Below are 110,835 nucleotides of genomic sequence, written 5' to 3'. Positions count from 1 at the left end.
GGGAGCCCCGCCAGGCTGGGGCCATGGGGCTGGTGCCTGTGTGATGGGGCCCCCGAGGCCCCTCCTGGCAGAGGCCTACTGGGCCAGGAGACATGTGGGCGCCCTTAGCTTGCCCAGCTGCCTCCCCTTGTGAATCCAGAGGGAAAATATGTCGGGAAGGCAGCCGCCCTGCTTTGGGCGGGCTCGGCCACAGGCCCAGGGTCTGGGGAATTCATCAGGGCAGAGAAAGAGGCCATGCCCAAGGAGCCGATCCAGCCTGCCTCTTAACAGCCCCACTGAACCCATCTCTCCGGAAGGACCAAGTGGTGGGGAGCAGGGAGACAGAGTGCCATCAGGGCACTGGAGCTGGGTAGGCTCACCCTGACTTGCTCTATGATCTTCAGCAAGCCCTGCCCCCACTCCCACGCTCCATTTGCCCCAGCTCTGTGCCCATTCCATCCCAGGCTCCCTGAAAGGTGATGATAAAGAAAGAAGGAAACAATAAATACAATTTTATTCAGCAAAGTACCAAATGCTCAAAACCTTGCCAATCACTTTTGTGGGTTTTCCCTTTCCGTTCCTTTCACTTCCACCCTCTGCAGCTTCAGGAGGCAGGAACCGGTCATTGTGGGAGGCAGCAGGGCCTCTCTATCTAATGAAGTGAAAAATGAAAATGCCTAAAGATTTGCACACCATAACAGTAGCAATCAAAACCATGGTGAAAATGGAGACCGTAAGAGCCCCTCCTCTTACGGTCATCATGGAGAACTGAATGAGTTAGTCCATGAAAAGTGATGAGTTCTCAGTTGGTAATGTCCCCACTCTCCAGACAGGCAAACTGAGGCTCAGCAAGGCAGGTTTGTCCAGTCTCTTTGATTTGGGCCCTGGATGCTCAGAGAGGGAAATTCACATAATCCCTTCCCTCCTCTTAAAAGCACACAGACTGGCCACAGGAAAAGGGTCCCCCACCCAGGTTTCTGCAGCTCTGTCTGGGGAGGGTGGGTGGGTGGACAGAACCCTGCCCCCAATTCCTCATGCCCCCTCCTCCGGCCTCTCTCTAGCCTCCACCCTGGTTCATTCACAGGAGGCCCTTGTTCAGCCCTGTGATGGATGGACTGAGGCTGAGGGCGGGGTGTGTTTACCCACTGGTTGCCTGGCTGACAGGAGCCTGGCTGGGGCATAGGCCAGTGGGGGAGGGAGGCTACCAAGCAGGGAGGAACCCCAGTCCCAAAGTGGGAAGACTGGCACAAAGCAGGTGCCAAATAAGTGACTATCCATCAGTGGGATGAAATTAAATAACTTATCCACTGGACAGATACTGACCCCTTCCCTCCCAGCCAGTGGGTTGGAGAAGATCTCGGCCTCAGCCCTGAGCTGGATTGCCTGGAAGGCCAAGTGCGCACAAGCTGCATGGAGTGCTCCCTGCACAGTCGGGCTGACTGGGCAGGAGGAAGGAGCCCAGGGGTCAGGGAGGCCACTCTACCTGGGGGTGTTGGTGCTGGGTGCCCCAGGCAGAGGGCACAGCAGGGCCAAAGGCCATGGGGAATGTGCTTGATGTGTTGGAGGTTCAGTGAGGAGGCGGGTGCAGCTGGAGCAGCGACTGCTGGAGGGAGAGGGAGCGGAGGGTGGGACCACAGGGAGGGGTGTGGGGATGGGAGCCTGCGCAGGAACAAAACCATGAGCTGGGAGCCATATTTGGGCTCCATGAGCCTCTCTGGCCCCATCTCTTTCTGCCCTCCAGCCCCTTTACTTGAGTGCTCCCCGGTTCACCATCCCCTTCACATGGCTCACTCCTCCTTGTCCCAGCTGGGTTAGTGGCCTCCTCTGGCCTCCAAAGTGCCTTAAGCTTCCTCCATGACAGCTTGATCACACAGCCTGGGCACTGCTGTGTTACGTGGACTACATGGCTAAGTCAAACGCGTCCCACCATCTTGTTCCCACGGTGTCTCCAGCAGCCTGCACACATGATGGAATGAATGAATGATGGATGGATTTACAGGTGGGTGAATGGATGGTTGTATGATGGGTGAGAAGATGGATGGATGGATGGATGGATGGATGGATGGATGGATGGATGATGGATGGATAGATGGGATGGCTGAGTGGGTGGATGGATGGACAGACAGTGGGTGAGCAGATGATCACATGCGTGAGTGGATAGGGGAGTAGGCGGGTAGATGGACAGATGGACTCTCCCCAGGAGCCTCTCTGGCTATGTGGCGACCCCATTCAGAGGTCACTGCGAGGAGTCAATAAGAGAATGGAGGTGAAGCACATAGTAGGCACCTACCCATGGAGTCTTCCTGACTCTGTTTCCCAGTGGGTTGAATAATTACTAGAGCCGGGCCGGCCCGGTGGCTCAGGCGGTTAGAGCTCCGTGCTCCTAACTCCGAAGGCTGCCGGTTCGATTCCCACATGGGCCAGTGGGCTCCGAAACACAAGGTTGCCAGTTCAATTCCTCGAGTCCCGCAAGGGATGGTGGGCTCTGCCCCCTGCAACTAAGATTGAACACGGTACCTTGAGCTGAGCTGCCTCCCGGATGGCTCAGTTGTTGGTTGGAGTGCGTCCTCTCAACCACAAGGTTGCCAGTTCAATTCCTCGACTCCCGCAAGGGATGGTGGGCAGCGCCCCCTGCAACTAAAATTGAACATGGCACCTTGAGCTGAGCTGCCGCTGAGCTCCCGGATGGCTCAGTTGGTTGGAGTATGTCCTCTCAACCACAAGGTTGCCGGTTCGACTCCCGCAAGGGATGGTGGGCTGCGCCCCCTGAAACTAGCAACAGCAACTGGACCTGGAGCTGAGCTGCGCCCTCCACAACTAAGACTGAAAAGAACAACAACTTGAAGCTGAACAGAACCCTCCACAACTAAGATTGAAAAGGACAACAACTTGACTTGGAGAAAAGTCCTGAAAGTGCACACTGTTCCCCAATAAAGTCCTGTTCCCCTTCCCCAATAAAATCTTTAAAATAATAATAATGATAATAATAATTACTAGAGCCAAGGCATTCCAAAGAATCCAAGAGTCACGAGACCACAGAGCAAGGAGCCATAGAACTAAGAAATGACAGAATCATAACATCATGGGTTGATGGAACCATGGGACCATAGAGTGCCAAAGCCACACAACTACGGGATCCTAGGACCACAGCATACTAAGGCCACAGAATTGTGGGATCCTAGAGCCCTGGGACCACAGTGATAGAGAGCCATGGACCCAGGGTGGTGTGGCCACCAGTCAGCAGAAGCACAGAACTGTAAAATGGTAGCAGCCCCAGGACCCCAGTGGACTCTGAGACGTGACACTGGAGTATCCCACATCTGAGGTGCCACAGGATGGACTCTCAGAATTGACCCCAACAGAACCACCCTCTCATTACTCCCTCACTTATCCAAGGAGGTTCTCTGGGGCCAAGGGAGCTGTGAAGTGCTTCCTCCCCTATCTTAGGGACAAGAGAGAAGGGCCACGCCACCACCAATGCCTGCAGCCAGCCATCCGCCACTCAGTGAATCCCTGTGCCAAGTGAGTCTGTCCAGATGTCGGGAAACAGTGCCAGCCTCTGGCCAAGTGCCCTGGGACACGGAATGCTCAGCAGCAAGTGGAAAAAGAATGAACAAGTTACTTCTACACCCATGTCCTTCGAAATGCCAACAGCAACACGGCTTGGACGGGAGGCTGATGAGCTGCCCCTCCACCCAGCTCCTGCGTCTGCCCACGCCAGGACTCACAGCCCAGCTCGGATTCCACCAGACACATCCATGTATTAATGAGCTCTCCCAGGACAGCAACTGTTCTCCCAGCAGACCCCACACCTGACACCCAGAATAACCAGTCTGTTTTGGAGAGGGGAAACTGAGGCCCAGACGTGGAGACCACTGGCTCAGGATCACAGAGGGTGGGAGCCAGGACTCAAACTCAGGTCTGTTGGATGCTAAGTATGAGCTCATCAGCACCCAGCCAAGCTGCCTCTCGGGGCCCCAGTCTCTGTCCTCTTGGGGCCCTAGCCATTGGTTTCCAGGCGTGGCACAGCGAGGAAGCCAGGGCATGAGCCTCGGCAATGTCTTCCCTTCACTGACCTCAGAACGTCTTGGCCACAGGGCTGCTGTGGGTACAAAACGTGATCATCGTGAGTGCACACTGGGACCTGGCATTGCTGGCATAGCAGGACCTCGTCCACCTCCCATCTTACAGATGGGAACGCAGAGGACCAGAGACGGGGGTTCTCACCCTTCTGAGGCGTCCAGCACATTCCATGAGGGCTGTTCTCATCACGATGGGGACAGAAGCATGAACAAATGCTGCTGATCTTCTGAAACCAGGTTATAGGGAGAGAAAGCCCATGCCTCGCTGCTTTACCCCAGCCGCAGGGCTGCCTTCAGGCATGGCTGGATTCGGAAGCCTAAATGATGCCTTCCTTCAGGGTACGTCTCTCCATCAGCTGTATTCTTCTTCCTTAAAAAAAAAAAAAAAAAAAAAAAAAAAAAGATAAAATATGCATGATATAAAAGGTATCATTTTAACAATTTTAAAGTATACAGTTCAGTGGTTTTTAGTACATTCATGAGGTCATGCAACCATCACCTCTGTCTAGCTCCAAAGTATTTTCATCTCCTTCCAAAAGGAAACCCCGTGCCCATTAGCAGTCGCTTCCCACCCCTCACCGCCAGCCCCTAGCCCCTGGCAACCATTAATCTACTTTCTGCCTCTATGGACTTGCCTGTTCTGGACGTTTCATATAGACAGAATCCTAGCACAGGCATCCTTTTGTGTCTGGCTTCTCTCACTGAGCAGGTCTTCGAGGTCCATCCACGTGGCAGTGTGTAGCAGTGTTTCATTCTGTTTTACACCTGCATTGTGTTCCGTTGTATACACAGACCACATCTTGTTTATCCATTACCGGCTGAGGGACACTTGGGTTGTTTCCACATTTAGCTATTGTGAATAATGACTACTATGAACATGCGTGTGCAAGTTTTTGTTTGAACACCTGTTTTCCGTTTTCTTGGGTATACACCTGTGAGGGACATTGCTGGGTCATATGATAACTCTATGTTTAACTTTCTGAGGAATGCCGCACTGTTTTCTATGGTGGCTGCACCACTGCACATTCCCATCAATAGTGCCCGAGGGTTGTAGTTCCTCCACATCTTTGCCAACACTTGTTTTTTAGGTTTTTGATTATGGCCATCCTAGTGGGTGTGAGGTCGTATCTTGTGATGGCTCTGATTTGCATCTCTCTTCCTGCCGCTTGGGGTGGCAAAATGGACCAGGCTTACAGTTTCTTCAGCCTCTTTCCCCTGATAGGCCCAGCAGAGATCTCAGGGCTGACTCTCAATGCTCCTGGAACCAATCACTGTGGGGGGGTAGCGGGGAGGGAGATGGAGGAATTTGATTGATCAGACCAGGGGCCTGAGTCAGCCTCTCCAAATGAAAGAGGGGTCAGCCTTTCCCGGACAGTACCAGATGCTGAATAAGCAGATCTGATGGACCCTGGATCTCCTACCCCAGGCTCTTACCTCAGGAACTTTCTGGATCACAGGCTGTTGGGACCAACCTGCTTTTTAATGGGGGTGACTTTGGCAGTGTGCCAAGCCTCTATCCTCTGCCTCAGTCTCCAAATGCTACGTTTGAGGCACTTCTTGCTGCCCTCTACCCACAGGAAGCTCCAGTCCAGCCTCCCTGGAAGGCTGCCCCTGGGGGCAGCTCCAGGTCTGGCTGAAACGCTTCCCTACTCTGCTGGCCTCCTGACCTTCCTCCGGAGAACCAGGCAACCTTGGACATCACAAGGAAACAGGCTTGGCCTGAAACAGCTGCTGCTGCCAGCCTGTCATTTCCAACTGGCTGGCAGATGGCAGAGGAGAAGCCCATAGGAGGGGCCTCCTCACCCCATCATTGTTTCCAAAGCTGCTCCCAGCCCTGCTTCACACCTGAAGGGTTGAAATGAGGAAATGCAGAATCGCAGGAATCATCAAGATCTGGGCAGCAACCAAGACCCAGAGCTGGGGGGGGAGGGGCAGGGGCAGAGGCAGAGAGCAAACAGAAGCCCAGAGAAGGCAAGACATTTGCTCAGGGCCACACAGTAAATGAGAGGCAGATCTGATTCCGATCTCCTGCTCTCATCCCTTTTTTTTAAAAATTACATTTCATTGTGGTAAAAACATATAACATATGCATAACAAAAACATAAAATTATCATCTTAATGATTAAGTATGCCGTTCAGTAGCATTAAGTATGTTCATACTGTGCAGCCATCACCAACGTCCATCTCCAGAATTCTTCATCTCAAAAAAAAACGAAAGCTCCATCCATATTAAACAACTCCCTACCCCCTCTCTCCATCTTCTCAATCCACACTTGAACCGTCTCCTCTTAGCGACTAGAATCAGAAGACCGGAAAGTGATTCAGCTCTGATTTCAAACAGCCAACTTGCCCTTCTGGACTGGAATATTTGGGGCCACCTGTGCTCCAAGCTGGGTTGTGGATGGTCCAATGAGGGATCCTTCTCATAGGAGTAATGATGCTCCTTGAGGTGGGTGATCTTTTTCTTCCCATTGTAGAGATGGAAAAACCAAGGCCCAGGGATGTGACAGTCCTTGTTTGGGGAATCCCACACCCCATCCCACTTGCCTGGGAGGCCCTCAGGGCTTGTCGGACAGGAGGGTCCCAGCACCCAGCCCAGGGCTTGGCCTACAGTAGGTGCTTTATAAGACCTTGAATGTGGATGTGATTCCAGAGCAATGGCACATTTTCTATATGGGAAACTGAGTCACCCCTCATGGCTAGAGAAATGTTGGGACCCAGCTTTTTGCCCTCTGACCTGAACAGGACCCTGGGTGGGTCTCAGGGCTTGTGAGCTGGGGGCTGGGGGCCGTCCGAGGGCCTGTTTTTCCTCCCAGCACTGGAATTGATGACAGGAGGGGCGAGACCTCAGTGCTGGTGATTATTTTTTTAACCTTTGCAGCCAGAAACTCAAAGCCAAAGCCGCGCTCCCCCACCCCCCACCCCGGCCAGGCCTGGCCAGTGAGGCCACACGGAGGCCTGACCCCCTGGATGCCTGGCTGCTGGGCCGCCCCAAGCCACACGGTCATGGGGATGCATCCAACTGCACATCTGGACTTTTCGACTTGGTCCTGGTTTCCAGCTGGAGCAAGAGGGCCCGGGATGGGGAAAATGTGGGCCCCACCTGCTTGCACAAATGTTGGGGGTTAAGGGCTCGACACATGCCCCCTACCTGCCTCTGCCCGTAAACCCCGTCCAGGCCCAGACGTCAAAGGCCCACAGTTCCATCTGGAAAGGGGCCAGCCTGGCCTAGACATGTGGGCTCAACCAGACACTGGAGCTCATGGCCAAGGCAGAGCTGTTGGTCCCCAGCGTCACCTCTCAAAGGCTTTCCATCTTAGGCAATGGCCCCACCATCCACTCAGGGCTGAGCCTGAGACCTGGCAAGTGTCTGAGATTCCTCCCTGCCCCCCATATCCAGTACGTCAGCGGCTCTTGTTCTCTCAGCCTCCAAAACATGCAAGTCCAAACACTTCTCCCCTCTGTGCAGCCCTGCCCTGCCAACTCCTGCCTACGGCCTGCCCCAACCTCTTCTCCACGGGAGTCATAGGGGATGTCTCAAAATCATAAATCAGATTGTTTTTCTCTCCAGCTAACACACCATCAATGGCTCCCTATTACTTCCAGAATAAAACCTATCTTCTAGCCATGGCCTGCAAGGCCCCTGAGCCTGTTCCCCAGCCTGTCTTCTCCTTGGCTCCCTCTGCTCCAGCGACACCGGCCTCCTGGCTATTCCTCCAACAGCCAAACCCTTTCCCTACCTCAGGACATTTGCATGAACTGTCCTTCTGTCTGGAATGCTCATCCTCCATATTTACATGACACTTTCCTGTTCTTTGGGTCTCAGCTTCAAGATCACCGCCTCAGGAGGCCTCCTTCAACCACTGAGCAAAAATACCTTCACCGAACTTGCTTCCAAACTCTCTTTACTCTTTCAAATTATCTTCTTTGTATTTTCATATAAATACAAATTGTATTTTAGCCCCACTGCTTACCATCATCCCCAGCATGTACTAGATGGAGTTGTGTCTTCTTGGGGACGAAGGGATATACCAGCCCCAATGCCAAAGTTTGAGAAACATCTACCCCTCTGAGGCCCCGTGAGTGCCCCAGCAACACCCCAGGATTTACCACCCAGGACTTTGCTCTCAGTACATGCTAGGGTGGTTGAAGCTGGGGGGAGGGCTCACAGGCAGCCGGGGAAGGGGGACAGGATAAGGGCCATCTAATTTCCAACTGAAGAAAGGATAACAATCAGCCAGGTCGAGGCCACAAAGGGTGCTGAGGGTTGGAAGGTGATGGAGAACAAGGCAGCATTCCTGGAACTCGATGTGGTGGGGCCCAGCTCATGTAGGGTGATGGGAGACAGGGCAGTGGCGTCTGACTCCATCCTGGGGCGATGGGGTGCCATGGAGGTGTGTGAGCCGAGGGCACATCAGACCTGTATCCCATCGCCTGTGCCGGGCACTGGGAGGTTTCCTCCCCAGACCTCAGCTGCTTGTGGACTCAACATGCTTATGCTGGCTAGGAGCATCTCGAAGCAGCTTTATACAAATTCCTGTGGAGTGGACGGCGAGGCCACCCGCCATCCCGGCCACCACAGGGCTCAGCGAGGTCCATCATCTGTAGGAGCCTCCCAGACCCATAACATGCTGACAGCCACCTTGCCCTGCTGGGGCCCCTCGTCTCCCTCACAACAGCCAGGTCCCCCCAAGACCCTGGGTCTGGCCACCCCATCCTGGTCCTCAGTGGACGCCAAAGACCTCTCTCCTTATTCCCCTGGAATTTTCCTTACCGGCCCTGCCAATGTCTCCAGGAACATATAAAGGAAAATGTTTCCTGTCCAAGCAGGGCTGTTTTATGGCTCTCAGGGGGCTGGGAGTCTCACTGCAGAGTAGAAAGGCCTCATCACATGGCTGTTCCTCCTGTAGAGCCGCTCGGACCTGGCCCACCCTCCTAGGAGTCTCGGGTTCTGCAGGGACTTTCTAGCTAATCAAAGTCCTCCTCGGTCCCATCCCCAGACTAAGGAGAAATCCCCTGGAAAAATAGAGGTTTGGGCTACAGCCCAGAGCTGATGCATTTCCATCATTTATTCACTCAACAAACACCTGCTGCTCTCTCACCATGAGCAGGTCTCTGTGTCAGCTGCTGGAGACACAGCGAGAACAAGTGGGATCCCCTTGAGTGGGGATCAGCATTGGGTGGGTGGGGGCTCCACATGTCACAGGGCTGAAAACGGAGGCCGAGGATTATGGCAGTCTGCCCAAGACTGCGCAGGGACAGGCAGAATGGTTCCAAAGTGGGTGTTCTTTTTTCTAACCGAGAAGAAATACACATAATGTATAACTCACCATTTTGCAGTAAACAATTCAGTGGCATTTAGTACATTCACAATGTTGTGCAACCAGCACCTCTATATAATTCCAGAATGTTTCCATCACCTCAAAAGAAGACCCTGTCCCAATTAGCAATCACTCCCCAACCCCCAACCCCAGACCCTGACAACCACTAATTTGCTTTCTGTCTCTATGGATTGGCCTGTTCTGGACATTTCATATAAATGGGATCATGTGATATGTGGCCTTTTGTGTATAGTTTCTCTCACTGAATATAGTATTTTCAAGGTCCTCCTCTTTATTTTTTCTCTATTTTTATATATTTGCTGAAATGTTTTAAAGCAATCCCAGGCCTCAAGTCATTTCTCTATTTCTTTGCTATTTACACAGTTCCAAAACCACGTGGATTTTCATATATAACTGCCACACATTTTCCATATTCTAACTTTCCCAGCTGTCTCAAAAGTTGACTTTTTACAGTCAATATGTTAGAATCAGGTTCCAAATGAAGTCCCCATTTGGTGATCATGTCCCTTAACTTTCTCTTTATCCCCTCTCTCCTTTTTAAAAAAATTGTGGTAAAATAACATAAAGTTTACTATCTTAACCATTTTAAGTGTCCAGTTCAGTGGTAAGTACATTCACGTTGTTGTGCAGCCATCACACTGTCCATGTCCAGGACTTTCATCTTGCCAAAATGAAGCTGTCCCCGTTAAACACAAACTCCCATATTCCCCTTCCCCAGCCCCTGACAACCATAATTCTACTTTCTGTCGCTATGAATTTGCTGACTTTAGGGACCTCATATTAGTGGAATCACATAGTATTTGTCCTATTGTGTCTGGCTTATTTCACTCAGCATAATGTCCTCATGGTTCATCCAGGTTGTAGCAGGTGTCAGAGTTTCCTTCCTTCTTATGGCTGAATAATATTCCATTGTATGGATGGACCACATTTTGTTGATCCATTCATCTGTCAATGGACACTTACCACATTGTTTCAATATTTTAGCTATTGCTACTGCAGCTGCTGTGAACAGGTGTGTGCAATCATCTGTTTGAGTCCCTGCTTTCAATTCTTTTTGAAGGTGTTTGATCCAGGGGCCAGAACGTAAGACCAGGTAAGCTGGAACACGTTGACTTGGGGGTCACTTTCTCGGGACATGGGATTTAACATCTGGGCGAAGACTCCAGGGGATGGTGGTGCAGCTGGATAGAAGCCGGCGAAAGTGCTAACCCAGGCTGAGCAGAGTAGAAATGCTTGGGTGAGCTGTCCTGGCAGAAGGAGAGGGCCGCAGACATGCTGGAGTATATGGAAACTGCCCGTAGGACTGTGTCCCACGGGCAGGCCCACAGGACACACCATTTCCCAAGCAGTTCAGAGAGAGGTGCCAGCACCAGGAGGGAGTTGGGTAGTGGTCTCCTCTTCAGACCATCACAGAGCTGGGCTCATCAATGTCTGTGGCTGTGATGCGCTAAGTACTAGAGGCCAGGTGGGTACTTCGCCATCAAGAGCCAGAGCCTTCAATTATGCAAAGACAGTGTGATGGTGAGATTTAGGTGTTGGCCGTGGTGACATCCACAACCAGGTGAGCCTCAGTAAGCACAGTGGGCCTCACTAATCAGCTGAAAGGCCTTCAGAGTAAACCTGAGCTTTCCCTGAGGAGGAAGAAACTCCATCTTGTCAAAGATAAACAAAGCTGGGCACTAGTTAAAGTGGTCGGGATAGATATTTATTGGTAACAGACTATGGCAATAAGGAAAAGGGTACAGAGTAGAGTGAACGCAACTTCGATTGAGCATTTTAAGAACAGAATGAGGGAACAGGGAGCGGGGTGAGAGGGGGATTCCATAGAGTCAGGGAGGTGAAAAATTGCAGAAAGCAGGAAGGAGGGCTGGTCCACGTGAAACCCATCTGGGTTTGCTAACTGGCTCTTAGGGAAGTTCATCTCCTCGCATCCCACAGAGGCCAGGAGACAGCCCACCTTCAGGTGAGGCTGCAACAGCCCATTCTTTTGGCACCGCTGAGTTTTCTCAGGCAGGCGCTTTTAGGAGAGGTTGGGATCCTCCTAGAGAAGTGGCCTGGAGCTCTTAGATACCATGTTAGTGTTTTTTCCAAGTTTTTATAAGCCAAAGTGAGATGGACGGGCAGCCATGCCACTGAGGGTGCCTGTGGGGGCAGAGCCCCAGAAAGTAGTTTACAGGCTCTCGGCCTCACGTGGAGGGGTGCTGGCTCGGGTAGTAGATGGCCATCAGCTGTGGCTGGTTGGCCGTCAGCTGTAGCCATTGAGCCATTAGCCACTAATATAACTGCTGCGGCTACGAAGGAGAGCCGAGGAGAGTGGAGGAGCGTGAAAGAGAGTCGTCGGTGGGTTGCAGACAAAACGGACAGCAGGTCGCACGTCCAGTGAACCCAGCCTCCAGTGAGACCGTAGTGGTATGACTCCCCTGCCTATGGCTCCGTGGGTGTTCCTTTTTGGCCTCACCATATCCTGCGTTCTTGTGTGGGGAGCGGGAGCAGAGACCCCGCAGGCCTCCCTGCACAACAGTGCCATTTAATTAATACCCACAATCTGCAAAAAAGCAAGAGCAAAGGAGCAGGACCCTGAGGGTGGGTGCCCCAGTAAAGAGTCATGAGTCCTTTGCCGGTTCCCAGACCTAAGCCCGACTGAAGAGCTCGTTAGGTGCCAGGGCTCTGCGGTGAGTTTGCACCGTGACAACCTCCTAGCACTTCCCCAAAGCAGTCTGTGGTCCTCTTCCCAAGTGACTGTCCACGGCAGAAGTGGGTGCCCAGACATTCCAAGGACTAACAGACACGGGCTGAGCTGACACTGATACCCACAGACCAAGGAGTCATCATGGCTGCCTGCAGACTGAGAGCACGAGGGAGGGGGGACAGGAAGTGGATGGAGTCCTGGAAGAAGGCCAGCTCCCAGTGGACCAGCTCACCCATCTCTGAGTAAGGGGTTAGAACTGATGCTTCGAGGTTGGAGAAACTTAGTCCCGCTATTCAGTCCCTGGCCTGGGGGATGGAAGAGTGGGGGAGAGACCCTAGGAAACCTCTGAGGTTATTCCTACCTCCAGCCCAAGCAGTAAAACAGAAACAATATTGCATCCACGGAGATTAGGCCACCGTCAAAGGCCCAGAGGATGCAAAGAAGAGTCCCTAACGTCTCTGTTTAATTCTCTGGTCAGCCATGCAGGCACCAGATGGGTCTTGGAGAGTGACCAAGGATGACTACAGGCCTGAAGGAGAAAATGCCCCACCCAGCTGCTCGGTGGACGGGGAGGCCTGGGCAGAGCTTATCACTAAGGCCCTGTGGATGTCACATGTGGCCATTGGCTTGGCCCCTGCATCCTTTCCTCTGCTGATTAGAAAGAAGGATCAGAAACAGTTCACGCTCCCATGAGATGGACAAGGACATGCAGGGACAGTTTTGCCCCAAGGCGAGGCTCGCCAGATAAAACACAGATGCCCATTCTGTTTGGGGGGCTGATGGGAAAGTTCTGGTACTAGACAGAGGTGGCGGTCGCACAACATTGTGAATGTAGCAGATGCCCATGAATTTGTACATTTAAAAATGGTTAAAGTGGGAAATCTTACGTTTACCACAATGAAAAACAACAACAAACAAATTAATAAAAATACAGGATAGCTCGTTGAATTTGAATTCAAATAAACAATAAATCATTTTTTTAAGGTAAGTATACCCCAAACATTACTTGGGCTATGCTTATCCTAAAAGTTTATTTACTGCTCCACAGGACTAGTCGTCAGGGAACTGCAAATCAAAAGCACAGTGAGGGCGGACGGGTGGCTCAGTTGGTTAGAGCATGGGCTCTGGGCAACAGGGCTGCCGGTTGGATTCCCACACGGGCCAGTGAGCTGCGCCCTCCGCAACTAAGATTGAAAGGACAACAACTTGACTTGGAAATATACACTGTTCTCCAATAAAAAAGGCCTGTTCCCCTTCCCCAATAAAATCTTTAAAACACACACACACACACACACACACACACACACACACACACACACACAATGAGATATCACCTCATACCTATTAAAACTACTATGAAAAAACAAAGACAAACAGAAAACAACAAATGCTGGTAAGGACATGGAGCTATTAGAACCCTCGTGCACTGCTGGTAGGACTGTAAAATGCTACAGCCACTGTGGAAAACAGTATGGAGGTTCCTCAAAATATTGAAAATAGAACTACCATGTGACCCAGCAGTTCCACTTCTGGGTAGATCCCCAAAAGAATTGAAAGCAGGGCCTTAAAGAGATATTTGTAAACCCACGTTTATAGCAGCATCATTTGCAATGGCCAAAAGGTAGAAGCAACCCAAGGAACTGTAAGCTGTCACTCCCCATTTCCCCTCCCCAGCCCCTGGCAAACACTAGTCTACTTTATGTCCCTATGGATTTGCCTGTTCTGGACACTTTGTATTAATGGAATCATATAATATGTGACTTTCATGTCTGGCTTCTTTCACTCAGCATGATGTTTTCACAGTTCATCCATGTGTTGTCAGTGCTTCATTCCTTTTTAATGGCTGAGTAATAATCTATTGTGTGGATGGACACATTTTGTTTATCCATTCACCTGTTGATGGGCATTTGGGTTGTTTCCACTTTTTGGTGCTTGTGTATAATGCTGCTGCAAACATGCATGGGCAAGGATCTCTTTGAATCACTGCTTTCAATTCTTTGGGGGTATATACCCACAAGTGGAATTTCTGTGTCACACGGTCACTCTATATTTAACTTTTTGAGGAACTGTCAGACTGTTTTCCAAGCTGCATCATTTTACATTCCCACTGGCAGTGCACGAGGGGTCCGATTTCTCTACAGCCGTGACATTTGTTATTGTTATTTTCCATTTTGGATTATGGCCATTCTAGTGGGTGTGACATGGTCCGTTTTCCTTTCGATCCTTTTGTTACCTTCTAACACAACTACACCAGTTATTGAGTTCTGATGACTTTATTTTCTATTTCCCTGCTAGAAGAGGCCACACAGCTATCTATGAATTGGGGACAGTGACACAGGGTCAGGCCCACCGGGAGGTGTTAGTTAGTTTCCCACCCCAACACTTTCTAAAATAGCCACAGTGAAATTCCACCCAAAATGTATACCAGCGTGCAGCCTGGTGTGGGAATGAAGGGGGCCCCCAGGGCCGTCTTCCTCTGGGAGATGCTAGATGGCCCTGCTGCCCTCAATAGCAGCTTTGAGTTGATGTAGGAATTGGAGCTTTGAGGCCAGGCCAAAACCCACCTCTCCAGACACCCCAGTGTGCCCCCAAAAAAGCAACCTGTGGTTGAATTAGAATCAAAGTGTCCGCCTGCTGTCCCCCCACCCAAGGCCTCCTGTGACCCATCATCACCTTCAAAGAGACCATTCAGAGAGCAGAGGAGACTATAAAATATATACACACACACACTTATTTTTTTTTTCCCACCAGCATCACTGGGGCCTTGGCCACACATCCGTGTCCCACAAGGGCCTCCTTTGAAGCAAGAATGGGGCTGCAGAGGGGGGGCCCACAGAAACCCACAAACACCCACTGTTACTGGGGGAGCTTCAGACAGGGTCTAGTCCATGGTCCAGTGGGGCTGGCCACTTCTCAGCAAGGGTGCGGTTTCAAGGGCCACATCTGTGGGAGCCTGGAGCCTGACAAAGGGTTTCAAAGAGGCCAGTGGCTGGACTGGGGGGGCAGCTGCAGGATCCTAAATGTCCTTTTCCCAAAGTTGTGGAATTTCCCTGTGGCAGCCACGGCTGCTTACCCTTGAGGGACCTCTCTTGGTATGAGAGTAGAATTCTATTTTCCCGGACTTGGAGGCTGGCATGGAACTCGAGGATGAGCTGGGTCAGCATGTGGGGCAGAGTTGTGAATTTAGGGCTGGCGGGTGAATTAAAGTTGGCTTAAGTCACTGAGTGGGATGGGTCTTGGATTGGTTGAGATCTACCTGGGCTGAGAGAAACACACACCTGTGCTGGAGGCCCAAGGGGACTTTGTGTGGTCTGAAATGTTTTCAGTCTTTTTTTTTTTTTTAATTTCAATGATGAATTATTAAAATGCAGACAAAGCAAAGAAGACTAAGCATTCGCAAAGAGCTGGCGATTGATGGCTGGTGGCCAGGTACTGCCCTAAGTTCTTCACATAACATGTTGTAGGGTGTTGGGGCCACTGGAATCCCATTTCACAGGTGAGGCACAGAGAGGCCAAGATATTTGAGAGAGGTCACACAGCAAACCAATGGCAGGGCAAGGATGTGAATCCAGACCTGCTCTGGTTAACCCAAACTCAGCAATTGTCTATCCTATGTGGTTAGAATATAGCCATACATGTATTTTTATTTTTAATTGAATTTTATTTTTAAAAAAACTTTTACTTTGCTAAAATATATAAAATAAAGTTGCCATTTTAACCATAAAATTCAGGAGCATTAAGTACATTCACCAAATGTTGTGTAACCATCACCATTATCTACTTCCAAAATTTCTCATTGCCCCAAATAGAAACCCAGTATCCACTAAGCAATAACCCCCCATCTCCAGCTCCCGTCCCCCCCTCCCCGCCGGCTAACATCTAATCTGCTTTCTGTTGCTATGGGTTTGCCTATTCTGGATATTTTATATGGAATCATTCACTCTGAGGTTTTTAGTGTCTGGCTTCTTTCATTCTGCAGGATGTTTTGGAGGTTCATCCATGTTGTAGCGTGTGTCAGTGCTTCGTTCCTTTTTGTGACTGAATAACATTCTGCTGAGTGGACGGACCACATTTTATTTATCCTTCATCAGCCAGTCGACATTTGGGTTGTTCCTACCTTTCGGCTATTGTTACTAGTGCTGCTGTGTACATACGTGGCTATTGTTACTAGTGCTGCTGTGTACATACGTGTACAAGGATCTCTGAATCCCAGCTTTGAATGCCTTTGCTATAGTTTTCTCTCACACATTTTTCATAGACTACTAACTATCATGGACACTTCGTTTTTAAACAGAGTTATGGAGTTATAAGTGACATAACAAACACTGCATATATTTAACGTATACAATTCGATGTGCTTGACATACATCCACACCTGTGAAACCATCACCTTGATCAGTACAGTGAATACAGCAATCACGCCAATTGTTCCCTCCTGCCTACCTCCTATCCCTCCCCAGGCAGCCTCTGACCTGTTTTCTGTCCATTTACATTCGTTAGTTTGCACTTTCTAGAATAGCCTATAAATGGAATCTTGCAGTATGTAGCTTTTTGGGTCTGGCTTCTTTCACTCAGCATTATGCCTTGGAAGTACAGCCGTGTTGTTGAGAGTGTCAGTAGTTCACACCTTTTCACTGATGAGAAGTATCTTGTGTGTTCACACATTCTCCTGATGATGGACTTTCTAATTGTTTTCAGTTTGGGATGATTGCAAATAAAGCTGCTGTGCGCCTTTGTGCTTTCATTTCTCTCCGGTGAATACAGAGGATGGGAAAAGCTGGCTCCCATGGTGGGTCCACTGTTAAGTTTTAAAGAAATGGTCAAATTGCCTTTCCACATGGCTATATCAGTTTGTCTGTCCAGCAGCCTGGACAAGAGTTCTGGTTCGTCCCTGTCCTCCCCAGCATGTGACAGTGTCAGTATTTTTCACGGTAGCCATCTCTGGGAAGGATCGTGGGAGAAATGTGCCAGAGACGACTGAGAAGCGAAGATTTTAACTAAATGTGACGATTCTTTTAGTCCTCCCTTCAACCTATAAACATGGGTAATAGGACACTTCCTTGTTCTACCCAAGCAGTGACAAGGGCTCATGAGTTGTCCCCTAAAACATTTATTGAGAACCTATTGTGTGCTCACTATTGCACCAGGCCTTGGGCATACAACGGCAAACAAGACTGACACAGTTTCTGCCCTTCAGAGAGCTGGTTTCTGCCTTGGATTGGATCAGTTCCCTAGAAGCAGAGCCTGAGACGGAGAATCAGGGTTGTGTGAGTTTGGGGGAAATGTGTGAGGGAGTGAAGGACGCAGGACAAATTAAGGAAGGAGCAGGCAAGGAAGTGGGCTCAGTTGGAATCAAGCCTCAGTCTGATCTGGGTGAGGGAGGAACCCTGGAGCTTGATGACCATTAGAATGGTCCCATTTAGTTGCGAGGAATTCAGCCTCTGGTGCCGCATACCATTCAGTCCTTGGTATGGGTTTTCCTAGGGTGTGTATGTTTTAGAGGGGGCATGACCTCCCTGGTGAGACAGTTTGCTCCCGGACAATTCGCAAGAGGTGGCTGTGAGCCTTTAGCAGTCAATACTTGCAGCAGCTGGCATAGGGGTGCGCCAACCAGTAAAAAAGTTCGGGGCACAGCACTCAACAGCCTGTATCCTTTACAAAAAAACGATGTCCATTAGACAATCACACTGACAATAATTTAATCACAATTATGATCACGGCGGGCTATGAAGAGGGCTCCATCAGAGGAAGGGAGAGGAAGGTCTTGGGGTGGCAGGGAAAGGAGAGCTAAGGAACGCATCTGGAATCCTGGCTACCATGTCATTGGGACCTGGGGGTCAGCTGGTCCCGACCGTGTTCTGGGGCTGGGCTCCCTCCTGAGGCACCTGAGCTGATTGGACAGGCTTTGAATTTTATTGAAACCATCTGTTGGCTTGTTCCGATTTCCTCTTAAACTGTGTCTTCCTGGAGACGGGGAGATCTAATTATTCATTTTCTATACCCTCACATTTCAGTGCACAGGAGGCCAGAAAAGATGTGAAGAAGGAAAAAGGAAGCTCTTATCACGTTGTGACAGGCATACTGGAAAATGTGGAACCATAAAGTATCAGTAATAAACCAGGAGCCCTGTGAGATGACGTCCAGTATTTAGAGGGTCCCAGAATCTTGGGACAGAAAGGGAAGTGGAGGGTTCTTCAAAACATTTTGCAAAAAAGGATGCCGAGGCTCGGAATTTAAGGAGATTTAGGCTCATAAACCAGCGGCTGAATTTGGACAACCTTTTACTGAGCACCTACTGTGTGTGTGGGCATTATTCTCCGCATAGAAAAGACTTTATAATGAACAAAGCCAACCCCATGCACATGAAACTTTATAAATATTAAGGGGGTGACTGGTAGCTCATTTATTCATGTTAATGGTTATTAATTCCCTTTCCCATGAAACTCAAGGCTCACAGAGGTGAAATCACTTGTACAAGGTCACACAGCTGGTAGGTGGTCAGGTCTGGATTTCACCCCAGAGCAAGTGGTCCCAATTGCTTTGCTATATACTACGTCTGAATATTATTGTTTGAGGCAGCAGCAAACACCATTTCTGCGAGCAACAGGATCCATGCAGGGCTGTCCCCACTCGTTTATTAAACCACGGCACACTGAGCACCTATTAAGTGTGCAGACTTCCCCGTTTTACAGATGGGAAGACTGAGGACCAGGGGGCGTCTCCAGGAGATGGTGGTGTACTTCCCCAGCTCCATCTGCGTAGGGCATTCAGTTAGGGCTCAATAGAAGCGTGGACCATCACAGCCGCACCACCCGTCGCGCGAGCACACCCCCCCCCCCCCCCCCCCCCGCTACAGCAGTTGGGGCGGGACTACGTGCTCCGGCTGCCGCCTCGACAGCAGTTGATAGCCCCGCCTCCGCCCCGCGCGTGCGCACTGCGCGTCCCGTCGGCCCACTCGACTCTGGGCGTCCGGGCGCGGTTGGAGAAGAGCGCGCGCCTGCGCCGACGTCGGGCTCGCGCACGCGCACCTGCGCCGGCGTCGGGCTCGCGCACGCGCACGGAGGTGGCGGCAGCGGCGGCGGTTCCTGCCGGGGGTTGCGAACGGCGGGCGGCTCTGAGAGGAGCGGTGGCGCTGAGGGGCTCCGAGGCAGCGGCGGCGGCTCGGCACGCGGCTCTCGGCCCGGCTCGTGCCGCGGCAGGCGTTTCGGTCCGGTTCAGGGGCGCAGGCGCGGCGGCGGCGGCGGCCCGAGGCCTGCGGCCTAGGCCTCAGCGCGACTGCGGGCTCGATTGCGGCGCGGAGCCGGCCCGCGGGCCCTGAGCGGCGGCACCATGAGTGTGGAGGCGTACGGCCCCAGCTCGCAGACGCTCACCTTCCTGGACACCGAGGAGGCCGAGCTGCTCGGCGCTGACACGCAGGGCTCCGAGTTCGAGTTCACCGACTTCACCCTTCCCAGCCAGACGCAGACGCCCCCCGGCGGCCCCGGCGGTCCCGGTGGAGGCGGCTCGGGGGGCCCGGTCGGCGCGGGACCTGGCGCTGCGGGCGGACAACTCGACGCTCAGGTGAGCGGCACATGGCGGCGCCGGAAGCCCGGCCGGGCCTCGGCGCCCGGGGACCTGCCCCGGCTCCTCCACTTCGGCCGAGTCCGGGATAACCTGTTCCCTTGTTCTCCACTCCATCTGGGCCCAGAATAATGTGCCCCGGGTCCCCGACTCCGGCCGGGCCTGGGCTGACCTGCCCCGGATCCCCTACTCCGGCTGGATCCGGAGTAACCTGTCCCAGGTCCTTCACTCTGGCTAAGCCTGGTCTGACCGGTCCCATGTTTCCCGTTCAGGTCGAGTGCGGAGTAATCTCTCAGGACCCCGACTCTTGCCAGGTTCAGACTAACGAGTCCCGGTCCCACACACCGCCTGGGCGCAGGGCAGACCTGCCCCGGGTCCCACTCTGGTTGCGTCTCGGTGATCTGCCTTGAGTCTCCCTAAGCCTAAAACCTGTTCCGGATCTAGCTCAGGCCAGGTCTTAGGTGACTTCCCTCAGGTTCCCTTCCGAGCATGTACGAGGTGACCTGCCCTACGTACTTCTCTGCCAGGTCATGGGTGACTTGTCCCCAAGTTGCCCTCTGCCTGGATCTCAGAGGATCTGCCCGGGTCCCCACTCTGGCGGAATGGGAACCGTGCCCCACACCCCCCACCTGTGGTCGCAGTCATCTGGACACCCCCCTTCTCACAGCCAGGGAGCCTTGGGGTCAAATTTCCTCAGGCCCAGGGACTGGAGAGCGGAGGGTGCAGGCTCCAGGAGCATAAATGGAATTTTTGCCTCCGGTGGAGAGAACCCCACATTCGCTGGCTTTTGAGATTATTCAAGAGGCAGGTTGCGTTTTGTTTTCCTTCTTGCATTGCCTGTTGCTGAAACCGACCTGTTACATAACCCCACAGCTCTGCCTTGGAAAAGTTGGGTTTGAGTTTGTTCCTCCAGTGGGCAATGATAGTGGGTTTTACATAAATGGATCTGCCACATCAGAAACTTTTGTTTTTAATGATGTGAATGTTTAATGAAAGCGACTTAGGTATTTTAAATTTGAATTTGGGGGATGAGAAGTGTTAGCCGTACACTTCCTGGACCTGGATGCCTGCCCCCAGTGGGAGAAAGGGGCTGGCGGCGTCTTGGGCTAGGGTCCCAGGGAATGTCTCCATCATCCTCTGGATCTCAGATTCCATTCCCCAGGTTTCCCCGTGCCTGGCACATCCCTTAGGTTTATTTTCCTGAATTCTCAGCCAGGGAGGAGCTACAAGGCTCACCTTTTCACAGGTGTCAAGGCATGAGGTCCCAATGCCGGGGCTGGGGGAACCACCCCATCCTCAGCCAGAGTGAGCTCAGACCCTATTCTGGGGGATGAGGGTTATGTTCTCCTTGGGAGCCGTTGGTTGAGTCACTCCCGTGGGTAGACCACCCACTTGGGATTTCTTTTAGCCCCTAATAGAAGCAAAAAACATTTGACTCATTCTAACCCCAGATTCCTTAAAAATAGAAGTCTGATCAGTGGGGCATCAGAGAGAACAGGTGTGCAAGTGTGTATATTTTTCAGTTTTGTTTACATGTGGTGGAGGGAGGGAGGAGAGAGGGAGAGTCCGCCTGGAAAGAAGAATGAGCCCCTGGAGGTGCGTGATCACATCTGTAGTCTGACTCTGTAGACCTCTCTGTTGCCACAGCTGTAAAATGGGGGCATAGCAGTTTTACTTTTGTTACTTTTAAACATGCATGATCTGTGGACTCATTCATATGGGCTAGATGGTGCTGTCTGTAACTTGTGCCCAGTGTGTCCAGAAGGTCCAGGATAAAGATCTCTTGGTCAAGCAGTGTACCCGCGATCTGTGGCAGCTCAGGGTTGTGAATAGTAATTGGTTTTTTGCAAATCCTTTTTTTAACTGTAGCCAATACAACACAGCAAACATGGGTCAGCTCTGGTTCTAGTTTTGTTCCTCATATTTGTGATTAATTGCGGGCGTGTCCTCTTTCAGTTGAAGTAATCGATATATTTTCCTGCACCTGAACACTGAGCTGTACAATATAAAAGCATTAATACTCTCCACTGGAGGTAAACATTACAGTTGAGCTCACTTGAGTTCTGACGACACCAAAAGGGCCTGTTCTTCCTTACTTTTAGTTAACCCTGATGAGCCACCCACCTATACCTGTAGCCTAATTTTTGATTTATATTTGGGGAAGGGGAGTAATGTTTGTGTCAGAAGAGGAGGCCCTGAATTTGGGGGCAGGAAAGTCTGAATAGAATTGGAAAGTGGAAAAAAATTGATTATCTCCTGTGCCAGGTGGTGGCATTTGCTGGTCACAGCATTTGGGGAGATTTTCCTTGTTTGTCCTCAGGAGTTGGCTGTGGAACCAACTATATGATGGGGTTGCCAGAGAGACTCAAAAACCTCCCATTCTAAATGCCTTTTGATTGAATCTTACTGGGATTAGTGGTTGTAAAGTGTCAAGTGCTGTTGCAGCCGCTTTTGTTTCACAGTTTTATTGAGAGAGAATTTACATACCATACAATTTGCCCATTTAAAGTATACAATTCAGTGGCTTTTAGTACATTCAGAGTTCTGCAAACACCACCATAATCAATTTTAAGACATTTTCTTCACCCTAAAAAGAAACCCTAGACCCCTTAGCCTGACAGTCCTCCCTCCGCCAACCCCAGGCAACCACTAATTTTATTTATCTCTGGATTTGCATACTCTGTACATTTCCTACAAATGGAATCATACAGTATGTGGCCTTTTGTGTCTAGCTTCTTTCAGGGAGCATGTTTTCAAGGTTCATCCATGTTGTAATATATATTTACTCCATTGATTTTCATGACTGCATAATATTCCACCAGATGGACCGACGCCATTTTGTTTATCTACACCTCCCTTGATGTACATTTGGGTTGTTGCCACTTTTGCCTGTGGTGAAAGGTGCTGCTCTGAACATGAGTATACAACTTGCTTTGTGGATGTATGTCTTCAGTGAAATTGCTAGTCGTGTGGTAACTGTGTAACCCTTTTAGGAGCTGCCAGACTATTTTCCAATGTGCAGCCACTTTTTTTTTTAAGGGGACAATTTATTTTTTTATTTTTTTAATAAAATTTTCATTGGGGAACAGTGTGTTTCTCCAGGGCCCATCAGCTCCAAGTCGTTGTCCTTCAGTCTAGTTGTGGAGGGTGCAGCTCAGCTCCAAGTCCAGTCGTTGTTTTCAGCAACCGTCTTCAATCGTTGTTGCAGGGGGCGCAGCCCACCATCCCTTGTGGGAATTGAACCAGCAACGCTGTCATCGACAGCTCGCATCTCCCACCAACTTAGCCATCTGGCCGCCCCTGGCCACTTTTGATATCATCAGGCCTGCCTGCTGGTTTTGTGTAGTTGGTTTTACCTGAAAGTTTGTTTAGAGGTAGAATGTGCGTCCTGGCAAGGGTGGGAAAATGGCAGGCAGGGGTGATTCCTGCCGAGCTCTTGAGTTGGTTCAAATAACGTTCGTTTTCTTGTATGAAATGAAGCTGATATTTATCAAATTCCTTGAGATTCTGGAATGAAAAGTGCTGATACAGTCCTGCCAAGTGTCCTTAAAATAGAGGGACAGTTTTTTTTTGAGCATCTGACCCTTTTCCTGGGCCGTTCGCCTACCCCCAAGAGGGCTGGGAAAGGTAATTTCAGAAGCTTTTGCTTAATAGCTGGTATTACAACTCTTCTGTGGTCTTTCTAGTTGGAATATTTCCTTTTGACTGTTGGTACAATTGTGTTTCCTCCAAATATTGGAATTGTGGGGAAAATTTAAGAGTTGGGAATACTCCCCAACCAAAAAAAGTAACTATATATGCAACAACATGGATGCCTCTCAGAATATACACAGAGTGAAAGAAGCGATTAAGCAAAAGTACAGGTATATTCTACTTATGATGGCATTACATCCTGATAAACCCATTGTAAGTTGAAAATGTATGGAAAATGCATTTAATACACCTAACCTACTGAATGTCATAGCTTAGCCCAGCCTACCTTCAACGTGCTCAGAGCACTTACATTAGCCTACAGTTGGGCAAAATTATGTCACTGCTGCTGCCCAGAATCACGAGTATCGTACCACATACTGCTAGCCCAGGAAAAGATCAAAATTCAAAGTACGGTTTCCTGAATGCATATCACTTTCACACCATTGTGAAATCGAAAAGATTGTAAGTCCGGGACCACCTCTATGTACCCCATGAGTCCACTCATAAAGCTCTAGAAAGTGCTAGTAGCTAACTTATAGAAAGCAGATCTTTGGTTGCGGGGAGGGGAAGAAAGAAAGCGGGAGGAGTGACCAAGGGCATCAGGAGACTTGGGGGTGATGACTGTTCATTGTCTGGGTTGTGGGGTTTACATATGTTGACAAGTGTCAACTTTAAAGATTAGATGCTTTCAACATATGCTGTTTATTATATGTCAGTTATACCTCAATGAAATTTAAAAATCACACGGAGATACCACTGCCCACTCAAGTGGTCCCCTTTTTTGAAAATGCTGAAAATGCCACTTAAAACTCTCATCCCTTGCTGGTTGGACCATCAGCCACAGGTCTGTAGCCCAGCAGAGAAACAAGGCAGTTGCCCCAATGTGGGGCTGCTCAGAGTTACAGCAGCTTTGTTCGTGAGAGCCCCAGACTGGAAACAACCAGTGGCATCAGCAGGTGACTGGATCCACGACGCTCTTCCTCAGTGGCAAGTCCTGAGCAGGCAAACGGGCTTCTTTCTCTTCTTCAAGTGAGAAGATGCTAGGGTAACGAGTTGTTACCTCGTCTTCAGCCACCTGTCTCCTGCCTTCAGAATTCACGGCAGGCTGTCCCAACATATCCTTGACCGTCAGGAAAACAGGTCCTCGTCTGCTTTCTGTCCTGGGGCTTATGACGAGGACTGAGTTTGGTCCAGTCCAAGGGTTCCTCAAAGTGGTGAGTTTAAAATTGGAGGGGGACTTTTCCCATCTGGTTTTGTGAATATGCCGTTCAGCTATGATCTCAGTGCGCCTTGAGAAACTTGGAGATAAGACGCTGGTCACCTTGCAGGAGCTCTGGCAAGGCTTCATCCAGCACTTTCCCCTATTGGATTTCCCAGGTTTGTTTCCAAATGGTGAGGACTAGCGATTAGGACAAAGGGAGGGCTTACGTGTCACTTACTGGTGAATACGTGAAATGACTTCTTACTCTATTTGCCTGTTGCTTCACCCAGAGTCAGCAAGAGTGGGGGGAAAGTTAACGCCAGTACAAGACCAGTATTAACTAAAAATTGAAGTTCTCAATCCAGCTCCCACAAACCAAAGACAGACATCGTTCTAGTTTCACTGAGGTGTGATCACATACCATAGAGCCCTCTTGTTTGTAAATGTGCGAGTCGCTGTTTTCCTAGTAAGTTTGCAGGGCTGTCCGACCATCACCACAGTCACTCGCTACCTTTGATTTCTCCTGCACGCCGCCTTTTCTTTCACCTTCCATTTTTGCTCTTGCTCATCTTTGTAGTCTTTCGTCCACAGCTGTAACGTAGGGAAAGCAGGCGACCTGTGCTCCATCACTACTGGTCACACGTCGGGGAGCTGTGCTACCCAGCGTGCTGGGCCCTGCTCAGGGGTTCAGAGGTAGGAGCTGGGGCCTGGAAGCCCTCATGGGTGGATCCGTGTTTACTTCTGTCCCCTCTGCAGGCCCTCCGGCCAACCTCTTCAGCCTGGCCCCTGACTCCCGCCCTCTCCGCAGTTCTGTTTGCTGTGCCTGGGGAGCTGTGGAGTCCAAGTGAGTCCTTTGCCAGCTGCAGCTGCTTTGTTAGCAGCGACAGGTGCTGCCCAGACTGGTTGACCTGAAGGATGGTGAGGGCCCAGGGGAGGGTGTGGTCTGCCCTGCAGAGGGAGCGCCTTTGTGAGCCGTGTCCTTGAGTTCAGGAAGGTGCACCCACTAGGCGGAGGGCTGGGCACAGGGGCTGCACAGGGCTTGGCGTGTAGAATGAGTGTGGGCAAGGGCCGATGTGCCATGCAGAGGGCTTGGGCCGGCTTCTGGAGTCTCGTGGAGCTACTGACAGGCTGAGCGGAGGCAGGGCCCTTAGACGGCAGAAGACCCGGCAGAGTGTGGCCGAGGCCGGAAGGGGAGCTCAGGCAGCGGGGGCTGTGGGTGGGTGTGTGCCTGTGCGTGTGCAAGTTAGGGTGTGAATTACTACCGTCCCCAGAGGCCGCAGTGGGCACGCCTGCTCCCCGGCACTGCTCGTCCTGCACTCGGCACCCTGCTGCCTCCGAGGCCTCACACGGACTTGTGTCTAGGGCAGACACGAGTTCTGTCTGGTTTTCATCAGGGCCCCGGACACCCCTGGCTGAGGCAGGGCTCCTCTTGACTGGGAAGTGGGAGTGGGAGCAGTGCTGATCAGTAGACCCTTCCGAGACCCCTGCGGGAGGAAAAGGCCCCCCCGGAGTGGTGTGGGTGGAGGAGAGAGGGGCAGATTCTGGGCAGTTGTGGCCACCATGGCAGGGCGGTCCTGCGGGGGTGCAGGGTCGTCCAGCCTGGCACCTCGCTGTGGCCTGGAAGGTGCTGAGGGGGAGGGGAGTCCAGCTGGGTCTCCAGGTCTTGGGGGCCTTGAATTCTTGCTGGAAGAGCTTTCCCTGAGAGAAGAATGCTGCCTCCTTTGATAAACATGGGAGGCTGGGTCCAGGGATCCGTGGCTGGAAAAGGGTCCTTGTGCCTTTTTATGTGTTGGTCCAGTAGCAGCTTCAGAACCGGCCCACCGACCAAGCTAGGCTTCCCAGGGTCCCTATGGAGGCTTTCAGACGTACAGCGGAGGGAGGCTGTGGGTGGCGCTTTGTCACCACTGACTATGGCACCTGCCTGTCTACTTGAGTTCCTTGCAGAGCTCAGCTGCCAGGGATGACAGTGAGCCTGCAGAGGTGGCTGTTGTCATCCCCGATGGGAGGGATTTCGTCAGAGCTCCCAGGGATTCCAGGGGGCTACCTAGTCCTCCTGTGTTGTGTTTATTACGGATTCTCTCAGGTGTCGGTAGAGAAAGGAAACCCTGTCCATCTGCCACTTCGATTGATTCACCTGTTTTGAAGAGTTTCTTCTCGTCCTTTTTTTCCTTTGCTGAAGTGTTTTAAAGTGTCGCTTCACCCTCCTCCTGAAGTTGCTCCACAGGAATTAGCGATACCCACCCACTGACCTACATTATTTAGTCTGCGTTTCTAGAAACAAAAGGGCATCTCTCCTTAGAAGCCGTACTGTTATTTTCAGGTGAACAGCACCATTAGTATTTCAGTGTCACCTAATATGTGGGGCTTCCTTTCTCCCCAGTCAGATTCTTCACTTGTCAGAAAATGTCATCTTTGCTTGGTCCAGACTCCTTCAAGGTCCAGCATTAATGTGATTGTCGTGTCTCCCGTCCTGCTCTTCAGAGCAGCCCCTCCGTCTCCTTTGCATGTCACTGAGCTGGGGACCAGTCTAGTCATTGTCCTCTGAGCTGTCCCTCCTTCCGGACACACCCTGACTTCTCCCTGCACGTGTAGGGTGAATTCCACCTCCGTTTCCGTCTCCTGTGAGACTGGCTGGTCACAGGACTGGCCAAGCAGGGGCAGCTCGAGGTGACTCGAGGACACCTTGGACATGTCGAGGATAGTCGGCCCGTGGAAATGAACCACAGTGGTGGACTCAACACGCTGACCAAGGCTCCACTGTAAGGGGGAGGAGGGCAGGGCCTTCTTATCCAAAACCCAGTGGCACCATGCGATGTCACTCTTTCTAAGTCGGAAATGGTTGACTTTCAGTTTCACGTGGTTTAAAACTAATGGATTAGAGGAGGCTAAAGGCACATCATAAATAATGTGATCATTCACTGGACTTTGAATTTAAACAGCCATAAAGGACATTATTAGGACACTGGGGAAATGTACGTGTGCATGTTAGATAGCAGTCTTGTAGCATTATTGCTCCTGAGCGTGACCCGGTATCGGCACACCCCGGAGATACTGTGGGTGCACTTCCAGACACCACAAGTCATGCGAATGTCTGGTTTCCCAAGTTATGTTTATACGCTACTGTAGTCTATTAAGTGTGCGCTAGCATTCTGGCTAAAAGGGCACATACCTTAATTTACAAATGCTTTATTGCTGTAAAATGCTAACCATCATTGGAGCCTCAGCAAGTCGTAATCTTTTGCTGCTGCGAAGAGTCTTGCCTCCCGAATGTAAAAAATGCAGTGTCTGCAAAACACAATGAAACCAGGTATGCCTGTAATGTGATTATGGGGAGAAAGCCCTTGTCCTGGGGCCCAGGACTCTGAAGTGGATCAGGAAAATAAAAGTGTGTGTGCAGAGGGAGAAGCAGAGAGCACGTGTGGGGAAATGTGAGGGGCTGGGGAATCCAGGTGCTGGGTGTGGCGGCATTACATTGTAGCTTTGAAACTTTTCAAAAGTTGGGGGAGGCTGGACCTTCTGTTAGCCTTTTCCTGAGGGGGTGGGGGGGGTCAGAGGTCCTGTGGCTCCTCTCTGTCTCAGGCCACCCTGAGGGAAAGGTGATTTAACTCCCTCTTTTATATATAAACCTTGGGAATAAAAGAATAAATGACGAGTCACTTTACAGCCTTTGTGTTTTTAGATGAGAAGATTGTATTTATTTAACCCACACTTGGAGGGCCTCCTGGGGTGTGGGCTCAGTTCTAGGTGCCGGGGTCAGAGCAGGGACCAGGACCGGCAGAGTGGCCCCACTGGTGTCCCTCAGAGTGTCAGGGGGGCCTCCCTCGGAGGCAGCCTGTGAACCAAGGCCTGAAGGACCAGGAACCAGCTGTGCAGAGGCCCCAGGGCACTGGCTGACTGGGAGGGGAGGGACAGGAAGGTCTCCTTCATGGGGGGTGTGATGCTCACGAAGCAGGAAGCCCACTTCTGTGGTCTCAAAGTCCTTTCTAGCACATCGAGGGGTAGTTTTCCTATTGTTTTGATATGCACCATCTGAGTTCTGTAGTGGCTTGTACGAAACTCTCTCGAGCAGAAAACCTTTACCTTGATCAGCCCAGCAACTCATAGAGGGACTTCAGATAGTGAGTGTTACGAGCACAGGTGGAAAGGGAACTGTTTCCCCAGTGACACCGCGCCTGGAGACGGGCTTGGGGTGCCTGTGAGTGCAGGGAGGCCTTGGCCGTCTTGAGCCTGGCAGGACCCAGGGGGCCTGGCTGGAGGTGAGGAGTTGATGACCTTGGAAGACCTCAGGCCTGCGTCGGCTGAGGACGAGGACATCCTGTAGTCCTCCCATCTGCTTATCTGACATGGGGTGGGGGCCTTCTCTGTGCCAGGGACTCGCTAGTGCTTTGACTTATTTACAGTTTCTTAGGTCAGATGTATTTTTGAAGTTAATGTTATCATAAAACTTTTCAGAAAATAGAGGAAGAAACTAACAACCCAGCTATAAAAGTCAGTTTGTGCTGTGGCCAGATCACAGCTGTGCAGGAGAGGGGCCGAGTAGGAGCTGGGAGTGCGTGCACGTGTGTGTGCACGAGCACACGCCGGCACATGCGTGGGGGGAGGGCACACCGCACTACACTCTCCAGCCTCTCTGGCTGTAGTGAGGGTAAGGGGAGAACTCACCTGACCTTGGATCTGTATTCTGTTGTCTCGGGAGTTCCAAGAGTGGACTTAAGATTTCCTGCCCCTTAGTAAGCCTGAGGGGTCAGTATGGGTTCCCTAGGGTTGCCACCTGGCTGGTCAGTCTTCCTTAGGAGCTGCACACACTCCTGTTGTGCCCACTACTGGTTCACGCCCCCCTCTGCTGAGTGGAAGTGAAGTGTGAGGCAGGAGTAGTGGATAGAACGAGGCCACCCAGGAGGTGTGCATTTTTCCTTTTTCCTCCACGTACTAATTCTGATGTTTCAGGAAAGTAAAGATTTAGGTATCACCAAGGATATTTCTTTATATGTAAAAGCTCATGCAACCTGATAAGAGATTTTAAGAGTTCTTCTAGACTAGGAGTCAGCATAGCCCTGCTATTTTCTTGAAGGGCTAGATAGTAAATATTCCAGACTTTGTGGGACAAGAATCAAAATTTAGAATATTATTAGGTATTTGAGCCAGTCATTAATGTGAATTGCTGAACCCAAGAGGGTAGCCTGCAGGCTGACCCCATTCTAGACCACCTTCTTAGCCCTCTCCTGTATTCAGCATGGTATATATGCCCCTCTCACTGCCGTGAAGTGAAATCCGTGCCAGAACCTGGCTGCACACTTTCAGAAAACCAACATGTGTGTGCCTAGGCATGTGTCACACCGAGAGACGCTGGGAGCCAGCAGTGCCAGCCCTGTTGGCAGCCTCACACCAGTGTTGCCCCTGCATGTGTCAGGAGAAAGATTGCCAAGTGGAGAGGTGACTGTGAAGTGACAATCAGATTCACAATTTCAAACAAATCAAAACTCAATAAAAAATGTAACCAAATTAAAAATGGGCAAAGTACTTGAATAGACATTTCTCCAAAGAGGAAATACAAATGGCCAAAAAGCACATGAAAAGATGCTCGGTGTCAGGGAAGTGAAAATGAAAACCACAGTGAGATACCAGCTCACATCCATTAGGATGGCTGTTAAAAAAAATAATAAAACAAAAATAACAAGTAGTGTGAGGCTGTGAAGAAATTGGAACCCTTGTAGATTGGTGGGCGTGTAAGATGGTATCCTCACTGAGGAAAACAGTCTGGTGTTTCCTCAAAAAGTTAAACATATAATGACCATAGGACACAGCAATTCCACCTCTGGGTGTATGTCCAAAAGAAATGAAAGCAGGGTCTCTAACAGATATTTGCGTGCCCACAGCAGGGTTATTCACAGCAGCCAAAAGATGGAAGCAGCCCAAGTGGCCACTGACAGCTTGGCTACATAAACAAAACGTAAATCTCTGCAGTGGAAAATTATTCAGCCTTAAAAAGGAAGGAAACTCTGACACCTGCTACAACATGGGTGAACCTTGAGGACATTATACTGAGTGGAATAAGCCAGACACAAAAGGACAAATACTGTGTGATCCCACTTATTTATTTGAGGTCCCTGGAGGGGTCAAGTTCATAGAAAAAGAGTACAATGGTGAGGGTGGGGGGATTTCGTATTTAATGGGGACCGAGTTTGGGAAAATGGGAAGTTCTGTAGGTGGATGGTTGGATGGTTGTACACCAGTGAATGTACTTTATGCCCCCAAACTGTGCACTTAGAAGTCCCTCCCATGGAGGGAGCTGAGCTGCGCCTCCGTGACTGGATGGAAGGACATGACTTGGGGCCAATGGGCCCTGGAGCAACACACTGTTCCCCAATATTCCCCAATAAAATTAAAGAAAAAAAAGTGGTTAAGATGGTACATTTTATGTTGTGTATTTTACCACAACTTTTTTTTTTTTTTTACAAGGTCAGGGATTCACAAAGAAGTGCTTGTGATGATACTATAGCAGCGTCGTCTTTGCATTGAAATCCAGAAGCTCATTTTGATTTTTCCTTTTTTTCAAACAAAGCATTCAGTCTGTTTGTAATTAACCTGGTTGTTTCCTTCCTGAAAAGAGCATATTAATGTGGCGGCAGACACTGAAATGGGGTTCTGATCGGAGCGGAGACCATTGCAGACATAGGTGTTCCTGCAACAGGGTGCTGACTTCCAGACACCCCAAATGCACCTGTGCAATATCCAGAACACCCCCTAGGGGGAGCTGCTCTTCTCACCAGAACTCCTGAGGATGGAATAGGGGGTGACTGGGTTGGAGCAGGGGACAGGGAAAGCCCCTGGGGGCAGTGCTGGCTCAGGCTGTGCTGGCCTGAGCGGGCTGCATGCACCGTGGTTCTGGTTTTGGGTCCCCCGGCTCTGAGTGGCACGGGCTCTGCAAGGACATGGGAACAGTGTCTGCCCCAGGGCTCCTGTCACTTCCCCCCGTGCTTCACCACTACAGGATGGTCCTACTGCCTGACCCAGCCTTGTTTGGCTGTGGCCTGTGGGGGAAGATGACGGGGACCGTGGACTGTGGTCTGAGATTCCTGGGGGGCAGCATTACGATGCTTGTCAACCCTATGGCAAGCGGAGTCTCCTGGGCCCCTGAATGGACATTTGAGCTCAGCTGAAGTGCTTGTGAAATTCATGGCTTAGCTACTTTGTGTGTTTTTGCTGTTGTAACAAAAAGGTAATACATTTAGTAAGATTATTGCCTGACTTCAGAAGGTTAGCCTAACATTCAGTTTCTAATTCATACTCAAGAAGGGCTGCCTTCCATCGAGGGGACTGGCAATGGAGGAAGTCTGGAGAGAGAACTGTCGCCCCGTCCCCGCCTTAGGCTTAGGGAGGACCACTCACTATGGGATTCCAGGCTTTCTGGCCTGACATGGTGCAGCTTTCCCCGGAGGGCACCTTCACTGGTTTGTAAAGTCATCTTGCTCCTCAGTGATGGGCAGGAAGCCTTTTCCTCTGTATCGTGGTGGCCATGGCTCTGGCAGACAGGGTTGGGGCTGGCTCCACAGGTGGATGACCTTGGCCAGCGGTGCACTGTTTCGCACTGGTGGTTTGATCGGGAAGGGGAGAGTCTGAACAGTCAAAGCAGAAGACACTAAACAGTTGTCTCCGAGCAGAACGCAGGCCAACACTTCATGGGAGGGTGGCGAGGCTGCCCACTTGGGGAGAAGTCACGTGCTCGAGACCTGGAGGCTGCGGGCTTGCATGGTGACACTGCTCTTCCATGGTAGGTTGGGGGACCTGAGGGCATCCTGCAGAACGGGGCTGTGGACGACAGTGTGGCCAAAACCAGCCAGTTGTTGGCTGAGTTGAACTTCGAGGAAGATGAAGAGGACACCTATTACACGAAGGACCTCCCAGTGCACGCCTGCAGGTGAGCAGCCACAGCGGGGGGGGCCAGGGCTCCGCCTTCTGACTGCACCTACTGGCTTCCCGGAGGCCGCTCTGAAACCGGGGACTGGGACACTTGGTGCACTGTGCCTGGCAATAAGGCTGCTCGGGCCTGTGTGCACACGGAAGTCCCTTTTACTGGGCAGGAGCGTGGGCTCAGCGCCTTCTGTCACCCCTGATTCTCCCAGCGGGTGGGGAAAGGGTCCCCTCTCTCTGCCTTCCTCAGGCCCTGGGGCTGTTCCCGGTATCTGCCTCACTCATCAGAAAACTCATCACGTTGGATGAGCATTTGGGGGCTTATAGGGTAAATAGAGAAGCCAAGATTGCGCTTACAGAAAGATTACTGTCAGATTCTTTAAAATTCTGCCTCTGATGTGTTCAAGATTCCTGAAAAATTGGGGAGTGAGTAGTCAGTGGGTAGACCTGCATGCATGTTGACAAAATTTGGAATTACATCCAGCGCAGGACCCATCCCTTATATCTGGACTTATTCTGGCTTTTTTGGTTACATGCACATGAGAAAATTGAGACCAAAAGAGGTGAAATGATCTTGGTTGGGGCACTCGGCCAGTCATGGCAGCTTTGGACCTGAGCCTCAGCTCAGCCCTGCCCGCCCTTCTGGATGCTGCCCCCCTGGGCTCTGCGCTCACCAAGGGACAGAGCCACCCTTTTCCCGCTCTGTGGGCAGACTTGTTATTTTGGCTCTTTGTTCACTCTCATTTACAGCTGTTTCTCTATATGTATGAGTGGTGTATTAGTGTCCCTGTCATATGCACAGTTGTCCTTGGTCCTGGTGAAGCTACAGCTGGTTGAAGTCTGCACAACTTCTGGCCCTCCTAGCTGTCCCCACGTGTGGGGTGTTGGGGGGAAGGTTCCTGGCCAAAGCACATTCTGATTTGAGACTGAGTTCTGGCTTCATACACATACAGAACTTCATGCAAAGCCAGTGTTTTTGTTTTTGGTGTGTTGATTTTCAGAAAAACGAGGCTGGGGAGTGGCGTCCGGGATTCTCCCGATGTGTTCCTTTCTAGCTGGTGTCAGTCTGCACCCTAGACCCTCTGCTGCTAGGTCTGAGCCAAGTGTTCCTGTGAACACGGCGCCCTCTGCTGGAGCGTGAACGCAGCGTGGTCACAGCTCACCTTCCCTATACCCAGAGCTACACTTGCTGGTCTCCCTGCTTATAAGTCATGTTCCTGAAATTTAAGGCCATGGGGGTGACTAGGTAACCTTGAGCGTGTTAGGCTCACCTGGCACCTCGAACAGCGCTCACACCCCACCTGGAAGGGATTTTTCTGCTGTCTAGGGTGTCTCCGAGGGTCTCCACAGGACCCCAACCGCTTCCTATGTTCCCGGCGCCAGAAGCCTCTGCAATTAACTGATTGGATTTTGTTAGTAGGATCGTTGGGTTTGAGTATGTGTTTAATGAAAAACTTAAAAATGTTGTAAGAGGAAAGAATTTTATATCCTGCCAAATTAAAACCAGAGAGCGAGTGACCTTCCAGCTTTAACTGTTGATGTTTTGACTTTTTTAGTTACTGCGGAATACACGATCCTGCTTGCGTGGTTTACTGTAATACCAGCAAAAAGTGGTTCTGTAACGGACGTGGAAATACTTCTGGCAGGTAGGTATCAGGCTGAGCATGTGTCTTTAATCAGGCTGTGTTCAGATTTGTGTGTAAATTATGGAAATGCTGAAGCAAAGCACAATATAAAATCACGCTAACAAACCTGGGTTTTTCCCTCCTCTGTGACGGGTTTAACTTGAAACAGATGGTGGTGTGTGAACGCCTTAATGTATTTACCCTTGATTTATTCTCTGGTTCTTTTTATTATGCAAGTAGGGTTGGCTTAATTCTCCTTCCCAGTTTTTATTTATATTTTTCTGCAAGATGAGCTCCTGGCACATCCGTTCATCTTCATTATGGGGTGCCCGGGGAGCATGTTTCCAAGACAGTAAGGGGCAGCCATGGGAGCTACTTCCTGGGACGGCTTCCTCCAGCCTGAGCTCATCTGAGTCGTCTCGAGGCTAACACAGGCCAGACCCTGAATCATCAGATTCAATCAAGTTCACCAACCAGAGGCTCTGGGCTCCCTCCTGCTGTCGATCAGCAGCAGCTGTAACGGCCCTGGCTTGTGTTTGGGTGGATGAGAGCAGTGGGGTGCTGATGCTCGGGTCCTAGGGAGAGCCTGTCTAGCTCAAGCACGAGGACTCCTCGGCTCCTGCTTCTGGCTCATTCCACTGTCACAGCAAGTAGAGTAGCGTGTCACTGGGATAGGGTGCCAGGTGGCCAGCAAAGGAGTGGCATCTTCTTCTGAGGTTCATGTTTTGGAGAGGTAAAATGACGCAGGTCCACAAGCAGGTTTGTGTGCACAGAGCCTCCACCCGTCCTGTGCCTTCGTCAGCTGTGGGTCGGCTCGCACCATCGTGCCGCCTGAAAACAGAGGGTTCCGATTTGGGGTCAGCTCGGAGTTAGGATGAGAATTGTGGGGTTCTGAGTAAGGCAAGGAAGGGGGCTGATGTATTTAACAGACTTTAAAGGAACAGCATCTTCAGGGTGACCAAAAGAGATTCACGTCTCCTTTTCAGAATTTTCTGGGCAATTTAAGTGTTACCATGTTTGCATTAGTTCCTCTCCTGCAGGAAAAGCAATTAAGTAAAAGTCGTCTTAGTTGGCAACTCCAGCTTCCAGTCAGCAGAGCCAAGATCAGGAAAGTGAGGGAAGGGCCTCTAAGAGAAAACAGGCTCAGTCAACCAGCGTTGTGTGCTCTACGCGAAGCCCCAGTGATAGATGACAGCAGCCTGTGGCCTTCAGGGAGCTGCCAATGTAGTGGGATGAGGTTGGCACAGAAAGAGCAAGAGGAAACCGCTGCTTCTGCCGACATGCTCAGTTGTGGCTCCAGAGAGGAATGGGGGACTTTGGGGGTGCCGAAAGGGACAGTGGTCGGATGATCTGATGAGCTTTGTGGCACCGGAGAGGGTTAGAATGAGTGTTGGTGTCTGAGCCGAACCATGCGACAGAAGGGGTTTCCTGAAGTGAAGAGAGGGTGGCAGCAAGGGGTGTCCAACAAAGCCACAGCCAGGCTGCAGAGAGCCCGAGGCAGGGCCTGCCCCTCCCATGAGCCCCAGCGAAGCGGGCTTGGCGTAGGGCCTGGTTTAGGTGAGCTGTGGCCCAGAAATGAGAACAGCAGATCCTGTCCTGCCCATGCCAAGACGGTGGGGTGTCAGAGGGTTCCTTGCCTGCCCTCGTGCTTCCTGAGAGTAGCCCTGAGCCCCCCTACTTGGTATTTTTTACTGTCGTCAGGTTTCTAATACGTGTGCTTACCAAGTTTCCTGGCTGGCAGCAAATTTGGAGGAGCTGTCGCTTCTGGCATCCAGCACGGGTCATGAGAAGTGACTTTGGGAGAAGCAGCAGAGAAGCCATGAGGAGCCAGAGGAGCAGGGAAAGGGGCAGCAGCTGGGGCTGATTCAGTGAGACCCGATAACTTGTATTTAAGAAAGCAGAAACTGAAGGAAAAAAACCACCAGAAACTATGTGAAATGTGTTAGGAAAGTTTTCCTTAAAAATGGTTCAAGTTAGGTTGACTTTTGCACTCAGTGGGGAGCCAGTTCTGGGGCTGGCTGGTCCCCTGGGATGCCAGATGGATGAGGTGTGACCGCCCCTGCTAATGGACCGTGAACGGTACCGGAACTTTTAACGGGGGCTCGAGAATTGGAAGTGGTGAAAAGCCAAACCTCGGGTGTTAACTATTTATCATTTCCTGGTTTCAGCCACATTGTAAATCACCTTGTGAGGGCAAAATGCAAAGAGGTGACTCTGCACAAGGATGGGCCCCTGGGGGAGACGGTCCTGGAGTGTTACAACTGTGGCTGCCGGAACGTCTTCCTCCTCGGCTTCATCCCCGCCAAGGCTGACTCCGTGGTCGTGCTGCTGTGCAGGTGAGGAGCCCGCATTTCCGGGGGGCTGCTCTGCCTCAGTGGAACTCTGAAATGCCTTCAGAGGGTTTCTGCTGACTGGCGCGGTGTGAGGACATTCAGAGGTTGGGCGTGTCGGAGAGCTGGGAATGTTGAGTACCTCTTGGGTGTATTCTGGTTAAGTCATAAAAACAATTGTGTAAAACCGAAGACTGTTCTGAGCTTTAAGAGTTCAGAGCTCAAGTGTGTGGGGAGATGCGATTTATTACTAACAATTGAAAGGTAATTTGATCACATTATAAGACGCAGGGACAGGCACTTGGGGGTGAAAAGTAAACCTGGGGTGCAGGTCATCGTCATCTTGGCTCTCCTGCCCTTGGGGCTTCTACAGGCAGCCCTGCGCCAGTCAGAGCAGCCTCAAGGACATCAACTGGGACAGCTCGCAGTGGCAGCCCCTGATCCAGGACCGCTGTTTCCTGTCCTGGTTGGTCAAGATCCCTTCAGAGCAGGAGCAGCTGCGTGCTCGGCAAATCACCGCCCAGCAGATCAACAAGCTGGAGGAGTTGTGGAAGGTGAGGCCTGCTGAGAATGCAAATCTGCCTCAGCACCAGTTTCCTGTAGACGGTGGGGGTGCGGTGTCTTCAGAAACAGGAGATTCTGGAAGTAACTGGAAGAGACTGCAGCCTCTACGTGAAGGGGCCCTGACACGAACTGGCCCTAGGCAGATGTGGGTGGATGTGTCTCTGGGCCTGAGTAGACAGGACTATGAGTGCACTTTAAAACCTCACTGGGCTGACCTGCCTGGTGGCTCAGGTGGTTGGAGCGCCGTGCTCCTAATGCCGAGGTTGCCGGTTCGATTCCCACATGGGCCAGTGGGCTGCACCCTCTACAGCTAAGATTGTGAACAATGGCTGTCGTGAGTAAGCTGGAGGTTAGCGTGGGCTGCCTTGGGCTACCGTGTGCTGCCCGGAGTGGCCGGCAGCCGGTGTGAGCGGCCAGCAGCCGGCGAGAGCTGCCATGAGCTGCTGTGAGCAGCCGACGACGACCGGAGACTGACTGCCTCAGCCGGGGGGAGCCCAAGGCTCATAACACCAGCAAAGGCCAGGGAGCTGTGTCCTACACAACTAGACTGAGAAACAACGGCTTGAACTGGAGTGGGGGGAGTGAGGCGGAAGTGGGGGGGGGGGTGTCTAAAAAATCCTCCCTAGGCCCGTGACATGTCTGAGCCAGGGTGACACCTGGTTGGGGTTGAGCATTTAGTGGGGAAAGGGATCTGAGTCCCAAAGGTCAGAGACTCTCAGCCCAGAGCAGCCGAATGACTGAAGGGGAGAGGGGCCCCCAGGTCTTGTGTGATCTAGTTCTCCAGGGCAGCCCTCCTCTGGTTCTGGCTGTTTAGATGTTCTATAGAGTTTTAATAACGAAGCTAGAAATTTTAATTAGGGACCCATATAACCAGAAATCTTAAATGTGAATTTACCCTCACTTTGAGTGCAAGTCAAAATATTTTTCAGGCGTCATCTAGCACTTCCACTTCCCACTTCCATAACTATTGCCACAGTTGTTTCACCATTCTTGTTTACATCCAAACAGTCCATCTCATGTTCTGCCCCTGCCAGGGAAGAGTGCATCCTCCTGTTGGTGCAGTATAAGATCGGGAGGAAATGGGGAGGTGGGCCTTCCTTCTGTTCTCACAGCCACAGGGAACCGGTGGTCTTTCTGGCAGCCTGGAGGAAGTGTTCAGGGCCAGGCGATTGTGCAGGACGCAGCCATTTGATGGTGTACCTGGGGTGCCATCACCAAGACTCTCTTGTTGATGTAACCCTGGGGGGTGGTAGGAGCAGCAGTGGAAGTAGGAGCAGGCAGGTGTCCAGCTCCCTGTGCCATGTGAACTTCCCCGCGGGGTGGACACCGCTGACTGCCAGCCACCCTTCTCTGCGACAGCCCAACATCGGCTTGTTCTGAGAAGTGATGGGTGTGCCCCCGTTCCTCTGGTGATTGTTGAGCTAGGATGCAGTTCGGTTCATACACGGGTGAAACCGGGATGAACTCGATGCTGTTCTTGTCTTCTAGGAGAATCCTTCTGCCACCTTGGAGGACCTGGAGAAGCCCGGGGTGGATGAGGAGCCACAGCACGTCCTCCTGCGGTACGAGGATGCCTACCAGTACCAGAACATATTCGGGCCTCTGGTCAAGCTGGAGGCTGACTACGACAAGAAGCTGAAAGAGTCCCAGGTGATGTGGTGTGTACAGGAGGGAGTGGTCATTCTCACGTCTCTCCTGATGTCTGGGGAGGGCAGCTTTCCCTGCAGGCTGCCGATGCTGTCCGCGGCCCAGGCCGAGTGAGTCCGGAGCAGTGCACCGAGGGCAAACGCCCCGTCACAGACCTAGACACCGGCCCGAGTGCTGAGTTTAATTCCAACAAAAGTCCCTTGCAGTTCAGTTCACAACCTTTGCCCACAGCCACAAGTGACAGACCGGAGGAGCCAAGGCACACCAAGGGTGTTCCTTGTTCTGGTCCCACAAAGAGCGTGTCTAGGAAGGACGAGACTCGGCGCTCATGGGCCACGTTCTTAGCTGTCGGCTTCCTTTCTCGTTCCGAGGACCTCCAAGAGCAGAAGTCAAGTAGGGAATCCTGGCCGACTTACGCAGGTTCTGGGGGTCCTAATGGCTTCTCTCCCAGAGGGGCGCTTTTTTGGTGTTGCAGGCTGTTGGGTGCTGCTCTCTGCAGCGTGACATCACAGCTCATGAGGTGGCTGCAGGGCACACGCCTATGGAAACCCAGACTCAGGAGTCCAGGCCATGTCTGGGTCGTAGGCTAACAGGGCTCTTATTTTTCATGTGCTCAGACTCAAGATAACATCACGGTCAGGTGGGACCTGGGCCTTAACAAGAAGAGAATCGCCTACTTCACTTTGCCCAAGACTGACTCTGGTAATGAGGATTTAGTCATAATTTGGTTAAGAGGTGATTTTAAGTTTTAAAATATTTGTGACCATAAGTAGCATAAAATTCCTAGTTTCTCCCTTGTAAGTGTCCCCTTAATTTGCTCTTCCTGGTGGCAACCTCGGCGCATGTTGAAAACGCTAACTTTCTTGCTGTCTTTTCTCTGGAAGACATGCGGCTCATGCAGGGGGATGAGATATGCCTGCGATACAAAGGGGACCTGGCACCCCTGTGGAAAGGGATCGGCCACGTCATCAAGGTCCCTGATAGTATCCTTCATGTGACAAAAGGCTGGCAAAGGAGAACTGTATGTGGGTCACTGTGGAGACCAGTCCTGGGGCCTCGGGGAGAGTATGGCCATGGCTGGAGGGGCCCCTTTGAGTCATGTTTGTTTGAAGCCACTGAGCCGTTTCTTCCCCCCCCTTCTTCCGCCTCCCCCCACCCCACTCTGGTTCAGGCCATTGTTTCTCAGTCTAGTTGTGTAGGACCCAGCTCCCTGACCCATGCTGATATTATGAGCCTTGCGCTCCCCCCAGCTCAGGCAGTCTGTCGCCACTCATCGGTTGGCTGCTCGTAGCAGCTCACGGCAGCTCTTTCCGGCTGCCGGCCACTCACTCTGGCCACCGCTCACAGTTCATGGCGGCACAAGGTAGCCCACAGCAGCACTCAGCCTGCGGCAGCTCACAGTAGCCCAGCTCCAGGGAGAGATGTTGCTTACAATCTTAGCTGTGGAGGGCGCAGCTCACTGGCCCATGTGGGAATCGAACTGGCGACCTCGGTGTTAGGAGTTCGGCGCGCCAACTACCTGAGCCACCAGGCCAGCCCCCCCCCCTTTTCTTTTTTTAAGGAGGGCACAGCTCACAGTGACCCATGCAGGGATCAAACCGGCAACCTTGGTGTTAGCACCACGCTCTAACCAACTGAGCTAACCGGCTACCCCCACCATTTATATGAAACTGATAGGAGTGCTGCTTTGCCGGGAGCCAGGTGCTTTGAGCTCTGCGCCTCAGGACTCTTGGGAGTTCACATGTGGAACCCAGGTTCTGGACGTAGTGGCTCCATCCTGGCATCCAGGACAATGCCCCAGGGCTCGAAGGGTAATTGGGGTTGGGGGAGCTGGCTGCAGGGGACACAGACACCATGGGCAGAATCTGTCAGAATGAGGGTCTCACTGGCTGAGTTTTCATCTTTTGGCGCAAAGGAGGGTTTTGTCTCCTCAATAACCAAATGAGGGTCCCTCAGAAAGGTAAACCAGCTTATGACAAGGACACACCTTAACTCAGCGGCACAGATTATGGTGATGAGATCGCCATTGAGCTGCGGAGCAGTGTGGGCGCGCCTGTGGAGGTGACGCATAACTTCCAGGTGGATTTCGTGTGGAAGTCCACCTCGTTCGACAGGTGCGTCCACCTTTGCTTCCACCTCTACCTCTAGATGATTCTCTTATCCCAGGCCCAGGGCTTCCCACCCGCCCATGTGAGCGTGTGGCCAACCTGGTGCTTCCCCACAGGATGCAGAGCGCACTGAAGACCTTTGCCGTGGATGAGACCTCCGTGTCGGGTTACATCTACCATAAGCTGCTTGGCCATGAGGTGGAGGACGTGATCATCAAGTGCCAGCTACCCAAGCGCTTCACGGCACAGGGGCTGCCTGACCTCAACCACTCTCAGGTTCTCACTGTTCTGGGGCTGGGGAGGGCTCGGCCCGCAGAGCTGCTACGTGGGGACTTGCAGGGCATCTGGACCCCTAACGGCTGCTTGTATCTGAAGGTTTATGCCGTGAAGACTGTGCTGCAGAGACCGCTGAGCCTGATCCAGGGACCGCCAGGCACGGGGAAGACGGTGACCTCAGCCACCATTGTCTACCACCTGGCACGGCAAGGCAATGGGTAGGGGTCAGCAGGCCGATGTGCGGGACGTCCCGGCGGGTTACCTGCGCGTTGCGTTATACATTGTTTGTCTTAGGTCTGGCTTCTGTGGTTGCTTTTAACCAGCCAGCCTGCTGCTCTCCAAGGCAGCATACGTGCTGTGCACACCTCAGGGCTTGGAAAGTCTTCACCCTGCGATGGGTGAAGGTGGGTGAGGATGTAGGTCTTTTATTGGCGGCACGAGTAGAGTGAAAACTCGGGGCAGGAAGCTCCAGACTCACTGGGTTTTAAACTCCTTTCACATCGTGCCATACCTGGCTTTCGTCTTACGTCTGAGCCCGCTCCGCTGCCTGGGATTCAAAACAGCAGTATGCTTGGCTACTTAGCATTTCCTGAATCTCCTCTGGGTGAGCGCTGACATGTTTGTCCGCCTTCTGTTGAAGGCCTGTGCTCGTCTGTGCTCCAAGTAACATAGCTGTGGATCAGCTGACCGAGAAGATCCACCAGACGGGGCTGAAGGTGGTGCGGCTCTGTGCGAAGAGCCGCGAGGCCATCGACTCCCCGGTGTCATTCCTGGCCCTGCACAACCAGATCAGGAATATGGACAGGTGGGTACCTGACGAGAGGGAGGCGCATCTCCTCTGCGTGGCCCTGGCGCATGTGCCTCCATGCCCACTGACGTGCCCCCATGCTTCCAGCATGCCAGAGCTCCAGAAGCTGCAGCAGCTGAAGGACGAGACCGGAGAACTGTCATCCGCCGATGAGAAGCGGTACCGGGCGCTGAAGCGCACGGCTGAAAGGGAGCTGCTCATGGTGAGAGCACACAGTGGCACCTTTAGTTAGATGGTTCCCTGCTCTCGGACAAGACCTTGGATACCCTACTTGATCTGCCTTCTCTGCAATCACACAGACATGATTTTTAAGTGGTGTCCACTCTCTGCCAGTCTCCCTGCTGCTGGGAGCCCCAGATCCTGGTCCAAACCCCCGGAGTGGGTCTGTTTTTTCACGACAAAGCGACCAAAAATGGATCCCAGCTCCGTGCCTGTTCCCCGGCTCAGCTCTGCCCGTCAGAGGCTGTCTCAAGCCCTGAGCTGTCTGTGCTGGGAGGTTTTCGCCACTGAAGCCCAGACACTTAGGATCTCAAAAAAGTTGGTGTCACCGCAACCTGGACAATGGATGCTGTCAGGGCGGGACTGCTTGTTTCCTTGTTTGTCAGGAGGGTGGGGACCAGAGCAGTGTCCTGTCCTGCGTGCTTTTTGGGTAGTACCTGATAACAGGTACTATGCATGCCCCTGATGCTCACGTGATCTCTTCCTTAGAACGCGGACGTGATCTGCTGCACGTGTGTGGGCGCAGGAGACCCCAGACTCGCCAAGATGCAGTTCCGCTCCATTCTAATCGACGAGAGCACCCAGGCCACTGAGCCGGAGTGCATGGTCCCTGTGGTGCTCGGAGCCAAGCAGGTGGGCCACGCCACTTGTGGGGACCGTAACTTGGAAACTGGTGTGCACTTTCTCTTATTCCGATTCTGTGTAATTCTTCATACTGTGAGGCTGTGTGACGCCCTGGTATGGATGCTTGGCGGGCCCTTTGAGGGGGTCTTTGAAGGGTGGGTGCTGCACGGAGTGCCTCTGTTTGGGTCCCGAGTGCACATCTGAATGTGTTTCATGTCTGTGGCGGGCAGGTTTCCCATGTATCTTAGCACTGGAATTCATGTGGCTGGGTGGTTCTGTGGCCCCTGGGCCCCTTAGTCCCCTATAAGGCAACGTCTAGGCTACTTCATGCTTGAGCTTCTCACCGTGTGGGCCTCTCTCCGTAGCTGATCCTTGTGGGCGACCACTGCCAGCTGGGCCCCGTGGTGATGTGCAAGAAGGCGGCCAAGGCCGGGCTGTCCCAGTCGCTGTTTGAGCGCCTGGTGGTGCTGGGCATTCGTCCAATCCGCCTGCAGGTCCAGTATCGGATGCACCCTGCACTCAGCGCCTTTCCTTCCAACATCTTCTATGAGGGTTCTCTGCAGAACGGAGTCACTGCAGGTAACGCTCCTGGGGGAGAGGATGAAACTTGCCATGGTTTCCTTCCTGAGTGGCCTTACCTAGCAACCACTTACGTAGTAGGTGCAGGGAGCACCTCGGAGAGGCACAGTGGTCAGCAGGACATCATGTCCACTCGGGAGTGTAGGTGCCTCGGGGTGTGGGCATAGTCACGGAATCACTTAATGAACACTCACCCTCAGAACGTATCACGCAGCCCAAGGAACAGGCAGTTTTCAGAGCCCGGGCCCTGGGGTCCACAAGATGGGGGTAGGGTGAGGCGAGACTCCTTTCGTAGTGACACCGAGGTGGCATGTGACCTTCACTGCTGACACACACTTATGGTACAGATGCAGCAGCGCTGGAGGCCAGTGGGGCCTCGCACAGATCTGGACAGTGCCACCAGACTGCCCCACAGTTGGCGGCAAGTGGCATTCTCAGCGTATGTCCATGCGACACTGATGGGTGTGAAAGGCGCTTGAAGGAAGGGCTCACAGACATACCGGTTGTTCAGATGGCGGGTATTTGGCAGCCATTTTCCTGAAAACCAAGCTTGTGGCTTCAAGGAAAACAGCTGACAGCATTTATCACCAGTGATAAAATCTGAGGATTCATTGAAAATCAGTATTTCAGAAAACTCACGTCCCCTGGCATGAGCTGACCGAGTATCCTGTTGCTAAGTCGTTTTTCTGATGAGATCATGGCAGTGACAGCGTCTATGAGGGGAGTCAGTAGGTACTTCTCATCCCCGCGGCCAGCAAGAGTGTTGCAAAGGCACTCGGGTCACAGGCAAACCCGAGTGCAGGGCCGCGTAGAAAGGCTGTTGTCATGGATCTCCAGGGTGCCTTCCATCCCGCTTTGGTGGAGAATCGGGTGAATCTATAAAGGCTGTAAAACATGTCACTGGCTCACGGGACACAGTGTGCAGTGGCAGATCCCAGTGAGCCAGATAGCATACAGAGCAAGTTGCACAGATTGACTAAGTTTACATTTTAGTGGAAAATAATGGTACTTTCCTGTTGAAAAAAATTTTTTTAAGTTAATATGTAATGGGCTTATTTTTATTTTTTCTTTGTATTTTTTTTCTCTTTTTATAATGGGTTTACTTCTAAATGAAGTAATAGACATAAATTTTCAGGTTTTAAAATACGGTGAATATCTGTAGGTTCAACCCACAGAAACGGAGTTTTTTTGACTTCTCAGCTCTTCAGAGTGTAAAGGGGCTCTGAGACCAGCGTTGGAGAACCACTGATTTAGTGTGTCATTCGTTCCAGCGGCCATGTCAACCTTGTCTCGCCCCACTTAATAGATAAGGCCAGCAGCACGCTCAGCCAGGACTCCGCAGCTGCTGTCCTGGGTGGGCTGTGGGAGATGCCATGACTGCCATCCCCACGACACTTAGAACGCTGCTGGTCCATCAGGTAGTGAGGCCAGGCCACGAGGAGCTCGTTTGTGATTCGCTGACACGGTTGGCACTTGTGGGAAAGCCACTATTTAGCGCTGGTTCAGGGACTGATGGTGGTTCATTGCTGTGGCATCAGTGCCTGGCACGTGGATACCATGTTCCCCTGAAAATAAGACCTAGCCGGACAATGAGCTCTAATGCGTCTTTAGGAGCAAAAATTTATATAAGACCCAGTCTTATATAAGACTGGGGATAATAGAATATAATGCCGGGTCTTATATAATATAAGACTGGGTCTTACTTTAATTTTTGCTCCCAAAGACGCATTAGAGCTGATTGGCCGGCTGGGTCTTATTTTGGGGGAAACACGGTAGTACCCAACTGTATATTTTTTAAATTCTTTACTAAAATGTAAGGAAGTACCCAAACCCTAAGTGTCCAGCTTAGTGACTTTTCACTAAATGAACATAGCTGTGTACAGAATCTGACCAGCCCCCAGGAGCCCCATCAGCCTTGAGGTGACCCCAGGGTGGTGCTGGTGCCCACCCACACCCACTGACAAGGGTGTCCTGACAGCTGTGGCAGGAGTATTTACACCACAGAATTTGGCAGGTGCTATAGACTAGCCCCAACCCCAGTGGGTGGTTAAACCTTTGCCAGCAGCCCCTGGGCTAACGGGCCACCTCACTCAACAGCCTCTGTCGTTGTTTGAATGATACAGACGAACAACGGGCTGTTGGGATGCAGAAATACCGGTTCCTCACACTGCTCTGTCAGTTACATGCAACTCTTCCAGTCTGGACTGTGACAGAACATGTCGCTCAGCAGTGTCTTCTACAAAAGCTGGTTGTAGGGGCTTCTGTGTCCTGTCAGGACAGTAGTAAAGTTTCTAGAAGGAAACAATATCTTCGTGACCCCGGTGTGGGCAAAGTTTTCTTGAATAGGTCGCAAAAAGCACTGACCAGTGAGACGTGTTCAGGGAGAGAGCAGCTCTGTCCCTGAAGCACATTCATGTACATACGTTCGCTCAGTCCTGCCCTATTGGGCAGGGAACCCGCTTGGGTGGCCTCTGGCTGCGCTTCTATCATGCGAAGTACTGACTCTTCCCTCCCTGATGGCAGCGGATCGTGTGAAGAAAGGGTTTGACTTCCAGTGGCCCCAACCTGATAAGCCGATGTTCTTCTACGTGACCCAGGGCCAGGAGGAGATCGCCAGCTCGGGTACCTCCTACCTGAACAGGTAAGCAGAGGCTCGCTCACCCCGGCAGCTGGCTTCAGTGGCAGCTTGGCCAAGCAGTTGGTTAATGGGGAGAGCTGAAGTTGCCCTCCTCACCCCATTTTTTCAGGCTCCTCAATCCACAGCATGTTCCCCTCTCACTTGTCCGTGTAGTTTTCATGTTGAGTAGAGTTTCTGTGCCCAAGCAGGTGTGCCCTGCCGAGGGCACAGCTGCCCCTGTGCCTCCCACAGCTTCGAGCCTCAGGTCTCGGGAGCCACAGTTGCAGCCCAGGAGCTGAACGCTTGGTTTCCTTAGGACGGAGGCTGCAAACGTGGAGAAGATCACGACAAAGCTGTTAAAGGCGGGCGCCAAGCCAGACCAGATCGGCATCATCACGCCGTACGAGGGCCAGCGCTCCTACCTGGTGCAGTACATGCAGTTCAGCGGCTCCCTGCACACCAAGCTCTACCAGGTGCGTGCCAGGCCCCTGCCAGGCTGACCTGCCCACCTGGCTGGGAGGGTTGCGTGTGCATGTGACCAGTGTTTCCGCCCGAGTCCTGCACCTCTGTTCCAAGGATCGGGAACATGGGCCACTATTCGTGCGTAAAAGTGTTTTTCTCAAGATAGTTTTCAGAGCAAAACTGTTCGTGCTGCTGCGTAGTGGATGTTGTATAGTCATGAGAACTCGGTCCACTCCTATGTCAACACCTGGGTAAAATGTCCAGGTGTGTCTGTCAGGAGGGTGATGGACAACCTCCTGACAGTTATTTCTGTAGTTATTTCTCCACGTAGAAATGAATCAAAATGCAAGCTAACGAGTCTGATGATGACACGTAGTTTCTGTGCTGTTAACTGGGAAACATCTCAGGTTTTCTGACGAGCCTGTATGCTTTTATCATGGGGACACATTACCAAGATTAAAAAGACTAAGTAGGAAGGCAAGGAGAGGGGCTGGGGGTCGGGGCTGCTTGGTGGGGTTTGATGGTGCGTGTGGACATGCTTTGGGCAGCCTAGTAGTCCCTGAGGGCAGCCTGCTGGCTCATGGGCACCATGTGGCTCCTGCAGGAAGTGGAAATCGCCAGTGTGGATGCGTTCCAGGGGCGTGAGAAAGACTTCATCATCCTTTCCTGCGTGCGGGCCAACGAGCACCAAGGCATCGGGTTTTTAAACGACCCCAGGCGGCTTAACGTGGCCCTGACCCGAGCACGGTATGTGGGCTTTGCAGGCAGCAGTTGCCTCCGTCCTGCCTCATGGCCCTGCAGAGGAACTTTCCCTCGGGGACTGGCCGTGTGGGGGGGGGGGGGCGTTCTCGTTGCCTGGTCCTCTTGTCACCAGTCCTCACGTCCCAGCTGCACTTTGGCTGGTGGCACAGGTTGTGGGAGGGGGGCTTCACCAGTGCCGGAGGTCCAAGGGCTACAGGAGCAATTTAAAAGGAAGGGCTCACCCGCGAGTTGTCTTTGTTTCTCTGTCCTGATGGTTTTCTGTGGCCTTGGTCTCACGGACAATGTCATTCTCGGCTCTTCTGAGCTGAGATTCAGACCCAGCCAGGGAATAGGTCCCTGTCAAGTTGTTGAACTCACGAGTCTAATGTTTTGGTCTGTCTCCTTTTTGGCTCTGGGATGTAACTGCTCTGAAACAGTGGTGACAGCAGAAGGGACCTGCGAACCAATGTCAGTTCCTTCCCCATGCAGGGCACTTGGTTTTCATAGTTACCCCTTCCTGTGGTCCGCTCTTGTTAGGTGGCCAGCATGGCGGGGCCGTCTCCCCAACACAGCTGGGTGAGGGTGAGCACCCACAGAAGCTAGGCCAGGCTCGGGCGTCAAGTTGTGTGTCAGGGTCCGCAAGGTGGCCCAGGAGGCCAGCTTGGTTGCAACAAGGAGATTAGTCTCTGAGTCCACCTGCCTACAGAGGTGTTTTGTCATCTGAGCTCCTAGAAATCTGCCCCCAGATAAACTGAGTGTCGTGTGAAGAGCTTGCAGGGTGGCCTCCAGTGCCAGTCACTGGGCAGGCCAGGCACCTGGGCAGGGAGACTGAGGCTGGCCCCCCGGGACTTTGGACTGGCGTTTTGAGTTTGGCCTCAGACGGTTCTGAATGGCATTGGCTCACTGTGCGGCCCGAAGCACTGTGCTCTTTGCACCCACCCCTTGCAGATATGGGGTCATCATTGTGGGCAACCCCAAAGCACTGTCCAAGCAGCCACTGTGGAACCACCTGCTGAACTACTACAAGGAGCAGAAGGTGCTGGTGGAGGGGCCCCTGAACAACCTGCGGGAGAGCCTCATGCAGTTCAGCAAGCCCCGGAAGCTGGTCAACACCATCAACCCTGTGAGCGCTGGCCGTGGGCGGGGGGAGGACAGGGCCGGGCCCCTTTGTCCTCGAGCCCGCGTTCCGGCACGCGGCTGGAAGCGCTGGCCGGTGTGGCCTGTGGCGAACGTGCACCTGTCAGTGTGTGCGCAGGAATGGTGCGTGCCAGCCTGTGTGTGCGGAGCCCTGCACACCAGCGTCCTCAGGCCTTTCTGGCCTGGGGCTTCTAGGTCTGCTAAGTCCTGGGTGCAGCTAGGAATCGGACACGGGCAGTCAGGAAACCTTGTGAACCTGGGGTGTTCTGGGGGGCTCAGTGCTGCTTAAGCTGAAGCCAGAGATCAAATGTTGAGCATCAAAGATCGATTGGTTGTTTAAAAAGGAGTGGGATTCCTCACCTACTTAAACCCTCTGCAGGGAGCCCGCTTCATGACCACAGCCATGTATGATGCCCGGGAGGCGATCATCCCAGGGTCCGTGTACGATCGGAGCAGCCAGGGTGAGTGTGCTCTGGGGGCGTGTTGACCCTTCCCACGCCTGCACTGCCTCTGTCCACAGACACTTGCCTGCTGAGTCGCTTCTCAGCTGCTCTTCTGAGATCAAAGAGTTGGTCTTTGGCAGTTTCTAAAAACAAGGTGTTTTAAATAACACAGCCCTTCCTGTTGTCCCGGTACCCCAGCCTACCCTGTGCGCCCCTTCTCAGTGGGAGGTCACGCTCTCAGCTCCTCCAGGCGGTCAGGTTTCATTCTTCCCAAAGCCTCCACTTGCTCTGTCAGACTCAAAGTGGGGTGCCTGCCCTCGTCTCCTGTGTGGGGGCTCTGTATTCTAAGGCTGAGCCTGGTTCCTGCTGCCTGAGCCAGTTTGTACACAGTTTCCGTTCATCCCCCAGGTCCCTGCCTGCGGGGACCCTTCCCCACTGCAGCCCCTGCAGAGGCTGTCAGCGCGACCTGCTTGTGCTTTACCTTGGGCTTCGTTCTCTCGCGTGCTCGCCATCCATCCTGAGGGGACGTGGACCCCAGCCCCTCCTGTCACAGCCCCCTTTTCTTGACCCTGTATTCTGGGGGCCTTGAGCTCAGATTGGAAATTGTGTTCTCTAACCACAAATCTCTCATCGCCACCTCCAGTGAGTCGCCATGTAGCTGAGGGTGTTCACAGGTCCTCTCCCTGAGTCCCTGGGGGCCAACCCGGAAGCCACACTCCAGGCGCTGGCCCCAGGGCCTTTGTCTTCAGTAGATCCTCTGGTCTAAGGAGTTTAGGCGTTCTCTTGCATTTTGCTGTGTGTATGGGACATAGGAACATATATTTTGGCACAAAAGGACCCTTTTTATTTGACGTGCTGTGCGGTGGTTCTCAATTTCTTGGGTCCCTGTAGCAGTGGTTCTCAGAATCCCCTGGAGAAATGAGTTTCATGGGCGCCAGACCCCAGCGGGTTGAGAGGGGGATGACTGTGAGAATCGGCAGCATTCTGGTCTGCGGTGGGGCACCCCAACAACCACAGGCAGAGCAGTGACAGGTGGGACAACGTCCCACTGTGGGCAGAGCAGCTGACTAGAGGCGGGCAGCAGGTTCTCTGGGACCCCGTGGGGGACACGCCGTCCACCCTGTCTTGCAGGCCGGCCCTCCAACATGTACTTCCAGACCCATGACCAGCTCGGCATGATCAGCGCGGGGCCCAGCCACGTGGCTGCCATGAACATCCCGATCCCCTTCAACCTGGTCATGCCGCCCATGCCACCCCCGGGGTACTTTGGACAGGCTAACGGGCCGGCTGCAGGTGAGCAAGCCCCCGGCCTCGGAGCACTCGCACGTGTCGGTGAGGCTCAGACAGCCTTCAAGGACTTGAACCCTGGACACTGTCTTTCAGGCCGGGGTACCCCGAAAGGCAAGACGGGTCGTGGCGGACGCCAGAAGAATCGCTTTGGGCTTCCTGGGCCCAACCAGACGAACCTACCCAGCAGCCAGGCCAGCCAGGACGTGGCGTCCCAGCCTTTCTCGCAGGGCGCCCTGACTCAGGGCTACATCTCCATGAGCCAGCCTTCCCAGATGAGCCAGCCCGGCCTCTCCCAGCCCGAGCTGTCCCAGGTGAGCCAGCCCAGGGTGGCCTCCCCACGTATGCAAACTCCCCTGACACCCCAAACGACGTGGAAGGACGTGACTGCCCTCAGCAGTGGGACTCATCCCACCCGTGACAGCGCCCTCCCAGTCCCAGGCAGCTGGTCTGGGTCACCTGTCTCTGGTGAGGTAATCCGTGTGCATTTCCTGCTGCACAGGCTTGAGGACCAGGTTTCCGGATTCTTCTCTGGGCTGGGGGGTGCTGGACATGGAGCCAGTTCTAAAGGGTGCGAGGACATGTGACTGGCGGCTCATCTTCCCAACCATGTCTTTCAGGACAGTTACCTTGGCGATGAGTTTAAGTCCCAGATCGATGTTGCGCTGTCACAAGATTCCACATACCAGGGGGAGAGGGCCTACCAGCACGGCGGAGTCACGGGGCTGTCCCAGTACTAGAAGGCAAGCCTGCCCCCGGGGGGGTGTCACCAGGTTCTGCACTTGTGGGAACACTCAGAACACACGGTGGAAGTCTCCAGTTCCCCGAGGGGCCAGCTCGTCCTGTGACATAGCACTTCAGGTCCCTGGGCCTCTGCTGCAACCTGCCCATGGCACATCCTCTGCTGAGAGTCCTGGATCTCCTGAGAAAGGCGGATGTGGGGGCCCATAGCCCCCCGGGTGGGCAGGGAGGAGGACATACCCTTTGCCCTGACTGGCAGCTCATGAGGGTGACGGAGGTCCCAGCCCCAGGTGCGCAGGGCGCTTCTGCCAGAGGTGCCTCTAGGTGCCTGTGAGGGCCTTGCTATGCGGTTCCCAGCTGTGTGCCAAGAAAGTGGGGTGCTGGTGCTGCTGGAGGAGGCGCCAGTGTTAAGAGCACAGGCTCTAGCCTTAGCTCTCAGCAGCCTTCTCCCCCTGGGTGGGGAGTCACTGGTCTGGGGGCTGCCCAGCACCTGAGGCCCCATTTCACAGGTGAAGGTACAGTGCACAGTGGGGTGCAGAGAAAGCCCCTTGCCTTTCAGGTGCTGGCCGGGTTCCCGGGTCACGGCCTCATGCTGCCCCTCCCTTCCCACAGGTGGCGGCAGGAGAGCTAAGCTACGTGGCTTAGTCCATCAGCATCTTATTCTGGGTAATAAAAAATAAAAATCAATGGATACCTGTTTTCCACTGCTAAAACTGAAGCACCACTGTGAGCGACAGGAGAGGGAGAGGATCACCCGAGGGAGAGCAGCCCGAGGTAGCAAGTGCCCACTGCTGGCATCGCGGCGAGGAGACAAGAGGGAGCGCGGAGCTGGGGCCGGCCCGCCCGCAAGCCCTGCAGCCGCTCGCCACGGAGGCCCCGCTCGCCGCGTCCACACCTGGGTCTGCAACCAGGCGGAGGGAGGAAGACCCTCATCTCAGAGTAGCCCTTTCCTCTGTTCTTTCTTTCTTTTTCTCTTTTATTGAAAGGGGACTACGTTTTCGCAGGAACACCCGCGTTTCTGTGCTGAGCAGGCTCCTTGCAGGTGGCAGCTGTACCGAGAGCCCTGCAGAGGCTCAGGTTTGTCCGTGCTGTCTGAGACCACGTGGTTACGCTGCCTGTGTTCTGAGAGGGTTTTCATTTAAAGAAAATACGGTGTTTGGGGATTTTCTGTTTGTTTTTTAAAGATTCTTTCAAAGGAGTACTGAAAAATACTTTCCTGAGTTTCTCTCAGATCTTAGTGGTGGACCTGGGAGATGCAAGAAGCTTCCAGAAACAAAGTTTAAAGAAGCCACACAACAAGGTTAGGATCAACACCTGTGACGTAATCATGGAGAGGAGGATTTTTGTTTTCAGTTTAGCTTCCAGTGGCTTCTCCCTGTGCGTCAGGGCAGTGAAGGGGCGCGGCCCCAGCCGATGGGCGGCTCCACGGTCCCTGCTGGACTCCAAGAAGCAAGGCGCTTCGCACGAGCAGCAGACTCGGCTCCCTGAGGGATCCTGGCAGGACTGACCGTGAGGACAGAGGGCAGGAAGGTGGCTGGTCACCGGCCGGTGGCTTCCCCAGAGCCCGTCCTGAGGAAGACGGCAGCCAAGAGGACCCTTCCCCAGGGACGCGCCCACAGTCGCTGTGGCTGTCAGACAAGCCGAGCACCCCACTCCCCTTACGCTCCACCCCACTCCAAGTTTGGAGCCCTTCTACCTGTGGGCACAGCTTCGATGAGGTGGGGTGGTTTCTGCCTTTTTTGGAAAAGAAATGTTTCAGAAATAAGTTGGTTCTGTGCCGAAGGTGTTTGGAGGAGTTGGTCACCTCAGCTGGTACAGGGGCATCGGCCTGAGTCTGTGTTCTGGAAGTTCTTGTGTCTGGGAGAGCCCCCCTTAGCTCCTTGCACACCATGGGGTGGGGGTTGTTAGTCTCTCTGGTGACCACCTCGGGGACCGTCCCCTGCCTGCCCAGGCCTTAGTAACCTTGACCCCCAGCGTCCCCTGCCCATGTGCCCTTATCCCAAAGCCTCCAGATGCCAGCTGGTACATGGAGAAATGGGGACACACAGGCACCTTTCTTCTGGCAAGGCCTCTTATCCCATTGCTGTAGGGCTTTGGTCCCCTTCTTTGGATAGGCCACCTAGAGGCATCTGGCTTGGATAGGCTTCTGCTGTGCCCCTGTGCGCCCACCCCGCCCCGTTCTTCGGAGTGCTCTGCCTCTGTGCTGTTGGCTTTGTTCACCTTCTAGCAGCAGCTACTCTGAGTTTTCCAAATCAAGGAGCGTCTGTACCAAGGCATTGTCACTTCTGATTTTTGGTCAATTTGTTTTAAGCTCTTTTGTCACCAATAAAATCTTAAACAACTCTTGCATTCATGGGGCTGGATAAACTGCAGGGCGTTGAGAGCACTTGGTTTGGGGGCCTGACTGGTTGGGGGACTCGGCCGCCTCTAGGGCAAAGCTGAGACGGGCTGGATCTGCGTGGGGGGCTGGAGAGGGCACCTCCACCCCTCGGGTGAACAGTGCTTGGGCCTGCCAAGAAGTGGGGGGCAGCTTCCGGGGTGCCCTGGCGTGTATGACTGCCTGGAGATGGGGCTGTAAGGACAGATGGCCTCACTGTAGCCCTCCCGCCGCCCCTTTCCCCACGACCCATAGGATGCATATAGCAGTTTCCTCCCTCAGCCCTAGGTGACAAGACCCAGACAGCAGCTTGGACCACGCAGTGTTTATTGGGCTTCGCTCCCGTGGGTGACGTCAGCGGCAGCCGCACTCGTCCACCACCATGTCCTCGTAGTGCCGCAGGACCACGTTGTCGCTGTTGTCAAAGAAGAGTACGGAGATAGGCGACAGGCGTGCGGGCACACAGCAGGGCAGGCCGGCGGCGCTGGGGGCGGCCGAGTGCATGAGCGCGCGCAGTACAGCGTGGTTTAGTGCGGGTGGCCCGCCAGGCCCAGGCATCGTGGCGGGCAGTGAGCACTGGCCCTGGCAGTAGTTGGCGAGGAAGCCACGCGGCGCGATGACCCAGCGGTGCCAGCCCACCTCGCGGAAACTCACGTAGAGACGCCGCGCGCGACACGCGCTGCTAGGGCCACCGCCCACCGCGGGCTCGGCCTCGCGCCGCGGCCGGGCCAGGGGGTGGCACAGGCGTGGGTCGAGGGTCACCAGCAACAGCGAGGCCTCCACCAGGCGCGCGCAGGCGCCGGGGGCCCGGGGACGCAGCGCCAATGCCAGGCGGAGGCTGCGCGGCGCCGAGGCGTTCCGGGCCCAGGCGGCGCCCAGCAGCTCCGCGCGCACTGGCGTTTCCAGGGCAGCCACCGCCTGGCGGAGCAGCACCGGGCCCACGCTCTCGACCGCCCGCGCCACGCGCAGCTCCCAGCCGCCCGCCGCACCAGCTTTCGCTCCCGCCGCCTCGAAGCGCAGCTCCAGGCGGGCCTGGCTTGGGAGCTCGGCGGGTTCGACGGCTGACAAATCGAAGACAACGGTCCACTCCGGGCACTGCCCCGTGGCCGAGGTGGGCTCCGGACTCCGGGCGCGCGCACCTGAGGAGGCAGGGAGAGCGCTCGGCTCGCACTGCGTCCCTGCCCGGTGACCGCCCGCGCGAGACATCTCGGTTGTGGCCCGAGGAGGTGAGTGCCTGGGGCTGAGGGCACAACCATCTGTTATAAGGCGTCAAATGGTGTGAAGGCAGGGGAGGGATGGAGTGGGGGCGGGGCATCGTTTGCAAGGAAGAGACGTGCCCAGTGCAGGGTGGCCTGCCTGTGTCGGGGACTCAGGCAGGGGACAGAGATGAGCGAATGCCGGGGCCGGTTGGGATGCGATGCTGGGCCCGTGGGCCCGGGGAGGGGGGGCATCTGTAGGAAGGCTTCAAACGGTGTGAAGCAGCAGTGAGGGAGGAGTGGGGGCAGGGCTTCAGCTGCAAGCAGGGGTCCTTGCCCTGTGCAAGGCTGCCTGACCTTGTTGCCACTCCCCCGGGTCCCCGCAGGTGTCCTCGGGGAGGAGTGGATGAAATGCAGGGCCCCAGATTGCTTATGGGCTGGACGGGGCGGGTGGGTACCCTCGGTGCTGCTGGAGGTTCGTGGCGGGCTGGGGCGCCCAGGGGGGTCTAGGCCTCGCAGACCCACACTACTCACCGCGGTCTGGGATGTGGCGCACGATGTTTCCGGCGACCCCCAGCTCCTCCACGTGGCACGGTCGCAGGGTGGCCCCTGGAGGCGTCCATCGCAGTTTCGCCCTGGCCTCCTGGGGGTCCCGGCGGCGGAACAGGCGCCACATGAGGGGGGGCACGGGCCTGGGCTTTGGGGCGCCCTGGGGCGCGTCGCGCAGCCCAAGAGCCTGGAGCAGAGCGGCGGCGGGGCCCGGTGCCATGCGGGCGCGGCCCGGGAGCGGCGCGGGTAGCAGCAGGGCCAGGAGGAGGGGAAGGACGTGGTGGCCTGGACGGTGTAGCGACGGGAGCATCCTGCTCGCAGGCAGCGGCGGGACGAGTGCTCAGGGGTCCGGGTCTGGGCGGGGTCAGGGTCCCGGGGGGAGTGGCCGCGGTCCTGATGCTGGGCAGGGACCGACCCCGGGGCAGGTTCTCCGGGGTGCGGGGCAGGGGTCCCAGGAGTGGCCAGGGCCCTGGAGGGGCGGAGCTGGAAGGGTCAGGTTCGGAGGTGGGGGAGCGGCGTGGCTGTCCCATGCTGCGAGGTTGGGCGGGGCTGAGTCCTGGCTGACCCCGCGGGAGTCGAAGAGTTCAGAAGCGTTTATCCTTCACCAAGCCGTTCCTCAGCGGCTTCCTGGGGACCAAAACCGGCCCGGGTTAGCCTGGGGGCCCCACGACTCCGCTTACCCTCTGTCCCGCCCGCCCGCCCTGCCCTCCACATCCCTTTTCCCAGCCTGGCTTCTAGTCCGGCTCCGCCCCCACAATTAAACCCTCCTCTCCCCTTCCCCCTTCCTTCCCACCCTGGGCCCCCCCCCGCAGCTGCTGGAGAGCAAATGCCAACTACCCACCTCTGCCTGACGTAACCCCACTCCTCAGCCTGGATCAACCCTGCACTTTATCCTCCTCCTCTCCCAGGGAGGCAGGACTGGTCAGAGGCCCCTGCCACCCGCCCAGGAAGGCTCACCTGCTCCAATGGCCCTCGCTGGCTCGTAGGCCCACCAGGACAGGCTTCCCTGCCCTTCCAGTCTCCATCCAATGTCCTGTCTATACCGCTGCAGCCCCTACTTGCCTTCCATAGTTTCAAAACAAGTTACACAAGTTTTAAAACTCGAATCAATATGCTAAGTGTCCAGCTGAAGATCCCAAAGAAAGGCCCCTAACTTCTAAACAATATGCGTGGTTTGCCTATTGCAAACTTGCACAAAGATGTCTGCAATTTTCCAGAAACACGACACTTTGAGATCTCTCCTGTGCACACTGCCGTCCCTCATAATATCCATTTTCCCTGCAAGTCTCTGGGATTCTGATGGGGAGGGGCCCTGTGTGCCAGGGGTGTGCCCAGGCCCATGTGCCTGGACCTGACGGGGTTCTGCCCTGGCTCCTCACCGCCTGTGCCAAAGTTCAGAGTCGTATCCTGTTTGGCTGGCAGGTGCCCAGACGGCATCTCACTGCAGCCTAAAGTCGATGGCCATTGGCCACTCCTGTTCCCACTTAACGGAAACTCTATACTGTGGTACACAGTGTACCGGTCTCTGTAGTAGTGGGTTCTACAGTCTAGTTTACACACAATTTTACTCTTAGTGAGCCAGTAGTGTGTTCACATTATCTAGACATCAGAAAGCGTAGAAACCCCGTGGGCCAGAGCCAGTAGCCTCACACAGACAACTAGCAGACACCTCTCACATAATGACAGAGACTTTCCTGAAGAAGATGGTCTCAGTCACTTTAATTCATCCTTTCCTTGGGCTGGAGCCACTGGTTGTCCTTTCTGGGAGCACGCCTCCCATCCTTGCTTTTCCCTGGGTCACTGCTCCTCCCGCTGCGGCTGCCGCCAGCAGGAGGCCGTTATCTGTGAGGATGTAGATAAGACCTCTGCGGACCTCCATGTGTCCTTCGTCTTCTGGCTTTGCCTGTGTGTCCTTTAGATGAAGCAGAGGCAGGGTCCTGACTTTCTGACTCTTTGCGTACATACGTAGTCCCATCGCTAGACAACCCGATGTCTCACATTGGCTCCAGTTGGCGGTCACAGCTTCCACTTCTGCACCGACATCTTTGATCTGTAGGAGTTTGCCCTGGGGCTGAGGCGAGAGAATCTCCAGATGGCCACCAAGTGTCCCACTGTGTTCCAACAGTTCTTCCTTCCCTCCTGGTGACCATTATTATTTGCTCAAGTGTGATGGATTCCATTCTGTTCCCACAGTTTTAATTCCTGTGCTTTTATAGTGAATTGAACGCCTTCAGAATCGGTACCGCTGCCCTGTGTCTTTTTATCAGCGCTTTCCTGGTGATTCTGGATTGTGTTAGCACAAGTTTCCAAGCGTCCCTCTCCCCTCATAAACAGTGTTAGTATTTTTTCTGGGGGGCTGGGGAGGAGGTGAGAATAGTCTCTCTATGATATCAGAAGTATACTTTTTGTTTCAGTGCACCACTGTGGGGAAAAAGAATGAGGTGAGGGAGAAGGTGGAGGGAGACGAGGACAGGCGGCAAGTCAGGAGGGATTCTGGATGTTTCCTGGAGGACGAGGAGGGGGTGCCAGGGGGCTTCCTGAGGTTTCCAAAGGTTTTCTCCCTGAATTGCCATCAACTGCGATGGACAAATGTTCAGGAGAGGTTGTTTGGGGTGGGGTTGGGGTTGTTTGGGATATTTTAGAAAAGTGATGTTCCTCTTAGAATGTGAAGCAGACACTGCAGACTGAATGGCGCTGAGAACTGCGAGCGGGAGAGGAACTTGGAAGTCGGGGTGGATTCAGTGGAAGGGCCCTGGGAGGCTGGCAGGGAGCAGGAAGCACCAGGTGGGGCAAAGGACATCAAGAAGTGGGGAGCAGACTGGTGGTTGCATAAGGGGGCACTGGGTTAGGTGCAGGGGTTTCTTTTGGGGGGGATGAAAGGTTCTAAAACTGACGGTGGTGATGGTTGTACAACTCTAAATGGACTAAACACATTGAATTCTACAAGGAAAATGGGCAAGTTATATGATGTGTGAATTCTGTCTCAGTAAAACTGTTATAAAAGAAACAAAGAAGGGAAGGTGATCCCGGGTTTAGCACTAAGAAGGCTTCAGTGAAGCCAGACAGACGTGGTCTCAGGAGGTGTTGGGGAGCAGCCCCTGGAATGGGGTGCATGTGAGAACAGAGGGGAATGGAGAGTTCTTCTGTAAGGGAGGGAAAGAAGCTGGCTGGGTTGGCGCAGAAGGGTGGAGAGAGAGGGTCTCTCCTTGATCAGAACAGCCTGAACAGGCAAGAGGGTGGACGTGCCTGGCCCTGGCCAGTGGCCTCAGAGGGAGATGGACCGTCCCCTGAAGTGACCATCCTGCCACTCCTGTTTTCTTCAGGACACGGAGGCCAGGTTGTCCATCAAGGGGATGGATGATGGTGACAGCAGTTGGTGGCCAAGGAGAAGGAAGGGAGAGGCAAGGGAGAGCGGGCATGCGCACACTGCTTGGCTATCGCCGAGGAGCGTCTGGCTCATGTTGGCACTGCAGTGTGAGCGTGATGTACGGATCACACATCTTTAGAGACGGGGCAGCATCGGAGAACTGGATGTACAAAGCAGTGAGGCGTCATCGGGTGGGTCAGCAGGCCCAGAATGGGGTGAGGGTCCCTTGGGGACCAGTGGTCCTGGCGGCCCCTCAGAGGACCATGCGCTTCAGACCAAGGTGCTGAGTCATGGTCAGGGCACAGGGGTCAGCCCAGGGGGCTGAACTGGTCCCAGAAGGTGGTCTATCAGATGACCAGCGGCCCTGTTGTGGGGATGACCGGAGAGAAAACAGAGGGCTAAGCAGGAGTGAAGACAGGGCAGGGCGAGGAATTACTTGTTCTATGCTACTTGTTCTATGGTTTGTTTCTCCTGAATTACTTGCAAGTGGTCTTTCAGTCATTTTCTTACGGAATGTTCGTCTACATGGTCTGCGTGGTCCTGGTTCTGAGCAATTGAGGTTACCCCTGTGACTTGGTGTGGTCAATTCTGAGAAATGTTCCTGTGTTTAAAAACACCTGTTCACCCTGCTTCTGAGCTGCTGGCTGAGGTGCACAAAGCATGAACTGTGTCTCCCGGGTCCCGTCTACCCGAGCGTCAAGGTTGCATCATGTGCAACGTTCCATGTCAAGTTCTCTTCCTGTCTGGTAGATTAAAAAAAAAACCCAGACTCATAACTGTCATGATTATTCATGTATGTTTATTTGGATGCCTACTTGAGATTCTACCCTTGTATTTTGCATTACTTATGCTGCTTTTTCTAACCTTCCTTTTTTGCACTTATTTTGTTGTACCTGTTTTTTATTCCATTCTCTACACCCTGGGAGTATTAATGTAAGTAGCTAATATAGCCTAAAGGTAATAATCCCAAACCTCTTGCAAAATGCAAAGCCCCCAGTCCTGTTTCGGTATTGAGTACTTCCATTCTAATTTTTTTCTCTCAAATTAGGTATTTAAAATGTTTACCCGATTATGTGTCACTTTTTCTTATGATCTGCCTCTTGAGAGCGCTTCCCTGTTTTCTGACATATAACTTTGTTAGTTTTTGTTCCTGTGGGTGTCCTGTCTCTTGTCTTCAAAATTGTGTACTGAATTCCTGGTTGCTTGTTACTTTATTTCAGTACTTGAGGTGATACTTTACTCCAGAGTGTCTAGGGTGTCTCGTTACTGTTAGTCTGTCACTGTTTCATAGGTCATCTCCTCTTTTCTGTGGCTGTTTTGCATTTTCATTATGATGTGTTTGGGACATGGATGACTTTTTATTCATCCTGCTTATGACTGATGTCTTGTCAATTCCTGGAAAATTCTCAGCATATCTTCTCATATTGTCTGTCCACACTTGTCTCCTATTAGAACTCAGCTAGACCTGGTCATTCTTAGAATTCTAGCTGCCATAGTTGCCATGTTTTTGCTGCATTCTGGGTAATTTCTTCACAGCTCTCAATTTACTGATTCTCTCTTCAGCTGTATCTAATCATGTGAGCCTTAACAGAGGTAGTAGGTTGAATGGTGGTCTCTGAAACAGTCCTAATTTCTGGAACCTGTGAATGTGACTTTATTTGGAAAAAGGGTCTTTGCAGATGTATTAAGTAAAGGAACTTAAGACAGAAAAGCCAGACAGAGGCAGAAATCAGAGTGATGCAGCCCCAAGCCAAGGAACATCTGGAGTCCCAGAAACTGGAAGAGACAGAAGGATCCTCCCCTAGAGCCTTCAGAGGGAGTGTGGCCCTGCCAACACCTTGATTTCAGGCTTTTGGTCTCCAGAACTGTGAGAGAATCAATTTCTGTTGTTTTAAGTCTGTGGTACTTTGTTACAGCAACCCCAGGAGAGTAATATAACAGCCAGTGCTGTTTTTGACAGTCTCTCATGCCTTTTATTTTGTAAATAAACTTTTTATTTTAGAATACTTTTAGATTTGCAGAAATGTTGCAGAGATAGCACAGAGAGCGCTGGTGTAGCCCTCACCAGCTTCCCGAATGCTAACATCCTACATCTCCGTAGTACATTAGTCACCATTAAGAAACCAACGCTGGGACACTGCTATGAACCAAACTGCAGACTTTATTTGGATTTCCCCAGTTTTTCCACGGCTGTCCTTTTTCTGGTCCAGGATTCCACATTGCATTCAGTTCTCTGATCTGGGACAGGTCCTCAGTCTCCTTGGTTTCCATGACCTGACAGTTTTGAGGCATCCTGACCACCCCATTTTTATACTCAACTGTGCTAACTCTAGCTGTCCTTGGGGAATCGAGTTCTGCTGCTGGTGCTCGTGGGATTGGTCATGGCACCATTTCCCCTGATGTCATTTCTGTTCAGAGTTTACGCTCTGCCATCCTGGTGGGGTGCCAGGCCCCCAACTCACATTCTGGCTGGATATTCTTGGGGAGACAGAGGAGGGAGAACCCGGCGGGGCTGGGGGTAGGCCCTTAGGCTCTGCATTTACAAGGAGTCTCCACCAGGAGTTCACTGTTCTACAGCAGGAAGAGCTTTCCGATTTTCTGATTTGGCCAAACAGGTGCCTCCCTTGCCCTGCCCTGGAGTTCTCTGAGCCAGCACTGCTTCTGGACGCCTTTGAGGGTCAGTCAGACTCCTTGCGGAGACCTTAATGATCTCTTGGCAGAATTCCTGACTCATGTTCCCCGGAAATCGATGGTAAAACCCCTCCCAAACCAGACTCCTACCCGCCTCCGCCAGCACACTCAGCCCTGCCTGACTAAATGGCAGCTCGAGCCGGAAGTCTTGGGTGGTCTTTGATTCTTTTATTTCAGTTGTACCTACATCCAAAGCAAGTCTGGTTGGTTCTACCACAGAGTTGGGATCTGACCACTGGGGCAACCTCCCCTGCTGCCCAGCCCACTCGTCCGTGATCCCTACTCACCTGCCTCATCCCTCCCTGCCCTGCTGCGGACTTTTTGGCCTGGGCACACCCTAGCCGTAGTCCCGTGTTGGTGGGTGTAAAGTGCTTCTCTTTATTTGACCCGGCCTTGAGAGCCCTCCCTTGATCCCACTCTCTGCTCTGGCAGTGCCCCATTTCTCTGCACCCCTCGTCCTGCTTTACAAAGTTTTAAATCTCTGCCCCTCTTATCCTCCTCACTGCCCATCCTGACCCATCTCATTGAGCTCTGAGCTCACTGCTTCACCACAACCACCTTTTCCAGGTCACTCACTGATGGGCCCCAGAGGCCAAATCAGCTCTACTCGGTCAGCACCTCGGCCTCCTACCTGCTCAAACACACCACACATTACTTCTGGGTCACTGCATACCCTGGGCCCTGCTGGTCACCCAACCCTGCCTCCATTCACTCCTGGGGCGCCTGCAGGCCAGGGGCTTCAGATACCATCTGGCTCACATGGGGGGCTGGTGAGTCCCAGGGGCCCTGCCTCGAGGCCCCTTTTTCTCTCCTTCCCTAGGACTCCCACCTGCGCTGGACTGGGTCCGAGGCCCCAGCCCCATCTCCTGCTTGGGTAGCCAGTGGGCCAGCGAGCATCAGCATGAGCAGAATGTGGGCTCTCTGGGCCCCCAGTGGAAAGCCCTCCTCCCCACCTCCCCTGCCACACACGGAGAGGTTTCCCTCCAGCCTGACCAACGACTGCTCCTCACCCACGGGAGGACTCGCCCGCTCCGGCCACACCAGTCCCTGGGCTTGGCCCTCACTGCTCCACGACGACACCTGATACCTGCCCTCACTGTCCGTGCTTGTATCATCTAACTCTGTCACTACGTCATCCGTGCCTTTACTGCAGTCTCTGGTTTGGACGGAGGCTCCGGAGGCAGCATCCGCTATGGCCTCATCTGCTGCTGTGTCTCCAGGGCCCGCCCACAGAGCGCGCTCAGACTGACAGGCGTGGCTAAAGGAAGAACCTGGGGTGGCGGCCCCTCCACACTCACTCAGCTTTGCTGGGCTTGGGGCTCGGGGCCTCTGCTGCGTCGTATTCCCGCACATCCTTCAGCTCGCGCACCTGGCCTGTCAGCACCTTGGCAGCAAAAGCCACGATGTACTGTGGGAGGGGAAGGCACGGATGAGAAAAGAGGCTTCCTCCACCATGCCGCCCTCCTGCTGGCGGTTCGCTTCTGCCACTGGCTGTTTGCCTGTGCTGCTCCCCTGCCTAACGTGCCGCTCCCCGTGCCTGCGAAGGGCCTGCATCTGGACCACTGCTCAGGGGCAGGGATGAGGGCAGGACCGATGGCTGAGAAGGTGGTGGGTGAGGCGCTGTGAGAAGCCCACTTACCAGGAACCAGTAAAGGTTCATGAGAGTGAGAAGCAGCAGGAGTGCGTTGAAGAAGAAGTAGAAAGGAATGTCAGGCACCGAGCGCAGGCTGCAGTGGCACGTGGCATACAGGACCTTGAGCGGGAACCAGTAGAGGCGGAACCAGAACCTGTTGCGGGGAGGAACAGGTAGGGGAGGCTGTCCCACCTGGACTCATCTGTCCCTGCTCATTCCCACCCAGCCATGTCCTGGTGCCCCAATTTTGTTTGCCCCTTCCCCTCTATCTCCATTCCTGTTGTCCTTTCCTGCCCATGCAGGCTCCTTCACCACTCACTCCATTCATTGCCACATTTCCCTGCGAGGCCCGCCCCTTCTATAAACCCACCTCCTTTCTTACCTGGCTCGACCTCCTTTCCGGCCTGATGACCCTTCCTGGAAGCCCTGCCCGCCTTCCGACTAGCCCTTCCCCTCCCACCAGGCCTGCCTTCTTCCCCGCCTTCTCCCCGCCCACGCCCACCCAGTCCCCGCCTCCTGCCAAGCCCACTTGGGTCCCCGACTGGCCCTGCCCCTTCACTCCTGGCCCCACCTCCTCCCCTGCCTGGCCCGCCCCCACCCCTGCCCCTGCCCTGCAGGCTCACCAGCTGAGGCTGAAGCTGAGGCAGCCCAGGTCTGCAGCCAGGGCGTGCAGTGGATGGTGGGAGCCTCCACGGGACTTAAAATAGACATTGAGCTTGGTGAATTCCAGCTGTACATCGCTGATGTCATGCAGGAAGAGCACCAGGATGCCTACATTGTGGTACCTGGGGAGGGGAGTGGGGAAGGAGAGGAGACAGGGGAGGTCACACGGGGCCACCCACCCTGCACGGAGGCCCTCAAGAAAGGTCCCTGGGCCGCGTCTTCCCAAGGACCCTTCAGAGCCATCCTCCCTGGCCAATCTGCCCTGCCCATCCCGCCGCCAGGCCAGATCAGGGGCAGCACCCAGGCTGTACTCACCCAATGGCAGCCCCACCTGGGCCCTCACCCTCACTGTCCCCAGGTGGCCCAGGAACTTCCCTGAAAGATCCTTCGCTAGTCCTGCCTCATTTCCACGCCCTCTGGCCCTCACAGGCCTGGGTCATTCTGTATCCAGATTGCCCACAAGCTCACCAACACCCCCAGGTGTGTATGATTAACTTGAAGTTCAGTGTGAGCTGCAGATGCCTAGGAAAGGCAGCCTCCCCACGGAGTCTAAAGAAGACGGAAAGCTGTTTCCCCCTCCCTCCGCAGCATCCCCCCTCCGGCTGCTTGGGCCAAGAAGCCTAAATTCAGTCTAGATGGGGCTGTGGGTCTCTCTCACTATGTCTCTGCCCCACCTGGTCCTACTGCCCCCGGCCCTTTGCACATGCTGTTCCCAGCGCCCAACATGCACCTCCCTGGTGTTCATGGAGCTTTCCTTCCGCTCTTTTCAGTCTTTGCTCACCTGTCACTCCAGACCACCCCGCCTAAACCTCACCACCCCTGCCCTCCTTATCTGGCGACTTGATTTTTCTCCATAGTTATCACCTTCAAACAAATGGTTACTTCTTTTCTTTCTTTTTCCTTTTTTTGGGGAGAGGGTGTTATCATCTGATTCTACCCTCTAAAGCAGCGCCGTCTAATAGAATTTTCTAGGATGACAGGAATGTTCTAAACCCGCATTGTCCAATATGGGAGCCACCAGCCACACGTAGCGACTGAACAGCTAAAATGTGGTTGGTGTGGCTGAGGAACAGAATGTGTGATTTTATTTAAGTTTAATTAAAGTTGAACTAGCCCCCTGTGGCCAGCAGCTACTGTACTGGAGGATGCAGCTAGAGCAGCAAGTCCAATAGGAACAGGACATGAGTGTAGACGTCATTTTAGACGATCTATCAGCCACATTAAAAAAAAAAAGTAGAGAGGAATTAAAATTAATTTTAATAGTGTATTCTAATTATCTCAGTATAGCCAAATATTGTAATTTCAACATGTAATGGCTGTAACAAAGGCACTGGCGAGATGGTTGCACTCCTTTGCCTTTGAAACTGGGGTGGATTTCACACAATCCGCAGGCCGTGGTTTGGATAGGCTCCATCTGAATGGCTCAGTGGCCACATGGGCTCTAAAATGCCAGCATTTGTCTGCTGTGTTCATGACTGCGCCCCCAGCAGCACCCGCCATGTGGCAGGTGCTCAGGAAACACTTGTATGTGACTTGGCCCACGGTGACAACCGAGCGGGGCTGGAGGGGGCTGGATGGGGTGGGGGCTCCCTCCATCTATTTCATCCCATCCCTCTGGAACCCTCCCTTATGGACACGCCCATGACCCTCCCCCCATGCCCCTCCCCCCACCAGACTCCCGCCCTTGCTCAGGCCGCGCCCTCTGCCCTCCTGGACTCACCGGAAGGCATAGGAGGAGACAATGAGGACCAGGGTGACCACGTGGTGGACGAGCATGACGACCGAGTCCTTGCGCCAGGAGTCCATGTACAGCGTGGCATAGATGGAATGGCCGTAGAAGCTTCCCTGCAGCAGGTAGGCGGCTGCGATGTCCCGTGGCACTGCCATGCCTGGTGTCCAGTCTGCGGAGAGCCAGACCGTGGCAGCAGGGACCTGCAGAGCCTCCAGGCCCCCAGCAACCCCACAGACCTCACACTGCGCATGCACCCTCCCCAGGCTGGGCAGGCTGAGTCCGGCGGGTGTACCGGCCACTGGTTTTCCATCCCCAATTCTCTACCCGTTACTGTTTTTAAAAGATTTTTATTAAAATACAGCTAACATACAGTATTATATTACTTGCTGGGGCACACCATAGTTATTCAACATTTATATACATAAAGAAGTGATCACCACAATAACTGCAGCAACCACCTGACAGCGCACCACACGATCACAATATTATTGGCCATATCCCCGATATCTACGCATTACTTTTTATGAATAGGTGTTATTTTCTAGAATAGTTTTAGATTTATAGAAAAAGGTGCTCCTAGCCTTGAAATCAGTCCCTTGCAGGACTTTTGACTCTGCTCTGGCTGCCCTTCCCATCTTCACTTCCTTCTCTGTCAAGCCAGCTGGGATGCCCCTGTCCCGGGGACCCTACTCCCAGCAAATCCCCAACCTGCTGCCCACTCAGTGGTGCGGGCAGAGTGGCTGAGGCAGAGGTCACAGACCCACCAATGCCAAGCGTTTCGGGCTCTCCCCAGGCAGGCTCCCTTACCCTCCTCCCCTCCTGGCATCTGTGCCCACCCTCACTCAGGCTTCACCCCTTCCTGGCAATACCGACCCCCCCCACCTCTCACCTCTGCCCATCACCAGGGCCAAGGGCTCTGCCTGTTGACCTGGAACTCTCTGGACGGTGCCCCATCCCTGCCTCGGTGACGTGGAGCTAGACCCTCATGCCCCACGGGCGCTCTGCTGTTCCCTGGATACCTCCCGTGCCCCTGCATCATATGTGCCCTGGTCCTGCAACTGAGATCCACTCGGACCCCAACCTGGGTGCCCCTCTTTGGTCCACACCTCCGCTCACTCCCCTGGCCCCCACGACGCCTACCCTGGTCCAGGCTCCACTGTGTCACACCGAGCGCTGCCCCAGCTCCTTCCGGACTCCGAGTGTGTTCCCAACTGCCCCTTCTCCCCACAGCAGCCAGGATGGCTGTGAATACGCAGATCCCGTGACCCCGCAATTCCACTCCGAGGTTTGTGCCCAAGGGAACTGAAAACAGGGACTCAAACAGATACTTGTACCCCCGTCTCCACAGCAGCACTAGTCCCAGTAGCCAAAAGGTGGAAAACAACCCAGATAGCCATCAATAAATGAAGGATAAACAACACGCGGTCCATCCACACAATGGAATATCACTCGGCCACAAAAGATGCACAGACACACACTACAACATGGACGAACCTTGAAAACATGATGCTAAGTTTTCAGAAAGAAGCCAGACACAAATGGTCACATAACTTTCTTAACCATTTTTAAGTTCAGTGGCATTAAGCCCATTCACACTGTTGTGTAACCATCCCCACCATCCGTCGCCAGAGCTCTTTTCATGTTGCAGAACTGAAACTGTCCCCATTAAACACTCACTTGCCCTCAGCCACCCTCAGCCCCTGGCACCACCATCTACTTTCTGTCTCTATGAATCTGACTCCTCTAGGGACCTCATATAAGTGGACTCACAATGTGTGCCTTTTTGGGACTGGCTAAAATGGTTAATTTTATGTTATGAACATTTTACTTAATTAAAAAAATACAAAACTCCCCACATGTCAGATCTCATCTCCCATTTTGACATGTCCAGGGGTTCCCCAAAGCTTGACAGCAAAACTCACACTTTTAGCTGGGCCCTCCCTCAAGTTTCGTCCTCAGCTGCACCCTCAGTTGTCTGGGAATGCTGCAGTCAGTGGAACCCCCCCACCCCCATTACACACACCTGCCAGGTGCCTCTGTCCCTCTTTAGAAGGAAGCCACTCAGAGCCGGCTGTGGAAACGTGACACCAAATGTTCCACCTGTCGTACCAGCAACACTCACCTGGCTGAGCATTCCTCCTCCAGCCTCACACCCCAGATCTGGGGCCGGGGGAAAAGGGGTGCATGTCAGTCGAGACTTTGTCCCTCCATGCACACTGGGGGGCCGGGCTCTGTGCTGGACCTGCAGCCTCCTCTCCACACACAGCCCACCTGCTGCTCTGGACGCTCTGTATCACCCCACTTCTCCCCGGCCTCATCACCCCCACCTCCAGGACCAGCTCTTGGGCTTCCCAAACCCAGCTCCTCGTATCTTCCAGACCTGCCCCCCTGAGGGGCACCAGACCCTGACGTCGTACCCACCCTCCTCTCACACCCACCTCTGGTTCGGTGGCAAATCCTATCAGCTCTGCCTTCAAAACATTTCTCAAATCAGCCACTTGTCCCCTCTGCAGACCTGTCCTGGTTGGAGCCCTCTCACTTCTGGTTCCTACCCTCAGCCCCCTGCTCTGCTCACAGCTCCCCCCATTCTCGTGAGTACTGCCCGCCCGCCCTCCTCGCCCCCAGCCCTGGCCAGGCAAGCGCTCTGCTCCTGGTCTGCCAGGAGGTTTTCCTTTCTGCTCCAGGCTCCTCTAGCTCCCCACTCAAAAGTCACCTTTGATGGGGCCATCCCCCAATTGCTGTTGAAAATGCCCCTCCCCCTCACAGACATCCCATATCCCCCCTTCTCTCCTCACCCAAGTTTTCTCATCAGCACGTATCACTGTTAACAGATTTTGTATTTCACTGCCTGTCAGGGCTTTCTCTGATCTGCTCACAGTTGTCAGCACAGAGCCTGGTACACAGTCGCTGCTCAATAAATGAGCATGCAAAGAAACAGCTAACTCTCAAGCATGGTATCGTATCAAACTTTATAAGAGGCCAGAGGCAACACCATGCCTGAAATTTTAAGGGAGTTCAATATAGTTCATTTACATAAAAGAAAACTGAATGACAGCCAGAACCGCCCCTCTAGAAATTTACCACGTGGCAAATGTCTGAGGAAAAATGGCCATGTGGGCAGCATGGTCCTATGAAGATAGGTGCCCAATAAACCCAGTGCTTGTCACCAGGACCCTGCAATGCAGGGCCTCCATGCCCAGCCCTCCAACGGTGCCAGCAGGAGCCCTTTCAGGCTGTTTGCATCACATGGCGGGAAGCACATCCATGATACACAACCTGGGGGATCAGCACAGGAACAGGGGTGCCTGACCCCCCCATCACAGGCCTTGTTTTTTATACTGGCCTGCCCATTGGTGATAGAGGACACCACCGTCACCTCCTGCTCACCCCACCCAGAGCTCAGGCCTCGACCACCCCACATTTAATCCAATTCACGAATGCAGTCACTTCTCACCATCTTTATGCCTGCCAAGCTGGTCCGAACTACATTGGTCTCTTGCCGCTCCCCTGGGCCCTGCTACCCTCCTCAACCCAGACTCTCCTGTCTCCACATGGCAACCAGAGGAAGCGTTTCATAATCCACAAACCATCCCATTTAGAATGAAGCTAAAACTCCTGCCACCCTCCTCTTGTTCTCACACACCAAGCTTGTGCGTGCCCCAGGGCCTTTGCAAATCCTGTCTACACGTGCTGTTCCTGACACCTTTAGTGCTCACCTGGGCCCACACAAGGCATCACCTCCTCCAGAACACCTCACCACGTCCTTATAGGGCCAGGTGTCCCCTTCTCTGTTCCTAGAGCCCCTTCATCACCCTGGTCTGGGCAGACATCTGTCACGGGATGGCCGATGAATGTCAGCTCCTCTGTGTACCTTTCTCCTTGGTGTTTAAAGCAGAACCCCCTGCCCCCACACCCCGTCAGGGCCCCTACCGTAGAAGACGGAGGGTGGGTCATGAAAGAAGGGGTAGTCCGTGCCAAAGAGCAAATAGGCACTGTAGCTCCAGGCGCCCAGGTAGAAGAGGAACTTCCATGCGCTCTCGGGCATCTTAGCGGCATCTCTAGGCTGGAGGCGGCACCGCTTCGCCAGGGGCTGTGGGTGAGGAGGGGGGTGGACATCAGCACAGGGGTCTTCTCTTTCTGGGTGGGAAGACCAAGGTCCAGGGACTCCCTGGGCTGGGCAGTGTTTGGGGGGGCCTGACCCAATACCCGCAGCCGCCTGGAGTAACCAGAGCCCACGTGTGCCTGCCAAGGGCTAAACTTAGTGCCCAGCTGTTCAGCCATGGTGTGCATAGGGGACTGAGGTGGGGGGGACCTGAGGGAAACATGAAGGCCAGTAGGGGGACACGTTGGCATAAAGCAAGGGAGGGCAATGGGGTCTGCACAGGGGAGTCAGGGGGCTTGGGGGTGATGGGGAGCTGGGGGGTATGATAGTGAGGAGATGAAAGAAATGATGTGGAGGGGGCTGTGGGGGTGAACCTGTGAATAGAACATGGAGGGGAATATGGGGACATATGGGGGAACTTGGGAGGCTGGAACCCCAAGTGATCCTCATGGGGGAGAAACTTGAGGGGAAACGGTGCCTCACAGGAGGAATGTGGAGAGACCGAGAGGAACAGGGCTGGAGAAGATGGGGTGGGTATGTGCGGGAGGACGTGGGAATGTGGGGGTACAAAGAAGAGAATGGGGCAGGGAAGGACAGCACAGTGAGATGGGGTGACCTGAGGGAACATCAGGAAGGACATGACAGAAATGATGGCATGCAATGGTGAGGCACAGAATTACTTCAGGGGCCCAGCACCCCCGAGTCCAGGGTGGGGCGGGGCCCCAAGTTCCCCAGGGGCGGGGCTCCAGAGCTGCCGGGCCAAGCCCCGCCCCCTTCCTAGAGACTGAGGGGGCTGGAGATCCTCCAGTTGCCATGGAGACAGCCAGAGCCAGCTCCGGTAACCCCTGGCAACCAGGCTGCTGCCAAGATGAGCTTTGGAGGACTGGCAGCCCCTCCGCCCGTTTCTTGGGAAGGCGAGCCCCAAATTGGGGCGAGAGGCCCACCCGGGCTGGGGAGGGAGGGCCCAGGGCTAGAGCCCGACTTCCGTGGATTCCAAAAGTGAAGGGGCACGTGACTTTGCTGTCCCGCCATCCGGCTCCCTCAGGAACGCAGGGAGAAAGCCCGCTCTGTCCCGGAGGCCCTAGAGCGACCACATCCCCCTCCTGGGTTCTGGCCCTCACCATCCCGGACCTCCCATTTCTCAGCTGGAAATTGGGAAGGTGAGGGAGCAATAAAGCCCGAATTGGGACCAGGGTTGACTATAGAGGGGACCCTGTCATGCCTGCCTCCCTCTCCCTGAGCAGGGTGACAGGAGGGGTCTCTTCCCCACGCGGGAGACACAGGGATGGGGGTGGGAACAATGGCAGCCAAACAATACCCTATCCCCAACTTAACAAGGGCCAGTCTCTTCCTGGCCAGCAGAGAAAGGCCCCTTTGTTAGCGCTGGGCGCTCTGTCCCTGCACCCCTGCCACCTTCAGCCAGACTGAAGCGGAGTGACCCCAGCTGGTCCACGGGGGAGTCGCAGCCGAGCTAGGGGCCCAAACGCCTTCCCAGCAGCTCCCACAGCTGACCCCTCCCCAAGGATGGGAGGGAGGCCAGGCGCCAATGTCACCACCACGGTCACTCTCCAGGCGGGGCGGTGGCCTCCCCAGACTCGCTGGAAACTAGGCAATTCTGTCGCAGCCCCTTGGAGGTAGCACAGTTCGGCTTCCAAGACCCAGGCCCTGCCACCTCTCCAAGGATGCGACCACCAGCAAAGTGGGGGAGACCAGGCCTTTGCATCCCTTGGTCGGAGGAGGGCGCTGACTCCAGACAGGCGTGCGGCAGCGGCCGGGAGCTACGGCCGCTTCCCGGTAGCAGAGAACAGGCAGCCCGGCCACCACGAGGACCTGGGACCCCACTTCAGCTCGGGCTCCGAGGGGGGCTCCACATCGTCCGAAGGCCCCTAATCGCAGAGCTCTCCCAAGCCGCGTCCTCCGCTCCTATAACCCTGGCTCGGCCCACATTGACCGGAATGGGTCGTGTTCCGGTTACCCCAAACACGAACACCCCACCCGTATCGGGGTCCCCACGTCGCGGGTTTCCTCCGGCCCGGCCACACCCCCGCATCCACCCCCATCCCCACTCCGCACTGACTGCAAGGGGCGCGCTACGGCCCAGGACCCCGCGTCCCTTGCTTCTCCAGCCCGAGGCCCCCCACATTCAGTGATCCAGCCAGCAGAGACAGAAAGGGGTGCGCGGCGGCCCGGAGTCCCCCAGCCCGGGGCTCCCATGTCCCGACCCCCATCCGCACTGACCCGAAAGAGGCGCGCGGTGGCCGCGGAGCGCAGCGCCGTCCAGCCGAGCGCTCCGAGCGCCAGCAGAAGCAGCTCGGGAGGCGCCAGGTGCGCGTGCTCGGCCAGGCCGCGGCGCGCCAGCCCCCAGCCGCAGTCCGCACAGCCCCGCGCTGCCGCCAGCGCGCTGCCCCAGCCGCGCTGCACTAGCTGTGCGTAGCTCGGCATGGGCTCGGGCCCCGCTGGGCCCGCCACGGTCCCCGCCGCCGCCATGCCGCCCGCTCGCCGGCTGTCCCAGCCGCCTGCGCCTGCCCGCGGTGGCCGCCGGAGCCGCGCGCCCCGCGTCACGCGACGCAGCTGGGCCAGGGGCGCGCGGGCCGAAGCGCTAGGGACGGAGGGGCGGGGCAGGCACAAGCCCCGCCCCGGCAAGGACATGGGGCCCGGGAGCAGAGCCCATGATCTGGGGGCGCGCAGGTGCTGGGTCTCTAGGAGGCAGTGGCGGGGACCACGAGAGAGTAAGTCCTGGCGTTGTCGCGCCGTCCTGGAGGCGGGCCCGCGCTCGGCCCCATTTTCCAGCAGAGGAAACCCAGGCATGGAGCTCCTGGGGCTCCCCCACCCCCACAATGTTTCCGCGACAAAGGGCACGGTGGGCATCAGTAGGCAGTGCCCTCGACCCGGAACTTACTCCTTCCCGGCCCCCCAGCCTGCCCTGTCCCATTCTCGGACCCCACCATTCCGAGGCCTGGCACACGCTCGTCCAGCGGCCTCCCCTACGTGCAGTGTAAATGAAGGCCTCTGTTCTCATTCTCAAAAGGACGCTGCCCATTCAAGGCTGCAGAAGAAACACCTGGTGGAGATTCTACCCTCCATCCCAGGGTTCCTGGACTGGGGACCCTCTTGTCGACACCCTGTAGGCTTGCTCCTCTGTGCTTACCCAGGCTGTGTAGGGGTTCCAAGTGTGAGGTGGGGGTCGTAGGCATCAGGGGGCTCCCTGGAGGAGGGACCAGGGGGCCTCAGAGGCTGAGGGCTGCGGGGCTGGGACCTGAGAGCCACCTGCGCTCTGTGACCCTGAGGACTTGGCAGGCCTCCCCTGCAACAGGTTAACACAGGCCTGCAGGGAGGCCAAGGGAGTGGGTGCCCACGTGATCAGAGGCTGGATTCAACACCAGGCTTTACTAGGACCCCAGATGATCTTCCGCTACCCACCGAGCAGGCCCAATGCCTGAAACCCCCAAGGACTGTCACTGAGGGCACCGGTCCCCTGCTGGATACTAACTCACCTGGCACTGACAGCCCCCCCATCCCTGCCCCCAGGACCCCCACCGACCTGTGGCCCTGCTTTCCCCTCACCCAGAGTGTTAGCCCCTAGTCTTTGAGGTGTAACGACAGTGCAGGCATCAGTGGGGCCCCTGCAGGAGTGGGCTGGGTCCCACGCAGCCACCAGCCTGACCTGCCCAAGTGCACAGCTGAAGACAGGCAGGAGAGTCAAGGGCCCTCCTCCCTTCTCTTCCCTCACTCCCCACCTCCTCCAGTCCTGCAGCACATCCGGCGGCCCCACCATCATTCTTGAATCCAGTCCCTTCTCTGTACCTGCACAGCCTCATGTGGCTCTCGGGCACCTCGTGCCTCCTGCCTGGCATCCTGGCTCCCTCCTCACCCCGCCAGGCCTCCTGCTCACAGCCCTCCCTCATGGTTCCCACCAGAGTAAAAGCCCAACTTCTGCAACTCACCACCTGCCCTCTTGCCTTCTCCACCTGCTCCCTCTGTTCCAGCCACGTTGGCCTCGCTGTTCCTCCAACACCCCAGGCAGTTCTGCCTCAGGGCCATTTTGCAATGGCTGTTCCCTCTGCCTAGAACGTTATCCCCCGCAGGTACTGGCAGGGCTCCTCCTCCAACTTCAAGCTTTATTTACAAATGTCACCTGCTGAATGCACCTCCCCGACCCCCCCATCATTCTCCTCGGCACCTGTCATCATCTGTCCTGCTGTACCTCTTACTATTTGCAATGACTTTTAACTTTTTAAACCACAATTACTTTTAAATACCAACCTAATATTTTTGAATGTGTATGGGGGCAGGGGTTCATCCATCCCATCAGATGACTAACGCTGCGGCCAGCCTGGCAGGCAGAGGGGTTCAGGGGTCCCGGGATGGCGGGACATGTCCCTATAGATCCAGCCAGGCCTGTGGGGCAGCCCTGCACCTTCCCAACCACCTATCTCTGTCCTCCCACCCATCACTATCTGGTGTCCATGGCACCCATCGGTAATGGGAGAGGGCCCCTGCCCACCAGCCCAGCCCAGCCTCGAGTTTCATTCTGGCAGGGCCCAGACAGGAGGCTGCCAATAGTTAGGCGCAGCACAGGAATGGAAAGTAGCTCCTGGTGCTGGCAGCGGGGGACCAGGGCTCCCAGGCACCAGGGGCCTAGTGAGGAGCTGCTGAGGTCCCAGGGCTGGTGCCCCTTCCCTGCCACCTGAGAGGGCACGCCCCCTCTTCCCACCGGGGAGCTCATCCCCTCACACTGATGCCCCTGCCTGGGGAGGCCTTCTCTGCACCTCTCTCCCCTCCTGAGCTCCCCTTCAGGCAAGGAGGAGCTCAGCTGATGGGGGTCCCTTGCTTTGTGTCCTGTCCTAGCAACGAGAGACTGGATTTGGGCAGCCACCTCTGAGGCACAGGAGGCTAGGCACGGGGAACCCGGGGTCTTACCTCCTCCCTGGAAAGGACTCTGGCCCAGAGACAAAAGGCACGAAGCCCTGTCCAGCTCACCGAACCCAGTGTGGCCCCAGTGCCTTTGCATGGGCTGTTTCTGCTGCCTAAGATGCTTGTCCTCTAGAACCTGGCCTGGCAGCCAGTTCTTGTTTGGGTGGACACAGCTCGAGGGTGACCTCATCCCAGAGGCCCAACCACCCCCTAAGCTGCTTACCCACCTCCCTCTCTGTTGTCCTCTTATTGCAGGGTGCTCACTATGCGTTTATTTCTCCAGCCAGGGAGCTCCGTGCTTTGGCCACCGCAGTGCTCCAGCACCCAGGGCCCCAACCACAAGGGGTCTCAGACTTGGCCAGTGACACTCCACGGCAGCAGCCAGGAGCAGGGGCCTGCGTGGGGCTGAAGTTTACTCCCATGAGGACACAGCACACCCCTTCCTCGCGTGGCCGGGCTGACGCCTGACAGCTTCTGGCTCCCTCACCACCTACAGACCACCTGGGGGTCCTGGGTTTGAATCCTGGTATCCCTCTTAATAGCTGTGACTTCTCTTCGCCTCAGTTTCCCTGGATGCCAACTGGGCTTGGATGACATGGCTGTGCCTCCTGCAGTTCAGCAGCCCAGGATGACTGTTTGAGGGGCAGGGGAGTCTGTGCAGCTGCAGACCCGGGTCTCTATAGAGGGCCCCATGCTCAGGCCCCTCCCATCCCAGCCTTGGTTCCCACACGCCCCCCTCAAAGTGGCTAGAGCAAACATGGATCGAGGGGGGGATACCTGGAGTGGAGAAGTTTATTGACAGGAGGGGGCTGCGTTTCTAGCCTCTGCCTCTGGCCAGAGGGAGGGAGCGTGGCCAAGGGCCAGTGCCCAGTGCGGACGGCAGCACAGCGGGCCTCACCTCCGCAAGGTGGAAACCATCGGCGGGCACCTCAGGCGCTGGGAGCGTACTGTAGCACCAGCCTGTCAAATTCGTTTTCCTTCAACACAAAAGGTGGAGAGACAAAAAGAGAAAGGGGAGATACATGAGCCAGGCCCCACATTCTGGGTCCCCCCTGGCTGGGCCTGGGGGGTCTGGGCTCACCTTAGCCTGGTACTCCTTAATGAAGGGGTGGGACCTGTGGGCATCCTTCAGCTGGGACAGGTAGCGGTTTGTCACCTGTGGGGGAGGGGAGGCCAAGTTAGCTGAACATGGGGATCCCCTGTGGCTCTGACCTGCAGGGCAGGAATGTGGGGGACGAGAGCTGCCCAATGGACTCCCCCTTGCAGGAGTCCTCATCTCCCCATATGCCCGCCATCACCCCACCCTGGAACAGCACCTGGCAGAGCCAGGTAGAGCCAACAGCTTGGCACATGGATGGGAGATGCACCGTGGGGTTCATGGGAGTGGGCTGGACCTCTGCCCCCCTGGACAGGGAGTTCAGGAGTAAAGACCAGGTCAGGGGGACAGGTTTGGGAAGGGAGAGGAGTCTGAGGCACCCAGAGGCCTGGGGACGGAAACCTGAGACCCCAGCAGAGACTTCGCTTTCGGCCTTGCCCCGGCCGCCAGGCCAGCCTGACCACACAGAGCTAGAGCATCTGTCTCCCCGAGACTAGGGCTGTGGGCCTGTTTCTGGGACCAGTGGGAGGGAGGGCCGTCCTATCAGTCCTGCACCACCCCAGCCAGGCCCGCCTGAGGACCTTTCTGCAAGGGCCAGGGAATGACCGCCATGCAGTCCTGGGCAGGCCCCTGCCAGCTGGGCCAGTCACCTAAAGCAGCGGTACCCGGCATCCTCCTCCCTCCCCCCCAGACATGGTGACATCACTTACTCCTCTGGGCCCCTTTTACATCCTGTCGTCCACCCCCAACCCTGAGGTGGCACAGGCCGGGGTCCCAGCCAAAATACCCTCTGAACCTCAGCCCACCTGTCCATAGGACCCCTGGGGGCAGCTGACCAATGGCCCTGGCTGGGGGGAGCCCTGGGGGACCACATGTAATGCCAGCTTCCCAGGGCCCCTCAGCAATGGCAACTGCACCGCCCGCGGGGAGTGGGTTTGTGCCCCGACCCCAGGCCAACCTTGAAGTCTAGACCCTGAGGGCCAGACAATTCTCCTGCACCTGGCTAGGGGCGGGAGGGCCTACCTCAGGGGGCTTGCCTAGGTGCTGGGACAGGACGATGAGGTTGATCAGCGTCTCTGGGTGGCCACTGTCCTAGAAACATAGGGGAACATCAGGCAAGCAGGGTCAGGTCCTCCAGGCCCCAGACTTGGTCTGCCCACCCACCACAACCCTGGAGGGGGGGACAGGGCCTGCACAAAGTCACACCCTCAGGAGTGGAGCAGGGCCAGGGCTCCAAGACCCTGAGTGTTCCCCACGCTAGCCACTCTGCAAGCCAGCAAGCTCAGGGCCCTTCCTCCTGTCCCTCCCACCTCCCCACACCAGCTGTCTTCCCCCTGAGCTGGTTACTTCATCAGCAGACCAGGCTGAGACAGAGCCCCCGTGCCTGTCACAACTGGGGAGGGATCTATTTATCCCAATCTCAAAGTAACAAAGCCCAGCCAAGGGCGGCCTCAGTGCTGTCAGAGCCCAGCTTTCCCTCATGCTGGAGGATGAGGTCTGAGACCACAGGCAGACCCCGCCTGCTCCCAGGAAGCTCTGGCAGGAAGCTGCTGGGAAATTACAACCTCCAGAAGGGTGACATCACTCCAGCCACCCACGCTGGGCTCTGAGGCACAGGGAACCCTGGGAACCCACCAGCTGCTGCCTCAGCCAGAGCTCCTGGTAGCTACAAAGCAGGAACCTGGGGGGAGCCCTGCCTGGGCACTTGGGGCAGAGATGTGCCACCCAGGATGCATGACGCTGCAGGCTCAAGAGGCTGCATGGACGCTGGCCTCCTCCACAGACCCAGCTCCACCCCAGGGTGCCCTTCTTTGCGGAGACCCAGCTTCTCCCGCAGCACAGGGCATTCTGGCAGGGTGAGGTAGGCAGCTCTGCGTGTGCAGCCTGAGGACATCGGCCCATAGGAGCACCCGACTAACCCCCGTATGGTCTGTCCCCACTCTGCAAACAACCTTCCGATAACGGCCTCTCGCAGAGATGAACAGGGAGAAAGCTTCCTACTGCTGTCAGTTTATCATTATATTACATGTTTTCCAAAACTGGAAAAAGCTTTGACGTCTTTTCCCATTAGACAAATACAGTGAAAGACCTCAGATGTTGGTGGGGAGAATAGAACTGTGGCCGCCCCAGAGGACAGCGCTCTTGGTCCCCCTCTTCTTGACAGGACCCAGGCACTGCCTCCTGTCTGCAGCTTGCTCTCCCCGCCCTTGTAGTGAACTGTGGGTTTCTCTTCCAAAACACACCCAGGTGGGGGTCATATTGAGGCCCCTGGGCCAGGCAACCAAGGTGGCAGAAAGGAAGGACTAGGCCATGTGTGTCCACTCAGCTCAGGCCAACTCAGGCCCTGGCTGACCGGGTTCTCCCATTTCCAAGAGAAGCTGGAATCAGGATTTTTGCAATCACGATTTTTAACTGATTTGCCATTCAAATCCCTGTGTGGCTACGTGGCAGGCCTGTCACTTGCTATCCCCTCCGAGAGCCCCGAGACTTGGACTGGGTCTGCCCTACCTTGTCCAGCGCCTCCTGCAGCACGCCCTCAGCGGCCTCCCAGCGGCCCTGGGCCATGTGGCAGGCCGCCTGTCCATTGAGCAGCAGCAGGGTGGAGGAGCACTTGTCGGCCATCTCCTGGAAGATGTAGTAGGCGTCCTGCAGCTTCTCACCACCCTGTGGGGACAGTTGTGACATCACTGCTTTGTTACCCTGTGGTCCAGGCCTACCCCTGCCTGCTCCCTCACAGAACAGAGGGATTCCAGCACTTTGCAGACACGAGCCCAGCAGAGCCAGCCCATAGCAGGCGCTCCTCGGACACGGCCCCTGTGCAGAGACCCACACACAGCCTGGGCTCTGCTGACAGCGCCGAAATGACACACAGCCACCTCACACCCGCTCCCCCAGCCCTCCGTTTACATACTTGAAACTGAAGCTTCCAAAGGAAGAGTTCGCCCATGGGCATCCAGGCCAAGTGGAGACCACTAGGGCACATGGCCCATCAGCGATGGCCTCTGCTCTGCGACCAGCAGCCCTGCCCTGCCCACCCAGGCTCTGAGTTCTGTCCTCCTGCTAAAGACGCAGATTCATGCTTGTAGGGGAGCCTGAGACTGAGGTGTGCTTATGAAGAGGCAAGGCGATTGGAGAGAGCCATTGAGGTTTGTCCCACTAAACTGGACACATACTGGAAACTGGCCTGGGTGAGGCCTCATTCCCCGAGGGCAATGTAGACGCACGCAGATGGGAAGCACATTTTAAAAGGCTTACACAAAAGAGCAACTCAGAGAACGGAAGCCGAGTGCCAAAAGCCAGTAAAGGAGCTGTTGCCTAGAGATAGGGGATGGGGGTGCCCAGGCATGTGGGGAGGGCCTGGGTGAGGGGAAAGGCACCAGGGGTACACTGGCAACGGCCAGGAGCCCACAAAGCAAGCCATGCCCAGAGTCAGACTGTGGAGGAGGGGGGCAATGCCAGGCTGGCCTGCTTCATGCATCCCAGGGGCACAATGTGGGCAGAGGTACCCTGAGTTTGGTTGGAGCCCCCCGTTTGTCCACTCTGATTCTGGCCAAGCTGCTTGGCTGCGAGACACCCAGAATGGGGTTGAGGCTGAGTGAAGTGGGAAACACGCCAGGGGTGGCCCGGACTGGGGGAGTTCCTCTGAGGGACGGGCCCCTGGTCCCAAATAAACAGCAGTCGTGCCAACACAGAACCCCACATATGCATTCCCCTGCTGGGAGCAGCGCTGCTAGAGGCAGGGGGCCACCTCCTGGCTCCCTCATGCTCCTGACCCTTGGTCCGTGTGCTCAGGGGCTCACCACAGCCAGGTTGACCCAGGCGGTGGCCAGCTGGGTGAGGGTGGCGTCCTCATCTTGGTCCTGCATTTTCTTCAGCTCTTTCCTGGGGGTGGAGGAGAGAGGTGGGAGGGAGCCGAGTGGCCTGGCCGCTGCCTCCCCACCACACCTGCTGGCCCACGGGCCCTGGCCCAGCCGCCCCCACGCTTGGCTCAGATATGCCAGCTCCACCACACTCGTGAAGTGCACCCCAACCCTGCAGGACGGTCCCCACCACCAGCATCAGAGGCATGGACCTACTATCCCTCATCCCTGCAGGGAATGGCAGGTAAGAGGGTGTGTCACCCCAATGAACTGGAATGAAATAACTGGAGAAATGATCGTGCCACCATGTTCTAGGCCTCCGAAATAGTTTGGGGACAGTCCCCATGCGGAGTGCCCCCTTGAGGGCAGAGGCCCGGCTTCCAGAGAACATGGGTCCTGACGCGGCCTCGTTGCCATTCAGACACCTGACGCACAGGCCCCCACCCAGCAGCCCCAGGTGGGGAGGGGCTTACCGGGCGAGGTCCAGGCGGTCCAGCTTCAGCAGAATCTGCACCGTCATGGCCATGCTACGGGACAGAGCAGGCGGTCAGCAGTGTCCCCACTGTCGCCCCATCGGGCTCACTCCATGTAAGGCCGCCCCCTAGAGCCTTCCTATGAGTGCTCAAGCCACCAGCTCTGCCTGATAGAGGGGGAAACTGAGGCTGACCGCCAGCTTAGCAGAGCTGGACTCAGACCTATGCACTGCTCACTGGGCCAAGCCCCCCTCCCTCCCCGGGGCCCTGGCTCCCACATCTCACCACTGTCCATGCGTGGGCCAGGCGCTCCTATGGGGTCCCGAGGGCAAGACTCTATGCCTGTGGCACACTCCCTGTCCACCCCAAGGCGGGGCACTACGTCTACACCACACCCTCTCCCCTTCCCGAATTCAGTCCCAGATGCAGCACTGCGTGGGGGCAGCTAATCAACCCTTCAGTTCCCACAACCACTGCCTCCCTTTCGGCCCCAGAGAGCTGTGACTGCCCATTACTTCTATGGCTGTTTGTTCCCAAGTTTTCCTACGAGAACATGACCCAGCACCCAGAGCAGCACTCACAGAAGCCTGAGAGACACTCACAGAGCCCACTGCCTTGTTAGCTCCGCACCACGCCTGTTTCTAACCTATTGCACACCCCTTTCTGGACTGAGGTAGGAGGTAAACAGATACGTAACAAACATATGAGGGAAGGCAGGCACCAGAGAGCTCACAGGGGAGGGCAACGGTGCCCTCTGGGGCCGCAGCCCCGGACTCAGAGCCCTGGATGCAGCGTCAGCCCAGAGTCGTCTCCTGGGTGGGGCATGGGGCTCAGTGCACGCTGCGCTGGGCTCCAGCACCCCAACCCTGGAGCACCATTAACAAGGGTCAGCCTCAGGGGAGGGCCTGGAGGAGGCCTGGGGAAGACACGGAAAGGCCAGGGTCAGCACAGAGGGGTTGTACAGAAACCACAGGCAGAGACAAAGGTGCTTTCTGCTCTGCCGTTGGAAACAGAGGGTTTTCAGCCCCGGGCGCTGTGCCCTTGGAGCAGCAGCCCAGCTGTGCAGAAAGGGGTGGTGTCTCTGAGACCAAGGAGCTGCAAGCCTGAATCCCGCAGAGCTCTTAAAGCAGCCTCCCCCCTTCTCCATTCCCAGGACGACAGCCCAAGAGGCCCTGAGCAGCTAGGCCGTCCCCCCAGAGCAGGATGGGCGCTCACCACTCCAGGCTATCCCCCTGGTGCAGGGCGCGCAGGGCAGCGTCCGGGTTCTGGTCGTGGAAGTAGATGGACGCGGCCATGAGCAGGAAGGTGGTATTGGTCACATCCACGCTCCTGCTCATCTCTCGGTCCAGCTCCGCAATCATCGTGTCCCTGCAAAACAGGGACATGAAGGACAGTTTGCGGAATGTAATCAGTAGTGTTGTAAAAACTTCATAGGGTGTCCAGTGGACACTTGTCTCATTAGGGAGACCGCTTCAGGGACGGTGTAGATGCCTGATCACTGCACTGTACACCTGAAGCTGAAGCTGAATAATAATGAATGTCAACTAAAGTTTCATATTTATATATAGTCACAAGGAGTGGAGTACAGCATGAGGAATCAGAGACAGTGGAAATGCAACGGCTGTGTGCGACGTCAGAGGGGTAGTAGATTGGGCGAGAGGGGTTATCACTTTGTGAGGGGTATAAATGTCTAACTAATAGATTATTGTGCACACCTGAAACTAACAGTAAATAGATAGAAAGATAAAACAAGGCGCCCACATCAGGAAGCAGCTTTGCCCCTGCAGGAGCAGACACGCCCACAAAGGGCGAGGTGGCCCCCAGGGGTGCACAGCAGCTACAGGGAGGGGGCAGAACAGGTCCAGCTGTCTCTGTCTAGCCCCCCTGTATCAGTCTCACCACCCTCCCACGAGGCACTTCTTTCCCTCACAAAGACAGGGAAACTGAGGCTGGGCACTCCGGGCGGGTGGGTAGATGTGGTGTAGGAGGGGCCACGCCCACCACACAGCATGAATGACGGCCCAGGCCTCAGGTACCTCGGCTCTCAGAGAACTAGGTGGCTATTGTGCCGACTCTGCCCCGACACAGGGGGACAGACTGACTCGCCAGGGGGCCTGTGCAGGGACATGGGGCTGCCCAGGTGAATCACACCAGTGACACTGCTACCTTCCTGAGGCTATGGTCCCGGCCCAGCGTGCCAGCCACTCCTGGTAGGTGGGCGTGATGCTGGGCTGGGGGTCGGGGGTCGGCAGCTGGGGTGGTCAGGGCTGGCCACGGACCAGCTGGGCAGCCCCACAACCCCAGGGAGCCCAGGCCATCGTCTGCTGAGCTGGAAAATAAAGCTGAGACCCCATGTTTCACAGGGCTGCTGAGTAGTTGACGGGAGAGGGGAGGCGTGGGCCCAGCCCAAGTCACTGCTGCTGTCCAGGGTCCACAGTCACTACAATGTGTACGTGTCACGCAGGTGCTAGGGAGGAGCCCCTGAAGCTGCTGGCTTGGTCCCTGGAACACAGGGTATGGACACACTGCCTGCTGTTGTCACTGCGACGTTAGTGTTGTACGTTGTACCTGTCACGTACTGCACTTATCCTCACGGGCTCCAGTACCTTCTCCACCGCCTGCTTGCCAGGCTGTCTTGGAGGGGCAGTGGTTTGTGCTGCCAGGATGGACACACCACACGTCACTCTGCTTTCCGGAGCACTACCCTGTGCCCCATGCTTCCTGTGGTTTCCTTTCTGTACTGCTCCCAGCAGCCACTGCTCCTGGAGGGCCCCAGGATTCTTTCCCCTTCCCTATGAGAACGGGGCTCGTCACTCTGGTTAGTGAAGTGTGAAGCAGGAGAAATGATGGCCTCTGGAGGCCACTTGTCTTAGCGTCCTGGGGCTGCTGTTGTAAAGCACCATGAACTGAGGGGATCAAAACAGGAATTTATTTTGGAGGCCAGAATCCCAGATCAAGGTGTGGGCGAGGCGGCTCCTTCCAGAGGCTCTGCCAGGCCTCTCCCTGGTGCTGGGGGCTGTGGCAGTGCTTGGCCTGTGTCCGCATCACCCCAGTCTCGGCCTCTGTCTTCTCTATCTCTTCTTCTGTCTCTTACAAGGACAGCGTCACTGCACTCAGGGCCCAGCCTATACCCAGGATGTCAAGATCCTCAACTACTTCCATCTGCAAAGACTACATTTCCAGGGAGGTCACATTCGCAGGCTCTGAGTGCCAGGACACAGACATGTCTTCTGAGGGCCCCTATTCAGCTGCCCCTGCTGACAAGCAAGCCCCTGATCACAGGAGGCAGGGACGGGACGCAGCCCTCCACAGAAGTGGAGGCGGGGTCACAGCAGACAGTTTCACCCATGGCCACAGTGGCCCACGAGGGAAGCGGGAAGTCAACAAACTCAGGACCACATCCTGGTCTAGGAAGCTCCAAAGGGTGGAGATCAGGGAAGGGTCCTCTGAGAAGTGTCATGGTGCCGTGAGGGACAGTCCAAGGTGGTGGCGGTGAGTTCCTGGTGCTATGATGGTGGTAGGGGGTGCAGAGTAGAACTGCTCCCTAGGGCGAGCCTTGGGGCCCGTGGGATTGTGTGGGGGCTCCAAGCACAGGTGAAGCAGGGTCACCTGGCTCCCACCTACAGCCAAGAGGGCCATGTACTGGGCGAGCATCCCTGTGGCACGGAATGGTCCCTGAACATGTAAACCAGGCACTGCCTGAGGCCTGCACAGAGCAGCTGAGCACGGGCGGGTTAATCCTGGAGAGCTCAGCCCCGGCCCTCGCAAGGGCAGGCGAGACCCACCCTGCCCTCCCTGGGCCACAGGAGGGTATGGGGTTTCTGGGTCCCCACAGCCCCGCCCCCAGCCACTACCCTCAGGAGTTTGACAATCATTGGTCGGTAGCCTGAGGCTGGGGTGAACCCACATCTCAGGGTAAGGTCTCGACATATGCCCCACATAGCCCTCCTCCTGGGGGGTGGTCAGCAGGTAGCACAGCCATTCGCCCCGTCAGGCTGAGGGTCCCAGCCCTGTGTGTCGGGGAGGCCCCATCTGCAACACCCAGGGCTGCACATTCAGAGAACCCCTCAAAGTCCCCTGAGGGCATCTCCACACGTCCTTGTTTCTGATCCCCTAGACCCCTCTGCAGCAGGGTCCACTGCTGCCCCCCACTGTGCGGGTGGAAGAAACTGAAGCTCAGGGAGGCTCAGGGGCAGGGAGGAGGGATGCAATGCCCCCCAGTCCTCACCTCTGGCTGTCACTGGCCAGGTACTCGGCGAACATGCGCACAGCCTGGAGCTCGGGGGCCGAGGAGGGCTTGATCTCATCCAGGACCACTCCGTACTTCCTCTGCGGTGAGAAACGCATGCCGTCAGCTCCACCTGCCCCCCGCCGTGAGGTTTACATGTCTTCTCAGGGCTCCAGCATCACCCTGGTGAAGCCCTAATGCATGGGGCCGGCACCCACAACCCTCAGGGACCCCTCAGCCTGCCAGATGCGCCGCCCCCACTCAGGACTCTGTTCTTGACTCTCCTGTCGCAGGGACGTTGGCGGTCACAGCCCACACTCACCTGTGCGAGGTATGCTCTGTACAAGAAGACATCCCTTTCCACGTCTCTCTCTGGGCTCGAGGGCTGTGGAAACAGAGGCAGGTCACAACACATGGGGCCCTGTGCCAGACAGGCCCTCAGAGGCCCGGAGTCTCCCTGTTGGAGTCCCAGCCCGGGCTCTCAGCTGCCTGTGACCTTGGACAGCAGGAGAGAGGCCTCCGCTGAGGGCATACAGCATAGCGGGCACTTGACCTTGTCCCATCCCAACATCCCCCCAGAAAAGAGGCGCTACTGTCACCCGTTCATCCAGGGTGAGAGACCGGACACCACCACAAGTGCCACAACCGCTCCAGCCACAGGGCGAGGGGGTGGGTGATGCTGGGGCACAGATGGGACCCAGGTGGAGAGGTGTAAAGAGAACTTTCTGACAAATACTTCCACGCAGCTTGTTCCTGTCCTGCTTTGTTTCAAAACATTCTTTAACGTGACGTACAGAAGAGACGAAGGTTTGCCTAGCTCAGAGGACCTTTCTGGGAGAGCTCAGCTCTGCTGCCCTGGTGCAGGACGTCCGTGCCCAGCCTGGGCCAGGTGAGACCTTGGGAACCACCCTGCACTCGGGGAAGAGGTCCATGGGCTGCACCCCTCAGCCCAGCCAGTACACAGAGCCGAGAAGCAGAAGTAAGGTGACTTCACACAGCATTCACTGTGGGACTGTGAAGAAGGTCCCAGAAAGCTGCAGGGAGGTGAGGGACCCTCCCTTGGGAGAACAGCTTTTGGACCCAGGGTGCTGGCCGACTTCCTGGGAGACCCTGTGGTGCCTGGGACAGGTGGGCACAGAGCAGCTTGGCCCAGGGGGGCATGGGGGCGCTGGGACAGGACACCTGGGGAGCTGGGAGAGAAACAGTGAGGTGGGAAAGGGGGCTGGCCATCTCAGGGTGGCCACTGTAACAGCCTCCAAACCACAGGGGCGGGGAAAGTGCCCAGAGAGTTGGCCTGTGCAGCTGCCACAGCACAGGAACAAAGGATCTGGAGTCCTCCAGATGGGGGTCCACCAGGATTGTCCCCCCAACCAAAGTGAGAAGATTCCTAGTCATAATGCCCAGCCTGAGGGGTGTGGGGGTAAAGGTGGTAAGCGTGTCCTCCTCCCACGCCAAGGGAGACCATGAACAAGAAGCCTGGCTCCTGGCCCCGGCCCAACTCAGGCCAACTTCACCGCAGGGCCCCAGGGGTTTCCTCTGGCCTTGGTGACCAGGCTGGGGATCTGGTCATGATCGGGAACATAGCATCTGCTCAATAAGTGACTCTCAAATGACCCTCAGAGGTGGACACTAGTAAGGACAATCCATGTGGGGGACCCCCACACCACCTTCAGTAAACACATAGACAAAACGCTGGTTCTTGGTGTCTTCAAAGCAAGGGTACAACGGGAGGCCCTGAAGGGGACTCTGGTTCCCAGAGGCGCCTCGGAGCCTCAGCTGCCGTCTGTAAAACAGGCACCACCACTGACCCCATAGGACTGCTGAGGTGTCACCGAGATGCCTGGACCCTCTCCATCAGCCAGAGAGTGGAGCTTCTGGGAGGCGTAAGACCAAGGACAGATGTACAGATCGGGGGCACCCCAGGGACCCCGATGCACGCCACCAGGGGAGCACTCTGTTCCTCAGTCCTGGCAGCTCATCAGAATCACATGGGAGCTCAGAAACCAGCCATGCCAGGAGGCCCATGCCTACGAATGCCGCCCAGCACTGGGGTGGCCCTACCTGCCCGCAGGCAGAGCAGAGGTACAGCCAAGACCTGAGAGCAAGGGGTACTGTGTGGGGAGACCAGTGATGGAGTGAGGTAAGAGGTCGTGTCCCCTTCCTTTATTGTCCAAGTGGCCATCAGAGTCACCTGACCACACTAGGCGGTTAGCTTCTCGAGGCTTTCTTCTCTGTTTTGTCCCCAATACCTGGGTGATGCCTGCCATCTTGTGGGCACCTGAGAAATGTTTGACAAATGGGGACGTGACGGTGACATAGCGCTAGGGCACACAGGTGTTCTACCTAAGGCCTATCTGAGGTTTGCTGGTGTGGCTGTGATAAACGACCACAAACTGAGGACCTTATTCTCTCACAGTCCTGGAGGCCAACAGTCTGTGATCAAGGTGTCAGGTGGCCCCAGGTATTCCTTGGTTTATGACTGTATCATTCTAACCTCTGCCTCCATCTTCTCTGTCTGCCTCAAACCTCTCTGTCTTTCTCTTAGAAGGACACCAGTCATTGGATTTAGGGCCTTAAATCCAGGCTGATCTCATTTAGAGATCCTTCATGGAATTACATCTGCAAAGCCCCATTTTGCAAATAAGTCACATTGACAAGTTCTGGGTGGACATCTTTTCAGGGACAGCATTCAAGGTAGTACAGTCTGCCCAAGAGGTTTAGGTGACCTATGGACCAGCATTAAATCACATCAGATGGAACAGTGCTCGCATTCTCTGGATGCCTCAGGGATATCTTGGTCTGGTGCTAGCACATCTTTACCACGTTGCCAAAGAGTGTGGGTCGCGTGTGCCTCCAGCCAGAGTGACGGCTGGTATGGTTTTCAGTCACTCTCCTTGTACAGCAGATCATGCTGGTTCTTTCAGCAGCAATGTAGTCTGCATGTTATGATGGGAGAAGACTCAAAGAACACATTACTCTGATGTAAGCAGAACAGACACATAGCAGAAGGCAAAGGGTAGAACGTGAGCCCAATGCTGAATTTCACAGGGACCCTACTGATAGATGTCATTGTTCCCACTTGACAGGAGGGGAAACTGAGACTCAGAGAGATACAATGATGACTCAGACCTGGTTTCAGAGAGAACACAGGAAAGCCGGAATCTGAGCCCAGGTCCATCTCAATCCTCTCACAGCCTGTACTATCCCAGCAAGAAAGCACACACAATTCTGGTGGTGAGCCAAATAAGGCTCCCCAGAGAGATCCACGCCAGTCCTTGGGACCTGTAAACAGCTTACATTACATCACAAGAGGGACTCTGCTGATGTGATCAAGGTTATGAACCCTAAAATGGGGAGAATGTGCTGGTTATCTGGGAGGGTCCAGTCCAATCGCAGAAGGCCTTAAAAATGGAAACTAGGCAGAAGGGAAACTCGAGACTCCAAGTATGGGAACCCCATGGCTAGTTCTGAGATGAGGGGGCCACATGCGAGGTTGAGGACTGGAGAGAAGCCTCTAGGAGCTAAGCGTGGCCCCAGGTGGAGAGCCCAAAATCTGAATGAGTTTGGAAACAGATTCTTTCCCAGAACCTCCAGAAAAGACACAGCCCAGCTGACCCCTCGATTTTAGCCTGCTGAGAACCATGTTGGACTTCTGACCTATAGGAACCATGAGACAATAAATTTGTGTTGTGTTAAGCTGCTTGTGATAAAGTTGTTAATGCAGCAACAGAAAAATTAATACAATCGTGTAAATGTTATCTCAACAAATCCTAACAGCTTCCTGAAATCTGTTTGAGGTTGTCTCCGTTACACAATGATGCTCCGAAGGCCAGAAGCATGGAGAGCAAGCCTTCTTTACTTCAGAGTCTAAATTCCTCCCAACCTTCTGGCTGCCTCTATGAAGACATGTCACTCCCTTGCTTGGTGCTCTGATGGCCTCCAAACCCCTGCTGTTCCCCCAAGGTCCTGCCCACCTCATTCTCAGTCCCCCCCTTCACCACCTCCCCACTTCTGTTACACAGGCCTCTTATGCCTTGACTACCCTGAGCTCATATTTGTCTCAGCACCTTTGCAGCAACTTATGGGGTTAGATGCTTCTCAAGGTTCAGTCTCAGGTTCAAATGAGTCAGAGAGGCATGGCTTGATCAGACCACTCCCATGTGAAGCAGCAACCCCGCCCCCCCCCAATTTCCAACTCAGCACTTTTTATCTCCCCACGCCCACACACAGTGCTCAAGTTCAAGTTGTAATTACATATTCACTCCCTTCTTTACTCATTTACTCTCTTTGGACCACTAGGCGGTGAAGGCAGGCAAACACCCTGCGATGTTCACTGCTCTTAAAAATTCTCCAATGGTTCATTCTCAAAGTGACAGTAACACCCACGTCCCTTCCTCAAAGGTCCTGCTAATGGCTCCTGCTGCCCCCTCTCCAATCACCAGCTCCTCGCTGGCTGGGCCCTGCCTGCATGTTTATTTTCTAGTTCTCAAACAGCCAAGCTCATTCCCACCATGCTCCATCACACCACCTCCCGACTTCTTGTTTATTTACTCATTTATGTACTTGTTTAATATCTGTCTCCCTGGCAAGGCTGAGATTCCCGCAAGAGAGCTGGGAGTTTTGTCTATTTTATCACAGCTTTGAACCCAGCACGAATACGCTGACTCATAGAGATGCTCACTGAGGAATGAATGAATGTGCGAGTTTGGGGAGAAACAACCCGGCTAGTGGGGCAAGGTAACGTCGGGGAAACCATTTCTCTTGAGCGTCGGTATTCTCATCTGTAAAATGAGGATAAACAGTCCCTACTTCATGGGAATTGAGGGTATAGCGGCACAATGTGGGCGCTCAACAAGTGAGAATTATTACCATTATTATTACCAAAGTGGTGGCATGAATGCCTCTTATTCAAATGCCTGCCAGCGCGCAGAGCGAGCACTCTGAGAAGTATAAACTGCTACTTCTTTGGGTGTTGTCACGGAACAAGGATTAACTCCTCACTGCTTCTGAAGATATGAGTGGGGGAGTGGGGTACGCCGCGAGGGGAAGAGAGTTTTCAAAATCAGAGCGCTACCCGCGGCCATCAGGAAGCGTCCTCCGCCCCCAGCGTCCCGCAACCCGAAGCGGCCGCACCTTCACCCGCTGCGCCTCGTTGATGCACTGCTGGTAGCTGCCGATGTAGAAGGCGTTCTTCACGTCGAACAGCTCGTCCACATCCCCTGAGCCGCCAGGGGTCGGGCCCGGGGCCGGAGGCGCCATGTCACTGTGGTCTCACTCGCTCCTCTTCCTGATGGACACGTCGGCCGGAAGCAGGGCGCCACCGCGAGATACACTGGGAAATGTAGTTTACTTGGCCTGGAGATGAGCTAATGGGAGACTCCGAAACGGGAGTAAAGGGGCGGGAGACGCAAGTGTGTCTTGCAGAGCATTTCGGGAATTGTAGTTTGATTCGATCCTGCGGGCCACTGGGATTCACCGAAACGGTAAGAAAAAGATCGAAGCTGGAAATGGAAGAGAGAGCTAACAAGGGTGAGACCACGCTGGAGGCGGGTCCAGTCAACAGGAGAGTTTAGTGACGTCATCGGAGCGCGCCGGAAGCGCGGCTCACATGGGTTCTGCGCCCGGTGGCGAGGATGGCTGGGTTTGCGGAGCTTGGACTGTCTTCGTGGCTCGTGGAACAATGTCGGCAGCTAGGTTTGAAGCAGCCCACGCCCGTGCAACTCGGCTGCATCCCCGCCATCCTGGAAGGTGAGTGTGGCCCGGTCTCTTCCCCGGGAGGCGTGCCCGCGCCTGTCGCCTCCCTTCCCTTTAACCCACACTAGTCCTGCGAGGCGAGGGGCAGCCTCGGGAGTTTCGGGGAGCCTGGGTTGAGGCCCACTAGGCGGTTTTAGCGTTTAGGTTGCGCAACTGACTCGCTGTGTATCCCCGCCAAGTTATGTAGTCTCTGAACTCTCATAGTCTCAAGAGTTCGGGGCGGGGGGGGGGGGGGGGTTGGTGAATGACTAACCGATAATACTGGTAAAGTTGAGTAGTTTGTATTACTATCTTCATTTTACAAATGCAAAGTGAAGTTGTCAAGATTACTGGTAGATCCAGGACTCTGGTCCTGTGACTTCTGTTCTCACTCATCTGGCCCAGCCCAGTTTTGCTATTGCAGAGATGTTCTCATAAAGCCTAGGATGTGGCAAGTTGAGGGATTAAACAAAGGTGAAAGAGTCCACAGGGAGCATAAGATGCAGATTGGGGGAAGGCACTCCAGATTCCCCCAAGTTCATGCTGGGGGCAGGGGATGTCAAAATTAAGTGGTGGTTGGTAGCATCTTGGGTCAGATGGATGTGGGTTCTAGTGCAGCCTGCTACTCATCAGCTATGTTCCTGGGCAAATCTCTGAGTCTCAGTTTCACCTTCTGTTAAATGGAAATGATAATGGCTTCTTTCTCCTAGAATTTATCAGTTGCCCACAATGGGAAGTTGTTAGTATGCCCGGAATGGGAGTCCCCGGCACACACTTAACTGCTCATTAAATGTTAGCTGTTGTAAACTGTGCTGAATGGAATGTCTGTATACACCTAAACTGTGTTGATGTCGCTTGCCCTCTGCCCAGGTCGGGACTGCCTGGGTTGTGCCAAGACCGGCAGTGGCAAGACAGCAGCATTTGTGCTGCCCATCTTACAGAAGCTGTCTGAGGATCCCTATGGCATCTTCTGCCTCGTCCTGACACCCACCAGGTGAGCCCCCCCCCACAGGCCTCCTGGGTGAGTTAACCAGCTGTGTTATCTCGGGCAAGTGCCTTTACCTCTCTGAGCTGCACTTTCCTTGTGTGCAAAATGGGGACAGAAATCATGCCTCCTCTTAGGTGTGCTACAGAATTAAACAAGATAGCATGTGAAAAATGCTGAGCACAGGGCTTGACTCAGGGTAAGAGGCCATACAGGAGCTGTCAATAGTCTTGTAGCTCAAAAACTAGGCATATCTTCTGATCCTGGGCGGATAGACTCGGTGGTTGACGTAAGTCCTTTCTAATGGCATGCTATAAGGCTGGTCTGGGAACGGGTGTAGTCAAGGAACGCTTCAGTCATGGGTGCTTAAAGGATGAGAAGCGTCTCGCAAAGGGACAAGTTTGGGGAAAGGTAATCTAGGCAGAGGGCTGCTGGTGCATTCATGCAGTGGTGTGAGTGGCAGAGAACAGAAAGGGTACTGGGGCTGGGCATGTTAGAGCCAGCTTGAGAAGGGCCTTGAATGCCAGGTTAGAATTGATTCTGAGGGAGTGTGAGCAGGAGAGGGTAAGACGGGAGGCTGGGAAGTGGGGACATGGGGACATGGGCCAAGGAGGGGACTTGGACACTGACTGGCCCCAGGGAAGGGGGCACTAATGCTCAGGTTTCAGACTTTGGTAACTGGTATCAAGGCCATTGCTGAGGACATGGGAGGAGGAGAAGCCAGTTTGGGTGGGACTGGTGGGGGTGGGGCCATGGGCTGTTCTGGGACCCAGTCTGGCGAGGGAGCAGAGCCCACACAGCCCTCTAATGCTCAGTGTCAGAGCTTTTGTCTAAAGGGGACTGGGAGCTGTGGAGGGTGTGTGAACAGGAGCCAGCGAGTCAGGAGGCCGCGGGGGTGGAGGTGGAAATGTGAGGCAGACACAGAACCCGTCTGACCCAGCCTGGCTCCTTCATACCCCCAGGGAGCTGGCCTACCAGATCGCAGAGCAGTTCCGGGTGCTGGGGAAGCCGCTGGGCCTGAAGGACTGCATCATCGTTGGCGGCATGGGTACGCGGGCCCCTAGGAGGCTCTGAGTGTTGGGTCCCCGCAGCCTCGCACCACCCGTCCAGCCCACCTCTTGCCCTCTCCCTGCAGACATGGTGGCCCAGGCCCTGGAGCTCTCCCGGAAACCACACGTGGTCATCGCCACGCCGGGGCGCCTGGCTGACCACCTCCGCAGCTCTAACACCTTCAGTATCAAGAAGATCCGCTTCCTGGTAAATTGGCCTGGCCACTGATTCATCCATTTGGGGAATATATGTCCCACAGGCCATCTAGTAGCATGTTAGGAACATAACAGGGACAGGTCAGAGACCCATAAGAGGTGACCTGTAGTAGCGAGAGTGGTTGGGAGCAGGGTGTCTCTGAGGAGGTGGCATTGGAGCTGAGACAGGTGAGGGAGCAGGGCCTCCGAAACACTGAGGGAGAGTGCTCCTAGGACCACAGCCAAGGCTGGGAAGGAGGTCCACGGGGAAGCAGGCCAGCCTCGGACAGCGCCCTCCTCCGCATCCCTCTGCAGGTGATGGATGAGGCTGACCGCCTGTTAGAGCAGGGCTGCACCGACTTTACAGTGGACCTGGAGGCCATCCTGGCAGCCGTGCCTGCCCACAGGCAGACACTGCTCTTCAGCGCCACTCTTACCGACACGCTCAAGGAGCTGCAGGGCCTGGCCACCAACCAGCCCTTCTTCTGGGAGGCTCAGGCCCCGTGAGTCTACAGCCACCTTTGGGTGGGGGGAGGCAGGCAGCAGGTGCGGGGGGACGGGGGGGTCACACCCAGTGGAAGTTATTGCCCATGGGTGGGGCAGGGTATTAGCCAAATTCATCAGAAGGGGAAACAGGCCTGCCCGTCCCCAGAGTACGCACGGTAGAACAGCTGGACCAGCGCTACTTGCTGGTACCTGAGAAGGTCAAGGACGCCTACCTGGTCCACCTGATCCAGAACTTCCAAGATGAGCATGAGGACTGGTCCATCATCATCTTCACTAACACATGCAAGTGAGTGAGGGTGCGCCCCCCCCATTTGCCTCCCGAGCAAGGGTGGGCTCCCCCGTAAACCTTCACGGAAGCCTAAGATGTGGCCTGAGGTCACGGGTGGGAGGCATGCAGCACTCCAGGGCCTGTGCTCAGACCCCAGGATTTGGAGGATTCGCTCAGGAATGCTCAGAGAGGTCAAGCGGCTCACCAAGGTTACCCCTCCTAAAGGTGGCACCAGGATTTCGGGTTCCTCAGACCCGCCCTTAACACGAAGGGCCTGTGGCCTTGAGCTGTCACTACCCTTGGAACAGCCTATCCACTGTTGTCTAGGGTTGTCACAGTGGCACCCCCACCTGGGGTCGTCCTCCCCGTGGTCCTAGGTGACTTGAGAGTCCTCTGAAGCATAGAAGATTTCAAGAAGCTGTAGACTGTTCTAGCATGAACCAGTAGATAGGGACGCCACACCAAGAATGTAGATGGGCACTGCCCCCCAAGAATGTATTGGCTACCAATACGGATGGGCCCTGGATGTAGGGCTGACTCTTGTTTGCTTAGGCCAGGGGAGGAGTCAGAGAGAGGATGGCAGTGGACAGGACACCCTGCACCTCTGCTTGTTCTTTCCCAGCTGTGCAGGGCCACCTGCATGGGGTCCCGAGCAGGGCCGGGGGCAGGAATGCTTTTCCAGGAGCCTGGTGCTGGAGGGACTGACAGTGTGTCCTTCCTGCCAGGACCTGCCAGATCCTGTGCATGATGCTGCGGAAGTTCAACTTCCCCACGGTGGCTCTGCATTCCATGATGAAACAGGTGAGGAGACTTGCCTGCCAGAGGTGCCGAGGCTCCTCCCAGCCTCAGGGCGTTTGCCCAGGCTCCTCCCTCTCTGGAGCACTCTTCCTGCCGCCCCTCTCTGTCCTGGGCTGCCTTTCTCACTCCTCTCCCTTCCTGGACTGTGGGAGCCCTGTGAGGGCAGGACCATCCTGGCCTCCGCCTTGTGCCCAGGTCTCATACAGTAAGTGCTCAAAACATTTGCCAAGATGCTACCTGACCTTCAACCCCCCAATTCTCTCCCCAACTTGGCATAGAAAGAACGGTTTGCTGCCCTGGCCAAGTTCAAGTCTAGCATCTACCGGATCCTGATTGCAACAGATGTAGCTTCCAGGTGAGCAGCCCAGGGTGCTCCCTCCCATATGCTGGCTCAGTGACGCCCCACAGAGGGGCCAGAGGGGGAGGCTGGCCTTGGGCAAGCCCCAGCTTCACTGCTAAGTGACCTTGAATGAGTTTCAGCCTTGGTTTGCCCATGTGGACAGTGCTTCTGACCAGCCTCTGCCTCCAGGGGTCTGGACATTCCTTCTGTGCAGGTGGTCATCAACCATAACACCCCCGGGCTCCCAAAGATTTACATCCACCGAGTCGGCCGGACAGCCCGAGCAGGTGAGCAGACACGGCGGGGTGGCCTTTGGGGACCCATCCCTCCAGCCTATCCGTACTAGCAGGAGCGAAAGTCATGAGCTGGTAGGACGTGGGCGAGGGGCAGTACTGCACAGGTGAGAGGTGTTAGAGGCGGCGTTTGCAACTTGGGGAATTGTCCTTTCAAAAGCAAAGGTCGGAGTACTTTGGCTTCTCTGACTACATGCTGTCTCCTAGGGACACGGCACACACTGCCCCAGTCCCCACAACTCCCTGTTGCCTCACCCCAGTGCATGAGCCCTGGTGGATGTGATGTTGCCCTGGGGGTTTGGTGTCCAGGTTCAGCACCTCATTGGGACCCCAGCCAGGGGCCAAGGAGGCATCCATCTCTCTGCTCCCAAGCCCTCCCAGGGAGGGGCACAGCATTTGTGAGATTCTTCTCATGCCTAGAGTGGAGAGACGTGATTTCTGGCGCCTGGGGGCCTGGGCCTTCTCTCCTGTCCTGTGGCCTCAGGCAGGTCACACAAGCTCTCTGGGCCTCACTGCTTTGTCAAAGGATGGGTAATGAGAACGTGATGCCTGTGTGGGGCTGCTCTGAGCCTCACATGCCTCATCAGCTGTCTGTGCTGGTCCAGCACTAGTCACGGTCACAGAAATGGGGAACAGAGAAACTAGGATGCAGAGATTGGGGCTGAGGCCTGGCAGGGCTTATTGCTGACATATCTCAGCCTGGGCTCCTTGGCAGCCAGCCAAAAAGGGAAATTGACCAAGTTCCCTGGAGGGCCTCCTCTCCCTGGCGTCCTACAGCTCCCCTGAGACAGGCCCACCCATTATACCGCCCTGAGACCCTGGGCCTCCATTACCTGTGCCCACCTACCCACCAAGTTCTGCTCCCCTCAGTTGAGAGGAGCCCTGATCTGCCTGTGTTGATCCCCTATCCTGATCCCCGGCACTCAAGGTAACTGTGGTGCATCCTCACAGGGCGGCAGGGACAGGCCATCACCCTGGTGACACAGTATGACATCCACCTGGTACACGCCATTGAGGAGCAGATCAGTGAGTGAGGGGGTGGGGCAAGGGTGGGACACCGGCCCGCTTTCTCACGTGAGCAGACTTAAACTGCACCTTCCTTCTTATGCAACCTCCAAAGAAGTGATTAAACTTGAAGCTCCCCGGAATGGCCATCAGCAGCCAAAAGCCACAGCCGGTGGGCAGGGACTTTAGTTTCTGAGACCAAGCTGTGTGGATAGTCCCTGCGGATGGGTCAGAAGCCCCAAGTACAAGGCCTGGGCCTGTTTAAAACCCCCCTTAGGTGGTTTAATGTGTCGCCAAGACCAAGAACCACTGGGTATCTCCAGTCACCATACTGACTGTCCTGAAATTCAGAAACACCTTGACTTGAAAGGACACTGTATCCAAAAAAACCCCAAAAACTCCCAGTTCAACTCATACTGCCGGTAACCACAAAAAAAGAGCAGTCTCTACCTTCCTTAGGTCAGAAATCCCAGATCTTGGTGATGGAAGGAGAATTGACTCGGTGGTCAACACACAACGGGATTTATAGATGATGTAATACAGAATTGTACACCTGAAATCTATGTAATTTTACTAACAATTGTCACCCCAATAAATTAAAAAAAAAAGATCCCAGATCTTGCCCACCTGACCTTTATCTGATATGACCCACCGCATCGGAAACTCACTACGTAGCTGGAATTCCTTTCCCTATCGTGTCAGCCGTGCCCTGCCCCCATCCTGGGCCCCCACTGTTCCCACAGAGAAGAAGCTGGAGGAGTTCTCAGTGGAGGAGGCCCAGGTGCTGCAGATTCTCACACAGGTCAACATGGTGCGGAGGGAATGCGAGATTGTGAGTATCAGGGAGCAGGTCCTTGGGGCCCAGGGTGCTCCTTTCAAGATGGGAACCCCCATGATGGCCTCTCCCTCCTTCCCAACCCCAGAAACTGGAAGCAACCAACTTTGATGAAAAGAAGGAAATCAACAAGCGGAAGCAGCTGATCCTGGAGGGAAAGGTGAGGGCTAGGTTGACAGGTGGGTCAGGGGGCAAGGTTCCCAAGGGGTGGGGGATGACCAGCTCAGCCACCTGCCCTTCCTCCCCGAGCCAGGACCCTGACCTGGAGGCCAAGCGCAAGGCTGAGCTGGCCAGGATCAAGCAGAAGAACCGGCGCTTCAAGGAGCAGGTGGAACACACGCTGCAGCAGCAGGCGAGCAGAGCTGGCCGGAGGAGGCATCCAGCCAGGGCCCGGCCTGAGGCCCGTTCAGCCTCAGTGCCCACCCAGGGCCCGGCCTGAGTCCCACACAGCCCCCACCTGCCCAGCCTGGGACTCCTTCATCGAGCCGAGGGTTGGAAGGTACTCCCCTGGGGATAGTCTCCCCTTCTAACCTGCCCAGCCCCCCTCAACGGAGCCCATGGACACCCACAGTACATGGATTGTCCATCCTGTGGCCCCTTCTCAGCACCTTGGCCAAGAGTCAGACTACAGAGGAGGAAAGAATACTGGCCATGTGGTTGGGCCCAGCTCCACACAGTGACACACTCCCCGCTGTTCCAGGGTCACTGCAGCGGGTACTGTGGGGCCCCAGAGTGAAGATGTGTCACTTGAAGGAGGCATTCAATAAATAGGTCTTTTGACTTCCAGTCTGACTCTTGGGGAGCAGGGGCAGCAGGGGAGGAAAGTATGGCCACCTGTGCCTCTCAAGTCCCCCAGAAGTTCATGTCACTCCACTCCACCCCCATTCTCCATTCCCTTTGGGCAAGGCCCAAAGCTTTGAACTGCAATGCTGGTTGTTCCTACTGGGTGACCTTGGTGAAGCCCCTTGACCTCGGTTTCCTCATCTAGAAAATGGGCATAGCAACTACACCTGTCCAAATGTGGCCCTGAGATTGGTGAGATCATTCCCTTGCCTGGTGAACAGGGCTGTGGTCTAGGAGCTTCCCTGCCTGTCCACCTTGTCAAGTTTGGCGTTTGTAGCGAGAAGGTAAGGGGGCTTAACCAGGGGCCACCTAAGTCCAAACTGGTCCAGACAATAGGCTGAGCCCCAGGGGATGGGGGCAGCAGGACCAAGCAGAGCTGTGTGGCCTGGGCATGCCTCTCAGGCTCTTGAGCCTTACCCTGCTCACCTGCAGGTGGCTTCCCAGACCTACATGGATGGAGGGCAACTATGGTGCACCTGAGAAGGCAGGAAAAGGTCCAGTGACGGCAGTGAGGTGCCCGGGTGCCCACATACCACACACACACAGCCACGCTTAGAAATGTAATCTGGGCATCAGCACGCGCCCCGGGAAGTCTAGAAATCCTACACAACGAAAAGCCCCAAACAGCCCCTGAGCTGTGAGTGGACAGGCCCTACCTGGGCTGAGTTGGCCCCGTCCCTGCCAGGGCGAAGGGCCTGCTGTGCCGCCTGCGGCCGGCCCATGCTCCAGGCGGAAAGCATTCATGTAAAACCCCCTCCCATAGGCCCCAGCTCCCATGTGGACCAGTGGCAGGGCTCAAGGCTCAGGGGGTTCCCTCAGCCAGGCGGGCCAGGCCCTCGCGAAGCTCGCTCAGCTCAAACAGCCTGACGTCCAACAGCTGTGCAGCCCGGCCCACCTCGGCCCGTGCCCGTTCCCGCTCAGCCCGTGCCTCCTCCAGGCTGCGCTCCGTTGCCCGCAGCTGGTGCTCCAGCTCCGTGTTGCGGGTCTCCAGGTCCTGCAGAAAGACAGCAGACAGGTTTGGTGGCCCCCACAAATGTCCAGGGTCATCAGCCCTGCCTGGGGCATCCAGTACCTGAGTGCCATACCCCCAGACCCCACTCTGGGCCAAACCCCCTCTGTCTCGGTGGCCTCCTCCCTGCCACCTCTGCCCAGGTCTCCGTGGTCCCCCATCAATTTGGAAACCACAGAACTGATCACGTCCCTCTTCTGAAAACCCTCCTGTGGCCCATCAGGCTGGGGACTAAATCCATACCCCTCCCACTTCTTGCTCACTCCAACTCAGCTTTGCTGGCCTCCTTGTGCGTCCTTGAACATGATGATTTCCTCCCCACCTTGGCTTTTGCACATGCTGTGCACTTTGCCCAGGAGACAATTAGGGAGCATGTCCCCAGCCTCCCTCTCCCTGGGACACTTTTGGAGGCACCAGATACTTTAACATCTCCACCTGCAGACTCACAGGATGTGCCCATGAACATTTCTTGGATGAAGTCTTTAGCGAAGCCAAGCCAGCCAGACCTAGGTTCAAATGCAGGCTTCTGACCTTAGGCCGGGGATGTGTGAGGGCTCCATGGTGTCAAACACGGGAACTCAGCAGGGACTCAAGAATTGAGTGAATGGATGAACATAAAACATCGTACCCATAACAACCACTTACAAACCACTTCGGACTTTCCATGCATCTGGTTTTCCTCATCCTACTTATAACCTTAGGTGGATGTCTTCCTGACCTCATTTACAGGTGGAGAAACAGGCTCAGGGGGACCCACCAGGAAGGGAAGATCACAGGCGTGCCCCACACCAGAGGGTGGCTGCCCGTAAATATGGATACCCCACACACACCCTGGCAACCACACACACCTGCACCTTCTGCTGCGTCTCCTCGCGCTCCACTGCGTCAGGGGCCTCGCGGGGCCCACCAGCCTGGCTCTTCAGCGTCTGGATCTCCTAGTGGAGAAGAGTTTCTAGGGCCTGTGCTGGGTGGGGGTCCTGCTCCCTCATGGGAGGTCAGGGAAGGTGAGGCCTGGGGATGCACACACACAGACACACGCTCGGTACTCACCTGGTCCTTGGTTTGCACTAGGGCCTCCAGCTGCTCCAATGTCTGGCCAGGCCCCTCCTTCTCGCTGACTGGGGGGGGCTCCAAGACTGCCTGGGCCTCCAGCTCAGCCACCTGCATGGACAGGAAGGTCAGCCACTACCTGGGGAATCTGCCTCCTGCTCAGTCCAGCTCATGACTAGGCATTCACCCTCTCTGATTGGAGCTACCACCCACCCTTGGCAGGGAGGACTTTGAGTTCTGACACCCCTCTGTGGGGGGCTCTATTTCAGACCCATTTTATAGAGCACAAAAATGAGGCTCAGGAAAGCGACCTGCAGAGATCACACAGCCAGTGCGTGAACCCAGGACAGACGTGACGTGTGGAGGAACAGGCTCCACAGCTGCCAGGCCACTTGGGGTCTCTGGGAGGGAGAGGTCCCCGTACCCGCTGCCTCAGCCGCTCAGCCTCTGCGCGCTGGCCCTCCAGCTGCTGCCTCCATTGGGCGGCGGCGGCGTTGGCCTCTCGTAAGGCGTTCGCCAACTTGTTGTTGCTGTCCTGCAGCGCAAAGAATTCGGCCTCCCACTGCACCTCACCCACGGAGCTGCGGGAACAAGGCAGGGTCAGGGCAGGCGCTGGTCTAGGGGTCGCAGTTGGCCGGGGGCGGGGCAGTTTTAGGGAGGCGGGTCTCGCCGTGGGTGGGGTCTTGGCTGGGCGGTGCTAGGGGCGGGGCCAGTGTGGGGACGTCGGGGGAGGTGGATCCTTGTCCGGGGCGGGGTCAGAGCAGGCGTGTGGTGTCAGCTAAGTGAGACAGTGGGAATACCGCAAGGGGTCAGCCTATGGGGACGTGGCCAGACAGAGTGGGACTGGGAGGTTCCGGTAGGTTTAGAACTATCCAGAGGAGGTGGAGGGGGCGGGGACTGGGCCAGCCCCGGGAAGGCGAGGTCAAAGCAGGAGCGCATTCGAGGAGCACGGTAGGCTCCGGAAGAGGCAAGATTGGGGTTCAGCCTCCTCGTTCCCAGGCTTTGGGAACACAGTCAGATCCGCCGCCGGTCGCGCCCCAGCAGCTTCTAAGAAGCTCCTCTCCCCTCCCTTCGTCCTGCTCCGCTCCTGTGCCCCGCCCTACCCCCCTCACCCCTCTGACAGCATCTTCTTGAGCCGCTCGCGTTCTGTGGGACCAGGGGCGTCAGCGCTCTGACTGCGGAACAGTTTCTCGTCGCCGGGGCCGTTGGTGCTGACGAGGGGGCTCGGGGGCACCTAAGGGCGTGGGCAGAAGCGGGGTCACATGAGGGGATGGCTTCAGTCAAGGACCGGTTACAATGTCATGGTTGGGGTCAGGGCTCATGTTACGACTGGCGTTGTGACAGGAAAAGCGTCCTCCCAGCACCGGGATGCGAGTGTGCCCCTTTCCTCCTCAGCCAAACTCCATGGCTCCCCATGGCCCCTTTGAGGTAATTCCAGGCCCTGGCCCCACACCTTGCTTGCCTGAGCTCTCACCAACCCCCCAGGAGCAAACCTGATGCAGGCCCGTCTAAACCCACTGAAATACTTGAAATCTGCCCAGGGGGAAGCAGTCTGAAACCTCTGTGCTATTCCCTAGGAATAAAGCCCCTCCCTGGAGCCTAATTTCAACATCCATTTCAGATTCTGACCGGAAGTCCGCCGCACCAGGCTGAATTCCTTATGAATCCACCTTGCTGCCTGGACCACGGGGGGGCCAGCCTGCTTTTTCATCTCTGTAACCTTGGTCCAGCCTTGGGCCTGGCACACAGCGGGTGGTCAACAAATTATGCTGAATAAATTAATGGGGGAATGACCCAGGAACAGTTCTTTACTGCTCCTGTACTTAGCCATCCCAACTTCAGGTTTTGACTCTGCCATCTGACCTGGCTTTCTGGCTTTCCCTGACCCAAAACTAAGCCAGACTCACACACACACACACACACACACATGCACGCACGCACACACACACACACACACAGGCGCGCGCGCTTGCCATGGCACCTACACCCCTCCTCCATGGTCCTGGCCATGGATCTGTGAGCATTTGGTCTTGAGCACCAGCACAGCACATGGACCCCCCAATATCGGTTGAGTGCCGGACAGGCATGGGACAGGGAGGGCTGACCTGGTGGGCAGTGAGCCCCAGGGCTGGACTGGTGAGCTCCCCTCCATCCTGAGATTTCTCCCTTGCCAGTCTTGCTGCTTCCTTCACTTCCTGGAACTTCTCAGCAAACTAGGGTGAGGGGGCAGGAACAGATAGTCAACAAACCCCTGGCCCCTCCCCCAAGGCCCCACCTTGTCACCCCCACCCAGTGCCAGCCCTGTCACTTAGGAAGGGACTTTAGGAACTGTGTGCATCCCCTCGTCTCAGGAACTGCAAGTGGGAAGAAGGCCTGGAAAATGATGCCCCAATGAGCAGAGTCAGTTTGAGGGTAAAAATGGGATGTTCATGGAGGAGGGAGCCCTCTCAAAAAGGGATCCCCATTTTCCTCTCACTGAGGCTTATTTCAGCAAGCTGAGCCTCAGATGGGTGCTAGTCTGTCTTTAATGCCTGGGACACGTGGAAATATCTTTGTATGACAAACAGAAAACAGGTTTTGTGCTCAGAGCTCTAGCCAGTGAGAAAGTGATTGCCCTGTTCTCATTTTTGTTGTATTAATGTTTACATTTGCTGCCCATACCAGCTTTCCAGTTAGGGTAGGATACGTTTTTTTGTTTTGTTTTTTCATTTTAAAATAAATTTCCTTAGTTTGAAAATAATGTTTTAAAGAAAACATTTACAGACATACAGCCACTTGATTTGTGCAAAGGGGCAGTGCAATTCACTGGGCAAATGGTCTTTTCAAAAATGGCCCAAGAGCAACGCATATTCATGTGGGAAAAAATACTCCTACCTTACACCACCCACAGAAATAAATTCACAACCTAAATGTGAAAGGAAAACAAAAGCTTCTAGAAGAAAAGAAAATTGTCATGCCTTCGGCAGGACTCAAGGGCACTAACTATCCAGAAAAACAATGGATAAAACAATACTGAAGTTTAGAGACAGCAGAGTGGAAGGAAATGATAATGTACTGCCAGGGTGTGTGGGGAAGTACCCAGCCCAGGGACCCAGAGAGGGGCAGGGTGTGCCTGAAATTGGTTGCAGGTGGCCTGCAGAGCTGGGATGTAAACCAGGGAACCAGGACGGGGCTTCTGGCTTATCTAATTCTGCAGCTGGGAAGGTGGAATGCCAGCACCTGCCCAGGGGCCCCAGTGCATCCAGAAGACCCACACCCAGCCCTGTCCCTCCTACCCCATACCCCCGAGACCCACCTGGGTCAGATGCTGCTCAGAAGCAAAGCCAAGGCCATAGACAGTGTTGGCGCGACTGTCTGCCCACTGCCCGAACTTCTGGGAGGTTTTGGTAAAGGTCATGTTGGGAGTGACAGTGCTGTTGATAATGGCCTGGGGAGAGGGGAGCAAAGTTCAAGGTTAATGGAACTGCAAATAATGAACGTGAGACCTTGGAATACCACTTTGTATTAGTGCCTCGGAGGTTCTGGTCTGAGCCGTTTCAGGAGGGAGACTGAGGCTCAGAAAGGGTCAGGGCTCCCTACTCCCTCTGCCCGTAGGCACACAGCAACAAGCAGACCCAGGCCTATTGCTGGGACCCCTGTCACCTGCTGCCCCACCCAGGCCCCGCCAGGACCTTGGCACCCCCGATGCTGATGATTCGGTAGACATTGCGGGTGGCATCGTAGAAGTAGGAGACAGTGAGCGCGTGCTTGCCAGCGGGGATCCAGTTCCGCTTGGTGGCTGGGTCAATCTGGAACACATGTGCCCGTGTGCTGAAGATGGGCTGCTCCCTGCGTGGGGAGAGGGCTCTCAGTGAGGGCTGGGCACCACCAGGAGCTCAGGGCCAAGCTGGTAGAGACAGGGGCTCACCTGGCTGTGGACATTGGTCAAGCTGGGCTGGGTGAGCTCCAAGGGGCAGCCAGAGGGGTGGCAGGAGCTGCTGGTTCGGTCTCTGGGAGGAGAAGGGGTTTGTCAGTGTCCCCCCAAGTCAGGCTGAGTGAGGCCAAGCAGGTCCAACCTCAGGACCCAACACGGGGTGCACCGTTCCCAGAACTTCAATCAAAAAGGTGAGGGAATCAGTAGGTCACTCAGAGCAAGAAGACCTTGACTTTCTCCACCCAGAGAAGCCCGCACCACACTCTGGGCAGGAGATGGGTCTCTGAGAGGAGCCAGGTGGCCCCTGACATCTCAGCATCCATCTCTCATTGTCCTGAAGGCCAAGGCCAGCACCCGCTCAGTACTTCCCCACACATTCACCCATCACTTCCCAAACCAGGGCCTCCAGCAAAAAGTGAGGCATCACCAAGTGCCTACTGGGAAACCAGTTCCCACAAGCCCCACAGAGGGACCCCTCCATTTCCACTCTAGGCCCCAGGCACAGACTTAGAGTCGAAGTCCAAATCTTCAGGGAACCCCATCCTAGTTAAAAAGACAAGATGTAGCCAAACAGGACCACCCAGGTGCCCACTGCCAGATCACCCATCAGCACTCACTCCCAATACCATGGGGGTTGGGCAGGACCCAGGATTGGGAGATGGTCTACCTAGTCTCTGCTGGTTCCTCTAGCCACCCCACCCCCACCAAAACCGGGAACAGCTGCCCAGGGTGACTTCCTGACCCTCCGGCTGCGCCCACAAACTTGCATCCAGGGTATCTGCAGGGGATCCAGGAGGGACCTAGGAGAAGGGGAGACAAATTGGAGGAAGGGATGCACGGCCAAGTGGCCTCCGTGGTCAGAGGGGGACGTCCCCCCCCTTCCTGGGCAGCTGCTGTCCTGGTCACAGGGTCTGAAACCGGAGCCCCTGGTGGGGGAGGGGCGGCAACTCTGGCCGGGTTGGGGGCGGGTCCTGGGTCTGGCAGGGGCTCCGCGGCGTAGGGGTCCCAGAACTCACGCCCTTATGGCCAGGACTCTCCTGCAGAGACTTGCGCATTTGGGGAAAGTTACTCACCAACTAGTCATGCGCCTCGGACGCCGCCGGCGGTGGGGCTCCCGGAGGGGGCCCAACCCCGCCGGGTGCCCGGAATCCCCAATTGCCGGTGGGAGCGAAGCCCCACCCCACGCGTCCCAGTCGGGGGCCTGATACTCAGTAAGGATTGAATCCCCACCCGCGTCAGGAGCAGGGCGCCCGTACTTCGGTTAGTGAGGCCTCCGACCCTGGAACTTCCGAGATCCCTGCGACGCCCCCGACTCCAGGTCCAGAACTTCGGGGACTCATTATCTGCCTCCTCCACCCCAAGGTCCAGAACTTCGGGGATCGTCCGCGCCGCCCCCAATTCCTGAACTTTGGGGACCCCCTGCCACACTTCTATCTCCAGGTCTAGAATTCAGGGTACCCTCGCGCCGACCCCTGCCCCAGGTCTGGAACTTCGGAGACACATTCCTGAGACGCCGAGCGCGGAACTTTGGGAATCCTTCGCACTGTCCCCTCCCCGACCCGAGCTCCGGAACTTAGGGGCCCCTGAGCCCCCGCAAGACCTGGAACTTCGGGGCTCCTCCGGCCGCCCCCATCCTCGTGTCTGGGACTTCGGAGACACTGGCGCCCTTCCCCGGCCCTGGAATTTCGGGGCCCGCGCGCCCCGACGCAAGCTCGGCCGGCCGGGCTCACCCTGCCTGCTGGGCGCCCCGTGAGCGTCCGGGCGGAGTCGGGTGCGGCCAGCGGTGCTAACTCCCCGCACCGGGCGCCCGGCTCTCTCGATGGCTCCGGGGCTCGCGCCCTCCGCGCCGCCCTCCGTGCCGCCCGCGCCTTTGTCTGCGCCGCCGCCGCCGCCCGCGCCGCCTCCGGTCCCATCGCGGTCGGTCCCGACGCGGCCGCCGCCCGCCCCGCCTCCCCGGGCCCCGAGGCCTCCCGCAGCGCCCTCTACCGGCCCTCCACGGTGATGGGGGTGGGGGAGCCCATAGGAATGGGGAGAGGGGTGGGACTGGGGGTAAGGGCGGGGAAGGGGACTGGTGTGGGGGACCCAGAAACCGAGACGGAGGATGGGGGGGGGGAGGCAGAGACACAGGAGACAGACGGAGAACTACAACAGTGTAACAAGACAACTGTGGCATTGCCAACAACCGTAGGGGATGGTGATCATTGGTATGTTATAGAATCCCTGAATCTAGGGCTTAGGGATTGTCGGTGTCCAGTTCCCACCGAATGGTGAGTCTGGTGGAGGTCCGCAGGCCTGGATTGCCACTTCTGGTCAGAGGGAGCCCGCCCTTCATACACTTGCCAGAAGCAGGTCCTCATGGGGCTGAGCTGCGATCACCTCCCCAGGCCTGAGCTTACCTCCAAGCTACACAGTGCTGTTGGCGGTGGGCAGAGGCAAGGAGGCCTTGCCCGACCGAGGCTCACAGTTTCCTGAAGCTCTGAGCTCTCTGACAACCTGAGAAGTTTTGCTTTTGGTCTCCTCTGTCACATCTCCTTTCCCTCTTCTTTTATTTCTGTTTGCCTGACAAGAATCACGCATCTAAATGCGTAGCTACTTTCAAATTACGTTTAGATGAATTCTAGAGACTTATTCCCAGGCCAAAATCTGAGTTTCCTCCCTCCAGGCCTTTGCCCAAGCTGTTTCCTCTACCTGGAGTGCCCTCTGGCAGGCATATATTCTGCCTGGTCCTTCAAGGCTCAGCTCCCCGCCCCTCTCCTCCTGGAAGCTTCTCTGACCATCCTGGGCTTGGAAGCGATCTCGCCCTGCCCTGCCCCCTCTCCTTTCCCTTTCTGTCGAATAAGTGATGTGTGTTACCTGTGTGTTAGTTCAGTGCGGCCAGGTCTGGGAGCTCCTGGAAGGCCAGCCCATCCTGGACCCCCAGCCTTACTGGGGAAAGAGGCACAGACTCAGTTTCCCAGGCTGCTTCTAACTTCACAAGGCATCTGTACGAGCAAAAGATTTGGCTTCGCTCTCAGGCCTGAAGCCACAACATGCTTGAACACTGTGAGGAACAAAGAGAATACCGTCTGTTCTGTGCAAAAGTGACTTTTCCTTATTACCAAAGAAATAATAATAAAGTAACTGGAAAGGTGCCTGCAGGGCCGAGGCTTCTGGAAGCTGCTTAGGGTGTGCTGAGTGCCAGCCGGCTACAGAACCGGGGCCACGTGGCCATTCAAGGGGGAGGCAGGCGAGGGGCCCAGGCCAGCTTTCCTCCTTGTGTGGGCAGAAGGCAACAGCATGAGAGAGAGTGGGGAGTTGAATCCTTTCCTGGACACCCCTCTCAGGCTCCAGGAGTGGCTGGGATGCTGCTGGCCTTGAGCAACCCTGACCTGAAGTTGTCAGTCAAGTCCAAACTGAGTGAATGGCTTTGTCAGTGCAGACCTGTTTTCTCACCTGGAGAATGGGCTGATGGGCTCTGGGCTGGGGTTGGGGAGGAGGCAGTGAGGATCCAGGTGACACAAGCAGCTCCTCACTCTCTCTTGGGTATAGATGGGTAGGGGGCTTCCCTGAGCTGCCACCCCTACCCCAGCCTGAGCCCACTTCTCCTTGGGCCTATCCTTGCAGGGTAGGCAGAAGCACCACCCCAGGGTGGCTGACTAGAAGTAACAGCTTTCCCTTGGGGCTGAGGAAGGACATGAGAGAATGAACAACCTGTCATAGGAGGCACCAAGCAAGGACAAGAATGGCTTGTTGGGCTCTAGGGAAGCAGTTTGCAGGGTGGCGCTTATGGCCTCTATTTATTGTGACCCAACCTTTGTACTAAAGCTAAATCTTCTCTCCTCCCTGGAGGGTTCCTGTCCCACCAGAAGAGGGGAAGTCTGTCACTCTTCTCCAAAGGGACATGCCCAACTACATGACATGAGTCACAGTGGCCACCTATATCTGTTGTGGCATGATTTGGTTACCATCCACCTCTTTCACAGCTCTGCCCAGCACCTGGAGCAAGCCTGACATACAGCAGATGCTCTGTAAATGCTTCCAGAAGGAAGGGATCGCTAGATCCCAGCATTGGTCTTTGGTGGCCTCCAGAGTCATATGAGCCAGAAAGTGACTCCCAGCCCTGCCTCTTACCAGCAGTGTGACTTTAAAGAAGCCAGTTTCCCTGTCTGTGTCCTAGTTTCCCCATCTATAAATGTGCATAAGAATGGTACCCACTTCTGAGGTTTCCTGTAAGGACCCAACAAGTCCTTGTATGAAGAGGGTGTGATCCTAGGAGCTTAATTAATGCTCACTGTTATAAACATTATATTTATTCTTGGCTGTCTGGGCATGTGGTTTTGATCCTGAGCAAAGTTCTTAAGATTTTCTCTGTTAGAGGTTGAAGGATTCCAACCAGGTGTAAATTCTTGGGGACAAAATTGGTCCAACCTGGTGTGATATCCTCTAAATATTTAGCTTTGGGTCCCTTATGTGCCCCTCCAGCCATCCTCCTCTTCCTTCTCCCCATTCCCCCAGCCATGTCCAGTTGGGCCAGCTACCAGAACTTATCCTCTAGGAAAACTCCTAATCGTCCCTCAACGCCCCACCTCCAATGTTCTTTTCTGTGAGAAGCCCTCCCTCCTCTTCCCCTAGATCTTCCCCAACACTTTCCCTCCTGGCCCAACTGTGACTCCAGGGGGCTGCCAGTGTCCGTGTCTAACTCCGACTCTGCTACGCTGAGGCACCTCAAGAGCTGGGCTGAGGCTTCCCTTTGGCTTGGCATCTCCTGGCATTGGGTGGATGCATGGGGGTTATGGCAGAGGAGAGTTTGATGACTCGATATTGGTGATAGTAACTCTGCCTTAAATTTATATCCAACTCAACTTCTGCCCAAAGCTAAGGTTAATTCATTAAACAAACAGCCCCCAGGAAATAATGGAACCCGCTGGCTCAGGCCCAGGCACACAGGTGCTTAAGGAGGGAAGGGGTCCAGTCCTGGGTTATGAACTTGAGCTCCCAGGACCTGGGCAGATCAGGGGTGGGAAGTGGCAGCACTTGTGCCCCCTCCCAACTCCAAACCTGGATCCCACAGACCTAATTACCCTCATTGCCACGTGCACTAATTATCTCTGTGGTGCCAGGTGGCTGGGCGGGGGCTGCTCCACTTTTGGGAGGTAGGTCGGGACCGATTATTTTTGGCTATGACGTCCTTGAAGGCTCTGCCATCCACCAGCGTGAAGGGCAGAAAGTGGGGCGGAGAAATTGCGGTCACGACAGGAGGGACACTGGGAGATGTGTGGGTCGGGTTGGCCCAGGAGCTCCCTGAGCAGGGGTTTTGGCCTGAGGCCTGAGGGTCTTTGGCACATAGCTGGAGGTGGCAAGACCTGGAGGGGCTGAGAATCAGCTCTGAGGTGGACTGGTCTGGAGGCCTGTTTTAAACGTGGCACCATCGGGGGGAGAGGGGCTTGCTGTGGAAGGCTGGTCAGATGGGCCTGGCTGGGAACACCAACCACCACTGACTTGCTGTGTGTTTCTGAGCACATGACTTCCTCTCTTTGCATCTGTCCTGAGGGATCAAATGGGGATAATAACTCACAAAGTGTGCTTTGGGCAGAGGGCACAGCATGTACAAAGACCCTGCGGTGGAGATGGGCTGGGTGCGTTGGAGGAACAGTGGGGAGGCCAGGTGGCCAGAGTGAAAAGAGAGTAGGGGATTCTGAGGGTTGAGGGGGTCACAGGCCAGGTGGGGCCTCATGGGCTATGATAAGGTGTATGGGTTTTATTCTAAGCGTACTGGGGAGCCATGGGAGAGTTTGGAGCCAGAGAGGGAGAGACGTGATCAGATTTACACAGCAGGCTCCAAGCTGGTTTTTAGCTTTTAGGAGAGAACCAGGTGACTGTTTATGTGGAAAATGGGCGCAGAACCTCCCTGTCTCTGAGCCTCAGTTTCCTCATCTTGGGTAGAGTCCTGAGGCTTAGCCAGCCCCAGCGCACACACTAGACCCTCAGCCAGGGAAGCTCTCCTCCCCCGAAACTCCCAAATTCTGGCCAAGCAGTCTACATGGGCTCTCCTTTGCCTGCCCTGTCCTCCTACTCTCCTTCTGTGGCCTTGAAGGAACAGCTGTGGGAACAGAGAGCGGGAGGCCTCAGGGAAGGCGGAGAGGAGGGGCTCCGGGGGCCGTGTTCCTGCTTGGTGACAGCCTACGCGGGGCCGACGGGTGCTGAATGTTCTTGCAGGAACTGGGTGACTCACATGTGGCAGCCTCTTCCCTTGATCTGCTAGGGGAGGCCATTCCTGGTCTCCAGGCACAGATTGAAATCAGGATTCACCTCTCTGGGACGCCCCCAAACGAGTCCTCCCTCTGCCTCCCAGGATCCCTTTAACTGGCTGCACTGCTCACTTTCCTGCTCCTGCACCTTTCATGGCTCTCCTGGAGGCTTCAAAGGGAGAATCCAGCTCCCTATCACCATTGGCCACACTGCTGGACCCCACATCTGAACCTCTGCACTCATCTCCAACGCTCCCTCCTCCAGGAAGCCTTCCCAGACTCCCTCTACTCCTCCAACCCTGACCTCATAGGAGGGGGCTGTCTCTGCCTCCACCTCAGATTGGGGCTTCTCAGAGTCCAGGCTCAGGCCAAGGCCTCTCAGGGTCCCATCATCACCCAGTGGGGAAGGCCACAAAGGGGACACTGGGGAGGACTCCTGCTGTGGTCGCCCAAGACAGGACCCCACGGGCCCAACCTCTAACTTCATTTTTATAGAAGAGAAAACTGAGGCTCAGGGGGCTTAAACCAATTCTCCAAATCAAAACTGGCCAGGTGGAAAGCTTGGCTTTAAACCCGGTCTGAGAGCCAAGCCCTGCTCCCTGCAGCCTTTGGAGCCTTATTTACACACTGGTAGGGGAGGAGGCATCACCTGCCTGCAGGTAGACTTGATACAGTCTGGGCTTAGACACCCAGGGTGGGAGAGCCTGTCTCCATGGACACATTGGGGGCCTCCCTGGGCCTCTATTTCCTCCTCTGTAAAATGGTGGTTCCTTATCTGTTAACTCATGTTTATTGAGCACCTCCTGTGTCCCGACACTCTGGGAGGCCCTGCCCTGAGGGAGTGCACAGCTATCTGAGCTATCTAAGACGGATGATAAACGAGAAACAAGTAGGATGACTTCCGACAGTTTATGCAAAGTAGAGAAAAACAGACAAAGCAACAAGCAAAGACAGGTAGTTGGTGGAGGCTGCTCAGAGAAGGGGAAGAGCATGTGCAAAGGCCCTGAAGTGGGAATGTGCTCAGCCCCTTGGAGAAGCATTGAGGACGCAGGTGTAGCCCTTGGGGGGATAGTGAGGAGCCTGGTGGGCAAGGAGCCTTGTGGGCCCCAGCAGAGTGTGGACTTTATACTCAGAGCCCTGGGGAGCCATGAAAGGCTTTTGAGCAGGAGAAGGTCATGATCTGTTTTTACATGTGCTAGATAAGTTTCGCCAGAGTGCCACTTGGTGGATGGACTGAGAAGGGTGATTCTAAGACTTTCTTCCTCTATTATCTCGAGGCAGAGAGTATCCTGGGCTGTGCTTGATAACAAATGACACTGTTATCAGCCCTATTATTATATCTTTGGGGTTGGCCACAGGCTCTAAGTTCATATCACTCCCAGGGCCTCGGGGAGGGAGTCTGTCTCAATAACCCCCTTTCTGTCTTATCTGGCCTCTCTCTCTCTCTCTCTCTCTCTCTCTCTCTCTCTCTCTCTCTCTCTCTCAACCTGTCTCTGTCTCTGTCTCTGTCTCTGTCTCTCTCTCTCTCTGTCTTTCTCTCTCTTTCTCTCTCTCTCTCTCTCTCTCTCTCTCTCTCTCTTTCTCTCTCTCTCTCTCTCCTCCCCCTGAAGCCCTCTTATCGCTGAAATTCCAGGCCTCCAACAGGACGGAAACATCTGCTTCCCTGAGCATGGATCCCGCAGCCCCAAGGGAGGTCACGGAAGAGCCTCCTGTCCCCCAGGCTGGGGGCGGAGGACCACTGAGGGAAAGAGAAAGGGTCACACATTATGCACTGGCTGCATACACAGGGGAGACACTATATACAGGCTGCATTCAGGGGTCTGCGTTCGAGTCCTGTCGCGTCCTATTCTGTCTGGGAGGCCTGAGAGCGGTGGCCACATGACATGATTCCGGGTGGGGAATCACAGCCAGGCGCAGGATGAGTGCTTGTTGATGGATCCAACAGAGCAGCATCACCTGCCTGATTTGCAGGACCCAGCGCAAGCAGCAAGTTCAGAAAATTATTCAGAACTTTAAGACAGTGACATCAGAGCGTTAAACTCAGACGCTGGCCCTGCTGGGAGCCTTCAAGGTCACCTTCTACAACTGGGGAAACTGAATCTGAGGGAGGGGCGTGCCAAGAGGAGAGGGACCTGCGGGGACCCTCCCACCTCCTGAAACAGTGGCAAGTGTGTTGAGTGGCTGGTGGGCTGGTGAGTAGATCCCAGGAGCTGGGCTATATCAACCTCATTCTTGGTGA

At 55.1% G+C, this 110,835-nt stretch overlaps 6 protein-coding genes across 10 annotated transcripts; 2 read left to right on the top strand and 4 right to left on the bottom strand.

Moving 5' to 3' along the window:
* The first annotated feature begins 19,104 nt into the window (after window positions 1–19,104).
* Window positions 19,105–53,014, top strand: UPF1 (UPF1 RNA helicase and ATPase). 2 transcript variants are annotated; one of them, XM_019736820.3, is made up of 24 exons: window positions 19,105–19,652; window positions 32,322–32,464; window positions 34,014–34,103; window positions 36,251–36,418; window positions 36,786–36,966; window positions 38,465–38,626; window positions 39,241–39,325; window positions 39,508–39,606; window positions 40,629–40,737; window positions 40,848–41,007; window positions 41,107–41,225; window positions 41,648–41,812; window positions 41,903–42,017; window positions 42,524–42,667; window positions 43,024–43,237; window positions 45,761–45,878; window positions 46,171–46,327; window positions 46,921–47,063; window positions 48,006–48,180; window positions 48,574–48,655; window positions 49,769–49,930; window positions 50,021–50,238; window positions 50,545–50,667; window positions 51,278–53,014. In XM_019736820.3, the coding sequence occupies exons 1-23, from the start codon at window positions 19,422–19,424 to the stop codon at window positions 50,662–50,664; spliced, it is 3,360 nt and encodes a 1,119-aa protein (XP_019592379.1). In that variant the 5' UTR covers window positions 19,105–19,421; the 3' UTR covers window positions 50,665–50,667; window positions 51,278–53,014. The 2 variants fall into 2 exon arrangements, with proteins under 2 accessions (XP_019592379.1, XP_019592378.1); XM_019736819.3 differs by having other exon boundaries at window positions 19,144–19,652; window positions 39,241–39,358.
* Window positions 53,015–53,352: 338 nt separating this feature from the next.
* Window positions 53,353–55,234, bottom strand: GDF1 (growth differentiation factor 1). The gene is made up of 2 exons (XM_019736821.3): window positions 54,773–55,234; window positions 53,353–54,181 (listed from the first exon to the last, which is right to left on the bottom strand). Exons 1-2 carry the CDS (start codon window positions 55,095–55,097, stop codon window positions 53,397–53,399), a joined length of 1,110 nt encoding a protein of 369 aa, XP_019592380.2. The 5' UTR covers window positions 55,098–55,234; the 3' UTR covers window positions 53,353–53,396.
* On the bottom strand, window positions 55,231–71,558 carry CERS1 (ceramide synthase 1). The gene is made up of 7 exons (XM_019736822.3): window positions 71,214–71,558; window positions 68,804–68,963; window positions 64,862–65,042; window positions 63,102–63,263; window positions 62,485–62,632; window positions 62,144–62,253; window positions 55,231–55,414 (listed from the first exon to the last, which is right to left on the bottom strand). The coding sequence occupies exons 1-7, from the start codon at window positions 71,460–71,462 to the stop codon at window positions 55,372–55,374; spliced, it is 1,053 nt and encodes a 350-aa protein (XP_019592381.2). The 5' UTR covers window positions 71,463–71,558; the 3' UTR covers window positions 55,231–55,371.
* Window positions 71,559–74,663: 3,105 nt separating this feature from the next.
* On the bottom strand, window positions 74,664–88,857 carry COPE (coat protein complex I subunit epsilon). Its single transcript, XM_019736874.3, has 10 exons — window positions 88,680–88,857; window positions 83,869–83,931; window positions 83,547–83,647; window positions 80,534–80,686; window positions 79,319–79,372; window positions 78,786–78,867; window positions 77,494–77,649; window positions 76,009–76,077; window positions 74,971–75,045; window positions 74,664–74,866 (listed from the first exon to the last, which is right to left on the bottom strand). Exons 1-10 carry the CDS (start codon window positions 88,803–88,805, stop codon window positions 74,819–74,821), a joined length of 927 nt encoding a protein of 308 aa, XP_019592433.1. The 5' UTR covers window positions 88,806–88,857; the 3' UTR covers window positions 74,664–74,818.
* Window positions 88,858–89,132: 275 nt separating this feature from the next.
* Window positions 89,133–96,340, top strand: DDX49 (DEAD-box helicase 49). 2 transcript variants are annotated; one of them, XM_019736869.3, is made up of 13 exons: window positions 89,138–89,294; window positions 90,150–90,273; window positions 91,227–91,312; window positions 91,400–91,521; window positions 91,824–92,011; window positions 92,161–92,301; window positions 93,009–93,084; window positions 93,360–93,436; window positions 93,611–93,708; window positions 94,666–94,740; window positions 95,463–95,551; window positions 95,643–95,714; window positions 95,808–96,340. In XM_019736869.3, exons 1-13 carry the CDS (start codon window positions 89,180–89,182, stop codon window positions 95,991–95,993), a joined length of 1,449 nt encoding a protein of 482 aa, XP_019592428.2. In that variant the 5' UTR covers window positions 89,138–89,179; the 3' UTR covers window positions 95,994–96,340. The 2 variants fall into 2 exon arrangements, with proteins under 2 accessions (XP_088648504.1, XP_019592428.2); XM_088792378.1 differs by having other exon boundaries at window positions 89,133–89,294; window positions 95,643–96,129.
* A 604-nt stretch (window positions 96,341–96,944) lies between these two features.
* HOMER3 (homer scaffold protein 3) lies at window positions 96,945–104,885 on the bottom strand. Of its 3 annotated transcripts, none has more exons than XM_019736870.3 (10): window positions 104,100–104,307; window positions 102,364–102,445; window positions 102,128–102,284; window positions 101,752–101,883; window positions 100,562–100,669; window positions 99,569–99,690; window positions 98,881–99,037; window positions 98,457–98,567; window positions 98,255–98,341; window positions 96,945–97,391 (listed from the first exon to the last, which is right to left on the bottom strand). In XM_019736870.3, exons 2-10 carry the CDS (start codon window positions 102,375–102,377, stop codon window positions 97,200–97,202), a joined length of 1,080 nt encoding a protein of 359 aa, XP_019592429.1. In that variant the 5' UTR covers window positions 102,378–102,445; window positions 104,100–104,307; the 3' UTR covers window positions 96,945–97,199. The 3 variants fall into 3 exon arrangements, with proteins under 3 accessions (XP_019592429.1, XP_019592430.1, XP_019592431.1); XM_019736871.3 differs by lacking the exon at window positions 104,100–104,307 and adding an exon at window positions 104,766–104,885 and having other exon boundaries at window positions 97,058–97,391; XM_019736872.3 differs by lacking the exon at window positions 104,100–104,307 and adding an exon at window positions 103,443–103,512 and having other exon boundaries at window positions 97,058–97,391.
* Window positions 104,886–110,835: the final 5,950 nt, after the last annotated feature.

Source organism: Rhinolophus sinicus, chromosome 15, assembly GCF_057876585.1.
Source record: "Rhinolophus sinicus isolate RSI-liver-muscle chromosome 15, RSI-T2T, whole genome shotgun sequence".
Classification (NCBI taxonomy): domain Eukaryota; kingdom Metazoa; phylum Chordata; class Mammalia; order Chiroptera; family Rhinolophidae; genus Rhinolophus; species Rhinolophus sinicus.
The sequence above is the reverse complement of the archived record's forward strand: the minus strand, read 5'-3'. Positions and strand labels throughout refer to the sequence as shown.

Coding starts and splice junctions, on each gene's coding strand:
- UPF1 (XM_019736819.3), top strand. CDS start 19,422: ATGAGTGTGGAGGCGTACGGCCCCAGCTCGCAGACGCTCACCTTCCTG. Junction 42,018..42,523: donor CTGAAAGGGAGCTGCTCATG/GTGAGAGCACAC, acceptor TCTCTTCCTTAG/AACGCGGACGTGATCTGCTG. Junction 48,181..48,573: donor TGGTCAACACCATCAACCCT/GTGAGCGCTGGC, acceptor AACCCTCTGCAG/GGAGCCCGCTTCATGACCAC.
- GDF1 (XM_019736821.3), bottom strand. CDS start 55,097: ATGCTCCCGTCGCTACACCGTCCAGGCCACCACGTCCTTCCCCTCCTC. Junction 54,182..54,772: donor GCGCCACATCCCAGACCGCG/GTGAGTAGTGTG, acceptor CTGCCTCCTCAG/GTGCGCGCGCCCGGAGTCCG.
- CERS1 (XM_019736822.3), bottom strand. CDS start 71,462: ATGGCGGCGGCGGGGACCGTGGCGGGCCCAGCGGGGCCCGAGCCCATG. Junction 65,043..68,803: donor CCCACCCTCCGTCTTCTACG/GTAGGGGCCCTG, acceptor GGCTCTCCGCAG/ACTGGACACCAGGCATGGCA. Junction 63,264..64,861: donor GTCTCCTCCTATGCCTTCCG/GTGAGTCCAGGA, acceptor TCCCCTCCCCAG/GTACCACAATGTAGGCATCC.
- COPE (XM_019736874.3), bottom strand. CDS start 88,805: ATGGCGCCTCCGGCCCCGGGCCCGACCCCTGGCGGCTCAGGGGATGTG. Junction 83,648..83,868: donor ACAGAGCATACCTCGCACAG/GTGAGTGTGGGC, acceptor TTCTCACCGCAG/AGGAAGTACGGAGTGGTCCT. Junction 79,373..80,533: donor CAGGGGGATAGCCTGGAGTG/GTGAGCGCCCAT, acceptor TCTGTCCCGTAG/CATGGCCATGACGGTGCAGA.
- DDX49 (XM_088792378.1), top strand. CDS start 89,180: ATGGCTGGGTTTGCGGAGCTTGGACTGTCTTCGTGGCTCGTGGAACAA. Junction 93,709..94,665: donor CGGCCGGACAGCCCGAGCAG/GTGAGCAGACAC, acceptor GCATCCTCACAG/GGCGGCAGGGACAGGCCATC. Junction 94,741..95,462: donor CGCCATTGAGGAGCAGATCA/GTGAGTGAGGGG, acceptor CTGTTCCCACAG/AGAAGAAGCTGGAGGAGTTC.
- HOMER3 (XM_019736871.3), bottom strand. Junction 98,568..98,880: donor CTGAGCGGCTGAGGCAGCGG/GTACGGGGACCT, acceptor CTGTCCATGCAG/GTGGCTGAGCTGGAGGCCCA. Junction 97,392..98,254: donor AGACGCAGCAGAAGGTGCAG/GTGTGTGTGGTT, acceptor GTCTTTCTGCAG/GACCTGGAGACCCGCAACAC.